Raw genomic sequence first — 144,179 nt, 5'->3', positions numbered from 1 at the left:
ACACATGCAGAGGGGCAAAGACTCTATATTGATGGGAGACCTTACTCTCAAGGAAACATAGCAGGTTTGATCAATAGCAGCCAAGAAGAAGTGCAAGAACCAATTGCACATTTGTAGAGATTGAAAATAGTCATGAACCAAGACATATGAGTAGAGATGTACCAGATACATAGTTGTGAATGCTATTACATCATTGCGTGCTAGCGATGAATTGTTAGTTAACTATGGTTGGCATAGGCCTCCACGAGCACCCTTTATAGATGAGGATTAGGAGCTCTAGTGTATACAGATTATATATTTTTCTGAAACCTTGTACTACAATTTTGGACTTCTGTACTACATTCTCATAATGTTATATTCTTTTTGGGCAATCTTTGAAAGCTTTGTATATGTACAATAAAGTGTGGTTCTAATTGTTCTTAAATTTGTAGCCATTGAATTGTGTGTGCTTGCATATGTGTCTCTCTCTCCTTTTATGGTCAAATCATGTCATTGATGTATTTCTTCTTTGTCTTCAAATATGCAGCATCCGGATCAAGACATTGATAATGTCATAAATCAACATTCACATGGCACATCATGTATGTCAATAGAGTGTATGAGGATCCTACGTAGGAGAGATCCTAACATGTATGCAAGACTAAAAGAACAATATTCCAAGGAGTTTGATCCATGCGATGGCATCTTTGACGATGATGACGGCATGGCTAATTTTGTTGATGATTAGTATCAAAATGATGGTGTGAGTGATATTCCTGACAACAAGAAATATCTTTGAGAAGAAGCTCTAAAGTGTATCTATATAGGAAGCCAATTGACATGTCTAAGTGAAAGCTTACTTATTCTCAATCTTCAAAATCGATTTGGATGTAGTAATGTATCTGTTACGGTGCTATTGAAGTATGTGACATACTTTTTTTAGCAAATTCCATTTCATTCTTGTATGATTATGCTTTTTTTAATTTCCTATGCTTGATAGCTTGTGTAATTGACTTACAAGCTACTCTCTGTGAAGTTCCTACCTTAAGAAATGCCCTCCCTACATCACATGATGCAGCTAAAAAAAGGATAAATAGTCTTGGACTTGACCATCAATCTATACATGCATGCCCCAACAATTGTATCTTGTATAGAGATCAATACAAGGATGATGTGACCTGCCCAAAATGTTGAATGTCTCGTTATAAAGAAGGCAAAGGTAAGGTTCCTAGAAAGGTATTAAGGCATTTCCCCTTGGCTCCACATATAAAACATATGTTTCAAAGTCTAAAACTAGCTAAGCTTATGTCTTGGGGAGCAGAGCATAAGAGCAAAGATGGAGTAATGCGAATTCCATCCGATAGTCTTGCATTTGAACACATTGATTTACGTTGGCCAGATTTTGCAAAAGAACCACGCAATATTAAGATGGGCATAGGATTGGATGGTGTGAATCCATTCTCCATGAGATCAAGTAAATGGTCTACTTGGCTGGTGGTAGTTATTAACTATAATCTAACCGCTATCTCAGTATTAAGAAGGAGAATTTAATGCTCTCCCTCTTAATTTCGGAAAAAAGTCAAGTTAAAGACCTTAATGTTTATTTGGCCCCTCTCGTTGATGATCTTAAAGATCTATGGAGAGGAATTGATGTCGTGGATATGTCCAAAAGTAGTGGTCAAAGACAATTCGTCGTTCATGGAATTGTAACATGGACTATCCATGACTTTCCAGGATATGGTTTTTGCTCAAGTACACGGTTCAACATATACACATTGTCTTGTGTGTTTTTATGATGTTTGTCAAGCAGGTCATTCAATTTATTTATTTTATTTTTTTGCAGGGATATTATCAAGGGTTATAAAGCTTGTCCTCTTTGTGGCGATTGGTTGAGATCAACATATAGCAAAAGTCCCAACAAAAATATCTATCTTTGACATAGATGATTTTTGCCTGCAAATCATCATTTAGGAAGCACGGGACAATCCAAGCATTTTAATGGAAAGGTGGAGAATGGGAGATGTCCCATGCGGATGACGCCAATGGATTGGTATCAAAAGTGGACTGCTAGACCCACTATCGATCTAGAGTCAGAAATCATAAGCGGTGATGAGAGCGATGATGTTCAGATGCAAACTAGAGGAAAATGTTCTCTGGCATTAAGTCCCTCGATATGGTATGCTTTAGAATACTGGAAGGATTTGAGGATTTGTCATCTTCTTGATCCTATGCATATAATCAAGAACATTGCTCATTCCTTATGGCAACACCTCATTGGTTTGAAAGACACAATTGCAGCAAGAAATGACTTAATGAACCAAAACTCGAAGCCCAATCTATGGCCACAATTTGATGAAACTATAGGCGAGAAAACTTATAAGCCTGCCCCATGGGTGCTCACATCGGAAGAGATGCACACGCTCAACCAATGAATTAATCTATTTGTACACCTACAGGGTACGGCGAGTCTTGTCAAAACATATTCATAGTAGATGATAGGAGCTTGCCTGGCCTAAAAACAAATGATTGGCATAATTTTTTGAAGGTAAATCTCTCCCGATCTTTGAAAGTAATTTTGAATACCTTCCTTGTTTCATTCATCAAGCTTATCATGGATTCATATGTGCAGCATGTCCTACCCCTTGTTATTGATGGATGCACTACAAGAGGCATCTGAGATATCATTTACCGTCTTGGGTCACTTACAAGGTATTCGTTTGCTCATTCATTGCAGTACAAAAACATTCAAAAACATGTCTAATATTTTTTTTTCCCTCTGCATGGATTACATCTAAAGAAATCGACAAAAGGTCCATTCCACAAAAGAAGTGTGAATGTTTCTTTGTTTAGTGGAGAAGGAGCTTCCAACATCGTTTTTTATATCCAAGTTCATGTTCTGATCCATGTAGTGAACAAGATAGAGATCGACGGTGTTGTGCACACTCGATGGATGTTTTGGGTTGAGAGATTTATGGGAGTTTTGAAAAATTATGTACACCAAAGGGCGAAACCAGAGGGTTTCATGGCCGAGGGATGGCCCCTCGAGGAATGCATGTATTATGTCTCTGAATACCTAGAGCCAACTGATGAGGAGGCTCCACATGCATGGACAACTGAGTCTTCTTCTACCATGTCAGACAAGGTATTGTCTGGTTAGGGAGTCCCTTTCTGCCTCAAGGTCCAAGACAAATGGGATATATCTAGTTTCATAGGCTACAATAGCGAATGCATGCAATAGTTTGTTGATGAGTACAATGCAAAACTTGCAAGCAAACGAGTTGGCAAACATAGAAAGAGGAGATCCAGACGTTAAGCCTATGTAAATGAAGACGAGGATGCGCCTTCTTTCATGGATTGGATATACACCCGTATGCAACGGGCGATTGGAAATCATGAGCCTATCTCAGATGAACAGAGAGAGTTTATGATTGGGTGTGAAAGATAGGTAACCTTTTCTTTTTTAAGTTTCGATAACTCTGAACTAAACAAGTGGATTTTATACCAGTTACCTTTTTTATGGTTTATTTGTTAGTTCAGGGTCGCATGTATACAAACATGTGGGCTTATGGGACAACATCTAAGGATGAAGAATATTGACGAGTTACGTCTCACTCAAGATTCCTGCATTGTTGCCTCTTTCAAGCAAGTATCATGTGCAAGTTCAAGAGACACAAATCTTGTCAACAGTGAACTTGGCTACGTGGGAACCATAGTAAGCATTTATGAAGTATTGTATTGTATCTTCAAGCAGGTAAATGAAAACACTCTCTTGAATTGTGTAATCATGACATCTAGACTTCTTGAATTTATACATAATTCTAAAGCTTCAATTCACGCATTTTAATAGGTAGTTTTGAAGGTGGATTGGTTTCGAGCAGAGTATAAAGGTAGTAATGCCACAATAAGACAAGAGCTGTTACCGTGTTTCCGACCACATTGCCGCAGCACAGAGGAGCGGAAACTGGGAAGAAGGAAAAAAAGCAAAAAACGCGCCTTGACTTGCAACCAATCGCAAAAAAATTCAAATATTCGGACACGACCCTCAAGAGGCTTCGGTGTTGGGCCACGGCAATAAAAGAGGAAAAGGCGCACCATTAAAATATGGGAGCGCCCCCAAATCTATGTAAAAGAGTGCCAAGCTCGCTCCTGTGCAAAGTGTATGCATTAGTGGGAATAGGGTAAATTAGAATGGTGGGAAATGGGAAAGAGGGCCTAGGCTACGGTCGGCCATGTAAAAGAGCAAAAGGGGATGACCACCCGGAAGGGATTTAGGGTTTTGTATATAAAGTTGAAAAATGAATTAGAAGCTCATTCTTTGGTGTGTGGCAAAAGGAGTCCTCTTCTTCCTCTCTTCTTCTCTCCTTCTTGCTTGTGTGTGCTCTTGAGAGAGGGAGTGTGAGAGTGTGAGGGAGTGAGTGTGTGTGAGGGTGAGGGATCAAGAGGGTGAAGCTCTTCACCATCTCCTCTCCTTTTCTTCTCTTCTCTCCCCTTCTCTTCCCTTGCGCGTGCGGCTATGGAGGATGGAACTTGGAGATGGAGGAGGCTTGAGGATTCTTGAGCTAGCATCTAGGATTGTGGAGCTACCGGAGTGCAAGAGAGAGGAGGGTACTCGATCGAGCACCAAGGTAAGCTCACTACACTCGTAGGATCGACGGCGCGTCGGCTAGGTGAGAGATAGCCATTAGAGCTCGCTTGAAACGCTTGAAAGAATAAGTGGTCCGTGGGTCTTGGCGGTTGAGTGAAAGCTCCCACATTTTGGTTCCGTTGCCGGGACCAACGAATTCAAGCTTGAGCACTTGCGTGCCTCACATCGAGCATCGAAGTAGAGTATTCATCCCCAAAACGGAGCTTGAGATAGGTAGGAAGTTGGGTGCTTTTAATCTTCGGAACAAGTAAGTATTTTGGATATTTTGGTTGTTTGATGATTGGAAGGCATGGACAATCTATTCTAGTTTTTTGCCTTCGATTTTTGTTGCATTTAGCATAGGTTAGAGCTAGGAGATCGAACCGGAAAAGGGTAGGGTTCACTATTTCAAAACAGGGTAAAAACAGGGAAAAAGTCATGCAAATGCGCAAAATCCTCGCTAGTGAGGTCTAAGATCGACAAGAGAGGGATCAGGGGGGTCAACGCCACAGCTGGGGGAGGGCATATAAGAACCGGGAGGCCAAAAGAGAACTCATTTGTGCCATTTCAGTGTGAGAGAAAGAGTGAGAGAGAGCTAGAAAGCCCCAGGCCGTGTGATTCGATCGCAGCACCGACGCACTCACCGACCCATTCAGGTATATGAATCCCTCCCCCTAGATGGTATCTGGAGGTTTGTGCTTGTAATGGTTGAGTAAATCATAAGAATCGGGCAAGATCGGCATTGCGTTGTTTCCGTCGTGTCGTTTTCAGCCCGTCCGAGCTATTGCTTCTGGGCCGAGGCCCAAAATCGGCCTGCAGCCCCTTGCCATTCAGCCACTCGCCTGGAACCCTAATCGGCACTCGGACCATCCGAGTCGACCCGTCCTCAGACCCCGTCCGAGCCAAAACTTTTTGACCATGTGGCACATTCGGCCCATCCGAGCGACCCGTCCGAATTCCAAAATCGAAACTCGGCCACACCCAAGATTCGACCCTCGGCCAACTGTGGTTCGACCTGTCCGAATTAGCCTGTCTGAATCTATCAAACCTGCCATTCGGCCCATCCGAGTGACCCATTCGGAACCTGCAATTCGGACCACTCAGTCCGAATACAACTTTTTGTCAAAGTTGTCAAAAATTTGACCCGACCGGCAAATGCGCATTAGCGCAACTTGTCGAAACCCTTCGAGCGTTCAGCACTTGATTCTGATACACGGGATAAGAGAAATTGTAGTACACAGCCGCTTAGCAGTGGGTAGTAGACAGTTGAGGGATCCACGGACTAGGACACAAGCCACTGAGCCACGAAGACCTAATTGATCGAAAGCAAACAAGGAAACATACGAGGAGTCTTAAACCCTGACTAAACGGCCGAAAAATGGACCTACAAGCCTATCAGACCAGAAACGAGCGAGGGTGAGTGAGGCGCCGAGGAATTGCTTGCTACACTCACATTGAATTTTGCACTTGAAGTACACTTAAGGAAACTGAAAGCCTGATTGGGCACAAGTGCACGAGGAACAACACACTTACCGAGTGGCTGTAAATTAAGAATTGTATTCAATAAATAAGGGAACTCACTCAGATAAATCGCTCAAGGAACCCACCAATAGGAGAGGACCCAGGACGTAGACAAACACACAAAGCATAGGAGAGAACAAAGTGAGAAGCGCCAACAACAAGGAGCTGTCACGACTAGCCAGCCTGATCGACAGCGCGGCGAGGCACAAGAATTCAACCATGACGGAGGAAGGCTCAGATCATCGGTTTACCGAGGAGCTTGATGTGAGCGCATTCCCAGATGCTATACAGCAGATGGTGAGCAGTTACGATGCGCATGCCCGGTATGAGCACCATGGCAGGACAATAGATGCAATCATTGCAGACCTAGAGGAGGAGAGAAGGCTAGCCCGCAAGGCATTGCAAGGCATAGCCGAGTATAATAGGGATCAACAAGCTAGGAGCCTAAGGCAAAGCATGGAGCTGCATGAGGTGTAGCGAGTGCTAAACTTGGCTAGCCGGAATCGAAAGGACCAGCAAAGAGCACTAGAGGGAGACCTGACGCTGAGCGAACTTCTCATGAAACGGCTGCTCGATAACACCACAGTAGAGCAGAGTGCCACTGCACTAGCGACGTCGCTGCTTGCAGGGTTAGGGGCAAACCAGGGCTTAAAGAGCTAGGCCAAAATACCGATTGTTGCCAAGCAGCTCGACAAGTACCAGCCATATGACGATCCGTACAGCTTTGTCGAGTAGTTTGAGCAAGTCTGCGAAGCCAATGGCCTCAACGACCAGACTCAATGATCGCAAGCATTCGGACTTTGCTTAAGCGATAAGGGTAGGACGTGGTATACAAGCCTAGATGCCATAGAACGAGCCAACTTCAATAACCTCAAGGATCTCTTTGTCAAGAGGTTTGCCGAGCCCGAATACTCCGACAACCTGCTAGTACACTTGATGAATGTCAAATAGAAAGAGAAAGAGGGCATCCGCGACTATGTGACCCACGTGAGAAGTCTCTTTAAGAGAATCCCCTTAGGCGAGCGACCAACTGACAGGGCAGTATCAACTGTATTCATCAGTGGAATTCGAGATGAGGAGTTATATAAGGCACTGGCAGGCAACTCAAGCTTACAGCGAGACGTGGTGGCTAGGGTTTTTGAGGAAGCCATTAGAGTCGATGACCAGCTGAAAGAGCGGAGCTCTAGGAGCTCAAATCTAGAAGAAACCAACCCGCGGAGTTTAGAGAGAATGCCAGCCTTTAGTGAATGGTCGAACCCATCACCCCAAGATAAGGGGAAAGCCACCAAGACAGACCAAGCCATGGCGAAGGTCAAGATGGAGTTAGCCAAGATACAAGACGTGCTGAGACTACCAATGCGCCCGCACATCCAATGCGTGTACTGTGGAGGAAACCACTTGTCGGCTGAGTGTCAAGACCCTAGGTCAAGACCTTGCGCCAACTACGGGAGGTTCGGCCATGAGGCCGCACAATGCAGACTACCAAGAAGGTTCCCATACTCGCAACCCTACAACCAGCCTTATCTAGCTAACAGGCCGCAGCCATTCTTCGGAAGGGGAGCCCCATTGGCTCTATCCGCGCCTAACGATATGAAACCCGTCGTCCCTAGAGTGGACATAAATCCCACCGGCATTCCTAGACCGCCTGGTCCTTATATGACCCACCCACCGAGCAATGCTCCAGTTCATTACGTGGAGGAGCCAAATGATGAAGAGACCTATATATACCCTTACGTCTCGCATGACAACGAGGGTAACATGGTCCTCATGGATTATCGACCTGTGTCGGTGATGGCGTTGGTAAGGGGACGGGGTAGAGGCCTAGGAGGGCAGCCCCAGGATCTAGTCACTTGTTGGACTTGCGGACACCCCGGTCATGTCTCATCACGATGCCCTGAAAGAGGGCAGCAAAACAGGGACAAGGCTGATCAAAGGTGTGTAGAGTGTGGAATCACCCATCTTTTCATTGATTGCCCAAAGCGGAAGCCGTCCTCTAGCGCAGCTAATTTTCCATCTGTCCCATTAGGGCTACTTGGTGTCGAAAACCCTGATGGGGAGGCCACACCTATTCCCTTATGAGTTATGACCCGACCCCAAACCAAGCAGGCCAGCATCTCTCTGCCAGGACCTAGCAACCTGGACGCAGCCTCAATAGGGAAGAAAAGCCGCAGGCGGAAAAAGAAGAGATCGGACGCTAAGGTCGCATTGACGACCGAGAGTGCTACGGCTGCTGGGAAGAAAGCCTCAGAAGTGGAGGCAAAGACTTCAGCCCCTAAGACAGACAAAAAGGGAAGCGCTAAGATAGGGGAATACCCGCACCCCAAGCGACAATTGGAGGCCATAGAAAAGGTGAAGGAATGGGTGAGGGAGGCTCAACAGCACCTCAAAGATGCTGAACCCATCACGGAGGATGAGTTCGATGATCTCTCTAGCATAAGCACGCCAATGACACTGCCCCACAACCTAAGTTGGCCGAGGCTACTATGCCACAAGCAGTGCCACTGAGACCAAGCCTAGACGCAACAGAGCCGCAGATCAGCCGCGGCCATTGGCCCAGACAATCTAGGTTAAAGGAGGGATGAGTATTTAGCAATCTCCTGACCACACTAGTGACCACCCCTGTAACATTTGGCATGGGAGATCTGCTTAAGCAGCACCCTGCCCTATGGCAAGACCTTAGGCAGTGGGTTGAGGGCTCACAAGAGCAGGTCACGGTAGACCCTCAACACCAGGATGCAGAAACACAATTGCCCAGTCTCACGCTACACTCTGTACCTAAATCTTTGCACATCAACGCCTTTTGGGAAGGCTCTGAGATGCACGCAGTCCTACCGATCCTAGCCCTGGGTGACGCAACAAGGAAGGGAATCGTAGACACGGGAGCCGGGGTTAGTGTGCTTAGCCACGCAGTGCTACAGACTTGGGGGAACCCGCCTATTGAAGCTGCTAGGTTTCACGTCACACTAGCAAATGGTATGAGAGTGAAACCATTTGAGATCCTGAAAAATTGGCCAGTGAAGATCGCATGAATCCAGTTCTCCATTGACTTTATAGTCATAAAGGGAGTGGACTACGATGTCCTATTAGGCCGACCCTGGATGCGCAACGCTAGAGTCATCGAAGATTGGGGTAACGGCTTGATCTTCCTTGGCAATAGAACTAATGCCGTACGAATAGAAATGGACACCTGGAAGACCTCACCAGTCGACCTGGACACCATCTCTGCTATGCTCAAAGGGAATGCTCTGGTCAGGAAGCCCTATGAGCCCTTGACCAAGTATATCCCATACCGAGAGGATGAGCGGGATTGGATGCACGTCCTCGCTACAATTGACCTGCCATTCTCTGACCAAGAGGCATACGAGCAAGCCATCAAAATGGTCGGCAAGACAAATGGAACACTTCCTACGCCACTCTACATGATGGCAGCAAGCCCCCATGGAGGGCCTGAACCTGTTACCTTCCAAGTGCCTTCCAACAAAAGGGAACTCCAAGGAATACTCGAGTACTTAACGGACCGGTTAGCGGGCAACTCAGCCGCCAACTTCAAGCCGCTCCAGAACCTCTTGGAGGAGTCCGAGTGGAAGTGGACCAGGGTGCACGAGCTGAATCTCATGTATAATTGGGCCTTGGTCCCCGACCAATGAGACGAGGCAGAGCAAGCCTTGGGAGACGATGAGCAGTCGAGCGATAAAGATTCATGTGATGAATACGAAGACTGTCAATCCTTTGGTGATGAAAGCGAGGGTGAAGTGGATACCATAGAGTACGACACTGAAGGATGAGAAATTGAGTAGATATGGGCAAACGCCAAGCCGCAGAAAAAATAGGCCTTTAGAATGGACCAAGGAGTCATGTGTATGAAATGTGATCGTGCTTGGTTGGAATGCATAAGAGCCGTAGACCTTGAGCAAGCTGGCCTAGCCCAACCAAGAACAACATCAATGCTTAGAACCGAATCGCCATCTGAACTGCGGCCACCAGGGGAGACCACCTCTTCTAGTGAAAATGGAGGGATTAACTCTGAATCGGAAGTTACTTCTGATAGCGACCCAGAAATCCCTAGGCCACCCATGACCAGACACACCAAGGGGGACTTACCTATCCTCCTGAGGTGCATACGGTTGCAGTAGGATGAGGCAAAGCGTCCCAAGGATGCACGATTGGAGGAACAGAGAAAGCCGCAAGACCTCCCTAAACGCTTCACTAAATTCAAAAAAGGGGATAGGATAGTGGTTTTGCTAGGTGCCAAGCGCCAAGGGCAAACAAGCAAACCAATCGAAGGGCCAGCCAAGGTCAAGGAGGTAAACCTAGCCTTGGAAGGGGAAGTGCCCCAACCAGTGTTCATTGCTGAGGACTTGACTACTGAAGAAGAGTTCAGTCTTGTCACTCTTTTGCGAGAGTACATAAACGTATTTGCTTGGTCCTTAGATGAGCTACGAGGGGTAGATCCAAGTGTTGTGACTCACAACATACCCATGACGTCGGACGCAATGCCGGTCAAGCATCGACCGTACCCCATGAATCCAAAGCATGCTCATGCTGTAAAGGAGGAAATCGACAAGCTGATGAGAGCGGGATTCATTTACAAAATTGAGCACATAGACTGGGTGTCACCCATAGTCATTGTGATGAAGAAGAATGGCAAGATTCGAGTGTGCGTCAATTACAAGGTGAACGCTGCTACAAAGAGAGACAACTACCCCTTGCCGTACACCGAGCACATGCTTGAGAGAGTGGCAGGTAAGGAGGCCTACAGTTTCCTGGATGGCTTCTCGGGGTACAACCAGGTGCAAGTGCATCCTGCAGACAGGCACAAGATCACCTTTGCCATTGAGTGGAGCATCTTTGCGTACGTAGTCATGCCCTTTGGGTTAACCAATGCCCCCGCCACCTTTCAACGCCTTATGTGCATCATATTCAAGGACATGCTTCGCAAGGAGTTGGAGGTCTTTGTTGATGACCTGTGTGTCCATTCGACTTGGATTGAACATCTAGACAAACTCCGCACGGTCTTTGAACAGTGTCGCTTATATCGCCTCTCCCTGAACCCCTTGAAATGTCAGTTTTGGGTGAAGCACGGATGCATCTTAGGACACGTGGTGTCGAAGAATGGCATTGCCACGGACTTCTCGAAAGTCAAGGTTATCATTGACCTTCCACCCCCAAGTAATTACAAGGGAGTTCAATGCTTCTTAGGTCACACAAGATACTATCGACGGTTTGTACTGAACTGCGCGCTGATCGCTAGGCCATTGTACAAGCTACTAATCGTCTTCGAGTGGACCGAAGCATGCCAACGGGCGTACGAACTATTGAAAAAGGCTCTAACAACGACACCGATTCTACGAGCCCCGGATTGGACCACTACCTTCTACGTACACATTGATGCCTCTAAGTTTGCCGTGGGAGCAGTGTTGTGCCAACCGGGTGAGCATAACTTGGACTACCCAGTGAGCTTTGCTAGCAGGCAACTCACTGAGACGGAGATGAATTATTCAACAACAGAAAGAGAGGGACTAGCTATGGTATTTGCCGTGAAGAAATTCCGGCACTATCTACTGGCCACACCTTTCATTTTCTTCGTGGACCATCAAGCCTTGCTCTACTTGGTGAACAAACCTTGTGCTACAGGACGCATAGCTCGATGGCTCCTCCTACTCCTAGAGTTCGATTTCTCCGTGGTGGTACGAAAGGGAAAACAGCATTACATGGCTGATCACATGTCCCGTATACCCATGAGAGAAGCAACTGGACAAGGCATCATTGACGAGTTACCTGACGCCCACTTATTCCACCTGTCCAGAGAGAGAGACCTATTTAAGGCTGATCTGACGCCATACTGGGCAGATGACATAGTCCAAGTGCTCGAGCACGGACTACCTGAGTGACCAATAGAAAAGGCACGACTTAGGCACTTGATATTGAAGCTCCAGCCCTACCAGCTGGCCAACTCTATAGGTTGGGGCAAGACGAATTGCTGCAAAGGTGTGTGTGTGAACATGAGATGCATGAGGTGCTCTCAGAAGCACACATCGGCATTGCAGGTGGACACTTTAGCGGAGACACGACAACACGGAAGGTGTTGCAGTCCCAACTATGGTGGCCCACACTTTTTCGCGACGCCAAGCGATTTGTCAAGCATTGTGACGAGTGCCAGCGGGAAAAAGTTCCGATTCGTAAGGATCAAATGGAGTTAACCCCAATCATTGCTCGCCAACCCTTTGAAAAATGGGGAATTGACTTCATAGGACCAATAAGCCCCGCAACGCAGTACTCGCAAGCCAAGTACATCGTAGTGGCCATGAATTACCACACGAAATGGGCAAAGGCAAGAGCAACACGAAAAAACGACGCTAGAACGACTGCCAAGTTCTTATGGGAGCAAGTGATCTCACACTTCGGTTGCCCCATCGAATTGGTTAGCGACCAAGGCACACACTTCATCAACAAAGTGATAGCACATCTCCTATCCACCTTTCTTATCATCCACCGCAAATCCTCGCCATACTACCCTCAGGCTAATGGCCAGGCAAAATCAACTAACAAAATTCTCATTAACATCCTGACTAAGGTAGTCTCAGCCTCGAGAAGCGACTAGGACAACAAGTTGATGGCAGCCTTGTGGGCCTACCGCACAACTTATAAAACGGCCGTCGGGGTCAAACCCCCTTTAGGCTGACCTATGGGACTGAAGAAATTCTACCGGTAGAATTCTTCATTCCTAGCCTAAGAATAGCACTCCAAGAACGATGGGAAGGGAAGGAAGCATGGACGCAACGCCCGACCGAGTTGGAACGCTTGTCCAAAACTCATCTTCTAGCCACCCACACACTCATCTGCGAGAAGGCTCGATGAAAGATGTGGTTTGACAAGCATGTCAAGCAGCGGGACTTCGAACAAGGAGATCTTGTTCTGCTATACTCACTAAAAGGACACAAACAAAAAATGAAGTTCCGAGGACTAGGCCCTTTTAGAGTGTGCACGATTGGTAGAACCAGGAATGTTGAGTTGGAGACACTTGACGGTGAAGGAGTGGGCTTTCTTAACGGCAGTCGTGTAAAAAAGTACTATCCTCCTTCCCATCCATTACATGAGCCACCCATGCTAAAAGCCCTGCTGAACGTCCGAATGGCAACTGTAAACCGACCTTACGGATCAGGACGAGGAAGCAGTGGCACCGAATTATCTACGAATCACAGTCACAGCAGACGCGGTGTATTCTTTCGATGCCTTGATTGATGAAGGGGCCGACTACAACATCTTGACGCATGACCATTGGACACGCATTGGTCAGCCGATGCTACAGGACACTAATGCCAACCTCATCCCGTTTGGGAGTACTGCCTATTCACTCCTGGCGAAGTGCAAGGTACTTGTTTCCATCGAGACTAAAAGTTTACCAGCCTTCTTCCATGTGTTGCCTAACACTAAAGAAGCCGGTAACGTGTCACTATTGGGTCGCACCTTCAAGAAGCTAATGCACTGTAATGTGGATTACAACCTAAACCGCATTCATCTTGCCATCGGCAACACCCGTATAATAACGACCTTCAGCAAGGGCTGTCATGATTCCTCCACTATCACGACGCCACCGGTCGAAACCCCTAGGACCTCGCTCCAGACCCAGTCTAAACTAGAGAAACCTATGGCTTCGTGCCACGCACTCGACCCCAGGTCCAAATCCACCAAGAAGGCTCACAAAGCCAAGGAGCCCAGACTTATATGGGTGCCAAAATGGCAAAAACTGCATTTGGGTACACCACCCAAACGGGACCCTAACTGCTAGAAACATCAGCCATTTCGGCCTAGGCGGCAGTATAGACGCTATTGCCATAGACAAACAACCATGCTGCGATGGATTTGTAAGGATCTCTTGCGGACACAGGGATACTAAGAGGGCAACCCCTGGATTTGGGTGCCTAAAAATGGCCGACTAAAAAGCTCATCTACAAGTGATATCGCCCTAGAAAGGAAGGCTTGCACACGTGATAACCAACACATAATCAGCATGCCATTGCCAGCAACGGCTAGTAAGCCTCAACTCATCTATTGACCAAAGCAAATGCCACAAGCCTTAAACTTGCTTAATCCAAAGGGCTTAAAAAGCCCTATGATTGCTCACTCAGAACCCGGCCCAACCCCCAGGCCCCCAGAGCTTCCTACAGCACCTCAATGTGCTTCTGCATACAAAGCCCAACCTGTGACACCGATGAGGAAGTCACCACTGTCTAGTCCAGTTGCACCATTCCCACCAGCAGGTCTTAGATCCTCGTACGCGGTATGACCTTTCCTCTCCTTGGCTAACGACCTTGCCGCGACCTCTGGGGATGACTTAATAACATGCATCAGGATGTTGGATGACACTTTCACCACATTCGCTAAAAGCTATGAGAGGCTAGACCTAGGCCTCCTTGACAGAACCCTTGCTTCGGAGGTTCGTGCATTACCATGCACATGGGAGGAATACAAACTTATAACTACTAAATCCCCCAAGATCGCTGCCGAACTCATAGCAAACAATGAAATCTCAAAGAAGCAAGCAGAGCTTAGATGCCTAATCACTTCATATCAAAAGCCTCCCCGCTCTGTTCCTGAACACGAGATGCACGAGCTCATGCAGATGGCAAGCTCGCCCCCCACGTTCTTACAACAATGGTTTGCTCTGCGAATCCAATGGGAGAAACAAGGTTGCCCAATAATGACCAATGCTTAGCAACGCAGGGCAATTAAAACCATTGAATACGACCCCACTTATATGGCACCCATCTCGTTTAGGGTTTTGGCCATCACCCGCAATCAGCAATTGGACGACCATGTGCTCGCCCACCCCTATATTGACCAACTCCTCACCAAAGAGGAATTACATGTCGCCAGCTGCCTTAATACTGGGGATCTCTTTCATGATGTCTTGACCTACATCTCCCAGGTCTCTATCCAACCGGCTGCTCTCGATTGTCATGTGCAACTGGAATACAACCCACGATTCTGCATGTGGCTTCTTCACACGTAAATTCCTACCCCAACAGCACCAACGCCATCCTGTAACTCCCAATCCTAGGAAAGATTCTTCTCTCAGCCGGAAGAAAGGTGGGTATGTACGTGGGAAATACGGTGAAAGGAATTAGATAGGAAATGAATAAAAAGGGGGTATGGTAAAGTAAAAGTAGTGAAAGACATAAGCATTAGTATGAGAAAAATGGCTTCCAAAAATCCAGTTAAGAGTTTAAAAACAGCAAAATGCTATGTGGAAAATACTAACGGAAGTTACGAATTATGGCAGGAGCAGAAAATGTCACAGCAAGACCGCGCCCATCGACTCCCGTTCACTGACGAGGAAAGGGAGCTATACTGCATCCAATTGGAGAACCGCGCCTTCGGCCAGCTGAAGTTCCGAACAATCCACAACATCGGAGTCGTGGTGGTGAAGGAAGAGGCAGCCAGAAGGGTGGTGGAGCAGTGCAACCTGACAAAATATATTGAAAAATTCTCGCAGGAGCTAGATCACTTCAAATGCGTGGAATTCCTCAAAATATACAATTCGGACCAGAAAGCGGGCATTGTAACAGTAGGCCGAGGAGAGGGCGCAAAGAAGATACCGGTCCGATTGGACCCCGTCTTGGTGGAAAAAGCTCTGGGATTGGTACGTAGGACAGAAAGGCGGCAAAAAAGGGATGTTTACGCCTTGCTAAAAATGAAGAAGGAAGAGGTACTTACGAACGACGGCATAAGCATCCAGGATATCCCCGACACTGACGCCAGGCTGCAGGCCAAGTTAGTGCACGTGCTCTTCTCCAGCCAATGATACAATTCCTTAATGCATCGGATTAGTGTGCCCATGCTGGAGAATGTAGCAGCCCACACTCTAGATGAGGTGGATTGGAATGGCTACGTGCAGAAGACTATCGATCAAGCGGCCAAAGCACTAGCCTTGGGAAGTGCACCAACAGGAGGAGAATCTCCTGCCTCTAAGGTGACAGAAAGGAAGAAAGCCTCCTCCAAGGCCTCTTTCATCGGCTACGGAGGAGTCTTAACTGCACTAATTCAGGAGGCACTAAAGGCAGCACAAGAGCCGGAGGAGGGAGAAGGAGAAACGCCGGAGAAGTCGCCCCCTCGACAGGATAAAGACAGGTCCACCAACAGAACAGAAACAGAAAAAGAAGGGGAAGGACCAACTAGTAAGAGGGCAATCACGACAACGAAGAAAAAGGCGGCGCAGGGGAAGAAAAAGGGTGATGAAGGCAGGAAGAAAGAAAGGGAAGACTTAGAAAGGGCAAAGAAGGAATCCCTGAAAGAAGCAAAAGAGAGAGAGAGGATGAAAAAGCAGGAGGAGCATAGGGAAAGAGAGGAGTTGCAGAAAGCCAAGGAGGCGTCCAAACAAGAAGCTAAAGCAGAGAAAAGGAGGGAAAAAGAACAAAAAGGAAAAAAGCAAGAGGAGCAGAAGAAAAGGCAGGAGGAAAGGAAGAGGAAAGTGGAAAAAGAAGAGGAGGAGCTGCGAAGGAAAGAGGAGGAGGACCTGGCGGAGGCCACACGATGGTCCATCAAACAGCAATGCCGAGCGGACGAGCTAAGGAACCTGAGCCCATGTAGAGAAGAGGGGCCTGGATCCAGCACATAGGTGCTAGAATTCGTGCCACCTCCAGTCTCCGAAGGCAAAGGCAAGGTCTCGCTTCATCCGATCCCTACCCCCCTGGCACCTCCCGCGGAACTCACCACCGTCACCCCCAGCATCCCCACTAGCGCAGATGTGTCGAATTTCGTGGCGTGGATGCAATATTTTATCAACAAAGAAATGGGCCAAGGGCGGAGCATGGAAACTACGGCCACAGGACAGAAAAGGCCAGCCACAGATGCAGAATCCAGGCAGGAACCCAAAAAGCAAAAAGTCAAAGCTCCATCTCGCCTATTCACGCAACGATGATGCCACCGGCTAATTACGATGAATACGTCACCAAGCTGCTCTCCGAGTTGGAGAGAGCGAAGGAGGAATGCAAAATAGCTGTGGCTGAGTTGGTAGCCGAGAAGGAAACCATGGCCGCCTTCCAGTTGAACAAGACAAGAATGGTAGCCTTGCAGCAGCGCGAAATTGTAGAGCTGAAACAGGAACTGAAGGCTAGGGATGAGAGGGAGGAACATTGGAGGCAGCTACTCGAGAATGAGACGCAAGAGTTAGTAACCATGCAAAGAGGGCACAAGCTTCTCATAGGGCAGTCCCAGGAGCTTGCTGCAAAAGCTGCTAAGGTGGATGCACTCAGGGAGGAGCTGAGTGCTAGGGATGAAGAAAGGCAACGAGGCATGGAGGCGCATGAGGAGGAGCTCAAGCGCCTAACAGATCAGCTAACCTCTAAACGACAAGAATAAGAGAGGCGGGTTAGGAAACTAGAGGATTATGGACAGAAAATCATGATGTTGACCTTGAGACAAGACGAAGGCCTGGAAGTGATGAACAAGAGGGCAGAGGAGTGGGCCGCGCATAACAAGAGGAGGGTGAAGACACTGGCGCGCCGCCTTGCTTTAACAGAAAAAGAGAGAATCATGGCAGAGAGCAAGGCAGAGGCAGCCCAAGTGGCCTTCAGCGCTCAACAGAAGATCTTCCTCGACACCATCTTGGACCCCACCCACACAGCACAAGGAGAGTCGCTGGAAGCAGTACAAAGGAAGCTTGGCATGGTGAGAAGAGCTCTACACTCTGGACTACAGATGCCACCACTGCCGGTGGAGGTGAGGCTGGGTCTGGAGGAACAGCAGAAATACCTTACGAGAGCCGGCCTAACCCCCCAGGAAATAGATGCCCTCAGGTTCGAGGAAGAAGCAGTACACGCAGAATGGCAAGGGGAAAAAGCCGAGCTGGAAATCGATGTGAATCTCTTTAGGGAAGATGTGGTCCCGCAACCCCCCTCGCCACAGGTCCAAGATCCACCACAAGCAGACCCAGCTGCAGAAAGAAAAGCCATCTATAAAGAAAGGCGAAAAAAGCTAGTGGAGGAGGCCAGACAGAAGCTGAGAGCCAAACCAGCCGTGCTACCATCCGCGCCTCTCCCTCCATGCCCAAATGATCTCCCGGTGGGATTCCATGCAGAACTGGTGGTGTGGGAGGTGCAGGAACTAGGAAATGAGCCATTCTCCTTCAGTTTCCTCCTACCCAACAATCTGCAGAGGGTCCTGCCCCTCAAAGTGATGGATGAGGTGATCACGGTCGGTGCCGGCTGGGGAAAAGATGGCTGGAAGAGCGGGAAAAGACCCCAACCTCTTGGGGCCCCGAAGCGGCCGACTACTGGCACGATAAAGTTTTTGAAATCCCCTACACTGTACAAAACTACAGGGACCAACCCCTGTGGAGGAGACGAGTATGCGACATAAGCATGCTCGCCTGGATGGCTTTTTGTAATACTCTGTCGTTCGAGCGGAATGACCCTACTTATATGGCATACCCTCGAAGAGTAGGCATAGATTTTGATGCCACCCTCCACGGGCGCTATGACTTCCATGTCATTTATAACTCCACTATAGCATCCTTCGACAATGCCCTTCTTTTTACCGCAGAAAGCCTAGACGAATCTATGATGCGCTTCCTTGCGGACTTTTCCTCATGTCCTGACCCCGCCTTCATAACCACCTGTAACTATCTTAGGCTACTTAGGCTACTCCTTAAGTAGGACTCGACTCCACAAGAGCATGGCCTACCTCCCCTATTCTTCGACCCTAATGCTATAGATAATTGTGCCATGGCTTGTCTCATGATGAGGGCTACCCTCCTCCCTTCTTTTTGCCTAGCCCTCCTAGAAGACATGAACGACAGCCAGTTCACTAGATGCAACCACCCCTTCCTCTCCACTACCTCCCTACATGTCCGCATGAATCTAAAGAATTACATGCAGAGTCGCCAATTTTTGAGCAAGTCTCTCCGCCCACCTTCTCCTCCTCATTCCGACTAAGATACTTGGGCCTATGTCTCATCTCCAAAAAAAAAAAAAAAAAAGCACCTAGGGATCTCCCTAGCCCCCTCCCCCACTTCACGCCTAGGGCACATCAAGGGCAGGACTTTCCGACTTGTCACCCTAAGGCTCGCACCACACCACCAATGAAGCACAAGCTGGGTCCTCAAGTGTGGGACGTTACCAAGGGCTTGCCCAAGGTTAGACCCATCTCCCACGAGCACAACACACTACACGACAAGCAGCACACCCCTTAGGGAGGGCACAACTTTTCTTGCAGGTTATATCGACTCTCAAGGGCTGGCTACCCGCTGAAGATCGTCACCCCTGGCACCCCTTAAGGACCAAAGCGTGCCGGCCTCCAGCCACCCGCTTAGTGCTGATGGCCACCATGATCGAACCAGCTCAAGGTGAGACTACCATTGGCATAGATCTTGGAACTATATTGTCCAATGATCCATGCCCTACACTCAAGATCCACGGATAGCTTATTGATTCCACCGGCCCAAGGACTTTCAAATCCAAGGCACAAATCTTCAATCAAAGCCACGGGGTTCAAGCCAAACCAAGTTCAAGGGGTTTTACCAGAATAAATTCCCCCACCACCATCGTTGCATTACTTCAAACGCTTCTCCTACTCACACGACCGGCTACAACCGTGTGACAAATGCCAAGTGTCTCCCTGGAGCTTACCATACGCCGTCGGACTCGCTCCGGGTCATCATCCCTAACCACCCACCTACCTGTTCCGCCTACCAGTCGACCTAATGTGCCCCCTTGTCCCACCGCAGTGCCATGGGAACGGCACTTGGCTAGGAGGGGGTAATGTTACCGTGTTTCCGACCACGTTACCACAGCACAGAGGAGCGGAAACTGGGAAGAAGGAAAAAAAGCAAAAAAGGCGCAAGAGCAAAAAAGGCGCCTTGACTTGCAACCAATCCCGGAAAAACTCAAATATTCGGACACGACCCTCAAGAGGCTTCGGTGTTGGGCCACGGCAATAAAAGAGGAAAAGGCGCACCATTAAAATACCATTAAAATATGGGAGCGCCCCCAAATCTATGTAAAAGAGTGCCAGGCTCGCTCCTGTGCAAAGTGTATGCATTAGTGGGAATAGGGTAAATTAGAATGGTGGGAAATGGGAAAGAGGGCCTAGGCTACGGTCGGCCATGTAAAAGAGCAAAAGGGAATGACCGCCCGGAAGGGATTTAGGGTTTTGTATATAAAGTTGAAAAATGAATGAGAAGCTCATTCTTTGGTGTGTGGCAAAAGAAGTCCTCTTCTTCCTCTCTTCTTCTCTCCTTCTTGCTTGCGTGTGCTCTTGAGAGAGGGAGTGTGAGAGTGTGAGGGAGTGAGTGTGTGTGAGGGTGAGGGATCAAGAGGGTGAAGCTCTTCACCATCTCCTCTCCTTTTCTTCTCTTCTCTCCCCTTCTCTTCCCTTGCACGTGCGGCTATGGAGGATGGAGCTTGGAGATGGAGGAGGCTTGAGGATTCTTGAGCTAGCATCTAGGATCGTGGAGCTACCGGAGTGCAAGAGAGAGGAGGGTACTCGATCGAGCACCAAGGTAAGCTCACTACACTCGTAGGATCGACGGCGCGTCGGCTAGGTGAGAGAGAGCCATTAGAGCTCGCTTGAAACGCTTGAAAGAATAAGCGGTCCGTGGGTCTTGGCGGTTGAGTGAAACCTCCCACAAGAGCCATCCGGATTTTGGTTCATCAATTCCTCCAAGTTAATATGGGCTTCAAGGGAGCCATATATTTTTCCAGCTCATGTTGAATAGGCGTTCTTCTACAAGAATGCAAATGCTCATCCATGGTGGCAAGTTGTGCATGTCTAGCCTAGAGGTCGACGGTTGTTTGATAGCGCTGACATAGTGGCTAATGATTGGGATGAATCAATTTCGCCTTCCAATCAAAATGCATCAATGTCGAACAATCATAGAGTTCTTCTTTTCGATCACAATGACCTTGTTGACGTTCAGAATGACAATAATCTGCACTCTAACACTATAAACACCGAAGAGGAGGAAACAATGGACACTGAGGCTGCGATGGAAATGAACATCAATACAGGTTTAACAACATAGGAGTTTGAAGAAGTCAACAAGGATAATGAAGATGAGATTCTATTAACGATCAATCGCGGAGATGATGAAAAGGATTACTAGCATTAGCCAAAAAACCTACAAATCAACCATTTTCGAGGGATGTTTATTATTTCAAACACTTAGTAATGTATCCAGCATTTAATATTTGATTATGTGGTCATGAACTTTTTTTTTCCATTGTATTCTTACTAACAAGGGAGGGTGGGCAAGGAGTCTCATCGTGATAGCCGCATATGGCTAGTGTCAGGGTTCAATTCCCCTCAGACTCTCTCATATGGGATAAGCTTACTGCCCGTATCTGTTTCTTTATCTTTATGTCATGTACTACAGTCGTGATAGCCCACATACAGCACTTGACGATGGCTAGGGAGATATGGCTGGAGTTAGTGGACCAAATGTACAACCGAATGACCGTCATGAAAGAGGGTTTCATTGGAGGTTCAGATGTGGACTTTGAGTCCGAACAAGTCATCTTCAATTCCGGGAGCACGTCAACAAGTTGAGGTAGCTCCAAATGCAAGTGCATAATGTGAGGAAGGTGATCACTTCTAAAGACATAGCGATAACGTTGCTATCCTAGTTACCGCCAAGGTTTGGTGCATTTTATTTCACCTTGATTGCTTCAAGATGGATGACACATGACTCCTTCGATGGATGGTGTTGCCCATTTGCAACCTACGCATGGGAAAATTCTCATTGGAGATAGCTCTTCGATGCCTATTGAGGGATGGGGTGACATGCCACCGAGAGGCCATACCCTGCTACTTCAGCCTCTCCATGCTAGATAGGCCCATGCATGACATCTTAGGATGACCACACTCCATGAGTACTTCCACATTGCACTTGAAGTGCATCGAGATTGTATCTAGTTTGTATACCATTTTGTACCTACCTACTCACTTAGTTTACCATAGCACTAGATAGTCGCTTTACTAGACTTGGAAAACTTTCTAGACATTCTATATGTAACTTTTTGGTCTCATAGGCCAACTTGGCCTTTTGTAGACATTAATATAACTTTCTTTCTTCTTTCTTTCTTTCTTTCTCTCACGCACATACGCACACACACATTCATATCAAAGCTTCTCACCGTGCACGATCGCGTCGATGGCCCATAAGCGTAGACATCGCCCCGCAAAGCCACTTATGGCTCCAAACCTCTGGATAGCATGGGTGTAGCATTTAAATGTGCAAATGTTGTACTGGGAGCTGGGTTAGTTGAATTATCAGCAGGTACATAAACAACTTGAATGGATGTTATTGATCCTTCCTTAGTTGAAGTGATTCTTTCCTATAGAGATCCCATTTTTGTACCAAAGGTTAGTTGGTAACCCACAGTGGATGGCATTCTACCTGGTAAAGTAGAAACTTCTGATTCCACTTGGACAAATCAAAAAATAAATAATGATACATCTTGTTTGTTGACATCTTGAAAATACTTAGCTGGCTCCATCCTGTCCCATTCTCCATCACTAGTACGTTGATGACATATTTCTTGTCGTCCTCACGTGTTGATCATTGCATCGAAAAACAAGGCCCATTAGCAGTTTTAAATAAACATAATTTATTGTTTTCATGTTAATTAATACTCACCCCCATGGAATGTGGACGCATAACATATAGGAGTAGCCTAGCTCTCCCATCCGACGTCGAAAGGCAATGCCTACTCTTAAGTACTCAATGGAACCGTCGGGCACAATATAGCAGGTAACACCCAAGGTGCCGATACAAGGGCACAGCGGGACTCTAGCTGCAGATAGCGGTGATTGAGACTGCTAGGCTCTCTCGTCACCTGTCAAGCAATCAAGCGGTGTGCTGCTCTGTCAACGCCTGCATGCAATAGAAAAATAAGAGAGTGAATTCCTAATATTGAAAACACACTTAACTTGATGTGTTGTCATCGTAAAGGATATACCTCTGTGTCTCTTGAGTAATAGGAGGTGCATCAGGAGGTATGGGCTGGCTCGATGGTCCTCGCAAAGGTATAGGAGACCTAATGTATACAGAGACATCAAGGAGACATTAATATTTTTAGATTACTATTTTTATTATTTGAGATGTTTTCTATTTTATCGTTTGAGATGCTTACCCATACGCTCTAGTGATACCTCCAATTGAAGAGGTGCCTTCTCCCGTAGGTGGCTGAGATGGCGTGCCCTCCCTAGGCCGCATAGGCTGCAATGTCATCCCTAGTAACTCAATCGCAGTGTCCAATGCTTCATCGGACAACTCCTCGTAGTCCTCCATGGCCGTCCTCCATGGCCGCGTGGAGATCATCACGTGGCAGTCCACCAGCTCGTAGCATGGTCTTTATGGTCACCAACACCAGCCTCGCTCTATGGCCATGGTCACTCATAGTGCTTGCATATTAAAACAACCATTAATCAAAAATAAAATGCATTGCTCTCTTCCATTAAAATTAATAAAATACTATGCGATAGCATGCTGGATACTATAGGTCAACACTCGTATTGAGTGCTTATTGCTCATTTGATATGCTTATGTGATACTGATTTGACGCTAACATATTGATAAGTGTTTGGTCTTGGCTTGGAGTTGCTTTCTAAGCTACGTTGCTTACTTATTTATCTGCTCAAGTATATGCCTATGGCTACTTGATGCTTCTTGGGCACTTTGGATGCTACATTGGTATTTAATGTATAAAGCACTTAATTGCATTTTTATTGTATACAATTCGGAGAGCAAAGGCTGTTGTTTGTACAATCCTCATACTCGAAATATTTATGTCAATGGAGACGCCAATTTTGCTGAAAGTGTTGCTTGTTCTCAAGATCAGTTTGAGATGCCAGCCACCTGTGAGTCTAGTGATGTCTTTAAGGGTCTTTTGCCACTTGTATTGGGATCTGAGCCTGTTGTATTGTAAATAGAAGTATTACAGCAAGTTGTTGTTGCTCCACCTACTCCAAATCAGCCCTTGGTTGATCATGTTTTGCCTCTAGTAGTGGACTAAGTAGTTGAGCAAGAAAGGGATACTATAAATGCAGTAAAACAATCCTGAGATGGTTGTTACTAACTAGCAAGAAGGCTATTGGCACTAAATGAGTTTTTAAACTCAAGCACAAGGCTGGTGGCTCAATTGATAGGTATTATGCACTTGATCTTGAAAACTCTATCTTCCTTATCTTGAAAACTCTACCTTTCTCATCGCTATGCTTGCAAAAGAGACTGACTTGATATATTGAGAAACCTTCCCTTTTTGCATTAAAATAGCTCCAACAGCATTTGTCCCCATTGCAAGATTCACATAAAAAAACATTTCTTCCAATTTGGAGTTTGAAAATTATCCAAGTTTCCCAATACCTCTTTCACCCATGAAAACACCTCACACTCCATCTACACAAATGCCCAGGTTTGAAATCAATTTCAAATGTTGATGCCTCTTCCTCATCCATTTAATCTAAAACAAAATTTTAGCATTTATTTTCTTTCTCCTCTTCCCTTTCATCTGGCAAAGCAAACAAAAAACAAATGGGAGTAACGAAGGCAATAGCTTGAAGGACATCGAAGAGTCAAACTAGAGGGGGTGATTGGTCTAATCGAGAGCAGTCTCTATGCCTTTTGCTCATCATGCTTACCTAGTGGATCTTCGTCACTTCTTTGGGTATCTCCCTTCGTCATTCTCCCTCATTTGATTAATGAAAAGTGCGCACTGTGAAGAGAAACCCCAAGCTCCCTTCGATTAATGAAAAGCGTGCATTGTGAAGAGAAATCACGTGTTTGCGCTACTGTTAAAATAACACTTCGTTGTTTAAGTGACGAATTGTAGTTTGCCAACGTCGCTCAAGCCGTTGCTTATGAGTGTCGCTTAAGGGACGGCCTTAGCGACGACACTTAGTGGTGGTCTTCCTCATGTAAGCAAGGGCAGCATTTAAAATTTCAAGTGCCATTGCTTAAAGGGCGGTTTCGTTGCTTAAGCGACGACCCACATCATCGCTTAAGCGACGGCCAATTTTTTTACTCCCTTGCTACACAGAGTTGTGGCTAGTAGTAGTACTATGGTCAATGGAACTACTACTAGGTGGACCAAATGTTGAAGCGGTAGGAATCATGTAACTGAGGAGTCAAGAGTCGTGTATTCAGTTGTGTTTATAGAAATCTATTGATTGAGCATAATGTAACCAAATGTTGTAATGAAATATATTGTAATCAATGTAATGTGCAATGGAATATGATTTGATGAGCAAATTGTTTTGTTAGACTTCTCTATGCATTCTGAATAATATGTTATTGTGGGAGCTTTCGCTCAACCACCAAGACCCACAAACCACTTATTGTTTCAAACGTTCCAAGCCGATGGCTACCTCTCAGATAGCCGACACGCCATCTACATCTACGGGTGTAGTGAGCTTACCTCCATGCCGATCAAGTTATCTCCTCTCCCACGCACTCCGGTAGCTCCACGATCCAAGTGCAAGCTCCACGCTCCAAGCTCCATCACCGCGAGCAAGACAAGGGAAGAGAAGAGAAGAGAAGAAGAGAGGAGAAGATTGAGAGCTTCTCCTCCCCAATTCCTCACCCTCACACACTCACTCCCTCACACTCTCACACTCCCTCTCTCAAGCACAAGCTCAAGCAAGCAAGAAGAAGAAGAAGAGGAGAGCCGCTTTTGGCCACACACAAGAATGAGCTTCTCATTCACTTTTCAACTTTATATACAAAACCCTCAATCCCTTCTGGGCGGTCATCCCCTTATCCCCTTTTTTACATGGCCGGCCGTGGCCTAGGCCCTTTTTCCCATTATCCTCCTATCTTCCTAGCTTCCTTCCTACCGCCCATCTACCTTTACAAACTGCACGAGTGAGAGCCCGGTGCTCCTTAAATTAAATCATGATGCGCTTGGGCTCTTTTACAAAAGTATTGACTTGCGCTTTTCCTTGTGCGCCTTTTACCCTTATTTGGGTTTTTCTGTGCTTCTTGTATTTCTAGATTTTTCTTGGCACACCTTTGTCTTTCGTTTCACTTTGCCTTGACCTTTTTCTTCTACTTTAGCTTTTCCATATTTTCCACCTTGTTCATCTGACAGTTAACATTACCGCCTTTCTAGACGAGTGCCAGTCCCATGGCACTCAACGTCGTAGATAGTAGCCTTAGGCCTGCGCTAAAGACATGGGGGGAAGGGACATCGATGGTTGCCATGGAGGAGTGTTGGTGGTGGTGTGGTGAAAGGTCGTTGGGGGCATGTTGGTGGCCTAGGTGGCTAGTGGTAGGGTTTTGGAGGTGGTGGTAGGGTTGTTCTTTGTTGGGGATTGCACTGATGGCTAGCACAAGTGTTGGTTTGTTGGGGATTCTGCACATGACGATTCTTGGCGGGCTTGCAAGATGATAAAGGATAAGAGTTCATAATTGGGTGTCGATAAAGAGCGAACGACACTTTCGTTGAAGTCTTCAATACCTGCAATTGAAAACCTCTCATAGGTGGTCTCTCCCTAGGGGTAGTGCTAGTCTTCTCTATCGTGCACAAGACATGGTTCAATTAGTTTGGGAGATAGGTTGAACTCTAGGCAAGCTGAGAGTATTGTCCTGCACTTGAGGACCCACCCAAACTGGGTATATATTTTGATGTAGATATTATGTGCGTGCTTGTGCATACTTAGATATTACGTAGTTAGAAGACCGCGGGCTGGTTTCTCGTAACAATGTGTGGATGAAGCAAAGTTGTCCACGTTGAGAAGAAGTACACGTGAAGGTGTATGAGACATCCTTTGCATTGTGACTGCACGACGTAGCATAATTGAACACAGGGATACCGCACTCTCGATAGCTCGGAGCTATTGGAGTTGCTTGATGAGGACGATGTACGTTTCATGGCCATTCATGCAGTGCTTACCACAACTGATTGCAATGGTATTAAGGCACAAAAAAGAATAATAATCAAATCCAAATTTGTGTTGATTTTAGATATCTCAATAAGCAAATAGTTAATGACTATTATCCATTGCCATTCATTGATCAAATTTTAGATCAATTAGCATGTAGAGATATATCATCCTTTATGGATTGTTTCATCGCTACAATCAAATAGCCATCGCAAAAAATGAAAAATCTAAATACAATATTCTATTGTGGGTGATGCTAAGGGGCTAGGGGACTAGGGATGGAGCCAGCCGACGAAGGTCATTAGACGTAACTAATTTGAGGACCCCTAGGTGTTGTGCTATGATCGTGGGTGCTTCGTATCTTTTTCTTCTTCTTCTTTTTTCCTTTTTTTTTTCCTTTTTCATTTTCTTTTTCTTGTGCTTTTTTTTCTTGCTTTCTTTCTTTCTTTTTTCTCATTTTTTTGGGGACTTGCCTGAGTACAACCATTGCAATATGTTGAGGCTATCGGCCTTTCAATGGGTTGGGAAATGTCAAGCTTCGAAGGCTCAAGAAATGGATACTACAGCAATAATTGTGCCCTAGCCTCGTTGTTAGAGAAGCAGTCGTTGAGAGGGGAGATACACTTGAGATATTGCAACCCTCTTTGGAATGTGCGATGTTGGTACAATTGGGGTAACAACTGCCATGAGTGCCCGGCATAGAGTGTAACCCAAAAAGAGGAAGTGGTTAAGATCATGCTTTGGCCCATGCGACGTAGGCACTCGCACAGGTGATCTTTGCTTTTGGTAACGTGGCTTTGTTTTGTAGCTCTTTGTGGGGTCGGTGGACGTGCGGTGACTTGGGCATTGAACACTTTCACACAAAGACCTGCATTATCCTACATCCACTTGTCACTTCATGAGAGTACATGCACGGCATATGCCGCAACTAGAATAAACCAATGCAACACAAGGAGACATCACTTATCTGAATTCCATGGTGTTGACTTAGATACTTATCACATGCGCTTAATTATCTTTTTCTTTTGCTAAAGACGTGAAACATAGTAAATGCAAATATGAAAAGTTTGTACAATCGGGAAACATGTCAATACATAACCCTTTAGAGACAAAAAGTCATGGCCATGTAGCATTTGATAAGCCTTTTACATAATGTGGGCCTACTCTATTTGTACGAGGCGAGGCGAATCCGGGTGGTCAAGCGACTAAGGTTCTGCCTGGTGAGGGGCTCCTGTGAGGCTGGTCGCGACTGGGACCCGAATGCTATAGTCCCTGGCCGCAACTGTTTCCAAGATGCTTTTAAACTGCATCAAATTCCTGCTTGTCCCGAGCTCCCCTCTCCTCTTTCGAGCACTTGGTGCCTGAGCATCTGGTGGGAGCCTGCACAACTGGTGTTGCCACACCCCGTGTGCTCCCTTGAGCCCTCATCCTCTTGGCTTGGGGGGTTTTTGGCCTGCGTCCTCAGCGGTGTCGTTTAGGGCCTCTTTTCGACGCGTACCACTTTAGAGTAGGCACGTAGTATTTTGGTGGGGACGCTTGTACTGCATGCTCCCTTGGACGGCGAATAGCGTCCTTGCAAGCCAACTGCATTGGGCTCTCCATGTCGGCTACCGTAGGGGGACCTGCAATATGCGAACCGAGGATTAGGCCTTGAGGTAGGATAAAATTATTCGCATGGAAGGGATTATACAGTGGTTTATTAAGTGCACATGACGAGAAGGGGTGAAGTGAGGCATGCAGTGTTTGTTGTAGAGGGATGGCCCCCATGATGATGCTCATTTGGCCTCCAGCCACCCATTAGCAGATCTTGGCTCATGCTAAGTTGCATGGACAGTTTGTCATGGAGTGGGGAGGGGCTCATCCTCGGAAGGATAGACCGGAAAGGGGGAAAGGTGTATAGAAAGGGACGGTACCCTATCTACACCATAAAAGATGTTGGTCAAGGCTTCTTATGTCAGTAATGAGGGTTGCATGCCCTCCCCTTGGAGATGGGAATGGTCACACAACTTCTAAATGTGTGGTGAGAGGAGGACCTGAGGAGCTTAGCCTGTCAAACCCAACTCTTCTCCCTGCACTTGACTATCATTGCTTGTGTGTGTTGATATCGTCTATACAGGGTCACAATATTCATTTTTTATTTATATACATATTTACGAATCCATTTCACTTCACGAGGATAAAAGCCAATTGTAGAACTCTGGATTGTACTAGAGTGTGGCACACGCATCCAGTACTCGTGGCAGCTTACTCAATACCAATAGATATTTTGCAACATCGAGTAGCATGGAACCTTGTCCAAGTCTACTAGCAACATGTATCCCGAATGGCTAGTTTCAACTAAGTCCGTACCTTGAATGGCTAGTTTCAGCTAAGTCCGTATCCCGAATGGCAGTCAGTACTCGAAAGAAAGTTGGTGCCATATAGGTTGGGTCTCTTTGGGACCGCCATTTGGCCAATCGCTCCTCTGAGACTATCATGATCCGGGTCCCTAGTTCGGCCATTGCAATGCAGTTTTCACACCAACGTTGTTCAAATTGACTTCGACCCTTTGCTTGTTGCTTTAGTTGCTCTATCTCTAAGAGATTTGGTTGGCAGAGCACATCATTGAATGTTACAGTTAAGCATAGTTCGTCGGCTTCCTCGTCAGAGATGAATCGCATGTGTTCATGCAGGAGCCTATTATAGTGCTCGTCAAGATGTTCTTGCTCTTCCTAGGATAAGGGAAATGGCAAGTATTCTTCAAGTTACTCTTTAGGGAATGTGCCCATGTCTGCTAAGACGTAGACACGTACGAACACTTTGAGCTTAGCATCCAACTCGGTTAAGCATTCTGTGACACTTCTATGTTCAACGAGGGCTTGCTCAGTTGCTATCTCATGCAAGGTTCTAGGAGTTTGCCTAGGCTTTAGCACAGCTGGGGGCTCAGGCCTAGACGAGCAAGATTGGTCAACTCTAGGATTTCTTATGCTCTTGGGGTTTCCATGTTTCTCCTGAGGCTTCATTATTGCGTCATGGTTCTCCTTGGATGTGACTAGTATAAATTTTTCACCATGTTGTGACAGCATTGTATCCACTCTTGATTGGTCAATGTGAGTTCTGTTGTCGGTGGATTGAGTGTTGCAAGCAACCATTGATGGTAACGACTACTTTGATTTTTCAGAGCACACAGATGTGTTTGAGGTTTCAATGCTATTAGGAGAGGCATCAATGGGGTCATTGGTGGATGGACTCGATGCTTTATTCCTCAGCTCTCCAACGCTCTTGGTGTCAATGTTCTTAGGGTCCACAACCACATGTAACTGTTGTTGTTTTCGTTGTTTTCTCCTCTTTTTCTTGGTCAGTGAAGATGCATCTCTCAACAACTCAGGACCCTGGACTAGGTCAACAATTTATGTGCTTGGTTGGGCCTCAGCATTCTCTTTCTCTAGTGTGTCCTTATGGAACATAGCCGTGGCCTGCTGAATAGCCTCGCTAGGTTGTGAGGGTACAACTGCCTCCCTTTTTGGAGAGTCTAGCTCTTCCCTTCTGTTTAACTCCTCTAGCCTAGACTTTAGGCGCTTTGGAAGTGCTGGAGTTTTCAATGAAGTTGGTTGCGACACCTCCTCCACATGTGAACTACTAAGGACAAGTTCCGTAAGGGGCATTGTCATGGCCAAGGGCTGTGACTATTGTGATCCCTGATTGGAAGTAATAGCAGCTAGTTTAGTGGACTTGCTACTATTGGTGGATTGCGATGTCAAGTCCTTAGGTCGATTGGAAGTGGTTGTGTCTTTTGTTTCCCTTAGAGCATTCACTTACGTAGATCGAGTATCACTTGAGCTAGCCACGGTGGATTGCACAGGCATATCCTTAGGTTGAGAGCTAAGGGTGGTGTCGTGTCCTGTCTCCTAGACATTTGGAAGCTCTGATATAGGTAGAGATTGGGATTGAGTAGCCGCACTTGATGACTGTTGTGCTTCCTGTGTCCATTTAGGGGAAGAGGGTGTAGGAGACTTGGGACTCCTAAGGGGCTTTGACACTGGCTGGGAGATTTGCTCGTGGCTGTTAGATGATTTTGCTATTTGCTTTGTTGAGCATTTACCCTTGCCATGAGCAATGTTATGCCTATAATGCCTGCTATCCTCTTGGGGAATCAAAGGCTCCTTGGGCACTAGTGGCTTTTGCGTATCCTCAATGATTACATCTAATATCTGCTTGTCAAGCATGCCAGGCTGAGGATCTACCCTCCGATTGGTCCCGTTTGGTTTCCTGATTTCGACCATGAGGGGCTCGGTCACTCCACTGTTGTTGACTCGAGACTTGGTTTTTCATTTAGATCTCCTCCTACGCTTCTTTGTTCTTGATACGATTTGGCCTTCAGTCGACAAGGGAGGTTTAGCGAGGGGTTTTGGCACCCAAATCCATCGGTTACCTGCATAATACCCTTGAGCACGTAGCAATGCTTTGGATATCCATCATGGCATTGTGTTGACCCTCCATCGATGCCTTCGTCTATAAGGCTTGGGCTTCTTTTGGGGTCTTCTACGATATTTGTAAGTCCAAAGCCCATCCTTGGCATTGTCTCTTGACCTTCTTGTTTTAGGCATGGCCTCACTCACTGGTTCTTGTTGTTCGACCTGTGCTTGTATCAACTCTTCCAACAAGTCCTTGCTCTCATTAGCAGGCTTGACTGTTATATCAACACCCTCTTTGCCTTTCCTTCGAGGTTCGATGAGGTCACCCTTGCTAAAGGTTGTGACTATCCTCACACCTGGTAGTGTCAGGTGTATCCTCTGTGCTACATAGTTGGCCTCACACTTGGTCGCCCTTGTGAAGGTTCTTCCAAGGAGGGTTTCCTTCCCGTAATTAGCACTATTTGGAGGAACATGAAATAGGATAGGCAAGCTTTTAGTTTTAATTGTCGCAAGAATTTTGCACTTCCCTATGAGTGCTTGTGGGTGTCCCCTATAAGGGCTAAGAGTTGCATTAGTCTGTGTGAGCTCTGGTTGGCCTAATAGGGTCCATGATTCATAGGTCAAGATATTAAAATCTTCTCCTTCATCAATCAGAGCATCGACAGTATACTCTCTTTTCACGGTGAGTTTGACCCTAAGATAAGCAAGTGGTGCTATGTCTTCGTCTTCCGGGTCTTGGCTTGTAAGTTTAAGCCTTTTGACAAATGACCTTGAGTCCCCAACTGCATGACTAGATATGGATTCTCCATTGATGTCTTGGATCGTCAGTGCAGTGCTATTGAAGGAGCATCTATCATCAGGACTGTATTATCTAGTCTTCCTCGCAGTTGCAGCTTGATGTTGTTGATTTCTGCTTTGACTAGATGCAATCCGTATGCAATACATATGTGTTTTTGCAATGTGGCCTTTTTGCCCTTATTGGCTAGATTGGCCCATTGATGTTCTAGGGTCTCTGTTTCTCTCTGTTCGGATAGGGGCTTTTGGTTGCTCTTTTGCAAGTGAGAATCCATGCTCATGTAGAGCCATTACTACACTAGGGTCCAATTTGCACGACCTGTCACGACGCGCGTTTTCTCTCCAACCTACACGGGGGTCCGGGGGGGACAGTCCCCCCCAGCCCATAGGGCCATTACAGTAAACACCATGCGTAATTTGGAGGACTGTTTATAGCCAAATTTTGAACTACTTGCTCTAAGTTTCAGCCCAGTGATGGATCTGTGATGTGCCTTTAGCTCTACATAGCCTTTGGGGTCAATTTCAGGGTTTAGATGCGTCAAAATTTGTGTTCTAGATACCTGTCCGATTTTGACAGGTTTTCTGTCTGATTCTCAGATGTTCGATTTTCAAGAGTTTAATTATCAGAATCAGACATCCAATTTTGGATTGGTCCAATCTACCCAGTGGTCCGATTTTGGTCAATTTGATTTTTGGAATCGGACGTCCGATTTTGACAGGCGTTGATTCTAAGCCGTCCGATTCCTTATGTCCAAGTGTCTAATCTTCAAAATCAGACGGTCGAGGCCAGGAAAAGGTGGTCCGATTCTGGGACGACAACGTGGTCCGACTGCGCAGACGACGGCCCGCGGGTTGCGCACGATGACTCAAGCCCAGCGCCTACTCCACAGAATCATCCAGTGCCTTCCAGATAAATACAAAACACTACAAGGAAATGCCAAACTTACCTGGAATCACTGTGGCACTCGAATCGATTGGCCCTTCAGAGGTCTCCCCGCTGCTCTCTCTCTCTCTCTCTCTCTCTCTCTCTCTCTCTCTCTCTCTCTCTCTCTCTCTCTCTCTCTCTCTCTCTCTCTCTCTCGCTCTCTCTCTCTCCGTGGCTCTCAAACTCACTCTCTTCTCAGAAGGCAAGATGTCAAATGTGGTCTTTCCTAGTTCCTTGGGTCTCTTATTGCCCCATCCTAGCCTATTGTAACCTTAGAAATTAATCCCTCATACTCTTCCAGCCAAAAATCTAAATCTATGCCCCTATTTTCCTGTTTCAGCCTGTTATACAGCAACAGAAAACCCTACCTTTTGCTCCAATGTTTTGCTCCTATCCTTCCTAAATGCAAGAAAAAATTATAAGAAAAATACCTACACTACTCCATCATGCTTTCCCAAGTCCGAAACAACAAAAATCTACTTGCTAAGGAGATCGAATACCTCTTCAAACTCCCTCGCTTCCTACCTATCTATCTCAAGCACCGGTTCGGGGAAAACCCTACTTCAATGCTCGATTCCAAGCACGCAAGTGCTCAAGGCTTGAATCCGTTGGTCCCGGCAACGGAACCAAAATGTGGGAGCTTTCCCTCAGCCGCCAAGACCCACGGACTGCTTATTATTTCAAGCATTCTAAGCCGAGCACTAATGGATACCTCTCACATAGCCGACGCGCCATCCACATCTACGGGTGTGATGAGCTTACCTCCATGCCGATCGAGTTACCTCCTCTCCCGTGCACTCCCATAGCTCCATGATCCAAGTGCAAGCTTCAAGCGAGCTCCATCCTCAAGCTCCACGCTCCAAGCTCCATCTCCGGGAGCAAGACAAGGGAAAAGAAGAGAAGAGAAGAAGAGAGGAGAAGATGGAGAGCTTCTCCTCCCCGGCCCCTCGCCCTCACACACTCACTCCCTCACACTCACACACTCACTCCCTCACGCTCACTCCCTCACACTCTCACACTCCCTCTCTCAAGCACAAGCTCAAGCAAGCAAGCAAGAAGAAGAAGAAGAAGAGGAGGAGGAGGAGAGCCACTTTTGGCCACACACAAGAATGAGCTTCTCATTCACTTTTCAACATTATATACAAAAACCCTCAATCCCTTCTAGGCGGTCATCCCCTTATCCCCTTTTTACATGGCCGGCCGTGGCCTAGGCCATTTTTCCCATTGTCCTCCTATCTTCCTAGCTTCCTTCCTACCGCCCATCTACCTTTACAAACTGCACGGGTGAGAGCCCGACGCTCCTTAAATTAAATCATGATGCGCTTGGGCTCTTTTACAAAAGTATTGACTTGCGCTTTTCCTTGTGCACCTTTTACCCTTATTTGGGACTTTTCTACGCTTCTTGTGTTTCTAGATTTTTCTTGGCACGCCTTTGTCTTCCGTTTCACTTTGCCTTGCCCTTTTTCCTCTGCTTTAGCTTTTCCAGATTTTCCACCTTGTTTGTCTGATGATTAACAGTTATGTGTCCATTATGTTCTTTATGCAATGAAGTGATGATACTCATGTATGTATTTCTCTATGTCTGGTATGAATATGATGGATTCCTATGTTTCTTGAGTATATATATTTCCGATTACACTCATTGAGAGCTCTTTTGTTAAGTATGGCACCTTCAATTGGCTCAATCTACTAAGTGTGTTATAGAGAAGAGTGGTCTTCATGCCAAATCTTTATGAATCTTGTAGATCATGAAATGTTGGTGGATAGAGAAGGAACTATTGAAAAAACTATCCTTGATTGCTAAACATCAATCATATTGCTTGCATGCACCAAAACTTAGCTTAGCCACCTTTGAACAAATTCTCTTTCTTAATGTATATTTGTCCACTATAGATGGACCTTCAACCTACACCTTTCCTTTCCTTTTCTTTAGTGTTATTTTCTCTTACAAGCTCAATAATCTCTCATAAGGCTTTGTTGCTAGCATGAGTATACATACATCAATGGCCAAAATAGATCAACTATTGCAAGTATTCTCCACACACCAATAAGTGGAGGATGTGGTCCACACACCAATAAGCGCACTCTAAACTCATAAATGTTTATTAATTTAAATATGTATTTTGCAAAATCACCCACTTACACATTAAATTAACAAAATGCCCGAAAATGATAGGCGTCCCCATCGACTTTTTGCACAAAGAATCCACCTTGTGTATGAGCCCCAGTAATAATAAAATTTTACGAAATCCACCACAAAACCTCATGGAATCCACCGTGGAATATGCCTCCTGGCAAATCCACCGCAAAACCTCACCGAATCCACTGTGGAATATGCCTCCTGGCATCATATCCCTGGGGTGGGATAGCAATTGTCCTCAATTGCTATTAGCTCAATGTGGAGCTAGCAGTGTGGGGAAAGCACTTAGGTCTCTAGCGTGCATCCATTGGGCCTCTTTAATAGGATGATTTTTAAACTTGGCCAAATATCTAGAATACCTACGGCCAATTCTAGTGGTCATAAAGTCAATATCTATAATAGTTTCAGGCTTAAGGATTTCAGTTTCATCATCTAGCAAAGGAGGGTTTTCATAGACAGGGTGTACAGGTAATTGGCCTCTAAAAGGTCGTAATAAACTGATATGGAAAGTGTTGTGAATTTTCCAATGTTGTGGTAATTCTAGTTTAAATGCATTGTCATTGATTTTGTGTACGATCTTGAATGGTCCATAAAATCTAGGTGCTAATTTAACAACGAGGTGTTTATCTACACTTTGTAATCTGTGTTTTTCAATTCGTAACCAAACATAATCATCAACTTTAAAACTCATAGCCTGTCTTTTCATGTTTGCTTGTTTTGTGTATGATTGCTGGGCTTTGGCAATCATATCTTTAACTTCATCAAAAATAGTAGCATGCACGTTAGCAATATCATCAGTAGTTTGAATTTTGTTTGATAATGATGTAACAGGTGTAGGGAATCGATATCCATAAATAACTTCAAATGGTGCTTTCTTTGTAGCTGTATGTGGTGTGTTATTATATGCAAACTAAAGTAAATGTAGATATGTATCCCATGTATGTGGTTTTGAGATGGTGTAAGAACGTAAAAGATCTAAAATAGTACTATTAGTAGCTTCTATTTGACCATTTGTTTTAGGATGAAATGCAAATGAAAAATCAATCTTTGTTCCTAAGTTAGCAAACAAAGTAATCCAAAAATTATTGCAGAATCTAGAATCATGATCAGAAATAATGACTTTTGGTAAACCATGATTAGTGAAGACAATTTTTAAAAACAATTGAGCTGCTTGAGATGGTGTTAAAGTTTTCTTGCATGGAATAAAATATGCTTGTTTGCTAAACCTGTCTACAACAGTCCAAATCATATCATGATTAGCTTTAGTGTTAGGTAAACCAGTGATAAAATCCATTGAAATATGTTCCCATGGTCGTGATGGAATGGATAATGGCATTAATAAACCATATTGTTTACCATGGTGTCTTTTAACTCATTGACAAATTAGGCATTCGGATACAAAGTTAGACACATCAGTGTCCATATGTGGCCAATAAAAATCTTCAATCAATGTACGCAATGTAGATATAATTCCTCTATGACCTTGATATGGGGGACAATGAATTTCATGCAAAACAAATGATCAAAATGGAACTGTTACACATAATTTTTTTTCATAAAACATAAATTCATTAGTGTAAGACAATGAATCAATAGGAATCCAATTATTTGCAACTAGTTTATTCCAATCAACTTGAAAAGTAGGATCTTGATGATAAGTATCTTTCATAGGAATAAGGGAATCAAATGATATCACAGAAATATTTTGAATTGTCGGTCTTCTACTCAAAGCATCAGCAACAACATTCTCTTTTCCAAGTTGATATTGTATAAGGGGATGAAAACTTTGAATAAAAGCGACCCATTTAATGTGTCGGTCAAATATTTGTGGTTGACTAAGGAGATGTCTAATGCTTTGTTGGTTAGTTTTGATCATAAATTCAGATCTCATTAAATAATGTTTCCATTGATATAAGACTTGTACTACGACTAATAATTCTTTATCATAGATAGAATATTTAAGTTCAGATGGTTTGAGTTTACAACTAGAGTAAGCTATGGGACGAGAATCTTGCATAAGGACTGCTCCTATTCCAGATCCACTAGCGTCAGTAACTACTAAGAAGAATGGTCTATTGAAGTCAGGTAATTGTAATATAGGAGCATGAGTTAAAGCATGTTTCAGCAAATCAAAGGACCTTTGTTGATTGTCCGACTAGTTATACACGATACCCTTCTTTAAGAGTTTTGTCAGAGGTAATGCAAGTAATGAGAAATTCCTCACAAATTTTCTGTAAAAGCTAACAAGACCTAGAAAAAAACGTAATTCATGCACATTTTTGGGTATGGGCCAATTTAAAATTGCTTCTATCTTTTTAGGATCGACTTTAATACCTTCTAATGAAATAATATGTCCTAGATATTCAATTTCTATTTGGAAGAATTCACTCTTTTCAAGGTTAGCATATAATTGATTGTCTTTTAACAACTTAAAAACTAAAGACAAATGTTCATAATGCTCATTCTCATTTTTACTGAAAACTAATATGTCATCAAAGAAAACTATGACACAATGCTGATGTTTCAGAAATATGTGATTCATCATACGACTGAATGTGGCTGGTGCATTAGTTAAACCAAAAGGCATAACCAGAAATTCATAGTGTCCAAATTTGTGTTCTAAATGCACTTTTGAATATATCAGATTTGTCCAATCTTACTTGATGATATCCAAATTTAAGATCTATCTTACTGAATATGGCAGATCCTTGTAGCTTATCCATAAGATCATCTACCCTAGGAATCGGGTATCTATTCTTAATAATAATTTTATTTAGGGCACGATAATCAATGCACATGCGATAAGTATTATTTTTCTTTTTCGCTAATAAGACAGATGCACCAAATGGAGAACTACTAGGTCTAATTAATCCTTTGTTAAACAATTCTTCTATTTGGTTTTGAATTTCTTTCTATTCAATTTGGTTATGTCTATATGGTGCTTTACATGGTGGTTGTGTTCCAGGAATTAAATCTATCTTATGATCTTCAGGACGTGAAGGTGGTAATCCAGGGGGTAAATCAGCAGCAAAACAATCTTGGAATTGGGTAAGAAATTGTGTATGCCTAGGATGCATCTGTTTTTCTTTAGCTTGAAGTTCATTCACCCATATTAAATAGGATTTGCTACTTTTACGTAATGCACGTTTAGCCTGAGTATGTGTAAGCAATGGAAAATTATTAAAAGCGTGCATACCATGCAATGTGATTTGTTTTCCTTGAAAATAAATTTTAATTGAATGCGTAGAATAATCTATATCAGGATTGTATTGATGACGCCAAGGCATTCTTAAGATAATGTCACTAGACTGCAAAAGTACAACTAACAATTTTTTTCGTTCAGTATATTCACCAATTTTAATTTCTAAATTATGCACCTCTTGTGTTCCATTATATCTCGGACCTAAGAATGCAGCCTTGATGCGATAATGTGTAGAAATAGTTTGTAAATTCAATTCTTTGGCTAATTTTGCAGAAATAAAGTTCATGTGTGCTCCCATCATCATGTAAAATAGTCTTTTCTTTACCATGCACAAAACATTTCATTGTTAATAAGGAATGGGGAGTTGGCATACCTGGCAAAGTATCCGAAGTAGTACCAATGTCGTCATTGTCTTTCGTAAAGTCTCGCATTTCCTCACGTTCTTCATCTTCTATTGCTCCTAGATAATTGATATGGACAAATGGCTTTTTGGATTGACAATTGGCTGCTAGATGTCCAGGTTGATGACATTTGTAAAAAACTATGGGTTTTGCTTTAGATACATTATTGGTAATGGCAGAAAGTTTAGGAATGTTGGGATTTGACTGTGGGGATGGCTTAGGGTTTGGATTTGTGTTTGATGGCAAGGCAGGTGGTCATGTCCAAGATTTACAGAGTGAAGATGGAAAAAAACGACTTTGATTGAATCTTCGAAAATTTGAATTGAATTGTTTGGAACCAAAGTTACCATTAGTTGAAAATTATTGTGGTCGCTTGTCTCATTCACAAATTTTGTCTTCTGTGTCATGGGCCAAGGAAATTGCATCTTCAAGGGTTGTTGGCTTGAACATATTGACTTCCGCATAGAAATGTCCAAGTAGGCCAGACATAAACTTGCGTTTATGAGTTGCTTCAGGTACATCTTCGAGCATACATAGTTGCAATAGGGCATTCCAGAAACGTTCAGTGTATTGGGAAATAGGTTTGTGATCCCTTTGTTGTAGAAGATCCCATTGCTTGATGGCTTTTTCGTGGAATTGGGGAGGAAGAAAATTTTGCAAAAATTCCTTTTGGAAAGTCTCCCAGGTAGTGGGACAATCAACGCTTTTGCAAACCACAATCCACCATAAGGATGCTCGGTCAACTAAATGGTTGGTGACACATTTAATTTTTTCTTTCTCAGCATATGATTCTTCATGGAAGTGATCATCAAATTGACTGATAAAAGCAAGAACAGTCTTCCCATCACGTGATCCATTGAAAGTACAAAATTTGAAGTTTCTTTTACTTATCTTTGTTTCTTTGCGAATGGATTGGGCTTCAAGTGTTGCATTGATGGTATATCGTATAAGATCTTGAGGTTGCGATCCATCTTGGTCAGTGGTAGATCGTTGCAGATTGGCCAATTGAGCTTGCAAAGCTTGTCAAGCTCTTCGTTCTTCTTGAAGCTGCATCATAATCAAATCCAACTTTTGCTCCATTGTTGGTTCAGGTAAATCACCTTCAGCCATAAGATCGTCCATGTTTTGATCAGTCATCTTGCAAAATTCCAAAAGACCTCACACACTCAAAACCTTGTTAGTGGGATGAGCGTAGCTCAAAGGTGGGTTTACAAGGCTTGTATATATATATTTTTTTAGTTTGGCTTTTGTAGTATCTCTCCTTTACGATTGCGAAATTCGATGTCACAACCGTCTTCCAAGAAAGTAATTATGCGTATAGACTGCGTGTTGATAATTGATTGCTATAATCTGTTTCTGTCACTTCACAAGTGTGAACAGGGGCTTTCAGAGGGTAGTGGAATAATTCGTGTGCTGCTGAGTACGAACTGCCTCTAAGGTAGTTGTTAAATAAGACTTTAATGACCTTTGTGACTTGGATTGCTTAGAGAACCTAGAGTTTTAAGTCTTTATTACTTAGCTTGATTTTTGTGGACCGCAGGACGTTTTCGGCAGAATCGACGGCAGCCAATACATACTCCCATCAAAAGCGAAATAAAATGACTAGTGAAGCTTTTTTTATAAGCTTCTTTTTGACGCTTATAAGCTTATTACTTAAGCTTGAAAGCTATGGCTGAAATTCTTATCTAAAATAACGGCTTGATGAAGAAGCTTTACCACCGGTCCTTCGCCTATACCGAGCGAGGTTCTTCGCGATCAGAGGGTACATAAGGAGGTTCTTAACTGCCAGGAATACGCTGGTATCGGCTGTTTGCCACGAGACTGACTGTAGAGCTCGATCGTTCCAGGAGCTCCGCCTTCGCACGAGATGGTAAGCTATTGGAAGCTCTTGATCTCAGCTTCGCTCTAATACCACTGATGCACAGATCAGACGCCGTATGCGCGCGTAGTGAGAGTTAGAAGGTCCCCAAGAACAAAAGAACTCTACTTTTTAGACAAAAACCAATGAAGAAAGCTTGCACGACATGAACAAGAGACCAATTGGGTGCAATCTCCCCCCATGTCTTGTGTGAGCGCTCCACAAAGCATGTATTTTATATATTATTCATCTTCAAGCTCAAGAAATAGCCCAATTTACAAAATAGCATGCTTTAGCTTTTGTGTTTGCTTTTGTGCCACTAAAGAATTAAAGCTATTGGGCGCCCAAGAAGTTAGGCGGTACCCAAATACAATGTCCAATACAAATATTTAAATCGTACGCCCATGCACATACAAAAATAATAAATAAATATCAAGTGCTTTAATAAATAAGCGCGACAAAATATAGGCATCATGCCTCAGATACGCGCCTATCAAAAATTGATGATAATTTGAATACACGCTATCCTCCAATGCTTCCCACTGCCACCGCTACTTGCTCTACACATCAACTGAAGCATTCACAATTGTTAGAAAAATAATACAATTAAACTGACAAAAGTGAATACCTAGCAGTCTTCAGCTACAAAAATAAATTGGTTAGAAATCAATCCTAACCTTAATTTATTACGAGTGCGCACTCTAAACTCATAAACATTTATTAATTTAAATATGTATTTTTGCGGAGTCACCTACTATGGAATCACCCACTTACACATTAAATTAACAAAATGCCCGAAAAGAATAGGCGTCCCCATCGACTTTTCGCACAAAGAATCCACCTTGTGTATGAGCCTCGGTAATAATAAAATTTTACGAAATCCACCGCAAAACCTCACGGAATCCACCGTGGAACATGCCTCCTGGCAAATCCAATGCAAAACCTCACTAAATCCACCGTGGAATATGCCTCCTGGCATCACATAGTCTTGTAGCTTTGAAAGTCCAAACAAGGAAGAGACTCCAATGGATAGAAATGAGATCTCTATCACATGTGCCTAGGATGGACATTGTTGTGATGCATAAATGTTTGACAAGTCAAGACAGTTCTAGAGCTCCAATTGTCCTTGGCAAACTATGATGAGAAGGCTCACAACCAAGCAGTGGATGTGGAAGAAGACCAATAAACACATGTTTACTAGCACCTCATCAGGAGCAAAGAGTAGAAGACACGCCATCTTGTTCTTTTGTTAACCCCTACCTAACCCACTAATCAAGTTATACTTTTTTTTCTGAATTACTATCCTCTAGGATGGGTGTTCTTTTGTATAACTGGACATTATCACCCTTACTATCTAAAAAGTGGCCTAGAGTGTTCGACAATCCACTTGATTTTCCATAGATTTTCTAGTTCTTCAGGACTCTAATTTTTTTTTTCTAAATTACTTCATTACTTTGAATCTCTAATCCAATCATTTTTATATAAGTCTATGATAGTATGCTTCTTAAAAATCCTAAAGTGCCATGACCAAAGGGCTATGCTATGGAGATTTATTTAGATATAACTCGTCTCATGCTAAGGAAATCAATAAGGGGTAGAGCATTAGTTAAGTTTATGGATAATTGATTAAAGAATTGTTTGGCTTTAGTTGATGGCAAGGGTTGTGGTTTATTGAAATGGAAAAGTGTGGTCAAAGCACAACTTATTGTTTATGATATTCAAAATTAAAGAAGTGATGTATGATTTGTTTGACATGTAAATGTTCATACACAATTGATCTCAAAGTGAATTGGAATGATCCAATTGTAAAATTATTGATGATGCATGTGACTATGTGAAAGGTAGTTCTTTTGGATGATTGGCTTCATGATATCTTGCTAAGTGTGAAATTTCTAAAAGAAGAAAGGAATGGAATCACTCAACCATAATGATAAGAACAACATGAAAACATTTATATGTAATTGCTTAAGAACCTATATTCATCAATTAACATGATCAAAAGAGTAGAAACCTAACTTTCTTTTATCAATTAAGATACCTTAGCAACACTAGGGTCACTTGAGGTGGGATAAGAGGAAGAGAAATCCCGTGACTTAATGAGTTAGAAAAAACTTTGGACATAATATGTATAATAATGACTTGTAGAGAGACCTATGAGGTCCAACCAAGAAATTAGAGAGTTCTTCATAGAAGTGATAGAAAGTAAAGTGGCTAAAGTGGTAACACTTCAACCATTGCACTCTCAATGGCAAGGATAAGTACAAGACATTTTGCTATGATATGATTGTACTGACACGAATCTTTTTTGAAGGAGGAATATCTATCATGTTGTATTATAACTGGCCGCTTGTTGGATTGCAAGGCCAATCTATCATGTACGGATGTCCTAGAATGTGATCCCCTACTTTGAAGGATTGGTTATATGAGGAAATTACTACAACACAATAAGAAAAGAATCAATCATTTTCCATTTTCTTGTTATTTGGTGATTGATAATCTAAGGGTTTTTTTTTTGTGTATGTGCATGCTTTCTGATCTAAAGTTATACCAAATTCTATGTTATGAATTGAATGCATCCTAAGAGAAAAATAACCTAGTACTTGCATTAAGGGTTAACTTGCTTTAACAAATATTTGTTTAAAAGCATGGATAGTTTGGCTCCTTTGAGAAGTCTCTGGCTTTAGAGAAGGCTAAAGGGTTGACCCTAAAATGCAAGTTTTGACTTGAATCCTAGTTTAACAATAAAGAAGGACTAAGTGATCATTTGTAATTATTCTTTTTTCCAATCTAACAAAGTCCTTAAGTTAGGCAGATGGAGGATTTGTTTGATAACCAAGGCCTCTTTAGCAATGATTTGTAAATATTAGAAGTGATCCTAAGTTAAGGACCTCTTTCTAGGAACACCCTCCCTACTCTCTAAGAATGTGTATGGGTGGGATATGTTACAAGTTCCTTACTTTATCTCATGTAAAAGATAACAAAATGCATCCACTCAATATATCTTTGATACAATCCTCACCCTATGTGATTATAAATTACTTGATGGAGAGTATTTGTTGCTCCAAATGATGGTTCTTTGCCATCTACATAGTCTCATATGCAACTATATACGTTGTGACTATTGATTGGTTGGTTGATAATGGATGTGAGTGAGGCACTGCTTAAAGAGAGAGCAAACATTAAAGAGTCAAATTTATTGTTTGATTGGGGCTTGCAAAATATTGAGAATAAAAAATTGGCCATTGGTTTGGCTACCAATATAAATAATGGAACTTCTTTGTATGCTTGCTCTCCTTTCCTCAATTTGGATACTTGCACATGGAAGAAAAACAAATAGAAAATACAATTATATCCTCTAAATGGTCATTTTCATTATATTTAGAGCTTTGTTTGGTGAGGTTTTGGATGAGGACGACATGACTAGCTTAAAAACCAATCTAGATTGATCAAGTCCCTTGTGATTGACCAACCATATCTAGCTTGCAAACTTAATTAGGTTGCTAGATAGCAACCATATGGGTACTTCCAAATTGTGATCATGGAATGTTTCCTTTTACATATGTATAGACAATCCTTGATTATGAATTCAATCACAAAAAATGACTTAAAAGCATTTATTATATATTATTTTAGCTATTACTTTGGGAGCTTCAAACCTCTAAAAGGTCTCCCAAACCTGTAGGGCCAAACTTAAATTCAAATGCAAAAGTACTTTCTTTCTCTATTTGACAATAGCCATCTCTCTCTCTCTCTCTCTCTCTCTCTCTCTCTCTCTCTCTCTCTCTCTCTCTCTCTCTCTCTCTCTCTCTCTCTCTCTCTCTCTCTCTCTCTCTCTCTCTCTCTCTCTCTCTCTCTCTCTCTCTCTCTCTCTCTCTCTCTCTCTCTCTCTCTCTCTCTCTCTCTCTCTCTCCGTGTCCTTGTGGTGTTAAATGGTGGTAGTCTATTAGGAAGCATCATTGGTAGCACACGCATGCAAATAGCACGTGTTGAAGGGGGGTAGAGAGAGAGAGAGAGAGAGAGATAGACAGATATAGGGAGGTGTGTAGAGAGAGATAGGGAAAGGGTGGTGGTGGTGGTGGTAGTAGTAGTAGTAGCAATGGTGGTGGTGGTAGTAGTAGTAGTAGTAGTAGCAATGGTGGTGGTGGCAGTAGCAGCAATGGTGGTGATGGTGTTGTACATGTGGAAGTATATATACCCTAAACTAAAGGTGGAAGAAGTGATCTATGTGGAACAAAATAGAAGCTTCACCAAAAAAAAACTAAAAAACTTTCTCAAAAGCTTGCCTAAAAAACTCACTTCTTAACTTTCCCCAAGGTGTGGTAGCAGAGAGTGGTGCAAGAGTCATGCATGGCATGTTTCCTGGGGGAGAGAGAGAGAGGGGGGGGGTGGATGGGGGGACAAAGAGATGAAAGGAAAAAGAAGAGAGAAAATAGAAAGAGGAGAGAGAGAGAGATTAACAATCATTTATTTATTTTATTAATTCAAATTTATGTTCAAGTGAGAGAGAGAGAGAGAGGAGAGGAAAAGAGAACAAAGGAAGAGGAGAGAACAAAAAAGATTAGAGAGGTTTGGCACAATGATTTTGTGGCAAATGACAAACTTGGGCCTATGTGAAACCCCGAGAGAGAGAGAGAGAGAGAGAGAGAGAGAGAGAGAGAGAGAGAGAGAGGAGGAGGAGGAGGAGGAGGAGAAGGAGAGATATATATAAGAACAAGGAGGAGAGAGAGAGAGAGAGAGAGATGAAATGAAATTATATACTAACATTTGCAAAGAGACCAAAATCACCTATGAGACCATGAGTTACAATCATTTGTACGAAAATACAATTGTTTGAAAATAATGGTAAATGAAAATGTAATAAATATTACAAGGAAACTAAAAGCTAGAAGTAAAGAGAATAAGTAACAAATAACTTAGCTCTAGTTGATACAATATCATGGGAATATAGAGGGCCTGGTTCTAGCCCCTGGCAATAATGACATGTATTTGGCAATGGAAGTGTCATTGATGCCTATGTTAGGGTTTGGGACATCTCGATTGGCTAAGCTAGATGTCTTAATCAATCAATATCCCCAATGTATGTGTACATGGCTAATTATAGCTATGCTGAAAGCTCTTATGTAGATGATATATTAACGTTTGCAAAGAGGCTGAAATGCCCTATGACCATGAGTTACAACCATTTGTGTAATAATACAATTGTCTAGAAAGAATACTAAATGAGAATGTAATAGATAATACAAGGAGACTAAAGGCTAGAAGTAATGAGAACTCTAATTGACAAATAAGGAGCTCTAGTTGATACAATCTCATGAGGATGTAGAGGGCCTAGCTCTAGCCAAGGCAATAATCTCATGTATTTGCCTATGGAAGTGTCATCAATGCCTATGTCAGGGTCTAGGACATCTAGATTGGCTGAGATGGAGGGCTCGATCAATATCCCTAATGTATGTGCAAATGACTGAGATTGTGGGTGTGCTAAAACCTTTCTGGTTCAAAAAAAATTGTATGCTACCTTTGGGTGGAACCCTGGTGTCCTAGAGGTATCATACTCCTAAGGAGTGAATCCTAAAGCTATCATACCTACATGAGGAAGAGACCTAGGTATCGCTAGTAAGTGAAATCCATGACTCTAGATATGTAGCCCAAACCCATCCCTAAATACACAATGGAGATGGCCTCAAATCTCATAGTATGTTGAGCATTGACAAACATAGTGCTGTCACGATTGTGGGAGAGAAGGAAGGAGTCTCACTTGTAGCTTTCTTGCTTGCACAATGGGGGAATACACACACAGGTGGAGGCTCAAAACATTTTTCCTCTTCTTAGTTGTGTAAGCCAAAAGAACTCAAGTACAGAGAAATAGAAGAACCCTATATATGGGTCTCAAACCAAACTCAACTAACTAAGGTGACATACTAACTAAGCCACAAACTAGAGTAGATAAGGATAGCTGTCATCTAGCTATTATTCATGGGCGGTGTACCAATCGCATTTGCAGCTAACAAGTCGGTGACATAAATGCACAACGGTCACCCTGGCATATCACGAGTGGAGCTCGATATCTCAACACTCCCCCTCGAGCTCAACCCCAATTCCTACATACCAAGCAGGTCTCTGAACTTGTGCAGCTTCTCTGCGCCCAATGCCTTCGTGAATATGTCAGCTACATGATCCTCTGTGCTGACATAAACTAGATCAATAAGACCTACTAAAACCCTCTCCCGCACATAGTGATAATGCACCTCAATGTGCTTTATTCTAGCATGATAGACTGGGTTGTTTGCCAAGTGTATACTGCTCATGTTGTCACAATAAATGACAACTGACCCATCTGTAGGCTGATGCATATCATAAAGTAGCTTATGCAACCAAGCTACCTCACATGCAGCCATTGCTACACCCTTGTACTCATCCTCTGTGCTCGACAAGGCAACTGTAGGCTGTTTCTTGCTCCTCCAAGTGACTGCAGCACTCCCAAAAGAGAACACATATCCACTGGTAGATCGTCTATCAAAAATACTACCAGCCCAATCAACATTAGTGTATCCATGCAACTGTATCTGAACCCCAATTTCATAAAATAGTCCATACTGCAATGTGGACTTCACATACCTGAGTATGCATCTAGCCGCATCCAAATGCGGTTTCCTTGGAGCTTGCATAAACTGACTTACTAATCCAACAGCATAGCTCAAATCTGGCCTAGTAATAGTCATATAAATCAAACTTCCTAATATGCGTCTGTACATAGTAGGGTCTTCGATAAGCTCACCTGCATCTGCGCTCAGCTTCACATTCTGCTCCAAAGAAACTGAAATAGGCTTACAGCCTGTCATCCCATATTTGGACAGCATGTCCAATGCATATTGCCTCTGCAAGAGCCGTATCCCACTTGGTGATCTAATCACCTCAATGCCCAAGAAATAACGCAACTCTCCCAAATCCTTCATCTCAAACTTCTGCTTCAATAGCATTTTCACATGAAGGATATCTTCATCACTATCACCTGTCATAATCAAATCATCAACATAAATGACAAGTAGCATAATACCTTTCTCTGTTTTTCTCACATAAAGTGAGAAATTTGCCTTGGAAATCTGAAAGCCAATAGTGACAAGATACTGTCCTATCTTGTCAGACCATGCTCTATGTGCTTGCTTCAAGCCATACAAGGCTTTCTTCAACCTGCAAGAACAGCATGCACATAACCAGGTGGCTGCTCCATATAGACCACTTCTTGCAAATCACCATGCAAGAAGGCATCCTTTACATCCATCTAATGTAAAGACCATCCCTTTGATGTAGCCATAGCAATGACTGCTCTTACGGTTGCCATCCTTGCAACCAGACTGAATGTTTCTTCATAATCAATGCCATATGTTTGTGCATACCCCTTCACTACTAATCTTGCCTTGTATCTGTTCACAGAACCATCTGCATTGTGCTTCACCTTATAAACCCACTTACAACCAATTGCATTCTTATCTTTAGGCAATGGTACCAATTCCCATGTAGCATTTTCTACCAAGGCATCCATTTCTTCATCCATGGCTTTCTCCCAATTTTCTTTTCCCATGGCTTGCTCAAAAGAAGTGGGTTCTGGTTCATGTATCACTTTGACCATATAGGCATAGTGAATGGCTGTAAATCCATCATATTTGAGCCTATCCACAAGATACCTAGCTCTGGTAGACCTGCACAAAGTAGGTTCACTCCCAGGTGCTCTCAAAACATCCCTGGTCTTCCTTACTCCAGGTGTAACAATAGAAGGAATACCCAACTCATCATCAATGCTCTGTTCTGAGCCACTGGATTCACCATCCACATAAGAGTGACCTGCATTCACATCAAACATGGGCTGATCTACCTTCTCTTTTCCTTTTCGTGAAACCTGCATACCACTATCTACATTGCTTTGAGGAGATTCTCCTGATCTCAATCTACCTGTCCATGGCGAAGAATGTGAACCACTGCTAGAGGACACTCCAGGTCCACTAATATTTTGTGACTGTTGCTGTGAATTCTGTGCAGCATTATCATTTTGTACATCTACATCATTAATCACATTTACTGGTTTATACCAACTACTCATCTCATAAAAAACAACATCTCTACTCACTGTAAACTTACGAGTAGAAGGGTTATAGCATCTATACCCTCTGCAGAGAGTAACCAATAAAGATGCAATTCTCAGCTTTTGGATCCAACTTGGATCTCAACTCACCTGGCACATGGACATAGGCAATGCAACCAAAAATTTTCAAATGAGAAATATCTGGTTTCCTACCAGTATACCTCTCCTTTGGAGTCATTCCATGTATTGCTGCAGTGGGAGTCCTGCTCATTATGTAGACTACTATAGCAACTGCTTCAGCCCAGTAAAAATTTGGCAAGTCTTTTTCGTTGAGCATGGCATGAGATACCTCTCCAATATGCCTATTTTTCCTTTCTGCAATTCCATTTTGTTGTGGGATATGATTGCATAAATATTGCTGCTTTATGCCATGCTCCTGTAGGAACCTTGCAAACTCATTTGAGAGGTGCTCTCCCCCTCCATCTGACCTTAGGCATTTTATTTACAGGCCTGTTTCTTTTTCAACCACAGCTTTAAGAGTTTTGAAATGCCCAAACATTTCACTTTTCTTTTTCATAAAATACACCCAAACTTTTCTACTATAGTCATCAATAAAAGTGACAAAATAATGACAGCCTCCAATAGATGCAGTTTTAGTAGTCCACATATCAGAGTGGATTAATTCCAATGGCTTCTTACTCTCTTGAACATGTCTAGGAAATGGTTTCCTTGCCTGTTTTCCAAATTGGCAGGCTTCACATACCTTATGCATTTCTCCAACCTTGAATTTAGGCAATCTTGCAACAATATTTTGGGCTTGCATTGATTTAAGTCGTTGTACATTAACATGACCAATGCGTTTATACCAAATATCAATATCTACAACTATACCGGTCCCATGTGCAAACATTGCTGCACTCAATTCAGGCATGTCTGTATCCAACGTAAATATTGTGCCTTTCTTCTTTCCTTTTGCTATCAAGCGACCTTTATTTTTCATATCCTCAACAAAGCATCCATGAGAATTAAATCTGACCTGCAAGCCCTGCTCAACCATTTGACCAACAGAAACCAGGTTCTTGGTGATATTCGGGACATGAAATACATCCGACAGGTATTTCTTTTTCCCATCCTGCATAGACAAAGGAATTTTTCCAATCTGCACAATAGGATATGCAGTATCATCACCAGTCTCCACAAATCCTGGTTTTTTCATTTTTCTTGCATCCTACATCCATTCTGCATGACCTGTCATGTGGTTTGATGCACCTGAGTCAACATGCCACACATCGTTGCTTTCTTCTGCACTTGTCACAGAATTGGTCATGTGCTGCACTATAAACAAATGCTCATTTTTGTCATCACCCTGTCTACTAGAAGTTGCTTAATTCCCTTGTTGCAATTTTTCATTCATGATGTCATTCTGCTTTTTATAGCAGTCTTTAGCCATATGTCCCATTTTACCACAGTAGTAGCATTCAACATTGCTATTTGCATTTTGGCCTCTTTGCCATCCACCACGACCTCTTTGGCTCCCCCTGCCTCTAGAGTTACCATGTCCTCCTCCTCCATAGGACTGGTTTTCTTGAGTTTGCTGCATATTCTGATTTCTACCACGGCCTCCAGATCGGCCTCCTCTACCTCTGCCTCTACCTCTTCCAGCATTTGAGTAGAATACAGCTTCTTTTGAAGTTTCTCCTGAAGAAGATGCACCACCATTTCTCTGCTCCTCAAAAATTAGAAGAGCAATCAACTCCTCTAAATCAGGAAATCTTTCACGGACGGAAATCGATGTTCGGAATTGTGCATAATCCTTTCCTAGACCATTCAAGGTCACAGAAACTAAATCATCATCTTCAACTGGCGACCCAATGGAAGCAAGTGCATTTGCAATCTTCTTCACCTTCATGTGGTAGTCATTGATGCTCATACTTTCTCTTTGCACATTGTGCAACTCTTGCTTGAGCTGCATTTTCATGGCTTGCATATTTGTGCTATACATTTTTGACAGAGTATCCCATGTCTCCTTTGGTGTACTTGCATCCTGAATATGCACAATCATAGAGTTTGAAATACTGATAGACAGCCAGCACATAACTTTTATGGCTCTCTCATGCCATCCTTTAAATGCCTGCATTTGCTGTTGATTGGGAACATCAGGAAGAACTGGTTCTTCTTCATTTCCTGCAATGAATTTTCAATATCATTTTCCCATAAGGAAATTCGTCATTCTAAACTTCCATGCTTGGAAGTTATTCTTGTCAAGCTTTTCAGTGACAATCTGTGAAAGAGAATCAGATGCCATTACAGAACACTGCAAAAAATTCGGTCACTGCAAAAAACACAGAGTCAGTCTCACAAGGGCAAATCTGCAAAACTGACGAAAGTGGTATTTGACCACACAGTCACTTCCTAGTGACGATTTTACATCAACAGGCAACAAGGATGATTCTATAACTCCCAATGTCTCTGTGCACAGGCATACGATGCAATTTCTATGGTAATTTTTCACCGACCTATAGAACACTGGTCGCACAGCAAAAATAGAGCCTTTTCATGAGTGCGTGCGGAAAAGTTTTGCCTCCAAAACAGGCCCCGAAATGGCCTCGAATAAAAAAAATAGGGCAACTGAGGGCTAAAGTCCTCACCTACAGCATATACTGTCCTCTTGCTACACCGCGAAGGGCTTCTCAATCTGAGACACTGCACTCTTGCACTTTCCGGCTATGCTACCTACAGAGACTTGATCCCAAACTCGAAAAATGAAAGCAACACTAGTCCTCTTACCAGAACACCGCGAACTTGGTTTGCTTTCTTGAGCTCCTTACCACGAACCAGGCTCTGATACCATGTCACGATTGTGGGAGAGAAGGAATGAGTCTCACTTGTAGCTTTCTTGCTTGCACAATGGGGGAATACACACATAGGTGGAGGCTAAAAACATTTTTCCTCTTCTTAGTTGTGTAAGCCAAAAGAACTCAAGTACAGAGAAATAGAAGAACCCTATATATGGGTCTCAAACCAAACTCAACTAACTAAGGTGGCATACTAACTGAGCCACGAACTAGAGTAGATAAGGATAGCTGTCATCTAGCTATTATTCATGGGCGGTGTACCAACCGCATCTGCAGCTAATAAGTCTGTGACATAAATGCACAACGGTCACCCTGGCATATCACGAGTGGAGCTCGATATCTCAACAAGTGCTTCTTTGTCTTTGGCTCTAGCTAACATATTTGGCAATGCACTCTCTTCTAGAAGTATGGATTTATATATCTGTCAATCTCAATCTCTAACTAGAGTAAAGGCGTATGCAACTAACCAATAGCACATCTAATCACATGTGAGGAGGTGGGTGTCCAATAAATTCATCATCCATAGTCTAGAGAATATGGTCTTTGTAGAAATCCATCTTCATCCCTAACTCTTGTATTGGTGCCAACCATGTCTTGTTGATGTCTAATTGGGTGAGATCCATCTTAATAACCCTACAAATCTGTGAGTGGCTCAAGGTAAGTGATGGTGTATCAAGGGAGTACTGGAAGGGGGGTTGCATGTCCATGTTAAAGCCATGTAACTCAAACCAAGCTAACATCTATGCATATACCAACACAAAAGTGTCACCCTCCCTAGGAAGCTATCGAGAGGACTCAAGATCCAATCAAGCATATCTGTGCCCAGGTAGATCCTGTTGGCAATATATGTATGTGATTGATCGGGTGAGGGTCTCTACTACAATCTGTGTGGCCACTAGCTCAGATTTGATAATCTCATATGGTACCAAAGCCTTACATCTAATATCCTAGAAACCATGGATACAAGTGGCTTCTCCATTGACCTCCATCCATCATATGTGTGACCTAGCCATACCTATATTGTATAGAGTAATGTGGATGTGACCAATGTATCAAAGAGCCACATCTTAGTGTGGGGTTTGTGAAATTTCACCAGAGAGCACGTCCTCTCGAATCCACATAGTGCTACATATCCTTGTGCCTATCTAGTATCTACTACCTCCTTCATAGAGGAAGTGAGACCTATAGATAGCACCCCCAACTATGTATATGAATCCACAAACTCTAGCTCCTCCTACCCATATGTGAGTTTAGGTGCTCATCTCCTAACCCATTGCGGTGTAGTGTTAACCATCACTTTGGTTTTACCAAGGTTCATTGAGAGCCCATTATCTAATGCATAAGAGTATAACACCTCCAAATGTCTCTATAGCCCATGTGGGGAATCAACTACCAATACAATAGCATTTTCATATAAGAGGAGAGGTATCCAAGTGCTAGCTAGTGGAGCTCATTTAACTCCCCTCTAGGATACATGCCAAATAGTGTTAGAGAGAGAGGGTATCCCTATTTCACCCTGATGGCAGAATGCATAGGAGTTGAAGGGTCCTTAGCTATCTGTACTCTGCCCACAACCCTCTCATGTAGTGCCAAAATTCCTCAAGTTAGCTCCTTATTTACTCCCATAGAATGTAGTTGATGCCAGGAGGTATATTACACGGTGGATTCTGTGCCATGGTGGATTCCGTAAACTTTGATTACCGGGGCTCATACACAAAGTGGATTCTTTGTGCGAGAAGTCGATGGGGACGCCTATCCTTTTCGGGCGTTTCGTTAATTTAGTGTGTACATGGGTGATTCCATAGCGGGTGATTCCACAAAATACATATTAAATTAATAAACGTTTATGAGTTTAGAGTGCGCACTCGTGATAAATTAAGGTTAGGATTGATTTCTAACCAGTTGATTTATTTATGTAGCTGAAGACTGCTAGGTATTCACTTTTGTCGGTTTAATTGTATTATTTTATTAACGATTGTGAATGCTTCACTTGATGTGTAGAGATAGCAGCGGTGGCGGTGAAAAGCATGGGAGGATAGCGTGTATTCGAGTTATCACTTATATTTTGATGGGCGCATACCTTAGGCATGGCGCCTATATTTTGTCGCGTCTATTTATTAAGACATTGGATATTTATTTATTATTTTTGTATGCGCATGGGCGCACAATTATGATATTTGTATTTGGACATTGTATTGGGTATGCCTGACTCCTTGGGCGCCCGCCCATTAGCTTTATTTCTAGTTGGCACTAAAGCAAACTCAAAAGCCAAAAGCGTGCTATTTTGTAATTTGGGCTATTATTTGAGCTTGAAGATTATTAATACATAAAATACATGCTTTGTGGAGCGCTCACACAAGGCATGGGGGGAGATTGCACCCAATGGGTCTCTTGTTCATGTCATGTATACTTTCTACCTTGAGTTTTGTGCAAAAAGTAGAGTTCTTTTGTTCTTGGGGACCTTTTGATACTCACTACTCACGCTTACGGCATCCGATCTATGAACCAATGGTATCAAAGCAAAGCTGAGATCGAGAGCTTCCAATCGCTACCCATCTTGCGCAAAGGCGGAGCTCCTGGAACGATCAAGCTCTACAATCAGTTTCATTGTGAACGGTCAATACGGGTGGATTCCTGGCGGTCAAGAACCTCTATCTACAGCCTCTGATCGTGAAGGACCAGCCTGACGAGGCGGAGGACCACTCCCACATCTCCCTCTCCAAGTCATTTTTCCACAGTCAACACAGATAAGCTCTATATCTTCAAAAGCTTAAAAGCTTTGATTATTACTAAGCTTAATAATAAAGCTTAAGCTCATAAATTTCAACGTCTATGGCCGCGGCACCTTCTAAACGAATTCGGCGACGGAAAAAACGGCCCCCCCCCCTCAAATTTTGACGATTCAGTTAGCTTAAGTTCTCTTAAGCCTAAGTCATTTAAGCTTCACAACAGTTCAATCATATAAGTTCTGCAAGTCTACAACTTTTGCAAGTTCACCAAGTCCACAGAGATCAAATCTGACTTACTTCAATAACTCCCATAAGGAATGTTCCTGCACACAAGCACAGAACTACAAAATTGTTCACTGGAAGACTCTACTCACATACGCAGACTTGCTGAACCAGTTTCAGCACACGCAAAAGGTCATACGCAGTTTCTATGAAGACTACAAATCCCGCAACCGCAAAAGTCGAAGACCATAAAAGCCAAATGAAAATCTATAAGCCTTGTATTCCCGACTTTGAGCTACGCTCATCCCGCTAATTGGATTTTGAGAGAGTGAGGTCTTTTGGATTTTTACAGGATGATGAAACAAAATATAGATGATTTAGTGGCTGAAGGTGATCTTCCCAAACCTACGATGGAACAAAAATTGGATTTAATTATGATTCAGCTTGATGAAGAACGAAGAGCCCGACAAGCTTTGCAAGTTCAATTGGCCAATTCGCAACGATCTACTACCGACAAAGATGGATCGCAACCCGAAGATCTTATCTGACGTACCATCGATGCGACGCTCGAAGCTCAATCCATCTACAAAGAAACAAAAATAAGTAAAAGAAATTACAAATTCCGTACTTTCAATGGAATTCGAGATGGAAAGACTGTCCTTGCATTCATCAGTCAATTTGATGATTACTTTCATGAAGAGACATACGATGAAAAAGACAAAATTAAATGTGTCACTAATCATTTAGTCGATCGAGCATCTCTTTGGTGGACCGTGGTTCGTAAGAGTATTCAATGTCCCACTACCTAGGAGAGTTTCAAAAAGAAGTTTCTGCTGAATTTCCTTCCTCCTCAATTCCATGAAAAAGCCATAAAGCAATGGGATCTTCTACAGCAAAGAGATCGTGAGCCTATTTCTCAATACACCGAACGTTTTTGGAATGCCCTACTCCAACTCAGAATGCTTGAATATGTACCTGAAGTGACTCACAAACGCAAGTTTATGTCTGGATTACTTGGGCATTACTACGCTGAAGTCAATATGTTCAAGCCTACAACCCTTGAAGATGCAATTTCTTTGGCTCATGACACTGAAGACAAGATTCGAGGAAGAGACAAGCATCCACAACAATTTCAAGCAAATGGTAACTATGGTTCTAAGCAATTCAATTCAAATTTTAGAAGATTCAATCAAAGTCGTTTTCCTTCATCATCTTTCCGTAAGTCTTGGACAAAACCACCTGTTTTGCCATCAAATACCAATCAAAACCCTAAGCCATCTTCACAACCAAATCCCAATATTCCTAGACTTCCTGCCATTGCCAACAATGTATCTAAAGCCAAACCTATAGTTTGTTACAAATGCCATCAACCTGGACATCTAGCAGCCAATTGCCAATCGAAGAAGCCACCTGTCCATATCAATTATCTTGGATCAATGGAAGATGAAGACCATGAGGAAATGCCTGACTTTACGGAAGATGAAGACGACATTGCTATTCCTTCAGATACTTTACCAGATATGTCAACTCCACATTCTTTGTTGACAATGAAATGTTTAGTGCATGGAAAAGAAAAGATTATTTTGCATGATGATGGTAGTATACATGATTTTATTTCTGCAAAGTTAGTAAAAGAATTGAAATTACAAACTATTTCTATGCACTATCGCATTAAAGTAGCATTCTTAGGCACAAGATATAATGGAACACAAGAGGTGCATGACTTAGAAATTAAAATTGGTGAATACACTGAACGAAAGAATTTCCTAGTTGTACCTTTACAGTCCAATGATATTATCCTAGGTATGCCTTGGCATCATCAGCATAATCCTGACATAGATTATTCCACGCATTCAGTTAAAATTTATTTTCAAGGAAAACAAATTACATTGCATGGTATGCATACATCTAATAATTTTCCACTGCTTACTCATACTCAAGCTAAACGTGCATTACATAAAAGTAGTAAATCTTATTTAATTTGGATGAATGAACTTCAAGCTAAAGAAAAACATATACATCCTAGGCATAAAGAATTCCTTGCACAATTTAAAGATTGTTTTGCTAAAGATTTACCACCTAGACTACCTCCTCTATGTCCTGAAGATCACAAAATAGATTTAATTTCTGGTACACAACCACCATGTAAAGCACCATATAGGCATAACCAGATTGAATAGAAAGAAATTCAAAATCAAGTAGAGGAATTATTAAACAGAGGATTAATTAGACCTAGTAGCTCTCCATTTGGCGCACCTGTTTTATTGGTAAAGAAGAATAATAATACTTCGCATGTGCATAGATTATCGTGCCCTGAATAAGATTACTGTTAAGAATAGATATCCGATTCCTAGGGTAGATAATCTTATGGATAAACTACAAGGTTCTGCCATATTCAGTAAGATAGATCTTAAATCTTATTATCATCAAGTGAGATTAGATAAATTTGATATATTCAAAACTGCATTTAGAACACAATTTGGACATTATGAATTTCTAGTGATGCCTTTTGGATTGACTAATGCACCTGCTACATTTAGTCGAATGATGAATCGCATATTTTTGAAATATCAACATTGTGTTATAATATTCTTTGATGATATCTTGGTATTTAGTAAAAATGAGAAAGAGCATTATGAACATCTGTCTTTAGTGTTCAAGTTGTTGAAAGATAATCAATTGTATACTAATCCTGAAAAGAGTGAATTCTTTCAAACAAAAATTGAATATCTAGGTCATATTGTTTCAATAGAAGGTATTAAGGTTGACCCTAAGAAGATAGAAGCAATATTGAATTGGCCCATATCCAAAAATGTGCATGAGTTACGTTCTTTTCTAGGTCTTGCTAGTTTTTACAGAAAGTTTGTGCGAAATTTTTTATTACTTGCTTTGCCTTTGACTAAACTTTTAAAGAAATGTATTGTTTATCATTGGTTTGAAAATCAACAAAAATCTTTTGATTTATTGAAACATGCATTAATCCATGCTCCTGTATTACAACTACCTGATTTCAATAGACCATTCTTTTTAGTAGTTACTGATGCTAGCAGATCTAGAATAGGAGCCGTACTTATGCAAGATAATCATCCCATAGCCTATTCTAGCTGTAAACTGAAACTATTTGAACTTAAATATTCTACTTATGATAAGGAATTGCTAGCGGTAGTACAAGATTTACGTCAATGGAAACATTACTTAATGGGTTCTGAGTTTATGATTAAGACTGACCAACAAAGCATTAGACATCTCCTTAGTCAACCTCAAATATCTGACCGACATATCAAATGGGCAGCTTTCATTTAGAGTTTTCATCCCCTTATTCAATATCAACCAGGAAAAGAAAATGTAGTAGCTGATGCTTTAAGTAAAAGACCGACCATTCATAATATCTCTGTCATATCATTTGATTCTCTTAACCCTATGAAAGATACTTATCATCAGGATATTACTTTTCAAGCTGATTGGAATAAATTAGTTGGAAATAACTGGATTCCTATTGATTCACTGTCTTACAATTCCATTTAGATATTTTGTTTTGAATGAGATTCATTGTCCTCCATATCAAGGTCATAGAGGTATTATATCTACTTTACGTACACTGACTGAAGATTTTTATTGGCCACATATGGACACTGATGTATCTAACTTTGTTTCTGAATGTTTAGTTTGTCAAAGAGTTAAGAGACATCATGGTAAACAGTATGGTTTACTAATGCCTTTATCTATTCCATCACGACCATGGAAACAGATTTCTATGGATTTAATTACTGGTTTACCTAACACTAAAGCTAACCATGATATGATTTGGACTGTTGTAGACAGGTTTAGTAAACAAGCATATTTCATTCCATGCAAGAAAACTTTAACAGCATCTCAAGCAGCTCAATTGTTTTTGAAAACTGTTTTCACTAATCATGGTTTACCAAAAGTTATTATTTCTGATCGTGATTCTAGATTCTATAATAATGTTTGGATTACTTTGATTTCTAACTTAGGAACAAAGATTGATTTTTCATTTTCATTTCATCCTGAAACAAATGGACAAACAGAAGCTACTAACAGTACTATTTTAGATCTTTTACGTGCTTACACTATTTCTAAACCACATACATGGGATACGCATCTACATTTACTTCAATTTGCATATAACAATACTCCACATATAGCCACAAAGAAAGCACCGTTTGAAGTGATTTATGGTTATAGATTGTCTACACCTGTTGCATCTTTATCAAATAAGATTCAGAGTGCTGATGATATTGCTAACATGCACGCTACTATTTTTTATGAAGTTAAAGATATGATTGCCAAAGCCCAGCAATCATATACAAAACAAGCCAATAAGAAAAGACAGGCCATGAATTTCAAAGTTGATGATTATGTTTAGTTAAGAATAGAAAAACGTAGATTACAAAGTGTAGATAAACATCCAGTTGTAAAATTAGCACGTAGATTCTATGGACCATTCAAGATCATTCACAAAATCAATGATAATGCATTTAAGTTAGAACTACCACCACATTGGAAAATTCACAACACCTTTCATATTAGTTTATTACGACCCTTTAGAGGCCAATTACCTGTACACCCTGTTTATGAAAACCCACCTTTGTTAGATGAAGAGACTGAAATCCTTAAACCTGAAGCTATTATAGATATTGACTTTATGACCACTAGAACTGGTCGTAGATATTCTAGATATTTGGTCAAGTTTAAGAACCATCCTGTTGAAGAGGCCCAATGGATGCACGCTAGAGACTTAAATGCTTTCCCCACTCTGTTAGCTCCACATTGAGCTAATAGCAATTGGGGACAATTGCTATCCCACCCCAGGGGTATGATGCCAGGAGGCATATTATACGGTGGATTTCGTGCCACGGTGGATTCCATAAACTTTGATTACCGGGGCTCATACACAAAGTGGATTCTTTGTGTGAGAAGTCGATGGGGACGCCTATCCTTTTTGGGTGTTTCATTAATTTAGTGTGTACATGGGTGATTCCATAGCGGGTAATTCCGCAAAATACATATTAAATTAATAAACGTTTATGAGTTTAGAGTGTGCACTCGTGATAAATTAAGGTTAGAATTGATTTCTAACCAATTGATTTATTTATGTAGTTGAAGACTGCTAGGTATTCACTTTTGTCAGTTTAATTGTATTATTTTATTAACGATTGTGAATGCTTCAGCTAATGTGTAGAGATAGTAGCAGTGGCGGTGGAAAGTATTGGAGGATAGCGTGTATTCGAGTTATCACCTATATTTTGATGGGCGCATACCTTAGGCATGGCGCCTATATTTTGTCGCGCCTATTTATTAAGGCGTTGGATATTTATTTATTATTTTTATATGCGCATGGGCGTACGATTATGATATTTGTATTTGGACATTGTATTGGGTATGCCTGACTCCTTGGGCGCCTGCCCATTAGCTTTATTTCTAGTTGGCACTAAAGCGAACTCAAAAGCCAAAAGCATGCTATTTTGTAATTTGGGCTATTATTTGAGCTTGAAGATGGTTAATTACATGCTTTGTAGAGCGCTCACACAAGGCATGGGGGGAGATTGCACCCAAATGGTCTCTTGTTCATGTCGTGCATGCTTTCTACCTTGAGTTTTGTGCAAAAAGTAGAGTTCTTTTGTTCTTGGGGACCTTCCGACACTCACTACGCGTGCTTACGACATCCGATCTGTGCACCAGTAGTCTATGTTTCAATCTATCTCTTGACACTATGTTGAAGGCTTTGCAAAAATCCACAAAGCAACAATAAATTTGTCAACCATGAGCCTTGCCCTCCTTTGAATGACCTCTCTGAGCGTGAGGATATCATCCAGTATAGAGAAGCCTCTACTAAAGCCAAATTGTCCCTAGTCCTATCCATGCGGTCTAAGCCCCCATATCTTCGCCCCTTTGCTCAAAGCTTGCTCATCAATAATGGAGGCATATAAGTTAGCCAATGTGTGTGAAATCATGATAGTCTAATAGTTTATTAGGTATAATGGGAACTCTTGACTAGAGGTTAGGCAGAATGGTGTTTGTGCTCCAACTCTCTGGGAGGCTTTTGCACATGGCCTTGTTAAACATGTAAGTTGAGAACTATGCCAAAAGTTCTCAACTACTACTAATCCATCATAATCATGTGCCTTACCTTGGATGAGTGTGTCAATAGCCTCATGGACCCTACTCTTTGTAAAGAAGGTGGTGGTCTATGGGTTCTACTGGATCGGGGAGAGGAGGCTGACTTTGTGCTATTTAGATATTGGTTTTGTACTACTCTCATGTAGCGAGGGATGTAATGGGTCTAGCTATAGGCACTGCTCTCTAAAAAGTTGCCAAGCCCCTTTAGAATATTGATTCATGAATAGTTGATATAAGTCTCTCTCCAACTAGGCTAGGAATGCTCTCTTCTTCTACGGTATGAGACATTCGATGACTAGACCTGCTTGGCTATGGGTAGTGGATCCCAATGCTATCCTTTTCTGTAGGCAAACTGTAGTGTCATGGCACTCATCATCATACTAGATATTTTGACATATCACCCCAATAAGGGCTCTCTATGTGGGTCTACATTGTGGAAAGGGTGCCCCTCTTTCTTTGTGTAGAGCCTCAATAAACTATTGGATGACCTCCTATAGTGGAATGCCAAAGTTTGTATCTTGTAATAGTTTGATGAGCTCCACCTCATAGATATTGTTTTGGCCTCTCAAGACTAGAACAGAAACACAGGACACACCAGTCTGCCTAAAATAACCCTAATACAACAAGAAACTTCTTGAACGAATTTACAGCCATTATTCGCACATAATATTTAGGAAACATACTTAGACATGAAACACATATCATATTCATGAATGCAGAATTGCTATCCAAAAAGATATCACACAGTTTACTGCTATCACGACCATTCCCGATGAAATAACTTGAAGTAGACAACATTAATATTTAGGCTATAGACACAAATAGATAGAATCAGCAATCATCTACACGCTTGCTTGAAGTATCTCTCATTCTTGATATATAGGATCTCCACGAATACAACTTCCTCACGTTTTTGACATGCACTTGCCTTTCAAGTGAAACATCATATGAAAGCTAAAGTTACTTTACACATACTAATCCCATAAACCTAAATGCATACAAGTACTAAGGTATGAAATAGTACTAAAATAGATGATAGAATCCAAGCCCTAACACCTGGCATAGCCCGGTGGATGATTTGGGCAGTCGTGACTCGAACCCACAAGCATGCAACTAAATGATATGTAAACTAACCCAAAGAACATAGTTATACCTTGCCAGAGGTCTTGCACCCCTTGACAAGCCACTCAAAGCTCTCTAGTGCAATTGCATAACCAACCCTAAGTGTCAATAAAGTGAAAATAGTGACTAATCCCTCAATGCAAAGTGAAATACACTGCAACCATTTCAAGGCAACATGCCAATACTAGAAACCGATCAAGTACAATGACATCCATACTATATCATAGAGAACAAAAATATAGAACCATGATTAAATCAATAAATCAATACTCTAATGGCAAAGGGTAGAAACTTTGATAAGGAAACATGTCGATGACGCTCCAATGTCTGCATCATAAGAAATATATGGCAATATACCATACCACTTAAATCTCAAATATGAAACTGCATCTCCAAAGAAATATGCAAGATAATCCAAGAAAACTTGTAAAAGAAAACAATAAAAACTACATCTGCATCTGCATCATACTCATCCATAACTTCAATCTGCACTATATCACCTAAAAAATATTTCTTTGCATCAATCCAAACTGATAAAACATGTATATGCTGACTTTCCAGTCTATTTTTAGGTTTTAGAAACTCCTGATCTTCAGGTCCTTGCTGTAGTTGCCCTTTTTCAGCTTGATGCAGTACTTCTTGCTACATTTCCTACTTTTTACGCTGATGCCATACCATTTCTTACTGTAGGAAATTAGGTTGTTGTTCAAGTTGCAAGAATTCAGTTTGCAAGGATTCAAGTTGCTGCAATCCATACTGTAATTTTCACATTACCAGCAAACCTGAAAAATCATACTGCAGGTAAAGAACTTGAACACTTCTCGATAGAGAAAACTACAATATACTTATGGAAATGTCATCCAAGTCATCAAGAATCATCACTGCTATGCTCAAAAATGGCTTATCTTGAACAATATCAACCATTCCTGCCAAAACAGCAAATGCATAGATATCCACTATTGCAGGTACTTGCATAATTCTTCATTTCCGATTTGATTAAAATGCTTGAAAACTTCAGAAATATTAGGTTGAACTAAAACATTAACATCTTGATCATTGCATCTTCATTGTCCACTACTGGCTCAAATTCTTCAGTATCCTGATTTTGGGAATTTTCTTGTTGCTCAAGATTAGGATACATAGCTCTAGAATTCTGAAATAATTTATCCAATTCAGTCCTTGCACTTTCCTGAAGTTTAGACTGCTCCTTCCTTGCCAAAAAGTCTTTAGGATGATGTCCTGAATAGTCATAAACTGCAATATGACCAATTTGCTGATTTTTGGGTATCCCTTTGAGTTTATTTTCAGGATAACATGTTCTTGAGTCATGATTTAATTTATTCTCCTCATTCCTTAACCTCTCGTGAAATTCAAGCTACCCCCCTGATCTTCAAGAAAACTGCTTGAATGCTATCCTGACAGATTTTGGCCTATAGATTGAACAGTTGGCTCTTCCAAAACTGCATTTCCAGCACTAATAGGTTGCTCATGATACCATTGAGTGATGCTCTCCACATCTATTTCGAACACAGGTACCATTGAAGCATTTTCTTGAAGAAATAATTCTTCCACATCACCGTCTACTTCATCTACCATATCAATTGTTTGTGCATATAGATCCTCCAGAATAATATCTTGATTTGGAATAAGAGAACAATCCAAGTGAGTATGCAAATCAACAATTACATTATCCTTTTGAAAAAAAACTTCCTCAAGAATATCAATGACCTCAGAATAATAAGAAACTTTCAAATCCATTCCGGTCCTGACATGAAAAACATCTTGTTGAAGCCATGCTTTCTCTTCTTGAAGACCATTAATGATAGATAAAGCTTCAACTGCTGCAATTTTAGTTGCATTCCTCTCCTTTTCCAACTCAGAAGAAAGACATTGAATCATCTCAGTTGAAGATTGAGTCATAAGACATAACTCATGCAAATCTTCATGAAAACCACATGAATGGACTGATTTCTACAATTCCTAACTTTCAGCCCGTTGTTGTAAATCTGTACCTTACTGAAAACTATTCATTTGCTATCCTAAAACTGGCTGAAAACTGATATGCTGCTGTTCAGATGCTTGTTGTCCTAAAAACTACTCACATAGGCAGTAAGCTTAAAAATTTACAACAGTAAAAACTGGTTGAATTTCTTCAGATTGAACAATGAAACGACCTAGAATAGTATTAACATGTTGGAAATATAGGTATGCTAAAAAAATACATCTGAAAATGATGGCTTTTGCACTATAGGTAGTGGCATTTCAAGTGCTTGTAAAGCCTCTTCAATGAAATCAGACTCCCTTGCTGCATAATCTTCCTCAAAACCAGTAGAACCAAGAAAATCATCCATAATAGCATCTTCATTAACAAAACCATAATCCTCATACTTGTCATCCATGACAACATCATCTTCTTGAATATGCAACTAATCTTCTTGATCACTAGACTAATCACCAAACTGATAAACTTCCTTGATGATAACTTCATCACTTCTTTCTTCTTTAGTCAAATAGATTTGAGATTGATTATAATAGTTGGCAAGACTCCAAAGTATGGAAAATACCTTCAAATTGTCAATGTAAAGTGTGTGATGCTCCACTCTCCCATTAGTAAGCTCTTGTGTTGGGTTTGGGGTATTCTTGGCTGCTTTGGCTCTTGTCTTGTCTCACTCCCTCAACCTCAATCTTTGGCAAAACCATAGGTAAAGGGTAGCAATCATCATCATCACTTGAACTTGAATCTTGATCCAAATCCAAAACATCATAATACTTCTCCTTGAGCTTCTCAAATGCTTTAAGCAATCTTTGAACCTGCTTCAAACTTGAGCAAGACAACCTTCTGGCCTCCATGATCATAATGCCATTCATAAGCATCATCAAGTACAGTCTCAAAAGAAGTCAACTTTTCCCATGCTCTATCTAGTCTTGAACTTGAACCTTTCATTGTTGTTGAAGAGAACTTATTGCGGATGCCATTAAAATGCTTACATAGATCAACCATGCAAAAATACTTAGAGGACTTCCCTCTTTCACATGGACAACACTTTGAAGTATGTCCATGCTCAAAGCATACTTTGCATCTCTTTTACTTCTTCTTGGATTTACCCATAATGGAGCATATCTAAAGTTTGAAAAGAACCTACTTTTCTTTGAGCCAACCTTCTAACTTTTGCAATGATGGAGTAGTAGATCTTCAGCCTTCTATGATATTCAAGTTATGCCTGAAAACTCCTTTGTTGGCTAGACCTCTTAGTTTTATCAATCTTCCTCCCATCTTTCCTGCAAGTTAGGTTATGCCAATCACTTCCATCCTGCAATTCAAGTAACCTGCCTAAAATTCCTACAGTTCAGGTAACTACTTGAAATTCCTGCAGTTCAGTTAACTGCTTCCTATAGTTTAAGTAACTGTGTGAAATTCCTGCAATTCAAGTTATTCTTGGAACTTCCTGTAGTTTAGGTTACCATTTCTTTTTTCATATTGCCTTTCTTTTCTTGTCCAAGTGAACACTGAGCTTATCCTTCTTTATCATCTTCTTCAAAGGATGGTAGTTCATGAAGATGAGGATAGAGAGATGAGTGCCATGTCTTTTTCATGACATTTTCCTTGCCCACTCAAGTTAGAGATTTCTCCATTCTTGAACTAGCAAGTTTGAGTCTGAGGAGCTCTTAAAACACCCATAATACAGCATACTACTTTCAAAATTAAAAAACAATAATATATTGCATATAATTTTTAGGAATACCATATAGACTTGCTATAGACATCATATTTGTCTGGCAAACACACATTGTCCTGAATATTAGAGCCCCTTTATTGCTTGAATTGAGATCAGCCCACCACAAATAGCACTTGATTTGCAAGAATGACATACAAACATATAGTACACATCATAATTGTTTGCAGAAATATAGTCTCCTAAAAATTGGAGATCAGATATTTCTTATCTTTGAACTTCATGACCGCCTTTCTTTATGAATATGCCATCCTAAAATCCTGATATGACGACTTCATCTTGAAACTCTCAAAATGATTAGAGATATGAAAATTTCAACTTGAATTAGAAGCAAGAACTTCAAATTGGAAGATGAAACCTGAACGATCTGCCTTGAATCCACAGTATTGAAAACTTTTGAAGAAATCAAATTCTTCAAGAATAAGAACTTCAAAATGTCCTCCTTCAAATAGTGTGATTGCAGGATGTGTCTTATGCAGAGATGACATGATACTTGCAATTTGTAGAAGTGCAAAAAAATGCCTAAAGATGCAAAAACGCCTTGAGTTTTTGAAAAATCTTGCTACATTTTCCATAAAAAAGGAAACTATATCTCCCACATATTTTTGGAAAATATTGGCCTTCTTTGATAAACAATTACATAACTACTAGTACTGTCCTCATTCACAGGCTGAAAACCCTGACAATTTCTTGCTTCATTGGCAAACCATATCCCTTTCCTTCTTTCCAAGCCTGAAGCCTAAATCATGAGAACTTTTCCCACGAAATTGACAGGATTGCCTAAGTGTTTTGGCCTCTCAAGTCCATAATAGAAACACAGGACACACCAGTCTGTGTAAAATAACCCTAATACAACAAGAAACTTCTTGAATGAATTTATAGCCATTATACGCACATAATATTTAGGAAACATACTCAGACATGAAACACATATCATATTCATGAATGCAGAATTGCTGTCGAAAAAGATATCACATAGTTTATTGCCATCACAACCATTCTTGATGAAACAACTTGAAGTAGATAGCATTAATATTCAGGCTACAGACACAAATAGATAGAATCAGCAATCATCTACATGCTTGCTTGAAGAATCTCTCATTCCTGATATACAGAATCTCCACGAATACAACTTCCTCACGTTATTGACCTGCACTTGCCTTTCAGGTGAAACATCATATGAAAGCTAAGGTAAGCATGACCTACTACTACTTCTTCAAGTAGATGTGATGAGGTTGAGAGATCATGAATGTAGGGTTTAAGTGTCGGCAGAGTGAGAATATTGTCTACTATGCTAGCATCATGCTAGTGGGAGTAACATGTGAAGGAGTTTGATTAGGGGTATCTATCTAGGCCATTAATGATGACTAGTCCATGTGCTATGCCCACCTTCATAAGATATCTCCCATACTTTGTACCTTCTCCCATGTGTTGGGAGATCCACTCCATCTATAACTTTGCCACATCTTGCTCCAGTAATATCTCCTTAGATGTATCTAAGAAAGACACATGATGGGAGGTTGTCTTGGCATTAAAGTCTCCTAGTAGAATGACATCTCTCTCCCTTAAGGACTCCCAAATATCCTCATTCAACATTGCATATTGTGATTGCCCCCCCCCCCCCCCCCCCTCCCTTGGGTGGGGTGTAGTGAGATGTAATAGGGGAAAATATCATACAGAGATGTACAAAGTGCACTCCTCGCCTTACACTTTCTCCTAGATATATTTGGCATGCTCATCTCTATGAACCACTTGGATCATTTGGTAGAGTTCCTCTATGAGTAGTACAGCCACTCCTTTGGACCCCTTGCTACTCTGGTCTGTGCATGTCTCCTTTCATGTGATCATCACCTAGAAACACACATGTACCTTTCAACATTCAGAATTGAGCTAAGAAGTTTCTCCTAATCTCCATGGTGGGGAAGTAGAGGATGACAGGACACTCCTTCTATGCTTTTCTTTTTCACTCTCCAAGAAGAGACATGCATGTCTTTCTTGATATTCATGAGCATGCATAACTCCTTGGTGTTGTCTTCCACTCTCTCATGCATTTTTAGCCATGTCACCCAAACATGAAGTGCTCTTACATTCCATTCATGTTCCTCCTCCAGTGTGGTTGTTGTAGATGTGTTTGCTAGTTGTGTCCCTTTCTTTACAATTTGAATCCATTTTTCCATTTCCACTACTTGTTGTTGAGTTTTCTTGATTATATCTGCCCAAGATGCATCTTCTTTGTCATCTCTTCTTCCTTCTTTTGGAGTTGATGTACTTCTTCCTTAATCAATTAACCTCCTTGATCATGTTGTGTTGGATTTCTCCTTCTTCCAATTTGGGACTAAATTGTATGTCGTTGATTTATTGCTTAAGTAATTTAATCTCCTCATCTTGAGCTTCAATTTTCAACTCAAGCTTTTTAATCTAATCACTTAGCTACCTATTCACTATGCTCAATCCATTGTCATATTTTTTTAAAAAATTTTGTTAACAATGTTTGTGTTTAGCAACTTGGTTTGGACCTTTTTCATGTTGTGGGTGAATTTGTTGTTGAGTTGGACCTATGGGAGAGTTCAATTCTAGGTGCTTCATGGTTGGGGGGGCAATCAATTCAATGTGCTTCAAGTGGGGGGTTAGCAAATTCAGTGGTTGGGGGAATGCAATATTGTAGGCATGGGGGATGAGGGGAGGAAGTGCTAGGGACAGGTGCAAGGTGGGGCATGGATGATAGAGGTGGGACATGTACATGTCGAGGGATGCAAAGGGTGGGGTGGGTATTAGGCAAGAGGGTTGTAGAGGGTGGGGTGGGGTGTTGGGTAGGTTTAGGGTGTGGGGGGTGTGGAGTGTGGAGTGTTGTGCAAGTTATTGAGGTGGGGTGGGGGTTGCTGCATAGGGCAGGGGGGATGGTATTGGGTAGGGTGAGGATGGGAGGATAGAGAGCTAAAGGCAAAGGCAAGAGAATTGAGGAAGAGGATTGCACATAGAGAGAGCTTAGCACATGATGTGCTCCAACTAATGCACCTCCATTAGCCCGCCTGATGGACCTTAGACTAAATTTGAGGCACAAGTATGTCATCGATTTACTAAACTTTATTGAATCTTAATTATGCTAGGGGCACATGTTATAGTGGAAATTTTCTTAGGCATGACTACACATTTAGAGGTCTTTGATTTGTTAACTATCCATAGTGGATCTTGACTATGAGTACATGCTAAAGGTGCCTATCAACTAGCCTCAAATAGTATCTAATATCTAATTCTAGGGGCCCATCCACTTTTTTTGTTACACACACACACACACCACATGTAGCTTGGTTAAGTTGAACACATGATGACAAAATGGTCTTGAGTTTAATTCCTACATTTGCATGGTCATCTAATATAGGAATTAAAAAAGGGAGATTTAAATAATGGGTTGATAAAACAAGTGGCTTACCATTTCATGATGAGAGAGAGAGAGAGAGAGAGAGAGAGAGAGAGAGAGAGAGAGAGAGAGAGAGAGAGAGAGAGAGAGAGAGAGAGAGAGAGAGAGAGAGAGAGAGAGAGAGAGAGAGAGAGAGAGAGAGAGAGAGAGAAGAAGAAGAAGAAGAAGAAGAAGAAGTAGTACATAAGAGGAAGAGGTAGATAGAATGAAAGAGGGAAAAAAGAAAAGAAAGATAGAAAAGGGGGGATATGTTTGTATGTATGTATGCCCACTAAATACCAATTTAGCCTATAAGACATATCCATGTATATAGAATATCCTCATAGTATTAGGAAAGTGAAAAGTGAAAAATCCTATCTAATGTGCAATAAGTGTGTGCCTCATCATCTAGGTGAGTCATTAGTGTATAGAAGTATGTCCATCTCGAGACGTGAGACTATTTGTGTGAGAGGTACAACAATGCCATGTAGATAGATCTAACTTCATCTAATGATGATGGGGGCATGCAAGATGTGATAGTAGGGGGGGCCTCGGGTATCTCTTAGGTATAAGAGTCGATGTAGTGAGTCGAGTATATCTCATGCTGTTGTTGACTCCAAGTGACCTCTCTTTGGCATGTGAGCAGTGTTGCCTTTGGCTAAAGGCATTGTATCATCATGCAACTTTGATCTATTGTGCCCTCTATAGGAATACCCCTCTTGATCTCATGGCCCTTGTATTTGTATGCCATTGAACTAGTGCTAGCCCCTAATAAAATTCTACTAGGAGTATTTGTCGTACTCTATCCCATGTACTTGCCACTAGTAGGGATGCTTTGACTATTTGGACATACATGGAAGAGAGAGAGAGAGAGAGAGAGAGAGAGAGAGAGAGGGAGAGGGAGAGAGAGAGAGAGAGAGAGAGAGAGAGAGAGAGAGAGAGAGAGAGAGAGAGAGAGAGAGAGAGAGAGAGAGAGAGAGAGAGAGAGAGAGAGAGAGAGAGAGAATCCTAACATCCAAAGTTGGAATGCATGGGAAACAGAGAAACAAGCTCCCTTGCTATGCTACTTTGTAGTGAAAGCATGTCTAAGCTACTCAAGGGTAAAGAGTGTAATAAAGAGGTACACATCTTATGAAAAACACTCTCCAAATCTAAAGTGTTATCTATTGAAGGCCACTAGAAAGTTGATAAAGCTGATGTGTGGAGTTGAGATTGCACAAGGAGTTGGTTCAGGCATGCTGCAACACTAGCTTACTAGTTGTACCAAAGACATGGTAGAATAGTTTCTTGTGGCCCTTATAGACAATGTGGACTCCCACCTTGATTAAAAGTCCGAAAACATGTGTAATGCCATCCTAGTTTCTTGTGGCCCTTATAGACAATGTGCAAACCTTGATTAAAAGTTCGAAAACATGTGTAATGCCATCCCGAGGTGTGAAAATGTAGCAGAGGGTAATTTTGTGTTCAACCATATCCCTTGCCCATTAAACAATCCTAGGACCTTCCATGGCAAACGAGATTGGACCTTAGGACCTCCCAATCAAAAGCGAGAGTCTTTACCAACCAAGCTAGTTTGATAGGATGAAAGTGGTCTTTAGATAAACTATATTGTTGTTTAAATCCTATGTTTGTAAATAATCGAGCTCTTAATGGACCTCTCTTTTTGGAGGAAGCCCCATGAGAGTCTACAATGGGCCTTCCTGGTAGTGACTTGGGTAGCGGACAATTAGTAAGCAAATAAATAGTGTTTTAATATTTTTTATTTGAAAATAAAAGGCTGCTTACAAGTTACCACCGTTCCAATAGACATGGCCTGCTAAAAGCACTTGCCAATGAGACAAATCAGAACACTTGCCATGTAGAGAGAGAGAGAGAGAGAGAGAGAGAGAGAGAGGATTTCTGTTTTTCGTTCGTCGCACATGGGCAGCTACGACCAAGGCACGCAGTTCATCCCTCGCCTCAATCCGATACCTTTGCCCAATCCTCTGTCCAGGAAGAGAGCGCTGCCTGATGCAGAGGACGATGGCGGGCCTCCTGCCAAACGTCTCGCCAGGCAAGGAGACAGTATAGTCTATCGCCTTCTTGTGCCCTCTGCCAAAATCGGGAATGTCATCGGTAAACAGGGGGCCCGGATTCGTGAGCTTAGAGAAGGGTCCGGTGCCCAAATCAAGATCACAGACCCCGTCTCAGTAAGTTCTAGGCTCTTCTCTTCCTTTGGATTTTGCTTCCAGGCTTTGTTACAACTTAATCGGAGTACGAGAACTTGTGATGCCAGGGAAACATTGTGTTTACTTGGATGTGGAATTTGGAGTAAGCACTTTTTCTTTTAAAATTTTACATTTTTCTGATATATATCTCACACACACACACATGCGTGCGTGCACCCTGCCCCCCACCCACCTCCCCAATCCCCTCAAGAGGAGTGCCTTCCCCCAGATATTAGCCAAGAGAGCAGGCAAGGGCCATGCTCGCACTGTTCCTATGTGCAAATAGGTAGCTCACAAGCTTCCGAATGCATTGCTGCATTAGGACTCTCCTCCTTAATGACCCTACCAAGGAGGAGGGCCAACCTAGTGTTCAAGTGGCCAAGAGCTTGAGACTTTTTACAAACTCAACGGGTGAACATGGCTGTCCAATGTAGGGACCGGTTAGGCATGAAGATCGAGATAGACTGTTGTTACGCGCAGTGAGAGACAGAGAGAGTGAGAGAGAGCAGAGTAGAGAGTGAGCACATTTTTAGGTACAATGACGAGAGTATACCTTTAGGTTTTTAGAAAGATATATATGTATAAGTACAAATGCGAAGGGTGTGTTTACACCCGAGCACATTTAAAAGGCACGAGACCTTTATTCCCCACAACCTCCCACCTAAAGGCAATGTGTCTGAAGAGGAGAAAAGAATCAGCTAAGTTGAGATATGTACAAAGTTAAAATACATGTACCTATCCAACTCCCATCATCTGTTGGCAATGAGCAAACCGCTCTGCTCGAAGGCCCTTCGTAAGAAGGTCTGCAAGGTTATTATCTGTATGCACTTTGACAAGCTCAATGCTCTTGCTGTTAAGTATATCTCTAATGAAGTGGTACTTCACTTGTGTGTGCTTTGTCTTTGCATGAAAGACAGGATTCCATGCTAGCATGATAGCACTCTGACTATCACAATTGAGAACAGGTAACTTTGTGATGCCAAGCTCTCCCACCAGACGTGAAAGCCATAAAGTCTCCTTATTTGTCTCAGAGCAGCTATATACTCTACCTCTGTAGTAGACAATGCAACACACTTTTGTAGCTTGGAGATTCACGAGACTGCTTCTCCTTTGAAAGTAAACATATACCCAGAAGTGGACTTCCTGCAGTCCGCATGATCAGCATAGTCTGAATCCGTAAAGCCAACAACAGATGCCTTCTTCTTTCCAAAGCAGATGCACAACTCCTTTGTGCCTTTGAGGTATCTCATAATACCTGTCACTGCATCCCAATGCTTCTTGCCAAGGATTGCCATGTATCTGCTAACCGCTCCCACTGCAAAGGCAATGTCAGGACGTGTAGCAACCATAGCATACATCAAATTGCCAACAGCTAAAGCATATGGTATCTTGGCCATTTCAGCCTTTTCATCATCAGATGTAGGGTTGTCCTCTGCACTAAGTTTCATATGTGGAGGCAATGGAACCCCAATTGTTTTCCTCCCCTCCATATTGAAACGTTGCAAAAATTTGGAGATATACTCTTGCTGAGATAGATAGAGTAAGCCTTTTGATCTATCTCTGAGTATTCGCATGCCAAGAATGTGATTTGCATCACCAAGATTCTTCATGTCAAAGCTGCCATGAAGACTTTGCTTCAATGAATCCAAGGCATGAGTATCCCTGCCAACAATCAACATGTCATCAACATACAAAACCAAGATAATTAGGCTGCCATCTGTGTTGCCTTCTTGGTTTTTAAGCAGTGCTTCACTTGACTTCTATAAAAACCTTGGGATTGCATGAATGTATCAAACTTATGATACCATTCTCTTGGTGCTTGTTTTAGCCCATACAAACTCCTCCTGAGTTTACATATCATTTTTTCCTTTCCTTGTTCAACAAACCCTTCAGGCTGCTGCATATATATGTCTTCATGCAGATCACCATGTAAAAACACAGTCTTTACATGTATTTGTATGAGCTTCATATCCTCAACTGTAACCAAGCCCAAAATGGTTCTCAATGTAGTCATCTTGACTATAGGAGAGAAAATCTCATCAAAGTCAATTTCATACTCCTGCTTGTATCCCTTTGCAACCAATCTTGCTTTGTACGTTGGTGAGGAATCAGAAGTGACCTTTATCTTGTAAACCCATTTGCATGGAAGGGTTTTCTACCCTTTAGGCAACTGCACCAAGTCGTAATTGCCATTTTTTTTAAAGAGATTCCATATGTGACAACATGGCTTTATACCATTTCTTGTTGTCCTGTCTGTCCATTGTTTCCTTGAAGCAAGTCGGTTCACCACAGTCCGTCAACATGACATAATCAGCCACATTAATTGCACCAGGAACAAGCCTGTCAGGTTGTCTAGTAGCCCTAGACGATCTCCTAGCCCAATGGTCATTGTTTGCTGACTGTTTCTGCACATTTCCATTTTTAATATGCTGTCTTGGCATTTCAACCTGCAAATCAGCATTAACAATTTGTTGTCCTGGTTGTTCCTGCACATGTAATGGCTAATTTTCATGGGTAATAGCTGGCTGATCATTTCCAGCATCATTTCTTGCATTTACAGGTTCATTTATAGTAGGTATTTGTTGCTGTACAGCAGGCACATTTTGCTGTCTAAAAGGTATTTCTTTCCGAAATACAACCCTATGGATCTTCTCAGTCTTTTCAGGCTGTTTGTGCATGCGATCTTCCCACAAGATAACGTCATTGCTGTATATTACTTTCCTTTTCTCGGGATCTCACAATCTATACCCCATTTTACCCTCGTCACCATATCCTAGGAAAATGCATTTACAGGACTTTGGCTCAAGTTTGCTGCGTTTTTTCTTTATGAATGTGCACAAAAGCCTCGCAGTCAAACACTTTCAGATGAGCATATAAAGGTAGCTTGTCCTACCACGCTTCTTGGGGAACTCTCCCTTCCAAAGACCTGTTTGATGACCAATTAATCGAGTGAACGACTGTCATAATAGCCTCTGCCCAAAAACCATGAGGTAATGCAGCATGAGACAGCATCGTATGGACCTTATCTTGTATGGGCCGATCCATACGCTCTGCAACTTTATTTTGGGGCGGATTATGAGGGCAATGAGCTCCCTCTTTATCCCTTTGCTGTCACAAAATGCCTGAAAGGCCTTGGACACATATTCCCCACCATTATCAGAGCGAAGACACTTAAGTGTCTTATCTGTCTGATTTTCAGCCAATGTCAAGAATTTTTTAAACTTGTCAAGCACTTCATCCTTGCTATGAATAGGGTAAACCCATACCTTTTGTGTAGTATCATCGACAAAGGTTACAAAATATTTATTTTTTCCTAAAGATAATCATGGCATTTGACATACATCCGAATGTACTAAATCTAGAGGAGAAGATTTCAAAGAAAGAGACTTTTTATGAGATGTCTGTGCATGTTTACCATAAATACAATGATCGGAGTGCTCAAAATCAGCATAACAAAGACAAGGCAAGTAACCCAAATGAGAAAGCACTTTATTCCTGTTTGACTCATGTGTCCCAACCGACCATATCACAAAGAAACACTTAGCTGCTCGGTCACGGCAAAAACATGGTCACGCATACTAGATACATGAAGTGGATACTGTCAGAGTGCAGCGGTGCGGAAGCGTAGGACTGAGAGAGAGAGAACGCAGAGAGAGAAGAGAGAAAGAGACAGTGGACGATGAAGATCTGCTGTATAAAGAATGCTGAATACAAAGATATGCAGATATATACACGGGCGCAGTGCGCTGGACTGCGTGTCTCCACCTCCACGATGCAACCTGCTGTTCGAGGGATCTGTCGGTGCTCCATCATGGTACGAGCCATCTCGATCACACTGCGGTTCTTCCGTTCAAGAATACCATTTTCTTGAGGAGTGTGGGTATTGGCAAACTCCTGGTGAATTCCTCTATCTGCACAAAACCAAGCAAACTCATTAGAAACAAATTCACCTCCCTTGTCGGATTGCAAGGTCTTTAACTTCCGGCCCGATCGGTTCTCCTCAAAGAGAAGCCAATCCTTGAAGTGCGAGAAAGCTTCTGACTTTAGTGCCAAAAAGTAGGCCCATGTCATCCTGCTGTAGTCATCCACGATCAGCATGAAGTACGAGCTCCCACGCAGGGACTCATTCCTCATAGGGCCACATAGATCCGCAGATACTAGCTCCATCGGTGAAGTAGACCGCCGCGAAGTTGTGTGGGGAATGGCATCCCTATGCTGTTTCCCCCGTATGCAGGAGACACATGGCTGCTGGCTCACCACTATATCCGGCAACCCTCGAACAAGCTGTCCACGTGACGTCCTCCGAAGATAGTCATAGTTCAGGTGACCAAACCGAGCATGCCATAACTCTGACTGTGACTGAGAGGTAAGAAGAAGAGTAGAGAGGGCGGTGGAAGACTTCAGTTTGTAAATGCCGTTCTCCTCATATCCACATGAGAGAACCTTCCTCGATCCACGATCAAGGACTCGCACCGTAGTACTGTCAAACTCCACCAAAAGACCAAGGGAGCAAATCTTATGAACTGAAAGGAGATGGTATCCTAAACCTGGTACATGCAAAACCTCTGAGGTATGGGTACCACCTCGTCCATCCGGAATAAGCTGCATCTTACCCCGACCTGCAATAGATACGGAAGAGCTGTCTCCAATGAGAATCTGCCCACGCGAGGGACGCAACTGGGCAACACCATCTGATGAAGGAGTCATGTGCCGTGAGGCACCACTATCAACGATCCACTCTCGAGCTTGGGGAGCCGTCATCGCAGCATCAGAAGCATTCGGTGAAGCGTCCTCAATGACAGCTAGATGAAGAAATGCAGCTGATGAGGGTGTAGCCACCGCTCCAGAATCCTTGGTGTCCTTCGTGTCTTTGTCAGGGCAATCCTTCTTCCAATGGCCAGTCTTTCCACAAATATGGCATGTGGAGTCTTTGTCCTTGTCCTTCTCCTTGTCCTTCTTGGACTTGTTATCCCCCTTCTTCTTCTTTTGGTCCTTCCCCTTTTTCTGAGAGGCTTGACCTGTCAGCGCCTCCGACTTGGAAGCATTCTGTCCCTTTAACTGTTCCTCTTGGTCCAAGACCATAGGAACCAACTCTTCCCACCGAAGAGTAGACTCTCGCCCCGAAGCAATAAGGGCAGAGTAAAATGTACCGAATCGTGGCGGCAACTGGGACAATAGTGTGATCGCCATGTCTTCGGAGGAAATCGGCTTCCCCGCATTCTGAACCTGCATCTGAAGCTGCCTTAGCTTGTTAATGTGCTCCCTTAGCGAAGAAGACTTATTTACGGACAAGGTCCGCATCTGTATCTCCAAAGAAACCCGCTTCATTAGGGTCATCCGATTGTACATCTGATCAAGCTCCAGCCATATCTCCCGAGCCACTGTCAAGTGCTCGATGTGAACGATCACGGCTGTAGTGCATGATAGAAAGAGAAAGGATCGAATCCTGGCATTCAGTTTGTCCCAATGAGACTGGGCCTTGGCCAACTCCGCACGAGCATCAGAAGAGAGTTTGGACTCATCTCTTACCGAGGGCCGGTTAATCTCCTCCTGTACCAGCTCCGCCAAATCATAGGACTCAAGAATGGCCAACATCATGACGCGCCAAATGCGGTAGTCGTCGCCGTCGAGCTTCTGATCTGTAGGAAGAGCTGGTAAGACAGGCACCTTCCGGTCCACAATCGCCTGGAACTCCAAGTCAATCTCTGTAGACATCTTCACCTGCAATGCCTTCACAAACGCAAAAGCAGCCCCCTCTGACTGGGAAAATTCAGCCTGCTAAGGCTCTTCCGCGTCCTGAACCTTCTTCACCTGCCGGAGGCGATGAAAAAGCAAAACCTGCACTTGTGGGCTGAAAACTCAAACTTCCTCCGCGTCAAACAACAGTAAACAGCAACAAATCCACCACCTGTACTCCTTTCCTGTGCGCCCACACTCGTTTCAGCCTTGTTCCAACGCCAGAGACGGAATCTGCACGTGTCACCGGTCTGTAATCTGCGAGCAGAGAAGTGTACCAGACTGCTGAAAGTGCCAGGTATAAATAGCTGAAAAACCGGGGGAAATAGGGCGCCAGAAATAGCCAGGCGGCTGCATTAAATGCAGCCGACTGGCTGCTGCAGGTTGGACTGCCACGTGGCAGTCCGACTGTGCAGTCCGACTGCCAGTCTGACTGCACCAGCCTGCTGCCCCTGATCAGGCTATGATCTGATCTCTAACAGATACAAAGTATCACTTTGCAACCTCTGGCAAGAACCCTAGATCCCTTACAGATCTTTTATTTTCCATCACCAAAGGTGGTATGAAAACCATCATCATCTAGCTACCCTATGCTAATCAAGCTCTTCTTGCCAAGACCTAAGAAATAACGTAATTCATGCACATTTTTAGGAATTGGCCAATTTAAAATTGCTTCTATCGTTTTAGGATCAACTTGAATACCATCAGATGAAACAATATGTCCTAAGTATACAATTTGAGTTTGGAAAAATTCACTCTTTTCAGGGCTAGCATATAATTGATTCTCTTTCAACAAATTTTTCATGCCCATTTCTTTGACATATTTTACAATATTTTTCCTTCCCTCGTGTTTCAAACAATCCTAATTTCTTGCCGTACATGCTGAAGTGTAAAGATAGAGCCATGCTGAAACTGTAACTGCACACTGCCAATACTTGCAATCTCACATGCATAGTTGTCCCCAAGATGGACAACACCATGTCGACCTCTTGTATAGGTAGATAACTACTCATGATGAGGGGTGACATGAAAGGAAGCACCTGAATTGAGAATCCAATTATGCATGTCATCATCTGTATCTGCAAGTAAAGCATGTGCACCAAAGTGTGAAGAGACAAAGAGTACGTCACTCCCACTTTCACTGTCATGAGTAACTATATTCACCTCTTCAATTTTTAGACTGCTCTTCTTAGGCTGATTGTCCTTCTTCTCTTCCTTGCTATCATTTATCTTCTTGCCTTTTTCTTTCTCTTTCTTCCATTTGTAGCAGTCACGTTTAAAGTGACCCTTCTTGCCACAATGATGGCATTCAACATCTTTGCCACATGATTTACTGCGTCCCTTGCCATCATATTTGCCTTTTTGCTTTGGTTTGCCCCTAGTATGCAAAGCACTGGAAGACTTACTGGATGCATTGTTTTGCCGATTCATTTCTCTTCCATAAGTAGAGCACTCTCTATATTAGCATACAAAAGGATGACATTAGAATTGCTCATAGCAGTCTTGAATGTATCCCAACTCTCTGGTAGAGTGCAAAGCAAGAAAGTAGCCTTAAATTCCTCATCAATCATGAACTTCAAGGCAACTAGTTGGCTGAAAATGAAGTTAAACTCACTAAAGTGAGTAGACATTGCTGTACCGTCTTTCATATGCAAATCCATAATTTTTTTCAGCCAATACACTTTGCTTGCAGCACTCTTTTATGCATACAGTTCTTCCAGTCTAGTCCATATAGCAGATGCAGAATCCAAACCTTCAATGTTGAACAGCAAGGCATCAGAAATCGATAGCTCTAAGGCTGAGCGTGCAAGCTCATTTAACTCATCCCAATCGTTTTGTTCCATGTCCGCGGGCTTTGCCCCTTTGGTTTTGATCGGCTTTGCCTGCTTCTTTTACAGTAGGATATTGTAGCACTGCTTTTGCCAAACTCCAAAGTTATGTGCACCTTCAAGCTTCTTTATGTGCATTAGATTACTGTTGTCATTGCTGGCAGGCATTATTTTCAGCCCAAATGTGACCAAAAACCAGCAAATGCATGCCCAAATTGTCACCCAAGTGACCAAGGTACAAACAAGTACCAATCAGCAATAAATGACCACGCAGAAGCACAGATTTCAGATCTGTAATTAAATTTTCAGAAGTACCAAACCATGTGCTACAGCATTATCCAGTTGGTTACAGTTGTTCCAAGGGCATATGCATCACACTACATGAGAAATCCCAAAATTTCAGCTGCAATTTCTGTTGTACATGTGCTCACGGGCATGAAATTCGACACGAACGGTCAAAAGCCCCAAAATTTTTGTGTTCAAAGCATCAAACACACATCTGCGTTATTCTCTGTCATGCATAGAACATGCCAATTTTGCCAAAATAGAGCAATTTCGGCAAAACCCCCAAATTTTACCAAGTATTGATGTCCAAATTGCGTGGAATTCAACCTACATGTACATAAAATGATCAAATGCTGCACAAATTTTGCACAAACTGCAAAATCCCCAAATTGCATGGGGTCCAATGTGCATCAATGTCGAGAAATTGGGTAAATTTCAGCCCAATTTGCACTTGTACATGAAAAGCCCCAAATGTCGGAGGCAGAATGTCACAAATTACTGCAATTTCTGAGACAAATTGTCTTCTTCTGCATCACAATCTTGAAATTTGGAAAAAGCCCCAAATTTTCGGGCCAAAATATGCACAAATCTGATTTTTTTGCTTATGCGTGCGAACCTTGGTTAGAAGAGAGAGGACTTTCCCAAAATTTTTTTTGAAAAAAGAAATAGATGATGGGTCCGTTGACCCGTCAGTTGAGCGCCGTGAGCCCCGCTACTGGTTCAGTCCGTGCTGGTTGCACTCGCCAGCGCCCACTGGTCGTTAGCGCTGCAGTCGTCGCGTTGTCAGCAATTGCCCCGTCACGTGTCGATGGTTACGTAGGACTGGTCGCGATTGCTGGTCGTCAGTCCGCCATGCTGCGATACTGTAGGCTTGCTTGAGTGGTTGTTGCCCGTCACTCCACGCTGGGGGCCACACAGCTACAGTTCCCGCCACTGCATGCTGGAGTCTTCTGCAGGTTACGATCTATTGCCTGTGACAGAATGCCGCTTGATTCAGGCTACAGCTCCCGTTAGTTGCCTCACGACCTGCTCGCCTGTCCTTCTCGAACTTCGAGAGGTACGAATGCGTCAACCGCAGCTCTAATACCAGTTTGTAGGGACCGGTTAGGCACGGAGATCGAGATAGATTGTCGTTACGTGCAGTGAGAGACAGAGAGAGTGAGAGAGAGCAGAGTAGAGAGTGAGCACGTTTTTAGGTACAATGACGAGTCTACTTTTAGGTTTTTAGATAGATATATATGTATAAGTACAAATGCTAAGGGTGTGTTCACACCCGAGAACATTTAAAAGGCACGAGGCCTTTATTCCCAACATCCAATCAAGTAATGCATGCGCAATCTCACAATATGAGCCAAGTTCCAACAACTTGGCCATCACCTTTGGGGAGAATAGACACTTTCTTTTGCTATAACACCAGGTTATGTAGCACATTAGGTGCAATTGATGTTTGCACTTTTGAAAAAGAACCATAGACAAGCATATAGATATTGAATCCATAGTTATTGTGATGGTGTTGATCAAAATTAGGCAAGGAAAACACATGAATTGGGATAAGTACCAAACCGAGCCAAGTAGATGGTGAATTGTGATGGTTTTTGTGTTCTCATTGGTAAGTTGTATGTGCAACCATTTAACTACATGGCATTTCAAATTATGATGATGAAATATTGGTTGCTTTCAAACTTGACTTTACAATGATTACAAGCTGCGGTTACTAGTAAAGAGCCATAAATGAATCTTTGATTGTACAAGGTATTGATGTATTCAATGTGCTGTTGGTAGATCGGTCTAATGCTAGGAGAGTTGAGACTTCATAGGTATGTTCCACGCTTGAGGAACAAGTATTCTTTGGTTGATAGCCACATATGTATCGTGAATCGAAGAAGTAAGGTATAAGAGTGGCATGTGAAATGGCTTTCATTCACATCTTTCAACAACTCCAAGTAATATGCTGGTGGGAATGTTGCAGGGAGAATTAGTAATGGTGACCGTCTATCCTTTTGCAAAGTATGCTTTTGGTACAATAATAGCGATTAGAAGCCTCAGATTATTGCAAGTGGTGAGAAAGGTTAGACATGGATGGTTTGTGAAGGTTTTGATGAAGGCATTGAAGTGAAATGTTCTCCTGAGATCCAGTTTGCATATAAGGCACAACATGAGCCATAGTGGCATAAGGAAAGATCACAAGGAAATAAACATCAAGCTCACCTTCTAGCCATAGAGCCAAATAGGCTCACACCAAGCCTGGGGACCGCAATGTATCAGGCTATGGACACACCACGAGGATTGGTGTCCCATACCACCAACGTGTTAAGCAACAAAGTTAATTAACTTTTAACCCCTTTTTTCAGCTCATTAAACATCCCCAAAACTCAAATATTAAATGTACCTAAAGTGTCCAAGTGCCCGCACATAGTGCACCCAAAGTGTTTCAATGCCACTTGAGATAGCCCAAGCGCCACTCTAGACACTTGGTTGGCTCATCATATTGGAGCTGCTCGACGTGTTGGTCACTTGTGCTGCTTGTTGCCAAATCAGGTTGTGTAGTCTCTAGCCTCTTCTCAACTTCACCTAGCTATTTTGAGAGGGAGGGAGGTAGGGCTCAACGTTGAAGACGACCGAATATGAATGGTGAGTGCTGTAGGCAAATATGTACAATTGGCTGTCAGAGTATCACTAGTTGGAGCTCTCTCTCACCTGCAAGAATTTGAAGTGAATGTGACCACAGGGCAGGCCTGCCTATGTAGGCATAAAATAATACATAAAAATGATTGGTTGACCAGTTAAATTTGGCCGAGTGTTGCTAAATATGACCGATTGCACAGAAAACAATAATATGATGCAGAAAATGGAGTGAATAGCTCTTCGCCACATGGCATAAGCTGTCCACGTTGTCTGGCCTACCCGAAACCTTGTCCCCAACTATTGGCAACTGCATGAATTGGTGCATGAACTACTCCAAAACATAATGCGATTGCCTACACTATCCTAAATTTCCATGTACATGCTTGTGCCCATCGTGTGGACGATGACCATATCTCTAACAAGAGCGCCCTAAGGGTGCTAGCCTAAGTGTGTGGCTACCATCGCACATGCCCATCAGCAGGTCTTTGCCAATGAAACTCATTGTGAGGTGGGAAATTGGTCCTAGGTGGGGGTGCATGAGGAGACCTTGGATGAGATGCAAAATGCACCTATGGGGAGAAATCTAATGGAGTGGAGTTAGCAGACCACTCACTTAAGCCTTCATGAAACCTATAAGGTTGGGGAGGAGGGGGCTGTCCATATGCTACATGTCTAGTGGCATGTGTGCCAGAAGAAATAGATGGTGCAGTAGGTGGAGGTGTCCATCTTGTTAGAGGTAGAGTCATCCCCTGGACAGGCTGTGTTAGGGTTTCTGCACAGTACAACAGTATACAACATACGACAGAGGACACGTTAGCAGCAGGATGCCACGTCAGCACAGCTGCAGTCGGACAGTTTTTTATTGTTTTTTACTGCAATCGGCTGCTGGTATTTCCTATTTTCTGGCTATAAATAGCCAGTTGGTGGGACACTCAATCATTCATTCATTTCAGATTCTGGTCTTGAGATTTGTTGGTTGAGACAGACTGTGCTCGGGTTGACGGAGATCGAGGTCATCAAGTCGGGGACACACGTAGATATTTCCTGTGCCCTGTGTATATTTCTGCACTCTTATACAGCATACTACACTGTAGATTTTCTGCGTTTACACTCCTTTTCTCTCTCTCCCCTCTTTGTGTTCACTCTCTCTCAGTCTATGTCCTACGTTTCCGCATCGTTGCACTCTGACATGGTATCAGAGCGGTGAAGATGGGACTGTCTGAGGGCTGAACCTATCTGAAGAGGAGATCTCAGCGCGACACAAGGCTGCGTTTCCAGGATTCAAGGGTGAGCGGGAGGGCTGTGCATCGGATCAAGGCTGAAGTGAGCGTGGGTGTGCGGGAAAGGAGTCTAATCGGTGAATTTGCTGCAGGTTATTGCTATTCGAAGGGGAGGAAGGCTGCGTTTAAGGCCTTCCATTGCAGATTTTACATTTTCATCGCCTCCGGCAGGTGAAGAAGGTTTGGGCAGCGGAGGAACCAGCTCTAGAAGGCTGCGTTTTCACAGTCAGAGGGGGCTGATTTTGTGTTTGTGCAGGTATTGTAGGTTTATATGGCTATAGAGACTGATTTGGAGTTCCAGGCGATTATGGACAGGAAGATGCCTGTCCTACCGGCTCTTCCATCGGATCAAAAGCTTGATGGTGACAATTACCGCATCTGGCGGGTGATGATGTTAGCCATTTTGGAGTCTTATGATTTGGCGGAACTAGTGATGGAGGTGATTAACAGGTCCTCGGTGAGGGATGAGTCCAAACTCTTTTCCAATAATCGTGTGGAGTTGACCAAGGCCCAGTCTCATTGGGACGAACTGAATGCCATGATTCGATCTTTTTTGTGTTTGTCTTGCACTACAGCCATGATAGCTCACATCGAGCACTTGATGGTGGCTCGAGAGATATTGTTGGAGCTCGATCAGATGTACAACCGGATGACCTTGATGAAGAGGGTTTCTTTGGAGGTGTAGATGTGGACCTTGTCTGTGAGTCTTCTTTGCTTTGGGAACACATCAACACGCTTCGGCAGCTTCAAATGCAGGTTCAAAATGCGGGGAAGCCTATTTCCTCCGAAAACATGGCGATCACTTTACTATCCCAGTTACTGCCATGATTCGATACTTTTTATTCCGCTCTTATTGCATCAGGGCGGGAGTCGACTCTTCGGTGGGAAGAGTTGGTTCCTATGGTCTTGGACCAGGAGGAACAGCTGAAGGGACATAATGCTTCCAAATCGGAGGCTTTGGTTGGTCAAGTCTCTTAGAAGAAGGGAAAGGACCAAAAGAAGGAGGAGGAGGACAACAAATCCAAGAAGGACAAGGAGAAGGAATCGACTTGCCATATTTGTGGTAAGACCGGTCATTGGAAGAAGGATTGCCGTGACAAAGACAAGAAGGACACCAAGAAGGACACGAAGGATTCTGGAGCGGTGGCTGCACCCTCATCAGCTGCTTTTCTACACTTAGCAGTCATTGAGGACTCTACATCGCAGACTTCTGATGCTGCGATGGCAGCTTCCCAGGCTCGTGAGTGGATCGTGGACAGTGGTGCCTCCTGGTATATGACTTCTTCTCCCGTTGGTATTGCCCATTTGCGATCTTCACATGGGCAGATTCTCATTGGAGACAACTCTTTTGTGTCTATTGTTGCGCGGGGTAAGATGCAGCTTATTCCAGACGGATGTGGTGGTACTTACACTTTCGAGGTGTTGCATGTGCCCGGTTTGGGGTATCATTTACTTTCGGTCCATAAGATTTGTGCTCTTGGCCTCTTGGTGGAGTCAGTGATACTGTTGGAGTCCTTGATCGTGGATCAAATCTAAGAGGGGTTGTTAGAGGTAGAGTCATCCCCTGGACAGGTTGTGTTAGGGTTTCTGCACAGTACAACAGTATACAGCATACGGCGGCAGAGGACACATCAGCAGCAGGATGCCATGTCAGCACAGTTGCAGTCGGACAGTTTTTTATTGTTTTTTACTGCAGTCGGCTGCGACCTGGTGCTGGTATTTCCTATTTTCTGGCTATAAATAGCCAGTTGGTGGCACACTGAGTCATTCATTCATTTCAGATTCTGGTCTTGAGATCTGTTGGCTGAGATAGACTGGGCTTGGACTGACGGAGATCGAGGTCTTCAAGTCGGAGACACACACAGATATTTCCTGTGCCCCCGTGTATATTTCTGCACTCTTATACAGCATACTACACTGTAGATTTTCTGCGTTTACACTGTCTCCTTTTCTATCTCTCTCTTCTCTCTGTGTTCACTCTCTCTCAGTCTTTGTGCTACGCTTCCGCATCGTTGCACTTTGACACATCTGAGGGGAGTGGATTCTGTCATGGCTTGTTGTGGTCGCTTGGTTGGGAGATCATGGGTCTTAGTATGACACTCCTCATCAACTTGGCCTGAACGCTCACAATGTGTGCAAAACCTATTCTTTTTAGGTAGTTGTTGTGAGATGGGTTTAGTATCTTTAGTTTCCTTGGTTCTATTAGAGGAAGAGGTGTTACCCTTGGTTTGAGTTGCCTTCATAACTTGAGAGTTCTTACGTCCTCCAGTGTTTTCCTTCGTAGAAGTGGTTAGAGGATTTCTTGTGGACTTAATCATGTAGCCTCTTGTAAAGCAAGAATTGACATTCAAACTCATAAAACATTGGCAATCCGGGCAACAAAATAATGTGTTGTAAGTAGTTTATTTAAGAAGAATGTAACTTGATTGTCTTTTCAATTCGGTGAGCCTGTAATGGCAAGCTCGGTGAGTAAGTGCCTATATTCGGCCAACTTTACTTTCAAATCATAATAGAAAACTTCTATAGTTCATAATCAAGATTGATACTTTGGGTTCAATCTCTCTTTGCATAGCAGTCAAGGAGATGACTCCAAAGTTCGGATACTAGGGGGAAAAATGCTTTGATTGAGAGTGGAACTTAGGAAGTAACCCTTGTGAAGTTATGATAGGGTTTTGCTTATGGGACATGGAAACTCTCTAGGAATGTATTTGTGTTTTTATGAAAGTTTTGGTAATTACATGTTTTGGGGCTGTTTAAAGAGCTAATCGGTTTGTAATGCATTGCTAGCTCAACAACCCCTCTCGGGCCCAAAATTGGAACCGAAGAGGGACTATAAGAAAAGCTTAAGCCCATTTTTACCCCAAGGCGTCCCACCCCAAAGTAGATAGGGCATTGAACAGAGGGTGCATGAGAGCTGCCCAGCGGCCTACTAAGACTATAGAGGCGATGATTATCTTGCCAAGGGAGCCTAAGTGATCACCCTAGAGAGGCCAAGGCATTGGACAAGGGTGCTCCTCGCCAATTGCCGAGTGGCCTACTAAGATTTGCAAAGGTGGATGGAACCACATTGAATTTTTTGCCTTTTCTTTGAGGGTTTTAAATAAATTTTTCTTCTTGTCAAGTAAGTGTGCCTTAGGGGGAGATTGAAAAGGAATGGTTTGTTGAGAAATGGTAGTCATTAAGCTGATTACATTATTTAATTTTTATTTTGGTTTCCATTTACAGCCCTAGAAAGGCTCTTTTGTATCATCTATTAGTGTTAGGGTGCCACCCTAGAGTGTTCAATGACTCGTGCCTATAAATAGGGCATGGGCATTCATCCATCCGCACTCCACCTTACTCTCTCATTTATCCACACTCCACACTTACTCTCATTCATTCTTCATCATTCCCCCATCACACCTTTAGCCTTAGCCCTCTTACTATCCACACGCCTAACTTGGTGGATATCTAAGTTCATGGTGCTGTCCAACTGATCATGACACCTTTTGGAGGTCTTCTTCACATTGCCATCAGTTCTAGACACTCTAGATTGCTGCGTTTTGAGTCCATACAGCCTAGTGACCCATTCTTCATCATCTTCATTGGTGTGTTTGCTGGTTTCACTCCTCCTTGGATTGGTACGGCAGATCGTCTTCATCGTTATATTGTGTTTGTAGCTCCTGCTGCCACCCTAGCACCCATGTGACAGTTCCCGACCATCAAGCACTTTATGGAGGCTGTGTTTGGAGTAGTTTCAGGCTGTCTACAGTAGCTTACACTCTCTTTATCAGCCCTGTATCAAATATGTGCGTTTTTGTGTTTTCTTCACTCCTAAAGGGCTGCCCAACAGTCCCCTGTTTGTAGCCACTTACATGGAGAGGTCTTCATAAGATATTCTTGCATCTTTTGTTGGAGTAGCTGGCTACGAGTTGCCTTCATAGCAGCCATCATCTCAAAGAGATTTCAGCAGATCCTTCGTCTCTGACAGCTCATGAGGAGTGTGTTTTGCTACCTCTACTACTACCCTTCATCTTCTAGTGTCTACTCCGACATTCCATTGCTTGGAGGACTGCGTTTCACTCCCTTCATTGAGCAGCTCTTTCCCTCGTCGTTAACACCCGTCCCCGAAGGATTGTGTTTTGCTCCCTTCATAGTGCAGATTTCTTCTAGATGTTGTCACATGATCATCTAGGACACTATAGTCATCTTCGAGCTTTGCCCTATCGTATCATCTTGATTTATTCACTATGATTCAATGTTTATCATTCATCTTCACTCTTCTTCCGAGTTTTCTTCTTTTAATGTTTGCCGTATACTCTTGTGTTTCTCCTTGCAAGCCCTATGGTCTCTCTGATATTTTATGAGTGCGTTTTGTCTTGTCACTTTTTTTTGACATGGTTTTGGAGTAGAGGAGCTCAGAGAGCTAAAAATCGTCTTCATTGGAGAAGGCAAACAAAGGTTGCAAGTTCGGCATTACCTTTAGATTTCCCCTGCTTCCACTGCATGATCGAGAGTTACCCTTATCTTCTTCTCCTTCCCACTCTCCCTTCACATGTTTGCCACACTGATGTTATGGCCTCTCTGTAGATAGAAGGACTGACAATTGGGTGTACCTCTTGTAGCAAGGATGGTCATACCACTAAAGATTGTCGGAATTGATCTTTGCTCCCTAACCCCCCCTAGAGCGTGTCTTCCTTGTGGCACTTTTTTTGACACAGTATTGGAGCGGAGGAGCTCAGAGAGCTAAAAATCGTATTTATCAAAGGCAAATAAAGGTTGCAAATTCGGCATCACCTTTAGATTTCCCCTACTTCTACTATATGATTAGGAGACGCCCTTATCTTCTTCTCCCTCCCACTCTCCCTTTACATGTTTGCCGCACTGGTGTCATAGTTGCTCTATAGACAGAGGACCTATGACCGAGTATACGTTGTGTGGAGATTGTTGGCATTGACCTTTGCTTCCCCCCCCCCGGAGAGAGAGAGAGAGTCTCCCCCTTGGCATTCTTTGTGCCACCTCACCATTTTGGCCCGCAGAGATCATTCTGCATTGACTATCATATTTTTATGCTTAACGCAATAAGATAGATGCACATGATGCGCACTAAGCCCTTGCGAGTGAAAGGAGGCGACCGCACAAGGCAATAAGCCTTCTTGGAGACTGCCACAATGTGCTACAGAGGTTCCCTCCACCCATTTTCGGGTGCCGTGGCTTTCATGGCCATCGGTTTTGTAGTCTACTCTATCAAGAGATAGTGGTTGTTGGGTACATGGTCTCCTCATCAGTGTGCTCCTTCAAGAGACAATGGCTGTTCAACTCCTTCCTCTTTTTCGGCTCCATAGTCCACTCCACTAAGGGATGTTGTTGCCCACTTGTGGCTCTGCTGGAGCTACTATTTCCTCAGCTTCCTTGTATTGCTCCACAGACATAAACTTTGATGTGGGCATGGAGGAGATTCTATTTGATACCCCTCCCTCCACTCCCTCTTCTACTCAGGTTCGAGAGGCCACCTTTGGGAGTTGCCTAGCTTTTGTTCCATTGGAGCCCTAGATACCTTCTTCAACACTATTGGTGGCATTTTCTTCATCATCTGACACTCTGGAAGTTGTGATCCATGAGTTTCTTGATTCCCTCTCTCTTAGTGAGGGGGCTTCAGATGGGGACTGTCTTCCCCTTTAGAGGGAGATCCCATTCCTTTAGCTTCAGATGGGTTTCCTATGGGTCTTCACCCACCTTGTTGACAATCATTTTCCTTCGTAGGGTGGTTGACATCTCCATGCCATCTCACCCATTGATTCCGATTCCCATTGAATACCTAGTTTGGGGCCTTGGATGTTTTAGCCATGGCTTGGTGGCTAGACCTGCGTATTCCTTCTTGCATGGAGCCACTAAGCTTGTGGCTGTTAGCGGTCTAGTCAACTCATGTTTGAGCTTGGGATGTGCTTGGCATTCTAGTATTATTTAGATATTTTTTAGTAGTCATTTAGGTGATTATTTTGGCATTTTAGTTTGGCCGACCAGCATTAAATACTGGCTGATCTGATCACATTTATGGTACTATTTTGTCCTATTTAGTTGGGCTCCTCCTCCCCATTCATTCATTCATTCATTTGTAGATCCAATGCATGCTTTGTTGGAGAGAGGGAGCCGGTGCCAGTACCCATGCAACTCACTCTTGTACATGACTGCCTTGTGTTTGGTATATGGATTTCATTTCCAGATCACATCTCTGAGTTCTCCTATGCAATGTGCTCGTGTCTCCTTTGTCTTGTGTTGAGCAGTTTATTTCAGCATTCTTTCATACTTCGATTGTTGCATCCACTTCTAACATGGTATCAAATTTCAGGATCCCTGCTCCTGCTGTCGTTTTCTGCTGATTATAGGTCCTCTACTGCTGATCATTGATTTCCCCTATTTGCTGCCACCTCCTTACAGCCTGGCAACCCTCGTCTGTTGACAAATGCCTTATCTCCTACCCTTTGTAGGCTGTTTTTTCTGTTTAGCTCTCTGTGTTTACCTTTCCTACATTCGTTTCTTGCTGATTATCCCCTATTTGTTGCCACCTTCTTACAGCTTGGCGACCCATCTATTGACAAATGCCTTGTCTCCTACCCTTTGCAAGCTGTGTTTTCTGTTCAGCTCTCTGCGTTTACCTTTCCTACTTTTGTTTCTTGCTGATTATCTGCATCTAATGCTTGACATGTCAGCATTTTGTTGTATAGCTGCTGTGTTTATTGCATTTGATATTTTTTGTAGGTTGGGCGACAACATTATCCCGTCTTTGACAATGTTTCTTGACTGTAATCCATCTCTTTTCCCTGTTTTTGTTGTCATTTTTTGTGATCGGCTTGTCCTAGATTGCATGAGAACTCCCGTCAATGCAGGTTGAGTTTTGCTTTGGTTATCCTTTCTCTCTCTCTCTCTCTCTCTCTTCCCTGATGGCTCCCCATTGCCGTTCTACTGATGACAAATTACACTACCTTGATAACCTAACATGGAGTGTTTTTATGAAATCATGGTTTGTGCAGAAGCTGTTATGGTATGTTGTTTTTGGAGCTTTTGAGCGTCTTGAGCGTCTCACTCCTCTTCCAGTTGCTTTCGACGAGGACAACTATGGAGAAGCTGTGCTTACATGGGTTAACGATGATACCCGTGCATATTCTACTCTTCTTCGACACATATCTAAACTTCCGGCGGTCAACTTCTACATGACAGCTTCAACGATATGGGTGAAGCTTCATACCGAACGAAGCTTCTTTGACCATATGTGCTATTACCCTTTATGGATAGTTCTAGTATATGAAGTTTGACTCGAAGGATACTGTCACGAGGATGTGAAATTTTAAGATGCTTTAATCTTGTTGATAACATTTGATTAAGTTATTTATCAAATGTGCAAGGTTGTTTAGCACATGTGATGCACATGGCAGATATTTCATGGTTCTAGGCCAAGGATCCCGAGGATGCAGTGGGTGCCAAAGGCAAAAGTTATAATAAGTTATGTTTGACAAGTGCCAGGTGGTATTCAGTGTAAGATTTGGGCCTAGATCAATTTGTTGGCCACTAATGTCAGTGGTAACATTAGAGATTAGGCATTAATTAATTAATTAATGCTGGTGTAAGGGTCAACAACTGCTTAGGGATACTTGGAAGACAAATTGGCCTAGCCAATTTAATTGTTGGTTGGTGAAATTGATTTTTTGAGCACTAGAATAATTACTAAATTAATTTTCAAAATTACTACTCTAAAAATTAATTTAATAAGTATGATAATATTGAAAAATGGGATTAGAAGGTTGACACTTGGCAAAACTTGGCCATGCAAGTGGAAAAAACGTTTCTACGGGCTAGTGGAAGTCTATTTTAGCCATTGGAGAGAAAAGAAGGCTATTAGAGAGCAAGGAGAGGCTGTTGATGTGATTTCCAGCCACCAAGGATCAGTCCTTCAGTATGTGACAGCAATTTAGGGCCCTCTAGAAGCAGGTGACAGTAGGACAAGTTCCTTCTCGTATAGGTGATAGTAGAGAGGAGGGGGCAACAGTCTTTCTAGTGGTCCTAAGCTGTAGAGGATAGCTTCCATGGTTGTTTGAGCAGGGCGGCACTAGCTTTTCAATGTTCCTTGCGATGAAACTTTGAAATTTCTCTCGCTATAACATTCTCTCTCATCCCCCAGCTATTTCTTAAGTTATCTTAGCATTTTCTAGCAGTTTGAGCCATTAGAGCAAGAGATTTCAGTCAATCTTTTCTGTAAACCCTAATTTACAACAGAAATTAGGGTTTTGACAACCACCTCGGGATGCATGCTCAGAATTTAGGGCCTAGGACTTGAATTCGAGCAAGTGGAATTGAGAAATTTTAGAGAGGCCAACTAGCCAATATCGGATTTGGGGTTGAATTTGTCTTTCAAAGAGCAAGGTGAATGCCAAATCCCCAAGCAAGCCAAGGGTCAAATTGGTTTGGAGGCTTGTTTGTTAATTTTGACAGCAAGGACACTTGGATTAGTGGAGGGGATCTGAGGATCTCAGTTGTACTCCTTCCATTTGCAATATAAGATAAATAAATACTGCAAGGGGTGCTAGTTTGGGGCCAACAGGATGTTCAATGTCCAAGATTTAAGTGGTAAAGTGTGCATTTTCAGTTTACTGAATTTTATGCTTGCTGTAATTAGTGCTTAATCAGGTTATTTACCACCCTATCCGGGGAGGAAGGCTGGTTTCAGATACTTTTTAGTCATTCTTGCTTCGTGATACATGTAACATAGGTACAGGATCACCTGCAATACATGTAGTCTGCCCTTCCAGGCTCATCTTGTGGGGACTGTGCTCTACAAGCTCCCTTCAGAGTTTGATGGAGTGATCCATGCTTTGTGGGCCTAGATGTCATCGACGCCAGTGAGTATTACACATATGTCCCCGATGGTGCTTGAGTATGAGGCGTCCTTGCGGTTACAAGGCAGGCTTTCATCTCAGTATGGTACCTCCAACGAGGCATTTACCGCTTCGAAGAGGGGTGACACAAAGGAGAAGTCGAAGGCCTAGTGTTATCATTGTGGTAAGAAGGGACATATGTGCAAGGATTGCAAACAGTTAGCAGCTTTGAGGAAAAAGGAGAAGTAGCAGCAGGAGTATACGGACTCCACCTAATCATCCGCCTCCTCCAACTTTGACTCGGATCATTTGGCCAAGGCCAATTTTTAATGCACTAGACTTAGAATCAAAATGCACTTTGACTAGGGGTTCCAACACCCAAGATAAACACATTGGAACCCAAGATATGTACTCTACTAACTCAGTCACCAACAGATTTCATCCTGAACCACAACCAGCTGAGGAATCAGCCATTGTAAAGCTCTTCCATTATAAGGGAATTTTGCAAGGAGTGCTAGAATTTGGGGACAATTGATAGTGTTTCCATTTGAGTAGGAGCATTTTAGATCCCATGTTCACGAGTGTTTAATTTGCTGGTTTGCTGTTTTCTCTGCCTTGTAGTTGCACGTTAATGCACTACTGCCTTTTTGTTGATACTGAAGGCCAGTTTCAGTTGCCCTTAAATACCATAGTAGTTGTGTGATTTGTTGGCAAAATGCTCCTTATCTCCACCTTTGGGTAACATAATGAGCATATCCTCTCCTTCAGGTGACATGGCAAGTATTTCTTCATAGATGCACATGACTTGCTCTGCAATAACCTGTCTCTATAGACAATGTAATGGTACTCTTAAGTTGGCCTGGGTTTGTTTTGAGAAAAGGGGGGGGAGGGCTATGGAGGAAAGTAGTGAGGAGTAGAGGGAGAGTAGGTAGGGGGTTGGTTGAAATGAGGGCTGGAGCACAGATCACCATCTTTGCTAGCTAACAAAAATTGTGTGATAGATTTAGATATTTGTAGGTAACATGTGTATAACTTCTAGCCATTATGCACATAATGTTTTTTGTAGGCTCTTCACTGTACGTACTACAATTGTACTCCAAAATCGCACCGTGAGCTTTGCGTTAAATGACAAGATTATTATTGGAATTGACATCTCTACTTCATCTGCAGAAAGGTGAAGATCGTGTAATTATGATTTCTTCAAAAGAGGAGGACATAGTTGACTCTTGCACAGCTGCTGAATATGTGCTAGGCCGAGTGGCCAATATGATCGTTGAGGTGACTTCATGTTTCTGTAGAAGTGCTGGAATGTTATACGCATTTAAGGCCTCATGTTAATTGTGCCATTAGCTTTGTTGTTGAGGCTTTCCATCTTGTTTGGACAGGAACTTGAAGAAATTAATACAGCTCCAATTTCTGGGACACAAAGTCAGGGGTTGTCAAATTTGTTACGACTGTTGATTGGCCGTTCTCAAGCTGGTTGCTTAATTGGGAAGGGAGGTTTGGTCATTAAGGAAATCAGAGAGAAGACTGGAGCAGGTGTTCGAATTTTACCTCCTGACCAGATGCCTTTCAGTTCTTGCATATCTGATACTGATCGACTTGTGCAGGTGCAATTTAATGACCTACTAACTTTGGATATTTTATGTATGAAATTGTTAGTCGTCATCGTGCACCTGATCTTTGAGTTTGAAGCTAGATTGGAGGTTGCTAATAAATGATCATGCGCTGGATTTTGCAACAGTATTTAATAGTATGTAGGGAGATAGTAAACTCACTGGCATACATAGAACTATAGCAAGCACAGGTATGAAGTTGATCCAGGTTGCTTTGCATGTTACAATGATCCAAGGTAAACATGGGTCTAGTACTTTCACTGCTCCACCATGGAAGTTCAGTAATCGCTTTTTCGATTTCACTGCCCAATAAGCTCCCATATCCTTTGTAATGGAGTCATCTATACCTGCTTACTTAGCTTGTCCAGCATGGCCATGTACAATGAAAGCACCTACTCGTGGTAATCCCACCACAAAATCCATAGAAATGTGCTTCCAAGGTAGCTCCATAATGCGCAATGGAACCAACTTCTTTGGTGGCTTTTGGGTCATATCTCAAATCTGAAATGCAGAAGAATGCTTGATTTTGGCCCAAAACATATGCGTGGCCAACATCTTGAAAGCGGGTCCCCTCCACCACAACACCCTCCAACACTGTTCTCCTAGCTTGCATGGAGTGGTAAGGGAATACTAGGAGAAGAAATATAGTGTATGCCTTGCCTTGCAGGATGATGTTACACACTGCTGGCAGCATGCCCCCCCCAAATCCCCCCCCCAAACCCCACATCCCCACCCCCTGTCAGAGTGAGGCAATGCGGAAGGGAATGACCAAGACAAAGGGTAAATAGAGAGAAAAGAGAGAGAGAGAAAGAGACAATGAAACACAGAAAATCTGCAGTGAAGAATGCTGTATAGGAATGCAGAAATATACATGGGAGCAGAGTGAATATCTGCGTATGTCTCCACCTCGAAGATCTTAGTCTCTGTCAGCCCCATGAGCAGTTTCCATGGTCTACAGCCTGAAATCTGTGAAAACCAATTGATCAGGACTGTTGAAACCAGGGCCTATAAATAGGCTGGGAAAAACACGAAAAATAATGCAGCGCAGATGAATTAAATGCAGCCGACTGCTGTCCAACTGCGTACACCACGTCAGCTGCCACGTGGCTTGGCTCTTGCACTTGTCGTTTGCTAACCAACTGCTGTGCCTGTTGCTCTTGTCTAGGGAATGATCAGCTAACCAGCTCTAACACCCCCTCTTAGATCCTGGACATGGCAGAAGGCTAAGGGATGTGGAGTGCTGTCGAAGTAAAGCCTAGGGAAGCGCCTTTGTAAAAAAATTTGCAATATTGCCCTCGATCTTGCAATAGACTAGGGAAATGGTCTTATTCAGAATCTTCTCCCGAATGAAATGATACGGGATCTCAATATGCTTCGTTCGAGCATGAAATATAGGATTCCTGGCCAAGGCAACGCAACTCTCATTGTTGCACTACTGTAGAATAGTAGAACATGTTTGTGGGTAGCCAAGCTCCTCCAAGAGCCTATGAAGTCAGACGCTACTCGATACTTTGCCTTAGTCGAAGAAAGGGCAACTGTGGGTTGCTTCTTGCTGCTCCATGAAACAACACCAACACCCAAGGTAAAACAATAACCAATAGTAGAACTCCGATGATCCACATCACGAGCCTAATCGGAATCACTCCAACTTAGAAGTACCAAGTCCGGAGCACCTGTACCAATAGGATAATAGATCCCCAAAATCAGGAGTTCCCCGTAGTAGGAACCACAAAATTCTTTGAGTAGCTTGTCAGTGCACCATCTTGGGTTCACTCATGAACTTGGCCAGCACACCTACAGTGTACATAAGTTGACACGGGTATTAAGAAGCCAAATCAAGGAGCCAACCAACTGCCTATAATGGATAGCATTCGTCAAAGGAGAATTGGAATGAGTTGTAGCCTAATTCGGGTCCATAGGAGTCATAAGAGACTTGCATCCCTCCATCTCATATGTAATCAATAGCTCCTATTGTTGCTCCGCATTCGATAGATCTCATGATCTAGAAAAAAGTGAAGAAGTTCCATATCCGTCATCTCAAACTTCTCATGAAATGCTGCCTTCGTCTGCTTTACCATCTGAGTATGGTCACTTGCCACAATCAAGTGGTCCACATAAAGGACAAACAACACACGACCTCCACTTGAGGTGTGGATATACAGTTGGGGATCGGCTTTGGAACACCGATACTCTAATTTCTCTTGGAGAAACGAGTCAATCTTCTCATTCCAAGCATGGGGAGCCTGCTTAAGGCTAAGAGCCTTTCGCAACCTGTACTCCTTACCATCAGAAGAACCGAAGCTAGGAGGTTGCTCAACATAGATCTCCTTCAACTCTCCCTTCAAGAAGGCAGACTTTACATCCAGCTGATAGACCGGCCATCTCCTATGGCTAGCCAAGGCAAGAGCTACGCGCATAGTGGCCATTTGAGTTGTAGGTGCAAAGGTATCATGGAAATCAATGCCTCGGTGCTCTGCAAAACCTTTAGCAACAAGGTGGGCCTTGTGCTTGTCCAATGTGCCATCACTGCAGTACTTGGTCTTGAAGACCCATTTGATTCCAATGATCTTCTTATGAGGAGTCTTCGGCACGAGAAATCAAGTGCCATTCCTCTCAATCGACTTCAGTTCCATAGCTTTTCGCCAATGATCATGTTGTAAAGCCTTCTTTACGGAAGTCGGCTCGTGATCCTACATGACACGAGTCATCAAACAATAATTAGTGTAAACAAGCTCAGTGTGGTGTGCTTGGTTCTTGTGAGAATGCCACGAGCCATCCTGCGGCGGCTGCCACTCCTGAAGGCCCCCTCAATCCTTTCATCATGAAGAGTGTCATGAGCCCAACGAGGAGGAGGTTCGATCTCGCCTCGTCGCTCTCTATCTACTGAAGTTTTGGGAGGATCCACTAATGGCGGGGGAGCAATCGGTGAATCCGCTGGCTCAGAACTAAGCTCCTAATCTGAAGAAGAGTCCGCAAGAGGCAAAGGCTCCAAAGAAATAGTCGCTAGAGTCCAACTATCACTGGGATTGCTAAGAATAGGGTGTTCCTCACCCCTCTCTTTGAAGTTGGAACTTCCACGAACTGAACATCACGGCTCTTGTAGACATCTAGCTTAATAGGATCTTAAAATCGGTAGCCTTGAGACTGTGAGCTATAGCCCACAAATACTTGTCTTTTGGAAGCCGCTTCATATTTGTCACACTATATCTTCGTGATGCGAGCATAGGCATTATACCCTAAAACCTCGACATAAGAAACATTTGGCTTAGATCCAAAATACGCCTCAAATAGAGTCATGCTAACAACAGTGGAAGTAGGGGAACGATTAAGGATGTGAATTGCGGTAGCCACAGCTTCAGCCCATAGACACTGAGGTGTCTGACGACGCTCCATCATTGTACGGGTCATCTTGATCACAATGGAATTTTTCTGTTCCAAGATGCCATTCTCTTGAGGGGTGTTTGTATTGGCAAACTCCTAGTGAATACCACGATTTGTACAAAAACGAGCAAACTCATTAGAAACAAATTCTCTGCCCTTATCCGACTGTAAGGTCTTCAGCTTCGGGCCTGATCAGTTCACCTCAAAGAGCAACCAACCCTTAAAGTTGGAGAAAGCCTCCGACTTTAGCTTCAAGAAATGAGCTCATGTCATCTTGATGTAATCATCCACAATAAACATGAAATACAAGCACCCTTGAAGGGACTTCGTCTGCATCGGTCCACAAAGATTGGTAGAAACAAGCTCCAAGGGTGCTGAAGATTGCCTTGAAGCCTTGTTGGGAACAACATTACGAGTTTGCATCCCACGGATGCAAGATACACAAGGCTGCTAGCTCACCACAATATCCGACAAACCTCGAACAAGCTATCCCTTTGACGCTTTCTGAAGGTAATCATAATTGAGGTGGCCAAACCGAGCAGGCTAAAGCTCGGATTGAGTTTGGGAGGTAAGAAGAAGAGAAGTCAAGGCAGAAGAAGATTGCAACTTATTTACTCCATTCTTCTCATAACCTAAAGAAAGAACCTACCTCGATCCATGATCAAGAATCCGAAAAGAATTCGACCAAAAGGTTGAGGGCACAAATCTTGTGCACTGAAAGTAGATGGTACCCTAAGGCCAGCACATAAAGTACCTTGGATGTATGGGCACCACCATATCCATTTGGAATAAGATGCACGTTTTCTTGTCCCTATATGGGAATAGACGAACTGCCACCAATGAGAATTTGGCCATGCGAAGGTTGCAAATGAGCAACACCTGCTCAAGGAGTCATGTGCTGGGAGGAGGCACCACTTTCAACAATCCACTCCCGAGTGTATGGGGCCGTCAACGTAGCATTAGAGGTCATCAAGGGCGAATTCTCAACCACCTCCAAATGGAAGAGGACAGTTGATGAGGGAGCAGCCACTGCTCCGAAATCCTTTGAAGAGTTCTTCTTCTTCTCCTTCGCCTTCTTCTCCTTGTTGGGGTAATCCTTCTTCCAGTTGTTGAGAAACCTTTCACCCTTCACCCACAGTTTGCGTTTTTGCGTTTTTGCGTTTTTGCGTTTTGCGTTTAGGGTTTGCGTTTAGGGTTTGTAGCCCCAAAAAGGGGCGCTATCCTAGACTGACTGTGCCTATTTATAGGCCACTCTCTCATTCATTCCTCACGGCTGATTCATTCAGTCCGTCACCTCTTCTCTCCAACCTCTCCACTACCCTCACATCTCTTCAGGAGGACATTGTGGTTCGTGGCTGTCTTCATGATCTTCCTTGTGCTACGACACCCTTGTTGCCTTGTATCATGTTCACTCCATGATTCAGAACTTCATCATTCCATTCATTAGAGTTTCTTCTCTCTTCTCTTCTCTTCTCCATGTTTGCAGAGTTCACTTTGTGTTCCTCCCCGCAAACCCTACTGTCTCGCTGGTACGTCATCTTTTGACATGGTATCAGAGCTGGATCTGCTCAAACAACGGCAAAGATCCTCCACTCCAGTGAAGGCAAAGACCGGTGGCAGGTTCGGCATCCACTTCTCTTTTTCTTGCACTGCATCAAAATCTCGTTTTTGCAGATTTCAGGTATTTCAGCTTGCTGCCCACACCCCGAACGCGGAGGACATCACGGTCCAAGCTGGCCATTGTTGTCTAGAACAGTCTGGCGTCTGTTTCCAGCCTATCGCACACTGTTCGGATCTGATTTCAGCATATTGACTGTTGCTGCTGTTTTTTCATGCGTTTTTAGTCATTCTCTCTCCTGCAGGCTGTCCTGATTGCATTTTTAGCCTTTCTCTCTCCTACAGGCTGTCTTGCCTGTATTTTTAGTCTTTCTCTCTGTTGCTACCTGCATTTTTAGTATTTCTCTCCCCTGCAAGCTGTCCTACCTACGTTTTTAGTCTTTCTCTTTCCTGCAGGCTCTCATGCTTGCGTTTTTAGTCTTTCTCTCTCTTCACCTACGTTTTTCTACTGGTTGCAACCTCTTACTGCTGGCCACATCCTTCTCCCATTGGTAGCTCACTTTTAGTCCTTCCACTACCCTCCCACCCCTTGAGGCGGAGATTGCGGTTCGTGCTTCACATTGCCCTTACACCCCTTGAGGCGGACATTTCTGTTCATGGTTCATGGTGGCTGATGTCTTCCTTCTTCAGCAAGGCACACTGGTATCCATGGCTTCTTTACTAATAGATGACCAGGCTACTAGGTGCTGCTATTGTAGCATCATCGGATACATCACCGATGCTTGTCGACTTCCACCTTTGCTCCCCACCCCTCCGGAGTATATGCGTCTTCCACCAGGCACTCCTTGTGCCACCTCTTCTTTCTGGGCCACAAAGATCGTTCTGCATTGGCTATTAGAGTACTATGCTCAAGGTAATAAGACGTATCTGATGCGCACTAAGTCCTTTCGAGCACATGGAGGATCAATTGGCACTACGACCTCTTGGAGATCGTCGCAATGCCAGTGGCAGTCTTCTCCCACTTATTTTCAGGTACAGTGGCTTCCACGACCTACGGATCTACAGTCCGCTCCATCGAGAGACAGTGATTGTTTGATACCGTCTCCTCGTTAGTCTATTGCTTCGAGAGATAGTGGTTGCTTGACTCCTTCCTCTTCTTCGGCTACCCAGTCTGCTCCACTGGAGACAACGACTGTTGCCCACCTCTTGCTCATTCTGAGCCCTACCCTTCCCCACCCTCGACTACTCAGGTTCGAGAGGCTACCTTTGGGAGCTCTTCGGCATCCCAGATATCTTCTTTGACACGACCGGCGGCACTTCCTTCGTCATTAGACATTTTGGAGTCTGTGATCCATGAGTTTTTGGATTTCCTATCTACTTTAGAGGGGGATTCAGAGAGGGATATTATCTCTTTGCCCTCAAAGGGGGCATCTACTTCTTCTTCGACTTCAGCGTCTTCGACTTCAGCGGGGGCCCCTCCACCTCCCTGCTCAGAGGGGGAACCTGCTTCACATGAAGTTCTTCACCCATCCTCTACTTTCTTGCGATGGTTGTCTTCGACCAGTCATCTCTTGTACTGATACCCAGGATCTTCAGGTACCACCTAGATCGGGACCTCGGAGGTTCAGCCGTGACTTCCAGTTCACTCTGTCTACTGTTCTTTATTGCAGGTTTCCTTTTCGTTGGAGATCTTGGATCTTCAGGATCCTCTACATCTTCTTTTTCTACATCTTCTTACCTTGGTCACTTGGTCAGCATGGAGTCACCTCTCGAGATCGAGTATGGGCATATCCTTATGGTTCTCGGCACCACACAAAGTCTGACATTCCTCCTATGCATTGCATGTATTCATCATTTTTGTACTAGGATACTTGGGCAAGTGAACAATTTTCCCACGAGGGACACTGTGCAAGGGGCACCTGCTACATAAGCATTGCATCTCCACCTCACTCTTCTCTTGTTTCCCTTTTTGGGCTTGAGAGGGGGTGTTGAGAAATACTTCACCCTTCACCTGCAGTTTGTGTTTTTGCGTTTAGGGTTTGTAGCCCCAAAAAAGGGGCGCCATCCTAGACTGACTGTGCCTATTTATAGGCCACTCTCTCATTCATTCCTTACGGCTGATTCATTCAGTCCGCCACCTCTTCTCTCCAGCCTCTCCACTACCTTCACACCCCTTCAAGAGGACATTGTGGTTCGTGGTTCGTGGCTGTCTTCATCATCTTCCTTGTGCTACGGCACCCTTGTTCCCTTGTATCAGATTCACTCCATGATTCAAAACTTCATCATTTCATTCATTAGAGTTTCTTCTCTCTTCTCTTCTTTTCTCCATGTATGCCGAGTTCACTCCGTGTTTCTCCTTGCAAACCCTATTGTCTCGTTGGTACGTCATCTTTTGACACCAGTGATCAGTTTTGCCATAGATGTGATAAGTAGACTCCTTTTCTTTGTCCTTCTTAGATTTTTCCTCCTTATTTTTCTTTTGGTCCTTCCCCCTCTTTTGAGAGGAGTGACCAACCAAAGCCTCAGATTTCGAAGCATGGGACCTTTCTATTGTCAGAGTGTAGCGGTGCGGAAGCGTAGGACTGAGAGAGAGAGAACGCAGAGAGAAAAAGGGAGAGAAAGAGACAGCGTACAATGAAGATCTGCTGTATAAAGAATGCTGAATACAAAGATATACACGGGCGTAGTGCGCTGGACTGCGTGTCTCCACCTCGACGATGCGACCTGCTGTCCACCTCGAAGTCTGCTGCAGTCTGCACTGTCTGCTGTTTGAAATCTGTGAACAGAGACAGAAATCTGCACGGCACCGGTCTGTAATCTGCGACAGAGAAGAATAGGTAGACTGCTGAAGTCGTCGACAATAAATAGGCGAAAAACCACCTAGAACGGGGCGCCAGAAATAGGGCGCAGCCTGGTAAAAACGGCTGCAGGCAGTCGGACTGCCACGTGGTAGTCCGACTGCACAGTCCGACTGCAGCTGCTGGTCCGACTGCTGCTGCTGACTGTGCAGCTGCCTAAACAGGCTATGATCTCTAACACCCCCTCTCAGAGCCTGGACAGGGCAGAAGCCTGAGGGATCGGGAATGTTGCCGAAGTAGAGCCTGAGGAAGCGCCTTTGTAAACAAATCCGCAAGATTATCCTCCGTCTTGCAATACTCCACAGTGATGGTCTCATCCAGAAGCTTTTCTCGGATGAAGTGGTACTGAATCTCAATGTGCTTCGTCCGGGCATGAAAAACAGGATTCCTTGCCAAGGCAATGCAACTCTCATTGTCACATCGCAGCAATGTAGGACGAGTCTGGGGGCACCCAAGCTCCTCCAACAATCTCCGAAGCCACACAACCTCGCATGTGGTGGAAGATGCGGCCCGATACTCCGCCTCAGTAGACGAAAGGGCTACCGTGGGCTGCTTCTTGCTACTCCATGAAATAACACCTGCACCCAAAGTAAAGCAGTAACCTGTTGTAGACCGTCTGTGGTCTACGTCACCAGCCCAATCCGAGTCGCTCCAACCTGCAAGTACAAGATCTGACCCATCTGTCCCTGCGGGGTAATGAATCCCCAAATCAGACGTCCCCCTCAGATACCGAAGTATCCTCTGAGCAGCCTGCCAATGCACCGTCTTAGGTTCACTCATGAACCCTGCCAAGAGCCCAACAGCAAAACATAGATCAACCCTCGTGTTGAGAAGCCAAATCAAAGACCCTATCAACTGTCGATAGCGAGAAGCATCCGCCAAAGGAGAAGCTGAATGGGAAGTGGCCTTCCAGTTCGGATCCATAGGAGTAGAGAGGGCCCGACAATCTTCCATCTCAAAAGTCACCAAGAGCTCCTGTACATATCTCTGTTGGGAGAGAAAGATCCCCCTCTGAGACTGATAAATCTCATGGCCTAAAAAGAAATGGAGTAGCCCCAAATCCGTCATCTCGAACGTCCGATGTAAAGCTGACTTTGTCTCCTGGACCTGCTGTGCATCATCACCTGTGACAATCAAATCATCAACATATAATACAAACAGCACACAACCATCCTCGGAAGTGTGAACATACAGCTGCGGATCGGCCTTGGACCGCCGATATCCCAACTGAGTCTGGAGGAACGAATCAATCTTCTCGTTCCAAGCTCGCGGGGCCTGCTTGAGACCATACAAGGCCTTCTTCAACCTGTAGACTTTCCCATCTGAAGAACCAAAGCCAGGAAGCTGCTCAACGTAGATCTCCTCCTTCAAATCACCATTCAGGAAGGCCGGCTTCACATCCAGCTGATAAACAGGCCATCTCCTATGGCCAGCCAAAGCAAGAACAGCTCTAATGGTTGCCATACGAGCTGTAGGGGCAAAGGTATCATGACAGTCAATCCCTGGGCGCTGGGCAAAACCCTTAGCAACAAGGCGAGCCTTGTGCTTATCCAAAGTACCATCACTGAGATATTTGGTCCTGAAGATCCACTTGACTCCAATCACCTTCTTCTTCGGGGGGCGTGGCACAAGTGACCAAGTGCCATTCCTCTCAATAGCCTCCAACTCAGCTTCCATAGCTTTCTTCCATGGGGCGGACTGTAAAGCCTCCTTCACGGAGGTGGGCTCTCGATCCTGCATAACACGGGACATCAAACAATAATTGGAGCAAACAAGCTTCGAAGAATGCGCCTGGTGCCTCCGTGACCGCCGCGGACCATCCTGCGGTCCCCACTCCTCAGGAACCCCCTCGATCCCTGAATCACGGAGTGTGTCACGGGCCCAGCGAGGAGGAGGCCGAACCTCCCCTCGTCGTTCTCCATCAGTAGAAGACTCTGGAATGTCCACCGGTGGTAACTCCTCAGAAGGATCCGGTGGAACAGTAGACTCTGTGTCAGAAACAGAATCATAATCAAACGGCACAGGCTCCAGTGGAACTGTAGAAGGAGCCAAACTCTCCCCTGGATCTCCAAGAACGGGACGCTCCTCACCCGTTGAAGAAGCCGGAACCTCCACAAACCGCACATCACGGCTAGTATATACATCCCGCTTAACGGGATCATATAGTCGGTAGCCTTGGGACTGAGAGCTATAGCCAACAAATACCTGTTTTCGGGAAGCCGCTTCAAATTTGTCACGGTGAGCCTTGGGAATGTGAACATAGGCATCACACCCAAAGACCCGAAAGTAAGAAACATCTGGCTTCGTCCCAAAATAAGCCTCAAATGGAGTCATCCCTTCCACAGCCGAAGTAGGGGATCGATTAAGGATGTGGACTGCAGTAGCCACAGCCTCGGCCCACAGAACCTGAGGGGTTTGTCGGTGCTCCATCATGGTGTGCGCCATCTCGATCACACTGCGGTTCTTCCGTTCTAGAATACAATTTTCTTGAGGAGTATTGGTATTGGCAAACTCCTGGTGAATTCCTCTATCTGCACAAAACCGAGCAAATTCATTAGACACAAATTCACCTCCCTTGTCGGATCGCAAGGTCTTCAACTTCCGGCCTGATCGGTTCTTCTCAAAGAGAAGCCAATCCTTGAAGTGCGAGAAAGCTTCTGATTTTAGTGTCAAAAAATAGGCCCATGTCATCCTGCTATAGTCATCCACGATCAGCATGAAGTACGAGCTCCCACGTAGGGACTCATTCCTCATAGGGCCACATAGATCCGTAGATACTAGCTCCATCGGTGAAGTAGACCGCCGCGAAGCTGTGTGGGGAATGGCATCCCGATGCTGCTTCCCCGGTATGCAGGAGACACATGGATGCTGGCTCACCACTATATCCGGCAACCCTCGAACAAGCTGTCCACGTGACGCCTTCCGAAGATAGTCATAGTTCAGGTGACCAAACCGAGCATGCCATAATTCAGACTGTGACTGTGAGGTAAGAAGAAGAGAAGAGAGGGCAGTGGAAGACTTCAGTTTGTAAATGCCGTTCTCCTCATATCCAGATGATAGAACCTTCCTCGATTCACGATCAAGGACTCGCACAGTAGAACTGTCAAATTCCACCAAAAGACCAAGGGAGCAAATCTTATGAATTGAAAGGAGATGGTACCCTAATCCTGGTACATGCAAAACCTCTGAGGTATGGGTGCCACCTCGTCCATCCGGAATAAGCTGCATCTTACCCTGACTTGCAATAGAAACTGAAGAGTTGTCTCCAATGAGAACCTGCCTACGCGAAGGTCGCAGCTGGGCAACACTATCTGACGAAGGAGTCATGTGCCGTGAGGCACCACTATCAATAATCCACTCTCGAGATTGGGGAGCCGCCATCGCAGCATCAGAAGCATTCGGTGAAGCGTCCTCAATGACAACTAAATGTAGAAATGCAGCTGATGAGGGTGCAGCTACCACTCCAGAATCCTTGGTTTCCTTCTTCTTGGTGTCCTTCGAGTCTTTGTCAAGGCAATCCTTCTTCCAATGGCCAGTCTTTCCACAAATATGGCATGTGGAGTCTTTGTCCTTGTCCTTCTCCTTGTCCTTCTTGGACTTGTTATCCCCCTTCTTCTTCTTTTGGTCCTTCCCCTTCTTCTGAGAGGCTTGACCTGTCAACGCCTCCGTCTTGGAAGCATTCTGTCCCTTTAACTGTTCCTCTTGGTCCAAGACCATAGGAACCAACTCTTCCCACCGAAGAGTAGACTCTCGCCCCGAAGCAATAAGGGCAGAGTAAAATGTACCGAATCGTGGCGGCAACTGGGACAAGAGTGTGATCGCCATGTCTTCGGAGGAAATTGGCTTCCCCGCATTCTGAACCTGCATCTGTAGCTGCCTTAGCTTGTTAATGTGTTCCCTTAGCGAAGAAGACTTATTGACGGACAAGGTCCGCATCTGTACCTCCAAAGAAACCCTCTTCATCAGGGTCATCCGATTGTACATTTGATCAAGCTCCAGCCATATCTCATGAGCCACCGTCAAGTGCTCGATGTGAGCGATCACGGCTGTAGTGCATGATAGAAAGAGAAAGGATTGAATCCTGGCATTCAGTTTGTCCCAATGAGACTGGGCCTTGGCCAACTCCGCACGAGCATCGGAAGAGAGTTTGGACTCATCTCTTACCGAAGGCCGGTCAATATCTTCCTGTACCAACTCCGCCAAATCATAGGACTCAAGAATGGCCAACATCATAACGCGCCAAATGTGGTAGTTGTCGCCGTCGAGCTTCTGATCTGTAGGAAGAGCCGGTAAGATAGGCACCTTCCGGTTCATAATCGCCTGGAACTCCAAGTCCATCTCTGTAGACATCTTCACCTGCAATGCCTTCTCAAACGCAAAAGCAGCCCCCTCTGACTGGGAAAACTCAGCCTGTTAAGGCTCTTCCGCGTCTTGAACCTTCTTCACCCGCCGGAGGCAATGAAAAAGCAAAACCTGCACTTTTAGGTTGAAAACTCAAACTTCCTCCGCGTCAAACAGCAGTAAACTGCAGCAAATCCACCACATGTACTCCTTTCCTGTGCGCCCACACTCGTTTCAGCCTTGTTCCAAGGCGCAGCCCTCCTGTCTGCCCTTAAACGCAAAAAACACAAATTTGTGTCGCGATGGAAACTCCTTTTCAGGTTGATTCTGCGCTCAGTCAGCCCTCAAACACTGCTCTGATACCATGTCAGAGTGCAGCGGTGTGGAAGCGTAGGACTGAGAGAGAGAGAACGCAGAGAGAAAAAGGGAGAGAAAGAGACAGTGTACAATGAAGATCTGCTGTATAAAGAATGCTGAATACAAAGATATACACGGGCGTAGTGCGCTGGACTGCGTGTCTCCACCTCGACGATGCGACCTGCTGTCCACCTCGAAGTCTGCTGCAGTCTGCACTGTCTGCTGTCTGAAATCTGTGAACAGAGACAGAAATCTGCACGGCACCGGTCTGTAATCTGCGACAGAGAAGAATAGGTAGACTGCTGAAGTCGTTGACAATAAATAGGCGAAAAACCACCTAGAATGGGGCGCCAGAAATAGGGCGCAGCCTGGTAAAAACGGCTACAGGCAGTCGGACTGCCACGTGGCAGTCCGACTGCAGCTGCTGGTCCGACTGTTGCTGCTGACTGTGCAGCTGCCTAAACAGGCTATGATCTCTAACATCTATTGCTTCTTTAGGTCAAAGACCATAGAAACCAACTCTTCCCACCGAAGAGTCTCAGACTGCTTTGAGGCAATCAAGGTTGAATAAAAACCATTGAAACGGGATAGTAATTGTCAAAGAAGAGTTATCGCCATGTCTTTAAAAGTGATCACCTTCCTTATGTTTTGAACCTATATGTGAAGTTGCCTCAGCTTGTTGATATGCTCCCACGTAGAAGATGACTTGTTGACACTCATGGTCTGCATCTGCACTTCCAAAGAAACTCACTTCATGACGGTCATCCGATTGTACATCTGATCAAGCTTCAGCCATATCTCTCGAGCCATCGTCTAATGCTGAATATGAGAGAGAACAGTTGTAGTACGTGAGAGAAATAAAAACAAGCGAATGTGAGTATTGAGTTTATTCCAATGTGCTTGAGCCTTTGCCAACTCCACCTTGTCACTGAAAGAGAGTCTGGACTCGTCTCGTGAAGAAGGAAGATCAATAGCCTCCATAACAAGCTCTGTTAAATCATATGATTCTAGAATGGCAAGCATTATGACTCGCTAGATGCAATAATTCTTGTCATCAGGCTTTTGATCTGATGGAAGAGCTGGTAAGACGTGCATATTCTAGTCCACGACCAACTGAAACTTGGTCTCGGCCTCAAAAGACATCTTTACCTTGAATGCGCGCACAAAACACAAAAAGCAGCCCCCTCTAACAGTGGAAATACAACGTGCTAGGGCTCTTGATTGCTCGCCCCACTCCTCCTTCATCCTCCGGAGGCGATGAAAAGGTAAAATTTAGACTTGAAGGCCCAAAACACAGCCTTTTCTATTCTCTAATAGCAAAAACCAGCAGCAGCTTCAGCAAATCTTCTCCTTTCTCGCATGCCCACACTCACCTTAGCCTTGTTCTGATGCGCAACCCTCCTGTTCGCACTTGAATGCTGAAAAAGCAGCCTTATGTTGTGCTGAAATCTCCTCTTAAGATGGATCCACCCTAGTGTTGAGATTACAAGCTCAACACGTGTGAGCATTGATGATGGACCGCCTGGCTAGATGGGTCCGTACGTCTATACTTAGCATGTTGGTGGTCATTACGATACTTACATGGCCACTGATTTATCACTTATTATATTTAGTTTGTTACATCTACCTATAACTGGCAAAGATATAGCGCCAGTTGATTAGTGTAGTCTGTTATGCACTGTCTGACTTAGTAGGTCATTTTCCTTTATGTTGTATCGTATCTACACTTTGTGTATATTTTATAGTGTGTGGAAGAAGAATAAAAAATCAGGAAGAAAATGTTTTCCCGATGCAGTTTCCCATGAATGCAGGAGACACATGGCTGATGGCTCACCACTATGTCCGGCAAGCCTCGGACAAAGGACCCTCGCGATGCCTTTCGAAGGTACTCATAGTTCAGGTGGCCAAACCGAGCATGCCATAGCTCGGACTGTGTCTAAGATGTAAGAAGAAGAGAAGTAAGAGCTGAAGAAGATTTCAATTTGTAGACGCCATTCTCCTCATACCCTACAGAGAGAACCTTTCTTGATCCACGATCAAGGACTCGAACAGTATCACTGTGAAACTCCACCAAGAGCACAAATCTTATGAACCGAAAGTAAATGATACCCCAATCCTGGCACATGCAACACCTCAGAGGTGTAGGTACCACCACGTCCATTGGGAATAAGTTGCATCTCACCCCATGCAGCAATAGACATAGAAGAGCTATCTTCAATGAGAATCTGCCCACGCGAAGGTCGCAAATGGGCAACACCAACAGAAGTAGTCATGTTCCGTGAGGCACCATTGTCCACAATCCACTCTCGAGCTTGGGGAGCTATTATTGCAGCATCAGAAGTTGAAAACGTGCTCAGTCTCTACACTGCTCTCTCTTACTCTCTCTGACTTTTACTGTGCGTAGGACAGTGTGTCTCGATCTCCGTGTCTAACTGGTCCCTACAATGTGAAGGATGAAACAATGTTACATACAAAGACATGAGGACAAAAAGTATTGATGAAGAGGAGAGGATTGATAGAATCCTTGATCCTTTTCGGACTGGCGTAAGATACAATGACATAAGGACGAAAAAGATTGATGAAGAGAAGGAGAGGATTGATAGAGTCCTTGATCCGATTCGAGCCGCATGGATAGAATATGGTTGCTCCATTCTGGGTGACGGATGGAGTGATCATAATAAATGGGGCAACATTAAGATACTCGTCTAATGTCCACTTGACACTTACTTTTTGCAGCCCGTAGATACCGGCAAGGGGGGGGGAAGAAAACGACAGGCGCATTCATCTGCCGCTATTCGGCAAGCTATCATTGAGGTATACATTCCCTTTTAAATTTGTTTCACTTTCTTTCATTATGATAATTGGTTTATGTATAACTATCTATCTCCCTATTCTAATTTCTCTCTAATATCTATCTCGATTCTCTCTTTCCCCCGAGGCCCCAAGTATAACCTTGAAGTATTGTTATCGGTGTATGGACCATTTGCTTGAGACTGAGTTTCCCACGATTGTATGGACTCCATGTGCAAGTCATTGTTTGGACTTGCTCATGGAGGATATTGGGAAGCTTAATTGTGTGAAGAGGGTGGTTTGGAAAGCTACATCAATTGTCACATTCTTCACGGCAAAAGTAAAGGTACTTGCGATGTATCGTGAGCATAGCACATTGGAGTTGAAAAAGCCATCTTCAACTTGGTTTGCTTACATGTGGTTATTGTTGGAGCGTCTTTATGAGGTGTGGTGTGTCTTGAGATAGTGGCGTCTACTATATGGAATGAGTGGGATGAGCATGAGACAGAGAAGGCCGAAGGCATGCAGCGCTTCTGCCTTAATGAGTAGTTTGGGCAGAAAGTCTGTGCCATTGTCATTGTCCTGACTTCCTTTTATAGAGTGTTACGTATGAGTGATTGCAAGGGGTTCACCATGGGCCTTCTTATTCACTTCTTTAGAGCGGCATTGGTGGAGGCACGTGCTTGTACAATGATCACAGAGACACAATGTGCACATGTTTTAGAGATAGTAGAGAGGAGATGGCCATGGATGTATAAGCCCATCCATGGTTTTACCGCATTGGTATATCCTGCCTACAAGTCTCCAATGAAAAAGGATGATTGAGAGCTTCGTTCAGATCAATTTGCTTATTTGACTTGTGTGGTCCTACGGATGATCACATTGCAGTGTTGGAGGAGTTAGGATGCTATGCAGATTAGAGAGGGCATGTGGCTTTTGCTTCTCCCACTTGTTGGAGGAGAGAGTCACTTGTGAAGCCTTTATTTTGGTGGCAAAACTTTGGATATGCATTGGAGACCCTTTAACTCTTAACTATGAGGGTCCTTGCCTAAGATTGCTCTTCGGGTGCATGTGAGAGAAATTGGAGTGCCTATTCTCTTATTTACACGAAGATTCAATCGGCTTAGCGTACAACAGTTAGAGCGGCTAGTCTATTGCTGCATAAACTTACATGTGATGAGGGCTTCAATAAGCATGGATAGTCCGAAGCAGGTAAAGTTTAAACAATTAATCATAAAATTTATTTATTTTTTAAAAAACTTTGAACTTTGAAGTTTATACTTTATAATTTAGACTTTAGCATTTACAATCTTATGTGCATTATATAGGTGAATGTTAATGCATTGAAGTTGCTGAGTGACACTCTTCTGAGTGTACATAAGGAGGTGGACGAGGAGATGATTTTTGCAGAGCTCTATAGAGAGCTTATAGCAACAGATACTTGTGACACTCGTAGTTAGCGTGCTGGTGGGCGAGGAGTTCCGAGTAGGTGGTAGTAGAAGCATGGTCATTTGGCGTCCTCCAATATCAAGGAGGGGTGGTTCAAGCGGCTTGCAGTATGTAAGGTGGGGCTCTAGTAGCTCACATCTTGTGCCTCATGATGACATTCCTCCCTTGCCTACATAGCTGCCACCTAGGGAGCCATCATTTGATGATGATGGTAACCTCATTAGTGAGAATAAGTATGAGTATGTCTCATCATCCGATGCTGAGGAGTCATCTTTAGACTCTCTTGATGAGCACTCAAAGGGTTCTAATGATGATGATGATAGTGATGCCTCATCATAGATTCATAGATCTCTCTCTTTTTTGTATCTACTATCATTGTATCCACATGCATGATGCCATTATGATGCATCATCCATGGACTATCATCTATGGATGTACTAGACTGTAGTTGTATCACATGTTTTGCACAGCCCATGTGACCGTGATGGCCACGGTCCCACCCTTGTGTTTTCATCTTATTTTGTAATGAAATGGCTATTTTCACTTCAAACATGTATTCTATCATTTAATAATTTATGGTTAAAAAAAATTAACGTTAAATTTTTTAAAACTAATATTGTACTGTACCTTACCATTTAGTACCGTATTTTATCGTACCTTATTGTATCGTATCTTTCGTACTCGACAACTATGGTTTATATCCCTACACAAGACAACTTGGCAGACTTGTTTACATCTCTTTAGAGAGAAGTTTGAAGCCTTTTGCAAGGCTTTAGGCTTATTTACTATTTGGGGATTGATTTACTAATTTCATTCATATGTTTCTATCATTCACTCCAGGGGAATTTCATACACTTATCGTGTCTCTCTATAGCACTAGTGTGAACCTTTTCCACGCTTTTAACCTTCTAGTTGGAGAAGGGTTTTATCCTTGCGTGAATACTTGCTAATGGGTGTGGTTCTTTAGTACCTTAGGGATTATCCTGTCATTATCATTCTCACATAGTGGATGTGACTTTCCAACAACTCTCCTCTTGCTGTTCAATTTTTCATTGTGAGTGTGTATGAGTATATACATGTTATTGAATCCTAACCTAACAAATGTTATTATTCAATATCTTGTGTTGTTGCACTCGTATTAAAGCACAAGCCAAGCAACTAAAAATGCACAAGGGAGAAACATATGGCAATTTACCATGCCAAGCCTGTTATGGAGTAATAGATTGTAGTGCCTTAGTGGGACACTTGTAAAGTACATAAGCTACACATAAAATAGTCTCCAACCAAAACAATGTGACAAAGCCTAACTTTTAATCATGCATCGTGTCATCGCCAGGAGAGATCTGTTTGTTTCTCTTAGGTACAACATTTTGCTGTGGTATATATGACATTGTGTATTGGTGTTTTATCTGGAATTGAGTTAGAAATGCATTAATTCCCTAGACATATACTCTATTTCCTTCCCCTCCCCCCTTGGGGGATTAGGACAGAGAGTGCCCACTTCACATCTTAACAAATTTTCAGCCATGCTTACAAACTCCTTGAAGTATCAAAATACTTTAGACTTAGCTTTCAAACCATATATCCATGTATGTTTAGAGTAATCATCAATGAAAGTCATGAAGGATAGCTTGTTATCAAAATATGGTATTTACATTGGGCCACAAACATCATTGTGTATAACTTGTAGTTTCCGGAAGACTCTCATTGAACCATCTTTTGGAAAGGAAGCACAATGTGTTTTAGGTAATATGCTCCTGAAGCAATAAAGATTCTATATTAGTTTTTTGCATGTGTAACAAACTAGCAAAGTTGAGATGACTAAAATATGTATGCTAAAATTTTGAATCTGCAATAGCCTATGAATTTGCAACTGTGCCATGCTGTTCATACATTTACCATAGTTATTGAGCTTGCACATCTTGCAACATAGTAAACGAAATGTAATAATTATATGACTACAAGAGAGGTCATGAATTGTACATTTGTCATGAACAAACTTGACACTCAAGCCGCTCTTTCCAAGTGTAGAAATTGACAATAAACACTTCTTGATCTTTGGTACATACAGAAGATCTGTAAGTGTGAAAGTCCTAACAAAGTATTATACGTTTGTTTCCACAACAAGCTTGCAAGAATCATGTAAAGAAGGATCATAATTGCATTGTGTTTGAAATGCCCACTTTGTACCTTGCACAACCAATACATGTCTCATCATATAAGCCAACAATGGATAGTTGGTTCCATCTAACTTGTCCTCAATAGCCAACATACGAAATACATCATTGTTGCTAACCATGGGCATTGAGTGTACTTCTTGCAAAAGTTGTACATATAGAAAAAAATATGCAGAGAATCAAGGTGTACTATATAGCACAATACAAAGGAGACTAAAAGTTTTATGGCTTGTAGAATTAGCTTTTATTGAAAATTTTGCACAAAAGGACCAAGTTACTTACGTAGTGCTGCGAATGGAATTATGGAGGCCAAAACAAACCCAACTAAAAAAATGCGATGACACCATTCTTATGAGATCTCTATAGTATTTGAGGACCTGCGGTTGCACCTCAAATCTCATTCCAATCAAAGCAAATCAAGCAGAGGGTGTTAACAATGCTGAATAGGTTGAAGCTCGCTCTGATACCAATTGTTGGATTTAGGGTTGCAGGAATGCATAGAGATAGCTTGGAAAAGAAGCAGCTTGAGAGAGTGCAACGGAAAGTGTATTGAGTAGTATCAATAGAGAAGATTTATACCGTGAAGTGAATAGGGATATATACAAGACTGGGGGAAAAAAACCTCCTGGAGAGGGAAAGAAGTGCCCGTGCCCTAGCGGTCCTATGTGTGTTGACACATAGTGGCCCTATTTTAGTAGTGATGTGTTCACACACATCACTACTGAAATATGGCAATATGATTGACTCAATTTCAGGCTGAACATAACTTGTTTTTACTATCCTGATTCCTAGCTTTGTGTCACTTTGCTTTTGAAGGACCTTATCTTCAATCAGTTGCCTTTGATCTTTTGAGCCCCGAGGACTATTCAATTGATTTTTAGACACCAATCTATTGCTGATCAGCAGCGGAACAAAGCTCAGCAAGCTGACATCATCATCCTATAGGTTGTTTTCCACATCAGCAGTTGCAAGAAGTTTTCTTACCTTTCCTCGAAGGATACAAATGGCAAACTAGAAGGATTGCTAGCATCGTGTGGATTAGGACCACTAGGATTGTGGAAGTGACATTCAAGACCGAGATGATTGACGTTTCAATCACTGTGATCGTGAGGATTGTCATGGAGATGTGAGATCGAGACTAAGATCATGATGCGGATCGATAGACAGATTGTGATCTGGTTCCTTCCCAATCACCTTCAGATCATTCTATCTTTGCTTCATCTTATGTGGCTAGTAGTCCATTATGACACCCCCCGTTTAGGTGTTTGTCTTACCCTCTCTTTCCACTTTTGAAAAGCTGGATGGGATGAATTATTCTCTATGGTTATGTAATGTCAAGGTGCATCCTCAATATTTTTGACTTTGGGGATTTCGTGACAATCCCTCATCACCTATCTATCGTGGATCCCTATGTAGGAGCGACCTTAGTCTCGATTGCTTTATTGGATCGGCTCAACATTAGAGCCAACTATTTTCTAGGTGTATAGATTTTGTGTTCATGCATGTAAGTTGTATCTACAACACAACAAAAGTTTGGACCAGATTGGCATTTGTTTCTAGGTCTCTAGACATTCGGGTATCACATGATCCTTAGTTGAATTTTGACCTCTCTTTATCACAAATTCCCCTATAGTTAAGGACCACATCATTAAGATGGGGGAGATTCAAAATGAGATTGCATCCCTCTGTCACATCTCCCCTTATGTGTATGATGTCTTCTATACCAATCTTCTCATCTCTTGTACAAGGGATACTACCACTTGGGAGAAGCTGGTTGTGATGGTGCTAGAATGAGATGCATGTCACAAGGAGACATATTTTTGTGAAATTGGAGCATAGAACCACTCTTTTGCGGCATCATTTTTGGGTAAAGAACAAGCCAAGTAAAAGAAAGGGAAGAGGAAGCCAAGAAATTGGAGTTATCTTTTGACTCTAATACAGATGCATAGGGGAAGCTCAAAGGATGTTTTAAGTGTCAAGATAGTGTGGTGACCTTGTGCCCTTAGGAGAAGTGTTGGAAGAAATACCCTCACCTTTGTCTGAGAGCAAAGGAAGGAGCTACGATAGAGCTTTTCTCTACCTCTATTTCTACACATGCTATTACTATCGAGTCCATGTTTTTTCACATCCATGAGTTGGAGCTTTCTTCGATTCTTTTGAGACATTGAAATTGATGCATCAAGTCCTACTCTATGAGGAGATTGGCTCTAGGATCTCCATACTCATTAGGGTACAATTGTTGTTGGTGACATTACATTGGTTCCTGATACCTATTTGTGGTGTTGGCACCATGCCTTTATTGCCTGACCGTCCATCTTCAAGCTCTATCTTGAAAGTCCTATAAGTTTGAGACTTGGGCTTTCACCTCCTTGTCAAAAGTGGATGCATTAACGGAAGCATAAACATGTGCTGAAATAAACTATTGAACACAAGACAAAAGAGGGAGGAAAGAAGGAACACTGAAGAACACAATACAGATGAGAACTCAGATGTATGCTCGGGAAATGGAATCCATATATCCAACATGAGACAAATCGCATACAATGGTGAGTCACTGGTTGTGGGCATCGACAGTGGCTCCTCTCCCCAACAGAAGATCTACAAGTGTGATGGTGAGTGACTAAGTGACTAGGGAGGAAGAGCCTGAATAAATAGTAAAAAAAATGTCTTGAACATGATCAGATTGGCCAGCAATAAATGCTAAATATGATCAATATGAAGACCAGAAAAAATGCCTAAAATAACCTAAATAATGCCCAACCCTAAAGCATGCACAGACTCACATATGAAATGACATATCTGCTAACACCCTCTCTCAGATCATGGGTGATTTGATACAATAGAATGGTACAATGATAATGAATCACAAACCATACAACAATCAACACGCATTCGACGCGACTTAGCACCGCGGGTGAGGGAGAGGGCTCAAGACATGCTCAAGTGCAGCTCAAAGGGGATATCCTCTGGAACATATGTGACCATGGAGTCGCGGCTAGACCGTCAAAGTGTCCCCTCATGTGAACTCATGACTAGGAACCAATCCCATTCTCTGTCAAACAACCCATCATGAACCTGGATGTTAATCCTAGCTCCAGGATTTGAACCTACTAGACTTCAATCGATGCGTTAGGGAAGTCTCTCTTCGGATCTTCTGCATCGGTATAGATGTATAGATGAGACGTGGCTGCCCCCATCTCTCCATCCTCTCACTCCCTTTGGCATTGGAGAGTCGTGAGGGATGCCGTCATCACCACCACTAGTAAGCAGTAGAGGAAGGGGCCATCAATCCCTTCCTGTGAGCTGAAGAAGTTGATCCCTTCCACCCCTTGGCCTTCGCTGTGGCATGAGGATTGGAGTTGGAGTTTGAGGAAGAGGATGACTTGTCCGAGGAGTCTGCATCCCGTTTCGTCTTTTTTTCATGTTTTTGGAAGCCACTAACTCTTTGCAGTCCTTCCGTAAATGACCTTTCTTCCCAGAGTGGTAACACTAGGTCTTCTTCTTCGAACCCTTGGCTGAAGCTACAAAAGCCTCATTGGAACCTCCATAAGATGATAAAAGCCGCCCTTGTAACCGCAAAGATGCCTCATGCTCAAGTAGCATCGATGTCATATGTGTAAAATTGATAGGAGTGGATGATGCCTGTGCCCTCAAAGCATTCGCCACTCCATCAAACACCAGAGGGAGTTTGGAGAGTACGGGTTCAATAAGATAAGCCTTTGGAAGGGCAGACTGAATTTGTCGAAGCTAGTCTTGGATTTGGGTCTCACAAAGTAGAAAAGACTAGACAGTATCTTTGGCCTCAAATATAATTTGCTGGAGCTGGCCATAAAGAGTGACTGCCCTTATGGGGGTCATCCATACTTGAGAAGATGTCCGAGCAGGAGGTAACCTTTGGGAGGACTTCTTTGGAAATACATCGAAGTAAGGCCGAATAGGCACGTGCATCATCTCAATCCCATGTAAGCACCACTTCCTCATGGTTGTCTTCATCAAAATCATCCGATGTCCGAGTAGGACGTTGAGGACGAGGAATAGCTCCACATACTACGTACCATAACTGCTTTTGCACAAACCAAGCTTCATCACAACACTCCAAGTGAGATAGTTAGGTGCATGTAACTCATCAGGAGTGGATGTGTACGGAGGAGCCATCTATAGAGGAAGAGAAGGTAAGGAGAGAAAAGAAGGTATTTGGGGAGGGAACACAGCCAAGCCACACACATGGATTGCAGAAAATGAGAGTTCACATGCAGTATTCACCAAAATTTGACCAAAACAAGAAGAAATCTGTTGCGAAAAGACAAAAAATCAGCCAGAAACTGCGTGAAACAACAAAAATGGTCTGATGATGCAGCCGCCCATCCAAGAGGAGATGCAAAAACACCAAAATGCAGGCTGGATCAGAAATGCAGGCAGCAGAGAGATTGATATAGGCTATATGGATGCTGACATTAGCAAAAAACGCAGGTAAATAGGGCGCCTGGTTAGAACAACAGTCGCTTGATGAGCAATGGTCAAAAGAGTCTTGAAATTAGCAAAGAAAATACAATAGGAGCATAGAACTTGGAATCTAATACCATGTTAGAAGTGGATGTAGCAATGGAAGCATAAATATGTGGTGAAATAAATTGTTGAACACAAGACAAAAGAGAAAGGAAAGAAGAAACACTGAAGAACACAATGCTGATGAGAACTTAGATGTATACTCGGGAAATGGAATCCATATATCCAACACGAGACAGTTGCATACAACAGTGAGTCATAGGTTGTGGGCACCAACATTGGCTCCTGTCCCCAGCAGAAGATCCACAAGTGCGATGGTGAGTGACTAACTGACTTAGGAGGAAGAGCCTAAATAAATAGGACAAAAATATGTCCTCAATATGATTAGGTCAGCCAACATTTAACGCTGGTCGGCCAGCAATAGATTCTAAATATGATCAATATGAAGATTGTAAAAAATGCCTAAAATATCTTTAATAATGCCCAGCCCTAAAGCATGCACAAATTCAAACATGAGCTGACATATTTGCTAACACTCCTCTCAGTTATGGATTGCCTGACTCAGTACCAAGAATTTCATCAAGCAAGTATATTTGTTGAGGAATTATCATCAAGAGCCATTCTTGCGAGATGTTCATGCATATCACTCCTTTCATTATTTCTAAATATATTAGGGTATGAGAGAGGTTAAATAATTGTGAACCTCTCCATAAGTACTGTCATGAGGAGGAGAAAATTATGGAAATTAGACTCGGTGGTTATGAGTTTTCTATGGTTTAGAATACAAGAATCTCATTGCAAAGTAGTTGTATGGCATACTTGCACAAAAGGAAGCTTTTCCTCAAGTATTTTGACAAGCTGTCTACGAGTCCACGTGTATTTGGCAAAACCACAATATCTCTCTTTTCACTTGTTTTGGAAATCCCATGTAGTAGCTTTGGAAAGTGTATGAGTTGATTTTCTTGAAGTATTTTTAGGTGTGACTTGGGCTCATAATGCTATTTCGGAGCTAGTAGGTAGATTTTTTTTTTTGGGTTTTTTTTCCCCTTTTTTGCGAATAGGAGGTTGTTGATACATACTAAGGATGAGAAGTGGTATTTTAGTTGCATCTTTTCAATATCATATGGGCAAGTTAAGTCGATTCATTGATTACATACTATATAGTAAGCCTTTCTAGATGCTTTGGACTAAATATTATTTTGCGCCATGGTGTGAGTACCTTTTTTTACTTCCTAGTATAGAGAATGATTTGAAACACATTTTGGTGAACAAAATACAGTTAAGAATTTTACGTATCAAAATTGCTTATGACGGCTTGGATAATAAACATACTATTCTTTCTCTTCTTTTAGATTTCTGGTGAGCTTCCACAAGTTCAAGAGGCTTTGAGGATGGTTGCTAGTAAACTTAGGTAAGCTTGTTTTGAATCTCTCGACAGTACTTTAGAACTTTGTGTGATTGCCTAAATAAGAGCCTAAAGTATTGATAATGGTATTGCTGAAGTATGTTAAGGTAATGCTAGAAAGAATGTAAATGAAATGCAAGAAACAATGTTTGTGTTTATGGAACTATAAATGAAAATTTGTGGAAAGAAGATGGTAGATATAAGTAATGTGGATTTAATGTGCGTACAGCGCGCGCGCGCACACACACACACACACACACACGTATATGTGTGTTAGAGAGAGAGAGAGAGAGAGAGAGAGAGAGAGAGAGAGAGAGAGAGAGAGAGAGAGAGATGATTTATTAATGTCAACAAAAGGCCAACATGACTTATAAGACCATGAGTTACAGCCATTTGTGTGATAATACAACTATCTAAAAAGAATAGTAAATATAAATGAACAATAAAAGAAAGCTAAGAACTCTTAGGGCTAGAAGCTAACAAAAAGTCCTAGCTGATACAAATAGGAGTGGACCTCTTGCTACTTGTGCCATGGTAAATCTCCTAGCAGATGCAGTGAAAGTGAGCCTAGGTAGACATACAAGTCCACAACCTCCACTTGTTCAGTCCCTAGCCAAAAGATTGATCTCCTTCTCACTGGAGTTGATGTGTTGAAAATTAGGATCTTGGTTTTTCCAAGATTAATTGTCAATCCATGTTGCGTGTAGAAGTCATGCAGGGCATGGAGATATCACTGTAGACCCTCTTGTGACTCAAAAACTAAGATGATATTGTTGGTGTAAAGCACAATAGAGACCAATGTACTTGCAATGTCCACATCATCTCCTCCCAATGTACTTGACTTTGATGGTGCTAGAGATCTTATCTAAGAATCATCATGGGCATTTGACTCGATCCATCACCCTCTCACATAGTACATAGATACCCCAAATCATGTTCGGTGGGATCCCTAATATTTGTAGCCTCTATTGTAATTTGTCTAGTGGGACTTATCAAAGGCTTTACCGAAATCCACAATGCAGTAGTAGAGTCTCTTTTTCTTGGCCTTTGCTTGCTCAATCATGGCTCTTAAGATAAAGATGTGGTCTAGTGTGGAGAACCCTCGTTCGAATCTAGCCTATTCTATTGCTCTAAGATTTCCTTTCTTGGCATAGGTGCTGGGCCAGCACTACCCCATATATCTTGGTGAGTGTATGGTCCACCATGATGGTCATGTAATTCCCTAGGTCTAGAGGATCTGTAGACTCATGGATGGGCACTATGTTATGTATGGTCCACTTATCTGGAAAGCCTTTTGCAAGGGTCATGTTAAACATGAAAGCAATAAGGGGAGCCAAAACATCCATTGCATTTATTCAATGCTCACCATATATACTTGTGTGATCCATCAATTGTCCATGTTGCAGGCACTCTATTGCTCTCCTCACTAGTCTATCATCTCTTGGTTTGTGATATATTGATTGTCCATGTTGCGGGCACTCTATTTCTCTCTATCATCTTTGGCTGATCCATACTTGGTTGGACATCTCTTTTGTGGGGGCTTTGTTGTCTTTTCATGAAGATTCCTACTTAAGCTCAGTGGTGGGCTGCCTTGCGCGTTCTGTGCTATCTACAGGGGGCTTGATCCTATGGGATCATGTATGGAGAGGAGGCCACACTTTCAAGATGGAGTGACTTTGATTGGGCAGGTGATGTGGACTCATGGTGGTCCACTATTGATTATGCCTTCTCCCTTGGATCGAGAGCTATCTCTTGGAGTAGTACGAAGTAGCCTACTGTGGCTCTTTCATCTACAATGGCTGAGTATTGTGCCCTTTGTTCTACAACTATGGAGGCAGTTTGGCTCCATCGTTTGTTGGCGGAGATCGGCCTTTCACACACAAGGCCTACGAAGTTGTGCGTGGACCTCCAAAGTGTCGTCGCTTTGGCAATGAACCCCATGTTTCATGCTCGCATGAAGCAATGGAGGTTCAGTACCACTATGTTTGAGAGCGGATTGTGGATTGTGAGTTAGCGGTAGCCTACCGTTCTACCGAGGACAATGCAATGCATCTCTTCATGAATCCTTTGCCTAAGTCTTCTATGTTTTATCACATGAGATTGTTGGGTCTACAGTGACTCCGAAGATCTGAGAGGGAATGCTAGCCTGTCACTTTGAGTGTTGTCAGTCTTTCATCTCTTGGTTATGAGTTCCTAGCAGAGTTTGACGGAGACATGGGAGCTCTAGTATTTTAGCATGCATTTCTCCTATTTTAGGCCCGGTTCTTATTCCTGTTAGTTGGATTTCACCTATTGTCAGTCACACATTGTTCAAACTACCATGATATTATTTGTGGCATTTTTTTTAGCAGACTGCATTTATTGTTGCAATCGAGCATTGATGAAGCTCGAGTTTGAGGATATGGTCAAAGATCTTCCAAAAATTCACTTGTCATCAAGTTAGATTTGTGAAGGCTGTTTACTTAGTAAGATGCATTGATTCTCCTTTCCTAAGGATTCTCATGTTCATTCGCCATCTATTTTGCATCTCCTTCAGAGTGATGTTTGTGGTCATATGCAGACCAAATCCATTGGTGGATTTTTATATTTTGTCACATTCATAGATGACAAATCCCAATTTACTTGGGTATATGGGCTGAAATCTAAGTTTGAAGTCTTCTTTTGCTTCAAGACTTTTATTCCCATGGTGAAAAACCAAAGTGGCTTTCGCATTCAAACCCTTCGCATTGATAGGGGTGGTGAATATCTTTCAAACAATTTTCAGAGTATCTTGCATCCCGAGGTATTCATCATCAATGCACCATCCCTTACTCCCCACAACAAAATGTAGTAGCAGAGCGGAAGAATAGGTCACTCTTGGAGATGGCAAGATGCATGCTAAAGAGTAAGAATTTACCTAGTTCCTTTTGGTTTGATGCTATTCTATGTGCTGCTTATGTTTTGAACAGGTGTCCCACAAGAGCTTTACGCACCATCACTCCTTATGAGGTGTGGATTGGTTCGAAGCCTTCTTTCTCTCGTATGAGGATTTTCAGATCATTAGCCTATGTTTATGTGCCTTCTCAGAAAAGGCATAAGGTGGATGATAAGGCTGTTCGTTGGATATTTATCGGATATAGTCATGATAGTAAAGGGTACCGGCTTTATCAACCCTCTACAAGCAAGGTTATTGTTAGCAAAGATGTTATCTTTGCTGAAAATGCTTCTTACTCCTTGTTGGATTGTCAAAAACAGCCTACTATTGATGCTTCAGACATCTTTGACCGCCTAGTACCGCTTTTCCATAATGGTTCCATGGCTGATACTTCTTCTCAGCTGTCATTTCCACCATCTACAGATATATTATAGCAGTTTTTTCAGCCTTATTTACAGCCACAATAGAAACATGATACCTTATCTGAAGAGCAGCCCCCTATTTTGGATCAATTGGAGTATACAAGAGCTGAAATTCAACAGACTAAAAGAGTCCCTTGGTGGTTGTTAGACACTCTTTTGGACAGCAAACAGCCTCCTTCCTTTGATTGCCCGCACATGAGCCTCTGCTCGTAAGGATCAAGGTAATCCTTTTGCATGTGCATTGGTGGCTACAACATGCAATGAAGAACCTCTATGTTATAAATATGTTTTTTTAGATGATTGTTGGGTGGAAGCAATGAAGGCAGAGATTGATTCCATCCATTAGAATGCCACTTGGGAGCTATGTGACTTGCCTCACAGCAAGCGTGCCATAGGTACCAAATGGGTTTATAAAATTAAAAGAAAATCAGATGGTTCTATTGATAGGTACAAAGCCTGCCTTATTGCCAAGGGCTATGCCCAACAACAAGGAATCGACTTTGAGGAGACTTTTGCTCTTGTTGCCCACTTTCATTGGGAGGTGCATTAGTTGGATGTCAAGATGGCATTTCTCCATGGAAATCTCATTGAAGAGGTATGTGTTTCTCAGCCTCTAGGATTGGCAATTAAAGGCTCTAAGCACAAAGTCTATTGCCTCAAGAAGGCCTTGTATGGTTTAAGGCAAGCTCCACGGGCTTGGCATGCTCGCATATATTCTCATCTATTGCATCTTGGATTTCATAATAGCCCTACCAAGGCTACTCTTTAGATTTGACATTAGGGATCTGATTTATTATTCTTGTGCTTTATGTTGATGACATGATTGTCACTGGGACCAATGCTGGTCAAATTGTAGCATTTAAGGTTGGTTTACAGCAAACATTTGCCATGATAGATCTTGGTCTACTTCACTATTATTTGGGTATCTAATTAGCCACCATTGAGGGAGGCATCATTATGACACAATCCAAGTATATTGGACAGCTTCTTTAGCGTTTTTAGTTTGAGGATTGTAAGTTGGTGTCTACTCCCTTGGAGCTTGGTTTTAGATTCATTTTTGATGATGGTAGCAAATCCTTTGATGCTACTTTATATCAACAAGCTGGTGGATGCTTTATTTATCTATGTCACACGAGGTCTGATCTTCAGTTTGCTGTCTCCCAGTTGAGTGATATATGCATAGCCCTTCAATACTTCATTGGCAGGCAGTGAAGCATGTCTTTTTGTATCTTAAAGGCACATAGGATCTTAGCCTTTTCTACAAGGCTGATTCTTCACTCTCTTTGCATGGATATTTTGATAGTGATTGGGCTAGATGTTTAGATTCTCACATCTCTCATAGTGGCAATTGCTTCTTCTTGGGTACATCTCTTGTTTCTTAGTTCAAACTATGGTTGCTACTTGCAGTTGTGAAGCTGAGTACAGAGTAGCGTTCACAGCCACGTGGAGTGTGTTTGACTTCGTAAGTTACTTACGGATCTTCATGTGCAGTAGATGGCTCTGACATTTATCTACACTGATAGCCAGAGTGCTTTGGCCATTGTGCGCAATCTAGTGTTCCATGCCCGCACAAAGCATATAGAAGCTCATTATCATTATGTTGGTGAGTGGATGTCAGTTGGAGAAATAGAGTTGTCTTACATAACCACTGAAGACAACTTGGTAGATCTTTTCACAAAGGCTCTTTCTCGACCAAAGTTCTAGGATTTTCGGCAAGCTTTGAACTTGATTCCATTTGTTTTATGATCTCTCATACTCTATATTGTCATAGGTTGCTATATCCACTTGGATGAACTTGTGCAACCATGGCCTTATGTTTCTTTTTATTTTCTAGGATTCTATCATTTTTTCTAGATTAGTCTGCCCATTTCATGGAGGGGGGTTTGTAGGCCATCTCGTGGGCTACGTGATGATTTGTAGGTCATCGGTGTTCTAGCACAGTGGCACTAGGGTTAGGGTTAATTTTAGGGTTTCCTATGACGGTTAAGCCTTTGGGGTTTCATATTTTATTATTTAAAGACACTTCGTGCCTCATTTTGCACAAGTGTGTGACATCATTCAGTGTGATTGCCTAGAGCGTTGTACTCTCTCTCTCTCATTAATCTGTTGATTAATTCTTTCATTATTATTCATTTTCCCATTAAATTAATCATACAACCACTCCACGCCTGGGCCAATAAATGGAAGTATAGACAAGTGCTGAAATAAATTGCTGAACACAAGACAGGAACACAAGACAAACGAACATTGCAAAAGAAGAGAACTTAGAGATGTGCTCGGGAAATGGAATCCATATACCAAACAAGAGACAGCCGCATACAACAGTGAGTCATTGGCTGCATGGGCATTGACATCGGCTCCTCTCTCCAACAGGAAGTCTACCTGATGAATGATGGTGATTGTATGTATGGAGGAGGAGGAGGAGCCCAATAAAAAGGCCCAAAATAGGCCATAACTAGTAGCTAGTTGACCCACATTAAATGCTGGACGATTGGCATAAAATGCCAAGTCAATAAAATATCTAAAATACTAACAAATGTGCTTGGCCCAATTGGCAAGCATAGACTCACACATGAGATGACAATCGTGCTAACACTTCTTCAATGAGTATTTCCACTCCTTGTCCATTCCCTTAGGTTTCTTTAGGGGATCTTGAGTTGTCAAAGGGAGAGTCCTCTTCTTCTAGTGAGAGGGATGCACCTTTACTTAGTGAGGGGGAGTTCGTATTTGAGACAGGTGCATTACATATATTGGAGGTCTCTAGGTCTCCATAGTAGGATCAGCCCGTTCGTGCTCTAGAACGGTATTGAAAGCTTATGCAGGATTTGGAAGTGACCCACTTTCATGAGACACCGGCGAGTCCACATAGATTAGTCGGGATACAGGCCATGCAAGGTAGTTCACTATGTGTGAACTATGCTCTTATGTCACGGATTTTACAGGATCATGAGCCTACCACTATTGATGAGGCTCTTGTAGAGGATATATGGTGTCGTGCTATGCAGGAGGAGTTGGATTTTATTGAATGTAATTAGACTTGGGAGTTGGTTCCACATCTAGGGAAGTGGAAGGTGATTGGTGTGAAGTGGGTTTATAAGACCAAATATGTGGCTGATGGCACCTTGGATAAGCATACGGTTAGGCTTGTTACCAAGGGTTTTTCACAGAGGGTAGGCTTGGACTATGCAAAGATGCTTGCATCGACAACCTCTATGTCTATTATTTGGGCCTTGACTCTTGCAGCTCATCACCGATGGCGAGTTCACCAGATGGATGTGAAGTCTTTCTTCTTGAATGGCATTTTAGAGGAGGAGACTTGTATTGATTAGCCTCACGTCTTTCATATGTAGGGGAAGGAGGATCATGCCTATAGGTTGTAGAAGGTTCTTTATGACCTGAAGCAATCTCCTAGGGTTTGGTACCAATAGATTGATTGGATCTTTGTACAAAATGGCTTTCACCAATTAGACCATGACTCCAACTCTTACTATAAGGTTGTGGGTGATAGATGCATTTTGTATGTGGATGACTTGATTATTACAAGGAGTGACTCATAGAGGTGGATTGTACTAGATGAATTTTGTGATAGGAGTTTGACATGCCAGATTTTGGTATCCTTCACTCCTTCCTTGGTCTTGAGATCTCAGTTGATATATGGCATTTTTATCTTTGAGCACAGGTACATTTCGGAGGAGTTCTAGGAGTTTTGTATGGCCGAGTGTCGGCCTATCTCTTAGATAGGAGATTGGACTCGAGACACTCCACTACAGGTTTTGCTTTCTCCCTTGGATCAAGGGCTATCTCATGGAGAAGTAAGAAGGAGTTTGCCATGGCATTATCTTCTATAGGGGTAGAGTAATGAGCTCTTTATTCTATCACAGAGGAGGCAATTTGGGTCTGTGGATTATTGGTAGAGCTTTGCTTTCCACAAACAAGACTCGCTTAGCTGTGTGTGGATAGCTAGGGTGCTCTAACTCTAGCAATGAACCCCGTGTTTCATGCTCACATGAAGCACATTGAGGTTGAGTACCATTTTGTATGGGAGCAGATCGTGGCTTCTATGATTCATCACATGATTCTCTTTGGGTCTTCAGACACTCCTAGGATCCCGGGGGGGGGGGGGGGGGGGGGAGGGGGTGTTAGCTTGTATTTTGTCAGTCTATCATCTCTTGGTTGTGAACTCTGTCAGAGTTTAATGGAGACATAGGAGCTTTGATTATTTCAGCCCATTCTTTTTGTGTGCATTTCTTTTTTAGTGCATTTTGGGTGTGGTCACACTGCCAAATATCATTTACAGTCCCAGTACATCTCTAATGATGTGGTACTTCACCTGTATATGCTTTGTCTTTGCATGAAAGACAAGATTCCATGCTAGCATGATAGCACTCTGACTATCATAATGGAGAACATGTAACTCTGAGATGCCAAGCTCTCCCATTGGACATGAAAGCCATAAAGCCTCCTCACATGCCTCAGTGGCAGTCACATACTCTGCCTCTGTAGTAGACAATGCAACACACTTTTGTAGCTTGGAGATCCAAGAGACTCCGCCTCCTGTGAAAGTAAACTCATACCCAGAAGTGGACTTCTTGCAGTTCGTATGGTCAGCATAGTTTGCATCCGTAAAGCCAACAATAGATGCCTTCTCCTTTCCAAAGTAGATGCACAACTCCTTTGTGCCTTTGAGGTATGTCATAATACCTGTTATTGCATCCCAATTCTTGCCAAGGGTTGCCATGTATTTGCTACCACTCCCATTGCAAAGGCAATGTCAGGACGTGTAGCAACCATAGCATACATCAAACTGCCAACAGCTGAAGCGTATGGTATCTTGGCCATTTCAGCCTTCTCATCATCAGATGTAGGGCTGTCCTTTGCACTAAGTTTCACATATGGAGGCAATGGAACCCCAATTGTTTTCCCCCCCTCCATATTGAAACGATGCAAAAATTTAGAGATATACTCTTGCTAAGATAGATAGAGTAAGCCTTTCGATCTATCTCTGAGTATTCGCATGCCAAGAATGTGATTTGCATCACCAAGATCCTTCATGTCAAAGCTGCCATGAAGACTTTACTTCAATGAATCCAAGGCATGAGTATACCTGCCAGCAATTAGCATGCCATCAACATACAAAACCAAGATAATCAGGTTGCCATCTGCTGCCTTCTTGGTGTACAAGCAGCGATCCACTTGACTTCTATGAAAGCCTTGAGACTGCATGAATGTATCAAACTTATGATACCATTCTCTTGGTGCTTGTTTCAGCCCATACAAACTCCTTTTGAGTTTACATACAAATTTTTCTTTCCCTTGTTCAACAAACCCGTCAGGCTGCTGCATATATATGTCTTTCCACAGTCCGTCAACATGACATAATCAGGCACATTAATTGTACCAGGAACAAACCTGTCAGGTTGTCTAGTAGCCCTAGACGATCTCCTAACCTAATGGTCATTGTTTGCTGGTTGTTCCTGTAAATTTCCATTTTCCGGAAGTTGTCCTCGCATTTCAGCGTGCAAATTAGCATTAGCAGCTTGGTGTCGTGGCTATTTCTGCACATATAATGGCTCATTTTCATGGGCAATTTCTGGCTGATCATTTCCAGCATCATTTCTTACATTTACAGGTTCATTTACAGTAGGTATTTGCTACTGTACAACGGGCACATTTTGCTTTTCAAAATGTATTTCTTTCCGGAATATAACCCTACCGACCTCCTCAGTCTTTTCGGGCTATTTGTGCATGCGATCTTCCCGGAAGATAATGTCATTGCTATATACTACTTTCCTTTTCTCGGGATCCCACAATCTATACTCCATTTCACCCTTGTCACCATATCCTGGGAAAATGCATTTACAGGACTTTGGCTCAAGTTTTCTGCGTTTTTCTTTACGAATGTGCACAAAAGCCTTGTAGCCAAACACTTTCAGATGAGCATATGAAGGTGGCTTGCCTGACCACGCTTCTTGGGGAACTCCCCCTCCCCACAAAGACCTGTTTGGTAACGGATTAATCAAGTAGACGGCTGTCATAACAGCCTTTGCCCAAAAAGCATGGGGTAATGCAGCATTAGACAGCATCGTACGGACCTTATCCTGTATGGTCCGATTCATACGCTATGCAACTCCATTTTGGGGCGCCTTATGAGGAGCAGTGATCACAAAATGCTAGAAAGGCCTTGGACACATATTCCCTACCATTGTCAGAGTGAAGATACTTAAGTGTCTTATCTGTTTGATTTTCAGTCAATGCCAAGAATTTTTTAAACTTGTTAAGCAATTCATCCTTGCTACGAATGGGGTAAACCCGTACCTTCCGTGTAGCATCATCGAGAAAGGTGACAAAATATTTCTTTCCCCCTAAAGATAATCCTGGCATTTGACATATATCCGAATGTACTAACTCTAGAGGAGAAGATTTCAAAGAAAGAGACTTTTATGAGATGTCTGTGCGTGCTTTCCATAAATACAATGATCAGAATGCTCAAAATCAGCATAACGAAGACAAGGCAAGTAACCCAAACGAGAAAGCACTTTCATTCCTGTTTGACTCATGTGTCCCAACCAGCCATGCCACAAAGAAACACTTGGCTGCTCGGTCACGACAACAACATGGTCACGCACACTAGATACATGAAGTGGATACAAAGTATCACTCTTGCAACCTCTGGCAATAACCCTAGATCCCTTACAGATCTTCCATTTTCCATCACCAAAGGTGGTATGAAAACCATCATCATCTAGCAGCCCTGTGCTAATCAAGCTCTTCTTGAGTTGAGGTACATGCTGTATATGCTGAAGTGTAAAGACAGAGCCATGCTGAAATTGTAACTACACATTGCTAATACCTGCAATCTCACATGCATAGTTGTCCCCAAGATGGACAACACCATGTGGACCCCCTGTATAGGCGGAAAATCACTCACGATGAGGGGTGACATGAAAGGAAGCAACTGAAGTGAGAATCCAAGTATGCATGTCATCATTTGTATTTGCAAGTAAAGCATGGGCACCAAAGTGTGAAGAGACAAAGAGTACGTCACTTCCATTGTCATTTTCATGAGTGAGTACATTTACCTCTTCATTTTTTACACTGCTCTTTTTAGGCTGACTGTCCTTCTTCTCTTCCTTGCTATCATCTGTCTTCTTGCCTTTTCCTTTTTCTTTCTTCCATTTGTAGCAATCACGTTTAAAGTGACCCTTACTTGCCACAATGATGGCATTCAATATCTTTGCCATGTGATTTACTACGTCCCTTGCCATCATATTTTCCCTTTTGCTGTGATCTGCCCCTAGTATGCAAAGCACTGGAAGACTTACTGGATGCATTGTTCTGCCGATCCATCTCTTCTATAAGTAGAGCACTCTCTACATCAGCACACAAAATGATGACAGTAGAATTGCTCATAGCAGTCCTGAATGTATCTCAATTCTTTGGTAGAGTGCAAAGCAAGAAAGTGGTCTTAAATTCCTGATCAATCATGAACTTCAAGGCAACCAACTGGCTGAAAATGGAGTTAAACTCACTCAAGTGAGTATACATTGCTGTACCCTCTTTCATACGGAAATCAATAAGCTTTTTTAGCCAATACACTTTGCTTGCAGCACTCTTCTGTGTATATTGTTCTTCCAGTCTAGTCCATATAGCATATGCAGAATGCAAACCTTCAATGTTGAACAGTAGGGCATGAGAAATTGATAGCTCTATGGTTGAGCGTGCAAGCTCATTTAACTCATCCCGATCGTCCTGTTCCATGTCCGTGTGCTTTGCCCCTTTGGTTATGATCGGCTTTGCCTGCTTCTTTTGTAGTAGGATATTGTAGCACTGCATTTGCCAAACTCCAAAGTTATGTGCGCCTTCAAGCTTCTTTATGTGCATCAGATTACCGCTGTCAATGCTTCCAGCCATGATTTTCAGCCCAAATGTGACAAAAAAACCAGGAAATTCAGGCCCAAATTGTCACCCAAGTGATGAAGGTACAAACAAGTAGCAATCAACAATAAATGACCATGCAGAAGCAGAGATTTCAGATCTGTAATTAAATTTTGAGAAGCACCAAACCATGTGCTATAGCATTATCCAACTGATTACAGATTTTCCAAGGGCATATGCATGACATTTCTTTTCTTGTTTGTTGTAGTAGTAGTAGTTCTTTAATTTATTCTTTTCTTGTTTGTAGTAGTAGTAGTAGTAGTAGACTAAAAGAATGTATTTATACTTAGGATACGGTACACTTACACCTACAAGGGTGTGTTCACATGTATAAGTAAATATATACAAAGGAGTAGCGAAAGGGCCTTTACATCCAACAATCGATGCATCTGTCTTGGTAAAAGCAAATATTTGATCTATCACCAGACTTTGATAATGCATATTACTTTTTGATTTTTATACAAGTTTTGGATTTTCTACATGTCCTCTTTTAGATTCCAAAGACTCATTGCAATGAGAGTTCTCTCACAAGATTGTAGCTCCAAGCCTTGTAAGAGGAATTGGAGTACATGGGCCTTGCTCCATACGAAGAAGAGAAATAAACTCTCTATACAACAATTGAATAGATTAGTCTTCTGCCATTGCAATCTATGATTGCTTGAGCAAAACTAATTATTTGATTGAGCCTCGACAAGTGAATTCCAACAAGGTAGATATCAGAAATGTAAAGAGGTGAATGATATTCCTCGCGGGGGGAGAGATATCTATATTATGTTATACGAGACTGCACCTCGTGTCATGTGATCTCGGAGAGGAGTTTCAGATGGTACCAATACTTTGGAGGCACCTTCAGCTGTTGAAGATGGATTTGAGGAGTTTTCTGGGAGTGGCAGTAGTAGTGGGGATGAGGCTGATGACATTGAGGCTGGAGATGAGGAGATGGTTGTGGATGAGTATATGGATACTCCGCTAAGACTTGACTCAAGATTTTTAATTGATCGCCTGTACTGAAGGTCTCTCTCTGCTGAAAGCCACCTGACACCGCGCCTTCCAGATATGCCAACCAGTAAGACTCCCTATGATTTCCCATACCTCAGAGCGGTTTGCTGTGGGCTCCAATACTTGGCGGATGGGTAGAGCCTCTAAACCCATCACTGCACACGACCTTGCCTTGATCATGAATATCGTGTCCTGCATCCCGGCCTCATACAGAAGGTGATGGCCCTGGCTGACCGCCTACCAACAAAAAGCACCCCAAGAGATACATCCAAGGCTGGGTGCTATGCGGCGCAGGATGCGGCATACTCCTCTCCACACGAGTTGTGCCGTCTCACATGACCAAAGGCAGTGCTTTGGGGTTTCCATCAACTGCTGTGTGCAACACTTACAAACTCCCTTCTGCATTTGGGCAAGCCAGCTTTCCACCGCCAAGCCTCCATGTGCCACCAACCATAAAAAGTACAAAACCCTCCTCGGCCTCTAGCTGTCCCATAGGTGGCGCCAGAAGGTCTGTCGGAACGGCTCCGTGATACTGTGCTCTGCCTAGTGCCTGCTACGTGACAACGCCCAATCCATGTCCTCTTGCATTAGTACGTGTCTGCCAATCCTGGCGGTGTACTCCAGGAACCTCGGTGGCTTCTTGGCGACCGTAGTGGCCGGCCAAAGCCACTCTCCTGGATTTCATTCCAGCTCATCAAGTGGCCTTTCTTCCCAGATCCAGAGGTGCCACTCCTTGAGTTCCTGCCAAAAGACCAAAGGGTCCAGCCGCCATGTCTTCCCCTGAAGGCCAACCACCTGAATCCTCTTCCATGAAAGGATAGCTATCCCCTCGTCCTGCTGCCCTCTATCAAGAGCCCATAGTTGCACTCGTACGTAGTACGAATTGGTTCGTACTATACGGTTCGTACCGTACCGTACCGTACGAATTTGTATAAAAAAACAAGTTTTTTTTTTGTTTTTTTTGTGGTTGTTGTTGTTGACTGTTGTTGTGGTGGTGGTGGTGATTTTGTAGCCTTGATCAATCAACCAAGAAAGGGGGGGGGGGGGGGAAGCTTGATTAGACTCCTCATACATGTTTTGTTATGATTTATCCTAGAGCCAAAGGCCATACATAAGGTATTCAAGCAGTTTCAAACGTTTCTAATTGATGTTCCATCATTTTTCACAATATGTTAGTGTCATCAATAAATAAATTCAGCACCATTTGAGAATCATTAAGTAGCTTAATCCTATTGATTTTACCTTTGTTCACAGCTCATTTTGCACCACCCAACCCAAAGCGTTAGTACACATTGCTAATAAAACTAGGCCAGAGGATAGCTTGGCCTAATGTATCTTCAGAGAGTATACAAATTAGTGAATGTACCATCGGTAGCCACTTTAGCCTTAGCAATGCCAAACAAAACCATAACAAAATTCATAAATCTTTTACCAAAACCTTTGGTGGTTTGTTTGATAACTGCTGGTCTCACAGGTCATTTTGGCCTCTTGTAGACATTAATAAAGCATCTCTCTCTCTCTCTCTCTCTCTCTCTCTCTCTCTCTCTCTCTCGCCTCTCCCTCTCTCTCAACCCTCTCTCTCTCAAGCATACATGCCTCTTATTTGTATGATCATTCATGTATGATGTATCCACTCCTATGTATGTACTTGTAAGTTGTAGCACGTGTTGCGCATGCGGCATATGCCATAGAGGTTTTGGCGTGTTACCATCTTATATACTCCAATAGCATTGCTATTTAGACTTTAAACATCTGTTCTATCATCTATAGTTCAAAATAATGAAGTTATTTTTTTTCGTACTTATATCGTACCGTATCTTATAAAATCTTAAGGTACCATTTAGTATCGTATTTTATCATACTGTACTGTATCGTACTTTTCGTACCTGACAACTATGCAAGAGCCAGACGCCCGCCCTCCTGCACTGTGAAAAAGGTCCCGGGTGGAGCGCCACCCACTCTTCCTGTCACCTGTAAGGGGATGCTTGTTGGTGAAAACCTAGCGGCCCATACCTCCGTGGGCTCTATCGGCTCTCGGATTGGGGGAGCAAGTCACTCCTGAGGTATCGATGTGTCTATCTCCCTTCTCCTCAGCTCTACTCCTCGTTGGCAGTCTGATGCTTGCTTAAGCACCTCCTCGTCCGCCATCCTGTACACCTCCCGCCATGTCTTGATTGTACGAGCCGGGCCAGTCTCCCAACCAGCCCAATGGATGTGAGGGCACTCGCCGATCTGTGCCCCTTCCCTTTCCCTGACCTAGGGGTTCCAAATCACCAGTTGACGGTCTATCTCCTCCTGACAGCTTGGGGGGCTCTGGATAAGGGCCTTACGGAGGCCTTGCCACACATGGAGCAAGCTGTGTAGGAAGGGTGATCTGGGGGGGGGGGGGGGGATGATCTGGGTTGTCGTGAAGATCCATCTCAGGGACGGCCTCCACTCACTGCCAAGCCTCGGTCTACAGTCTTGAAGACCCTCCTGCAATAGGACCTTTCAGGTCTGCCCTCCCAGTGTGAGGCCACGGATAACTAGCTTGCCCAGGAGGACCATACTCTAATACTCTGGGTCTGTGATCCCAAGCCCTCCCTCTGACCGGTGTCGTATAATGGTCGCCCACGCCACCTTGGCCTTGGAATCCTTGGAGCTGTCGGATCCGGACCAAAGGAAATTCCGCACTAGGTGACGAAGTTGTATTACGCAAGAGGAGGAGAAGCACCAACACGAGGCGATGTACCAGCCTATCGCTAGGAGGACCTGGTTAACAACCAGGGCTCGGCCGGCTAGTGAGAGGCGAGCCGTGCTCCAATAGGTCAACTTTCTTCGAATAGAATCGAGGATTGGAAGAAACTGTTGGGCGGGAGTGATGTCGAGTCCCACCTAGAACCCTAGGTACCGGACGGTTTGTCCTCTGCTCACCCATCTAAATCCTAGGTGGACGTCCACTCCGTGCTAGAGTCCGGGTCTGTGAGAAAACCAACCGACTTTTGCCAATTGATTTTTGCTCCCGTTGCAGTACAGAAAACCTCAAGAGCCAACCTCACTCTCTCCTGTATCAATTCGTCGTTCTCTATGTAAAGTGCTATGTCATTTGCATACTCTGAGTCTAATAGCTCGGTCTCCTCTCTTACTGGAAGTTGGAGGCTACGTAAACCGCTCACACGTGACTTGAGGAAGTGAGACATCGCCTCTGCAAAGAGAAGGAACAGGTATGGGGCCAGGGGGTAGCCCTGTCGGACCGATCTCTCGAGTTGAAACTCCTCTCCTCACCTCTCTCCTATGAGAACCCTGCTGGTGGCCGATCTGTAAAGTGCGGAGATCCTAGAAATCCAAGCCTTGGAGAAACCCAACCTTACCATGGTTCCCTTTAGGAAATCCCAGTCCACCCTGTTATAGGCTTTCTCAAAATCCAAGAGTAGTACGGCCAGTCTCTGCCCACTGTACTGGGCCCACTCTGTTGCCTCAAAGAAGGTGAATACATTGTCGTGGATGCTCCTATCCTAGACAAAGCCTGTTTGTGTGTCATGGATGATGTCTGGAAGCAAGGGGCGTAGTCGTCTACCAATCATCTTTGCCAGTGCCTTATAGGTCATTGACAGTAAGGTGATCGGTTTCCACTGGAAAAGCTCCAACCGGTCTCCCTCTTTGGGGAGAAGACTGATAAGGCATGCCGATAGACTCCTTGGCATCTGTCTTGAAGTGGAAATCTCCTGAAAGGCCAACAGCAGGGGGTCCTTCACCACTTTTCAGAAGGTAGTGAAAAAAGCCTTAGAGAGGCCATTCTCTCCCGGGCATTTCTGCCCGTCCTATGTATGGAAAGCCTCCTCTAATTCCTTCTTTGTGAAGGGGGCTAGGAGGGAGTGTCCCATCTCCTCTGTGACGAGGGACGAGATATTATCCCAGACTTGCTGTCTACATTGCTGTCCTCTAGTTGAGGCTGTCTCCTGCTGGAAGTGGTGACTATAGTAGTCGGTGGCAATCTCCGTTACCTCGTCTGGGCTAGAACAGGTCCTCCCATACTTATCTCAGAGGCTGCGTATCTACTCTCTAGAGGTGCGCGGCTGGTGCACTTGAAAAAACTCCCTGCATATCGTGTCCCCCTTCTGCGCCCAATAAGCTGCTGAGGTGCAGAAAGAGAACTTAGAGCGCCTGTTCTCTAGGCCAACAATGGCTGCTCGTGCACGCATCTCATGTGCGTGGACAGTGGGATCCCCTGGTGCTACCTATAATAATCTCTGCGTGGCTGCAAGGTCCTGCCGGAGTGCTCTCTCATCCTCCCAGCTTTGTTGCCTGGTCTGTATGGTTGCCTCTTGGTAGATTCTGCTCGACTCAGCTAGGGCCTCTGCAACCTCCTCTGCAATTTGGCCCCTCCTGCCCCACTCTCTGGTCCAACTCTGCTCTATCTGTCTTGTCACCTCCTCCATCCTGTAGATCGAGTCACAGATCCGACAAGATCGCGAGTCTAGGGCAAATGTTGGGGGATCTAGTGTGAGGAGAACCAGGCAATGATCGGACAACGTGGTGCTCGCCAATCTGGCCGCCCCGAGAGCCTCTCCACTCTCCCACATACAACCGCTCCAGTAGGACTCCACCAAATCCCCAAGAGAAGTCCAGCGACCTCTCCCTCCTGTGGAAGGCAGGATCTCTCCAAGCATCGCGTGCCCCTACTGCCAGTAGAAACACCTCCCATGCCTCCTGCTCCTCCCCGGTCATGCCTTGGTAGTTTCTCCCTTTCCCTTGCTCGTCCTCCAAAGCCTCCAGGTTGTTGAAGTCTCCTCCAACAATCCAGGAGCCCACCTCTGGGAGTCCTTTTGTGATCTCCACCCAGAACCTATTGCGTGCCCTAACCTCCGTAGGGGCATAGATATTAAGGACTCTAAAGCACGAGTCCCCAATATCCAATCTGATCCATAGCACCCTCCCTGTCACTATCGTCCTGTGGTCTCGAATACAAGCGGTAAGACTCGGACCAATAGAGGTGCATACGCCTCCACTTCTACCGTGGGCACCCATGGCGTGCTCCCAGTAAGTGTGTAAGCTGCCTGGGAGTACCTTCCCTACCCGTTGGGCCTGGGTGGGGGTGAGCTTGTGCTCCTGTAGAAGTAAGATGTCGATTCGTCCGGCAAGGGTAGGCTGCAACTCTTGCCGAACAATCAATTTCTTGGAACCACGTGCCCCATTGTAGTGGAGGCTATTCACATTCCAGGATGCAAGATGTAAGCTCATGGGGAAACTTGTGACTGCCCGAATAGGCATTTGTTCGGTGTTGAGGATGTTGATGACGAGGAGGAGCTATGAGGCATGCAGGTACGCTTTGCCGCCGGTCTGGACGGCGAGCTTCATTCCCCCATGGTGGCCCTTGGTTGGACCAACGGGGTGATAGAAGTTCCAGGTGGTACTATCAATGCATCTATCAACCATGCTGAGAGTCGAGACTCTGTGCAATGGTAGAAACGGGCCGCTTGTGCCAGGGGCCACTCAATCACATCCCTCGGAGCTCTCCACTGTGGAGGGGCTCAAAAGATAATGCTCAGGTGAGGGACCTCAGTACCAGCCCACCAGCTAATGTCCATCATGCAACCAGGCCACTGCTGTGTAAACACTGCTAGTCCTTCTCCCATCCACTAGGAGGTGTGGTCCGCCACCTGACTTTTCAACTCTTTCTTTATCTGTGTCGTCGTCCACTCCCTTGAGTGAGAGGATTGAAGAAAAAAGGCGTAGTTTGGTCCATCTGGTGGTGCTAGTAGATGGACCTTGCCCCTCCTTGACTTACGAACCACGAAGATCCCCTCCTCTAGAGGTAGTGGGAACTCTCCGCACTCCGCAACTCTCAAGTAGGACCATGGGCCACTGCGGAAGAACTCGTGTGGCAACAGGTGTGCCTGTCTGGAGGTGTGATGGGCGGCAGGGGTGGATGAGCTGGTGGCTGTATGGGAGGGGGAGGACTGCTAGTGCGAAGAGGATGCAAGCATGTGTGGCTCATCACCTCCTGTGGGAGGCGGGGGGTGGGACTGGGGGGGATCGCCTGAATCAGGTGCGGATCAGGGGAGGTGCTCTGTACGGGAGGTGGTGGGGGGGAGGATGATCGAGGGATGGTGGGGTGGACGGAAGTACATGGTGGGTGTAGGGGGGGGCTAGTGGTCCTAGGATTGGGGGGCTGTGGGCCAGGGTCAGTGGGGGGAGGGGGCCTGGGATGTGGAGGGAGGTGGGTGTGGGGGCTGTGGGGACTCAGGAGAGGTAGTTTGTGGCGCGGGTGGTGGATGTGGGGGGCTGCGGTCCTACCGGGTTGGGGGGGCAGGAGGGGGCCGTGGAGTGCTCGGCTGAGGGGGCGTCGTACGCCCACTTGCTTCCTGCTGCCGAGGCTGGGTCTGAGACGCAGGCTGCGCCCCCCTTTGCCGTCTCCCTCTCTCTGTAAACGCCCCAAACAACGTAGTATGCTTAACAATTATGATATTCGCTTGTTTTCGAGATTTAATATAAAAGAGAATGAACACTTAAAGCTGAAAATGAAAATTACTCACAAAATTACAGCCATGAAAATGTAAAAGTAATGGAGACAAGATTGAGGGTTGAAGATGGGCAACCCCCCCGAAGGAATGTATTTCTGCTCAACCCAAGTCCCTTAGGGAAGAGCTCAGTTACAATCAACCTGAGAGTGAGGAGAAGTAATTCTCACTCTCACAAGATCATGCAAAGATGTACAAACACTCGTGCATTATCTATTATGCAATGATAAGAACTGATTTCTTTACAGTATGAGAGAAGAAAGAGGGGAAATCAGCCTTTCTCCATCGTTGATCAGCAGTACATGGATAGGGCTTGCTTCTTGTTGCTAAAATGGAAGAAAGAGCTCGAGAAGGAGGTGCTGTAATGAATTTACAGGCTTGCTGTCCTGTAAAACAGCAGTGATAGAAGAGGGAATATGGAGGAATTTGATAATGGAGAAGTGGGGGATGATGATGGGGATGGATGGGGCCAGTTTCTGGCTATCTGTGGGTGCTGTACATGAGTTTACAGCAAAGAAAAATGATGCTGAATGAAGAAAAACGAGCTCTTATTTATAGAAGGGGAAAGAGCTAGTACGAAAGGGGAAAGTGGAGTAGCACAAGACAAGTGTCCAGCCACATGTCATGAGATGTGACAAGTGGTGGGACACTTGGAAACTTGTGTGACAAGCGTCTTGACACTTGTCTCTTCTCTATGGCCTTCCTTTTTGGGCTGAATACTGTCACGAATAGAAACGACCAAATTTAGTAAGCACAGTCAGAGTACAGAATTTACTATTTTTAGAATGATATCCCTATTTTTTAGGACTAACATTTTTAGGCTAATTCGAGGCTCCTAAAATTTAGGGACCCCCCAATATGGGTGTCATATGAAAGCTTTTTCCGTGTACATCGCAAAGACGGTATCAGAATCTTCATGTGACTTTCCTATACAAAGAAATGTGCAGTTCAAGCTTTCAGCCCACACATGCACATTGTACAAGCATTTCATGATCATGCCATCTTGTTGATTGTAACTGTTTGTTTTGGCGGATCTAGCCCACACTTCAAGGCATCAATCCTTTCTGTGTGCGAGTCTAACCCTGATATGCGTGAGTTCTGGTTACAGGCGCCCAATCGGGCCATATAGGTGGAAGTGTGAACTATCTTTTCTCTAACCCACCGCGTGGGTCCACCATAACCTGTGACCACTCATCAATGGCCAGTTCCAATGCATTTTTCTTTATATCTAATTAGTGCAAAGGAAACAAATTTTTAGTAAATCATTATATAGACAAATTAGTGAAAAATGATACAAATTTTGTTTCTATAGAGTTGTGACACTCTTGTCTCTGGATCCGTGTGAAGCCGTCAGCGTCCACCTGTGGGCCTGTCGACGGAGCCACCTAAGCTTCGAAACACGTGCAACCTGTTGCCTGATGCCCGAAGCCGTGACAGTGCAGGCACTGCCCTGGCTGCCTCGTCACAATGACCTGCTGCCTAAAGGAGTGCCCATCCTCCTTAATCTCTAGGAATTGTGGGATATTCTTGACCTCTTTCACTACCACCCGTACCTTTGGGACTCCAGCAGCTGTCACTGCATCCGCGAAGGACGGGGGAATGATAGTGTCGAAAAGCCTTCCAAAGTCTTCCACCAACTGGCGATACTCAATCGCCAGGCCGGGGAAAAGAAGAGTGATCGGGTACCAAAGAAACCTGTTGTGGAGTGCAAATGCCTCCATAGTAAAGCCACTGTACCAAGGAACCATGTGTATGACCCCCTTCGTAGACGCATATGGTGAACTGGCGAGTAACTTGCGAGCTGTGTCTGCCGAGTTGAGCCGGACCATGAAGATCCCTTGGCCCAATAGGACCGCCTCCTTGATTTGTGCTATCCTGATGCGCAGCGTGGAGTGTAGCCAGTCCCGAAGCTAGGCTCTGGCCGGGGAATGTTCTACTACCTGACCATAAATCACTGTTTCTATTAGCTCCAGCTCCTTAGCTCGGACGGCTAAGAGCTGTTCCTCAGAGAGGACTACGCGCAAGGTGTTTGACTGGGGGGCACTCGCTGAGTGCGCCGGCGTTTGACCAGGGGTTTCCATTGCGTGTCCCTACTGAGAGGACTAACAATCACGTCGCAGTGCTATCTGAGGGTGGGGGTTGCTGTAGATGGAGGAAGCAATTGGAGGGTGGGGAAATCAATGTCGAGGGAGGGGAATCCTGCTGTGTTTGCTACAGATGGGTCGAGGTTGCGGACAGGGGAAGCGTGCCCCGGGGGGGGAGGGGGGGGAATGAATTGTTTGGGCTTTGGGGGGGGGGGGGGGGGGACAATGGGCAGGATGATGGCCAAGGCGGGGTGACGGGTAGGGCGGGGTGGGACGACAAGCAGAGTGGGGTGACGGGCAGGGCGGGTGCGACGGGCAGGGCTGGGTGGGATGACGGACAGGACGGGCGACGGGGCGGGGCAACGGGCAGGGTGGGGCAGAGCGGAAGATTGGTGGGGCGACAGGCAAGGCAAGGCGAGGGCTCAGGCGGGGGCACCAGCGCAGGCAACGATCGTGAGGGAGTAGTTGGGAGGGCGACACGACGGCAGAGCTCGTTGCTTAAGATTTTGGATGTGTATTTGCTAGTCTTAAATCTCTAATTGGTGTGAGAAAGTGCGTATCTGGCCAATAATGCATCTAATCCCATGTGATAGGTGAGTATCCATGTGCCTTGGGCATATAATAAAGCAATCCTCAATGGTGTGCAGAAAATGGTCTTGGTAGAAAGCCATCTTCATCCCCATCTCATGTATTGGTGTCAACCATGTCCTCTTGGTCTCTAGCTGAATAAGATCATGTTTGATGATCTTGTCAATCTCTAAGTGCCTCAAAGTGAGAGAGTCCATCAAGGGAGTATTGAAAGGGAGGTAGTCTATCCATTCTAAGATTGTTTAGCTCAAACCATGATGTCGTAGGCATACCAAGATGTTTTATCACCCTCTACAACAAGCTGTTGTGAGGACTCAAGGTATATCTATGTGGGGGGAAGCTTCCATAAGCTATGAATGAACGAAACTGATCTGATAAGAGCCTCCATCACTATCGGAGGAGCCCCTAGTTCATCTCTCACAATCTCATGTGGGACCCATGCCTTACATCTGATCATCCTAGAGATCATGGATACTAGTGGCCTCTATCGAGCTCCATCCATCATATTTACGGCTTGATTTGCTGTGATGATCAAGGCTGGGCCCCAAGTCTCTACTCTACTCTATACAAAAGTATGGATGTAACTAGTGTATCATGTAGCCATAACTTAGTCTGGTGCCCCTGGAACTGTGTATGTGAACATATTCTCTCCAATCCTCCCAATGTTGTATACCCTTGTGTAAGTCTAGTCTGTGCTGCCTCTCTCATAGATAAAGTGGGCTTTCTAAATAAGACCCCCAAATATGTATAAGAATCAACATACTTCAACTGCTATCTGTAGGTACAGTTTAGTGCTGATCTTATGACCCACTGTGATATAGTATTAAACACCATAACCTTGGACTTGCCATGGTTAACTGAGAGTCCATTGTCCTATGCATAGGAGTATAGTGCATCCAGATGTCTCTGTAGACCTTGTTGGGAGTCAGCTATCAGCATGATGTCATTGTACAATTGAGGGGCATCCAGGAACTGGACAGTGGGGTTCTATCTCCTTCTCTGCAGATGTAGTCAGTATTTCTCAGAAATCTCATCAATGTCATCGTACAATTGAGGGGCATGCAGATGTAGTCAGTATTTCTCAGAAATCTCATCAATGTGTAGTCCAAAAAGTGTCGGTAAGAGAGGGCATCCTTGCTTCACTCCAATGGTAGAGTGAACAGGGGCTGAGAGACCCTCAGATGCCCATACTCTGCCAATCACCATAGAGCTAGAATACCCCAAGTAAGCTCTCTAGGTACTCTCATGCTGTGTAATCTGTGCATCAGCCTAGCGTTGGGTACTGTGTCAAAAGCTTTGTCGAAATCCCCAAAGCAACAGTAGATCTGTCTCCCATGAGCTCTACCCTCCTCCATATGTGAAAATATAATCCAGTGTCGATAAACCCCTCTGAAATCCAGCCTGCCCCTGTGCCTGGCGGCCACGCCCTCTCCCTCCTCCCTCTCTCTCTCTCTCTCTCTCTCTCTCTCTCTCTCTCTCAAAGGGAGCGAGGGCGGGATTTCTTTATAGGTGGAAGTAAGAATCACTGCCAACTGCTAAGGCTATGCTCAATATTGTTTTAAGTGCCAAGCATCCCTTGCTGGACATACTAACAGAACTTAGCTTTGGTTTATATGAATTACATGGATGAATTAAAGGCATTATGTACCCTGCTTTGGCAGGACCCATGGTTCTTGAGCATTTGGTTCGCTACATTTTGTGAATTGGTATTTTGCAGGGAAAATCCTCCAAAGGAGTCTGTAAATTTGAAACCCAGCTATCATCAACAACATATGAGATATGCCCAAGCTGTATATGCTGGCTATGGTGCACAGCAGTATGCCAGTGGCAGCAATGTTGTTCCAAATGTGTATGGAAGTTCTGATCAACAAGCTTCTAATATAGCAAAAACACCCAAGGTCACATCAGAAATGCGCATCCCCAGTGCTTTTATGGGAGGGGTCATTGGTAGGGGAGGTGCTAACATAACGCATGTCCGACTTTTGTCAGGATGTGCTGTGAAGGTAATCTTAATCTTATGTAAAGAAAAGTTCACATGGGCTTATTATGGACTGGGCATGTAGATCTGTAGTAGGATGCAAGACATGAATTGAGTTTTAAAGGTCTAAATGACATAATTTCTTTGCAGGTCTATGATCAGGAACAGGGAAGAACAGATCGTTCTATTACATTTGAGGGGACTCCAGAGCAGGTGTGTGACTAGTCACTGGTTTGAAAAATTTTGAGCAAACATGAAGCTTGCATCAAGTTTTGATCTGTTCCTTTTGCAGGTGTCTGCTGCACAAAGCCTTGTACAAGCATTCATGAATGCCCAATGAATGCATCATGGAATTTTGTGGTCTGCTAATACCTGTGTAGTACCCCAGCACAGACATGTTGAAGTATACGCTCACACATTCATGTGGCCTCATGTTTCAGTCAAAACCAATGCATCTGAAACACTGCTGCATGGAGGCCTACAATGTCCCCTTGACAGCTGGGGTCTCTACAACACATGGAAACAAAGTGTTCACTGAATGCATCAGGCAAGCTATCAAGAGTGATCAAGTATGGCATATCATTTTTTACGGCCTTTTTGACAGTTGTCAACTTGCATATGATCATGGGCAAATATGAGAGGACTAACCTGGATCATGGCTTAAGTAGTCATCCAGATGTATGAAAATTGGGTACTCTGGTTTTGGAAGTTACCTTGGATCACCAGTTATTTGAAGACAGATGGAAGGAGATAAAATATAAAACTAGTTTGTGTTATAGAAACAGAGTCTGTCATAGCAGACCTTGCTCACCGTGTATCAGAAGAGATTGAGTAGTAGTTCTCCAGTGGTTGTATTGAGGCATATAAACTCGTTATTTCTGAAGAGTTATGCTTGTAGCCAATTGTTACTGCTGATTAGCAAGATGTTGGATGAGCTGCAGCTGCCCACCATCAAGCAGTCTTTCTAGAAATCTATTTTGTGAGCATTTTTGCATTTGGAGAGTTGTTATCTTGTTTGATGGATTACTTCCAGCAGCAGCCGAATCTTCTATACATTTCTTGCCAGCTTACAACATCCTGGATGTTAGTAGGCCTGTGAAGTTATCTAAGAATTTTGAAGTGACAGGGACGGGGCAGCGGAGATGGGTTGATACCATGCTCCTGCTAGGTTACAGGTCTAGGACAAAGAGTACATGATCTACTCTTATGGAATTTACAATACTGAAATGCGGTGGGTGTCATGCAGGGACTCTTTTGAGGGCAAGCTAGATTCTGGTGTGCGGAGGACTTGCTATTCAGTGTGTGCATGCCATTACTGTCTTGTTGAACATGCAAGTGCAGCAAGAATCCCTTAACTTGTTTCCATAGCTACATAGAAGCTGTCTTCATGGTGATCAATTCAGGGGCACTGTTGAAGAGACTGCCAAAACGAGACTGTAATTTTCCTGTGGGGTATTTTCTCATTAAGAGATATGCTGCATATCCAAAGTAGAATAGTATTGTGATGCATGCAACTGCGATGAAGCCACGGGGCATGCTTTTATTTGAATAATAGAAGCCCTTTATACTGATGTTGAAGACATTGGACTTCCGTTCAGGGGCAAATCACTGAGGTGTTTAGTTTGTTTTGGGGAGTGTTTGTTACGAGTTTACAAAATGTCAAACTCGAGTGATCAAATACATCAATATAGAATCTCAAAGGCTAGTGTTAGTCTGAATACTCCTAATTAATCCTCATGAGATTCTTTTCCCAAACAGCAAAAGATCTGACGATGGGCCATTGATCTTGACAAGTGAAGAAAACTTCAGAGTGCCTGTTAGATACCTTTTAACATTGAAGGGCCACCCTTGACATTGGACGAAACATCGACGGTCTCTTTATGAGAATCCATTTTCTCCATGCCAACCTGTTGTTCCTTCCTACATTTGGAACAAACTAGAGTCCATTTTCTTCTAGTAGTTTACATCAAGAACACTTTATAACTGACATGATAATAGCTATGTAAAAGGAGTCCTTGCTTATTAACCTCTAAAGAAATCATTGATCAATAAACCATTGCAAGTTTTAAAAAGCTGGAGTTTTGTTTGAGGTTCCAAATATGTATTAGGAATTTGCTTCAAGCTTAGCTTTCATATTTGTTTGGGATGTATGATGTCCGCAAATTTAGTTGGCGTTGTGTGCACTTGTTCTTGTAGGTAACTAGGTAAGCAAGTATGCTTTACATCTAAGGGCGGTAGCTTTTATTTATTTTGAGTGACTAGTACCACTATTTTTAATTTTTTGCATCTTTGCAATTGAGAACTAAAGTTCCTTTGAAATGCGCTTGTTAACTTTGTCCAAAAAGGTAGGAGTCTAGCCTTGAACATGTTTATAATTTGTTATATAGGTTAGACCGCATTGTTAATGAAGATCACATCCTTACTAATAATCACTCTCTTCATCGCAGGATTATGAAATCTATACCTTTTTATTTCATTACTAAACCCCTTAGAAATGCACCATGTTCTTAGCACC

At 43.4% G+C, this 144,179-nt stretch overlaps 1 protein-coding gene across 1 annotated transcript; it reads left to right on the top strand.

Annotated features, from left to right (window-relative positions):
- Positions 1-70,817: 70,817 nt before the first annotated feature.
- Positions 70,818-143,702, top strand: LOC148022544 (uncharacterized). Its single transcript, XM_087695490.1, has 7 exons — positions 70,818-71,185; positions 92,978-93,085; positions 93,193-93,417; positions 118,192-118,250; positions 141,404-141,689; positions 141,815-141,877; positions 141,957-143,702. The coding sequence occupies exons 1-7, from the start codon at positions 70,916-70,918 to the stop codon at positions 142,002-142,004; spliced, it is 1,059 nt and encodes a 352-aa protein (XP_087551616.1). The 5' UTR covers positions 70,818-70,915; the 3' UTR covers positions 142,005-143,702.
- Positions 143,703-144,179: the final 477 nt, after the last annotated feature.

This window comes from Lygodium microphyllum, chromosome 16 (assembly GCF_053477565.2).
Source record: "Lygodium microphyllum isolate KBCC chromosome 16, Lygodium_microphyllum_v1.1.10, whole genome shotgun sequence".
NCBI lineage: Eukaryota > Viridiplantae > Streptophyta > Polypodiopsida > Schizaeales > Lygodiaceae > Lygodium > Lygodium microphyllum.
The sequence above is the reverse complement of the archived record's forward strand: the minus strand, read 5'-3'. Positions and strand labels throughout refer to the sequence as shown.

Bases quoted from the DNA above. Each gene is read 5' to 3' on its own strand.
- LOC148022544 (XM_087695490.1), top strand. From the start codon at position 70,916: ATGGGCAGCTACGACCAAGGCACGCAGTTCATCCCTCGCCTCAATCCG. The intron at 93,418-118,191 runs GTGCAATTTAAT...CTCTTCTTTTAG, and splicing joins ATACTGATCGACTTGTGCAG to ATTTCTGGTGAGCTTCCACA. The intron at 118,251-141,403 runs GTAAGCTTGTTT...GGTATTTTGCAG, and splicing joins ATGGTTGCTAGTAAACTTAG to GGAAAATCCTCCAAAGGAGT.